Source organism: Porites lutea, chromosome 9 (assembly GCF_958299795.1).
Source record: "Porites lutea chromosome 9, jaPorLute2.1, whole genome shotgun sequence".
In the NCBI taxonomy this organism is placed as follows: Eukaryota; Metazoa; Cnidaria; class Anthozoa; order Scleractinia; family Poritidae; genus Porites; species Porites lutea.
In genome coordinates, this window is record NC_133209.1 from 24,972,475 (window position 1) to 25,115,666 (window position 143,192).

Consider the following 143,192-nt stretch of genomic DNA (forward strand, 5'->3'; position numbering starts at 1 on the left):
CAGTGTATATTTTACTACCATCATATTTTACTTATACTGTGGTAAGAAATATAGATTGTTATTATTTCTGGAGATGTTACATTGCAAGCAGCTGTTTTATTTTTTATTCTGTCTTATTAGGGCCATTTATACCAGGAAAAATAAGGCGCGTCTTACATAAGACGCGTCTTAAATGAGACACGAACTTTCCGTATAAACGGCACATTTCGTCTAAAGTAAGACGCGGCTTAGTATTAGATAAGACATACTCGTGTAAATGGTATAGTTCGCGTCTTATTTAAGACGCGTCTTATTTTTCCTCGTATAAATGGCCCTATTCTTATTTTTGTTTTTTTAAGTATAAGAAAAAATAAAATAAAATCAGCGTCAAAATTCAAAAGCTCTCTATTATAATACTGGAGATGTTACATTATAAACAGCTTTTCTTTTCATTTTGTTTTGTCCTAAGTTTAAAAAAACCTATAAAATAGAAATAGGGTTGGAAGTTCTAGTAAAGTTTTGCTTATACAACGGGCTTAAATGTTAAATTGAGTTAAAGCTTAAAAAATAAATAGCAATCTTTACAACAATAAATACAACAAAAACCGATAAAATTACCTCACTATCAAAACAATAAATAAAACTAGGGTATGTTTGTTTACTTTATTAGGTTCTTACGTTGCAAACATATATTAACGGTTTTATTTTGACTGAAATTTCCATGCAAACTTTTGAAACTATTCTAACGAAATTATTAAGCCACTTTTTTCCACAAATATTCTTAAATTAACGATATTTTTTTACAACTTAGATAATCGATTAGATATGTTACTTTCGTAGAAAATCTTTTGGTATTTGATCAGATATTTTATTATTATAATGTATTGTTCCCCATCATTAAACAGCAAAACAACAATTACTGGATAGATTACATTTTTTTCTCTTAATTTATTATTTTGTTTCTAAGAAATGGTTTATATTATGCCTTTGGAAGAGGCAGTGAGGCGGAGCAAACTATTGGAACAGTTGCCTCTGACATTTTCAGTTTTCCACCATCAATGGAAATTAAAGTAAACAATTTTACAGGTACATGTAATTAACAAAACGCAAACCCCTGTTGAAAAATAAGAAGAGTAGGAAATAAAAACAATGCAAATCCCAGCAAAGTTTTGCTCATGAATCAATTTTTTCAAGATAACATTTGCAAAGATAGCAATTTCAAAATCCGATAAAAGCAAACCTAATTCACCATCTTAACAATAAATTGAACTAAGTATTTTCATTACAGATTGGATTTTCACTTGAGAATTTTCAAATCTTTAGGTCATTTTTCAAAAGGAAATTTTCTTTAGTTTTCAATTTAATATTTTTATATGTTGATTGTATTAACTCCAGTACTTTCTCGATTCATTAAGTAACAAAGCTTTATGCTTTTTTTCTGTTTTTATTTAAAAAAAGGATTCAAATTTCAAATACCATCACTGAAAAAGTGACAGAAGCAGTAATATTGCTGGTTTTCAGTGACACGCCATCCAAAATAGATCAAAATTAAAAATCAAAACCATTCGACAGATAAAGTCCAGAATCTGGAAAATGAAAGGAGGTAAATATACAAAGACCCTCGCCAAGATTTGGGTCAAAGGAATGATTCGTATACGCGATATCCGAGGAAATATTTTACCCAAATTTATAGGGCTTTGTATGGCGACGCCATGTTGGAGCTCATCTGGATGAGCTCCAACATGGCGGACGGAAACCACAGAAACATCTGGTACAGAGTTTTGCTACGAAAGCGTGAATTTACTCCTAGAGGAACTCATAAGCATTAAAGTAATACTTTTTCTAACACTTGAACTGTTTAGATAGCAAAATTCCTCGAAAAAGTCACTTTTTTAACCTAAATGACTGCTCTCTCGACAGTCATGTAAGTGCTGCGTCACGCAAAAGCTTAGAAATTCAAGCGTACTCTATTACAAAACCAAGAACCCTTTTGAAGCGAAAATTTGTTTGAAAATTAATTTTCAGCTGCTCTAATACACTATAAAAGTAAAATCTCAGTAGAATCGATAGTTTTGTAGTTTGAATTTTAGTGACGTCATGTGAAAGCAAACAATAAGATGTGATGAACCATTTAAATAGATCCACAGGCTTTAGTGATTGCCTCTGACATTTCCAGTTTGCCTTTAACAGGCACAAGTAATTATCAACTGTAAATATGGCTGTTGAAAAAAAAAAGACAAGATGAAAACAGTTCAGACAGTTGAAAATATTTTGCAAATACTAAGGGCAATTTTCAAGAAATTCTTAAACGTTAGCGTAAAACTGGTTTCCCTTAACGTAGAGAATCATTTGGATAGTCATAGATAAAAGTCTTTCATTTCCTTTAATATATTTTTATCGATTTTAAATTGCTGCAACGTTTATTACAGTTCTATCAGGAGTCAACATCAGAAAATTACTGAAGTTGTTCCTTTTTTAAAAAGAAATTGAAGTGGCTTTAATTACATGTGCCTTTAAATTGTTAACTTGTCCAGTGATAGTAGCTCTTTGGAAATGTCATAATGAGGTCAACTTAACATGTTGGCCTATTCAAATGGTTTGTCACACTTGGTAACCGCCTTTTCTACTGAAAAAGAGCCAATCAGCAGGAGGCACGAATTCCTAATAATCAATATAATCAATGTACAAGGATGAACTTCTCCATGACTAGATGAACGTCAAGACAAAAGGATCAGATCTCTAAGTTCTGGAGAAGTGCTATAAGGTTGGTATGAGGCATTTGTTGGACGAATGAGTGCCTTTGTTTGGTTCTGTGTTTCAAGCCAGAGTTGAGATCACTTTTACCTTTATTGCCCTTGAAATCAGTGATTTTGTGTTCTTGGTAGCCAATAATCCTGAAATGTGAGGGGTAGGCTGTACGCGGTAAATGTAAATGAAGTGCATGTCTATTTTAGGTATCGCTTTTTTTCTTTGTAAAGGTCGTCTCTTTCTCCTTTTTTTTTTTTTTCTATTTTCTTTTTTTCTTTTGTCAGTAAATAAGGAAGATTTTAGAAGTTTCTGTATATCACATTATATGAATATATATTTTCTATAATTAATTCATGTGTTAGACTATTCATGAAAAGGTGCAATTCACGGCTACAAAATAAGTACAAGGACGACCACAACTTCACAAAAAAATTCAGAATAAATTTGCTCTTTTTTGACCACCAATGTGAGTATTTCTGTTCGTTGATTTTTACCGCTAAGTTTGGCGGTTTTGCGGGTTTAATAGGCCTCACTTACCCTCTTCCTCTTCCCCTGTGAAAAGGTTCATTTACGAAAGCCTGATATTCCTTTAAAAATCGTCTAAAGGATTTTTTTTCATGTACAGGTATTCATCGGGCAACCAAGAGCACCTTTTTGAAGTGGATTTTCATTGTCTTTTCTTTTTACAAGTTGTGCCACTTATTCTTATATTGCAGACCATTTATTTTCATTCCTGTATAAGATATAAAGTACAGTTTTTTGGGGGTTAAAAGAGAACGGAAAAAAAACTACTTGTGCTCGACCACTGCAGTGCTTATGCAAACTAAGCTTAACGTTAACCCTTGTGTTTTGTAAAAAAAAATGCCAGTTTTCAAAACAAACCCTTTGACCCAAAGTCTACCTCTGACAAACTGGACAATATTGCGAGGTACCCAAAACGTACAGAAACGGAATCCTAAATATTTGACAGTAACTTGCTTTCCCTATCCAGATCATAAATTCGCTTCTAACACTTGCATCTTTACGTTGCAGTTATTGGTCAGGAAAAACCTCATTTTGTCTTTGAAGTGATCTCGAAGCAATGAATATTGCATTTGTTTTGCTGTCGTTTCTTCTTGCTTCACATGTAGAATGCCAAGGTATGTTGTTACAACCACATTTAATGGTGAAGGTTTAGAGTATCTTTAACCTCTTCTACTAACTTAAACACGTAATTTATGTTTTAGGAGAAAGCACAACAAAGGCAAAACGACTTGCAGTCGCAGAGGAAACTTTCGACGACAACGAGAGCTTTGAAGAGGTAGTGTGTCCACGTCCTTTGGGCGCTCATATATCCCTTCCATAGATAAAGTACCTTTGACAATAATTCGTTATTTTTCACGTTTTTGCGGATAGTCACACGTCTTTGTTAACACTCACCCCATCCCTCACCCCTACTCAAAGTTGTTCCTTCAAGTTTTGACCATGGTCTTGTGTTTCTGGCAGCTTTTACAAAGGGAGGAGGGTGGGGGGATTAGCAAGCACAAAATAAGGCAAGATTTCTCAAGTGTTTTTGCAACAGGTTGCATCCCTCCCTAATGGGGGTCGGCTGGTTATTTAAGATTTACCAAGAAAAGTACGTTCTGTTAATGTCAACTCCCGTTATTTACTTCCGCTATTTTTTCTTTTCCAATAAGGTTATTTAATATTTCATTAATGATGATCCTGTTTTATTTTGATGCGTCTAAACTTCCAACTAGACAGTAGAATCTGACAGCAGTAGTGTTAGTGATGACGATTTCCAGGACGAACTTGAAAGCGGAAACTTCAGCAAGCCAGTTGTGATAAAGGTGATATATTTTTTTATATTAAATACCATTTTCTGACGGTTGACGGTTAAATTTTAGACCGTTTGACGGCTGATGGTTAACCCCATTGAGAACCTTCAATAAGGAAGCCAATCAAATAATTGTAGTGGTAGGTGTCACCTTATTTTCAGCTGTACAATGATTTCAATACTTTTTGGCTCGGTTCGCAGGAAAAACCTGGGACAAAGCCAAAGGCTAAGCCAGACTCGGAGGATGATAATGCTGATGAGGAAAGCGAAGGCGAAGCAGCCAAGACAGATGATAAGGGAGACACCGAATTAATTAGAACCGAAGGCAAACCAGGATGGGTGGAGAAAGTCTTGAAAAAGGTTTGGAAATATTTTGCCATTTGTAGAAGCTACGAAAAAAACCGAGAGGTTGCTACATGCCATATGAGATAGACAACCTATGCAAGTTATATGTGCTCTGAATATTTTCATTTCTAATAGTTCATTGGCTTGTAAAAAACTAAATGAGACTCAAATGGGTTATCTAAAAGCAAATACTTGACAATTCCTCTCTCATTTATGAAATACACAACGCTAATTTTATATTCAACTCAAATTTGTAAAGAATTATTTCACATAATCAGTTAGTAGGAACCTTGGGAAAGAACCAATCGCGCATACATATCTAATTAATGAAAAAGAAAAACTTCTCTTACCACATTTATTAAATTGACATATTCCTGGACATATTTCACTGATTTTTTTTAGGCAAAAGCTATACTGAAAAAAAAGGAAAGTGATTCAATGGATGGAGAAGAACACACGTCGGGAAGCCCGACAGACACACAGTTGGACGAGAGTATGGCTGCACTGTAAAAACTTCCTTATACTTTAAGAGGATCTGGATGGAATTCGAACTGACAACTGACAAATGGCCTAAGATTTAACTGACAACTGACACATGACCCTTTCCCCACCCACCCCACCCCATCCACACTCTCCTTTAAGGGTCTTGATGTCACACTCTATGAGGTCTTGAACAAGCCAAATTCCAAGAATTTTATCTGAAATTTTACATCACAATTGCAAAACTCGATGCCACTTATTAGTGGTAAACATATAGTAGACACCCGAGTAGGTGTCCTTAATTATAATTAAACCAGAGTTCGTGATATAAATTGGTGAGAGTTCATTTTCGTCAAAGTCTGTACTTCATTTGAGCCACGAAACTATCTGTTAGCGCACCGTAATTGTTAGGGAGTTATTATACCTAAAATTTTTACTCCATTTTTGGAGTTACAGGATAACCCCTTTTTTAGGGTTACTTTAACTCCTAATTTAACTCCAAATTTGGGGTCATTTTTACTCCTGCTAAAAAAGAGTTTTTTTTTACTCCCAATCTGGAGTTAAAATAACTGCCAAAATGGGGTGATTTTTACTCCATACATGGGTTGTTTTTACTCTTTTTCGAATTAATTTAACTCTGAAAGTGGAGTAAAAATTTTAGGTACAGGCAAGAGACTATAAAGGGGACAGAGAGGGCATCCCCCATATACACCCTATTCCATAGGTAATTCGTCTCGAGTTATTTTTAGAATCGGAATAAAGTTACCTCGCGCGAGGCGTGGATGTTTCGTGGAGGTTTCGCATAACCAAACGCCGTGCAAAACATGTCGGGCGAGAGGCAATGAAAGCGTAAAAAGATCGAGAGCATTCCTGAATATTGAAGCGAAATGAGTCGGCGCTCACCTGGGAAAAAGGAATCGCTGGACTCTTTGACAACCCGTGAAATCAGTTAAACTCGAAGTTGTCGTAACCTCAGTGCTTTAATAAAATGAGAAATTTCGCCGGTCTATTGAAACCGGTCGTTTGTACAATTTAGGGAGTTTAAGATCCAACGACGCGGGCGACAACTAGAACGTCAAAAAAACAATAGGTTTAATTAGCAAAACAACAACTTCGCACGTGCAACACACTTTCGTGTTCATTTCTTTCCCGTTTTTGCACGACTACGACGTGAAAATGCCTAATTTCGCTTTTTATGGAGGACGTAAATAAGCAACGACGAAATTTTATTTCTCTTTCTGAGTTTGAATATGGTCCCTTGAAATTCAGCTTTAGGAGGGTTCGCCTACAATTGACAAAGTAAGTGGGTAGGAATAATCGCTATAAAGACTGAAAAAAGTAAACATCAAACCAGAAATTGCTCTCTTCAAACTGTAAATTATAAATGATCCTGAGAGAATATTCAGTGAGTTAAGGATTTCCCTGCTCTACTGTTAGCTCTATACAAGAGAGGAAGGGCGATTCTTCTTTAATTTCGGTTTCGCTGACACAGCTTTCGCAGAAATCTCGCTGTAGTCGTTTTCGTCGACAAAAGGAATAGCAAAATCGCTCTCCGCGTCTTCCTCTATTTTGTTCTGCGTCATTTCGTGAAGGACGCGTGGCTCTCAGCGTGGGTCATCCACGCGGAACACATTCGCGCTATGAGATTTGCTGTTGTCTAATCCCCCTTGAGATCTGTGGTGTTAAAAATAACTCGAGACGAATTACCTATGGAATAGGGTGTATATGGGGGCTGCCCTCTCTGTCCCCTTTATAGTCTTTTGGTACAGGATAACTCCTCTTTTGGGGTTATTTTAACTCCTCAATATCTTGGGTTATTTTTACTCCTGAAAAAGAGTTCTTTAAACTCCTTTTAGGAGTTTTAGGAGCGAAGTGCTTGTTAGGTGCTTTGTCCCTCTATTTCTTTTTCGTTTAATGTTCTCTATCACGTGTTTTTTCTTTACGGTTTGTTTGTATCCCTCACTCCCTTTTTGATCTCTCAAATCACCAAAAAGTCCTTAAAAGTTACTTATCTTAACCATTATGACCACTTCGGCTATTTTCTTTTACTGCCCTCCGTCTAGTTCCAAGTGGCCCTTTCAACACACTGAAAAATGCCTTTGGGACATTGGGATCAAAAGCCACGGGCGCCAGGAAAGGTCTGACTGCGTTAAAGGGAAAATGGAATACGCTTTCGTTCGGAGACAGAGCGGTTATGACGCAGACCCTTCAATCCGCTGCCTCAAACATTGACAAGTTTGCTAAAGCAGGAGACGATCCCATAGGTGCAGTACAGGGAGCACTCAATATGGTCGGTCAGTTTGCAGCACTTGCTGGTCCCACTGGACAAATTGTTGCCGTAGCTTTGAGCTTCGTCTCTGGGTTTCTGAGTCTTTTTGGAATAGGAGGAAAGAAAAAGAAATCTATCGGGCAAATCGTAAGAGAAGAAATAGACGAGGCATTGGCTCAGTTTTACGAGCAGGACCTCAGTAATCAGGCTCGAGGTATCGCTAAAACATTCGACGTTTCGAAGGCATACGTGGATAGGCTTGCTCAGTCAGGCAATAAGCTAACCGAAGCCCAAGCAGCGTCACTTGAGAGGAACGTGCCACTGTATCTTGGCCTTCAATTTATGGGAACATTGTCAAGTGAGATAGAACGCCTTCTTCGGGCTAATAAGAGAAACGAGGCAAAAAAGACATTGAGATACATCGAGCTGTATGCAAAGATGGCAGTTCTGAAGGACGTGATTATGCAGGAGGTGGCCACTTTGTTGCCAGACGAGCTTGAACCCAACCGACAATCCTTGTTTGCCGCTCAGATCGCTCTACGCGCTCAGCAAAAGAACCTCATTCAATTTCTTCGTGCTGGTCGTTTCGATAAGAGTCATAATAAGATGGCGGTGAATTACTTTGACCCAGATGTGAACCCAGTAACAGATGCCTATATGACCGCTGTGTTGAAAATACCAGATTACGATCGTTCCATGGCAGGAATATGGTGTCTAACGCCAGCCATTTCTCGTGAAAGGGAATTGCCGATCACTTGGCTTAGAAGTCATGACAGCTTAATGGAGGGCGGTCATCCTTACATCACTCCCTACAATGAAGGCTGCTTTTGGAAACTCATCCCCCATGGTAACCACCTCTATACAGTTGTCAACACCTACGGAGGTCGTAAGTACGACTACTATGGTCAGTACATGTCGTTTGACACATTATCCGGGGACAGAAGCAGACTGACAGTGGAGGGCGACGCAGATCTTTGGGAAATCTACGGCGTTCATCAAAAGAGGTAACTAAGTCCGGGAAATTTTCACAAGCATCTCTCTCTCCCGTACTCATAACCACGAATGTAAATCAATTACAATCAAACCGCCTTTTTTATCCACCTATCAGTTAGATCACATTCAGTGATCTTCAGGGTGACTAACTAGCTGTTAGCGTATCAGAAACGTACATCACTTTTTAAATTGCTGAATTGCCAAGGCAAGGCACGTGTAACACAACTGAAATGACTGCCTATTTTAAAAAGCCTAACGAAAATGTTACGTCATCCCTTGCGCACGCCCACACCGGTCTTTCTGTTCTGGCCATAAAAATCATCATCTTCAGGAAGTCCCGTCTGTTTAAATTAGAACTTGAATGGGCGGTTTTTAGTTACAAATTGCCTTAAAAAAGTTAGAAAGTTATTCTAAAAAGAAAAAAGTTGCACGAAATCCGAAAAGTTGCTCGAAGGACAAGTTGCTCCAAATCTGGAAAGTTGCTCAAAAGTTGCCGAGCAACTTATGGACAGCCCTAAGTCCCGAGGCCGGGCGAAGCGTTCTTAATTTATACATCCATTGTCCTTTCTTATTCCTCAACTCTTTCTCTCCTATGGCCCTGTCTATCAACTGTATACTCACATGTTCTAGAACGTTTTAGTATACACACATGGGCCTTTTGAGGGCCCAAATATAATATTGGCTGACTTTTTTTTATAGACTTAGATAATATCTTTACAGGATCCGCAGTAAATGGGGCTGTGACTCGTCGGGTAACAAGTGGTGCAATAGACAGATACAACCTCAGGTAGAGTCAACTGGAGGGTGGAGTCCGAAGAGAGTAACCACCTTTGGTTTGACTTCAAGTAACGTTGGTTATATTTGGTGGATCACAAAGGTACGTGTAAACAAAGTCGAAGGTCGATCTCAAAAATAAATAAATAAATAAATAAGTACTTAATGAAATAAATATAAAAATAAGACACTATTGGGGTAACTGATGACGTCATTTCCATAGGATTGTGAAAACAAAATATATTAGCGGAGCTCTCGCGCGCAAAGCGCGCCTGCCGAGCACCATGGGTAAGTAAATCTACCCATCCCAGAAAATTTGGTAATCACGTGACCGTACACCGTCCGCCCGCCCTCCCGCTGCCCGTCCGTCCGCACCACAGGCATACCAATATTTACTCTCACACTTTCTAGTTACTTTGGGAGCCCAGGAGAAAGCTGATTGCACACCAATGTTGTCATCAATTGACAGCTGTCAAAACAGGTTATCCGCTGACCAGTATCACCTGACCGTATCGCGGGCTCAGGTGTCGACCCATCAAGGTCGAGTATTTTTTTTGAAGTTATCCGCTGACAATTTACTCGTTTTCAAATGATTGCAGACTCACGTTTACTTGTCATCAATTGACAGCCGTCAAAACAGGTTATCCGCTGACCAGTATCACCTGACCGTATCGAGGGCTCAGGTGTCGACCCATCAAGGTCGAGTATTTTTTGAAGTTATCCGCTGACAATTTACTCGTTTTCAAAAGATCGCAGACTCACGTTTACTTTTTTTTAAATTCATATCAAATATGTTGTGTTTATGTCAGTATCGCTCCTCACTATACGATTTTGATTCAAACTGACCTCAGACGCAAAAATTCAGCCAGTTTTTTAAAATACAGTTGGGGAAGACCTTTTCTAACCATGGTCACGTGTTGGTCACGCTCCACGTCCAATTTTTATGCTCTGATTGGTTAAAATTTGACAGGTGTTTTCAGGCGTAAAATTTATGCAGCATCTTAAAAGTTGTTTACTTTGAAAGCTGAAGCTGACCGAGTTTTGAGTCAACTTGTGATGTTTTTAACTTCTTTTTCCACTGGATGTAAAAAATGACATACAGCTGCTATCAAGAGTGTTCTCTTATTCATGGCTGGCTTGTTTATTGGGTTTTTGGTTGAGAAATGCGTCGCTTGTCAAAGCAGATAATCCGATTTCGGATGGCATCGTGTTTGTTTTTCACCTTGCTGGATGCGTACGAGAATTATAAGGATTATAAAGGCTCAAGCGATCCTTGCCTTACCTGGTAGCTTTCAGGAGCTGCATCTCGAAATATGGTAAGCCTGAGTAATTATTGTATTGTATCTTATTTCATGAAGTCCAGCGGCGCAGTTTATGAAGCTAGTTTATGCACGTTTGTATTAAGATTTGACTGAGACACTGATCTGACCTAGCCTGTGAAAACATCCATTTCTCCTCGCTCTTCGCCGCAGGGGACGTTTCGCGCGGAGGAACGTCTGCGACTCGGTGGCAAAAATTCCATACTGATGACGCAAATCAATGTTTACATAATAAATCCGGTAGTCATGGGGTTCCAAATACAAATTTGTACAGTTTTACGTGTCTTCTGGTCGATTTTGGTAAATTTTTGCGTTCATCTGCCAACGAGCTCCAACAGAACTCAAATACTTCTTCTAGAGAAGAATATATTCAACAAATATTTACTGTTTTGCTAGAGATTCTTCGCGTTTACATTTGACCTCTGTGGCCTTTTTGTCTGTCATTCGTAATCAATAGCTAAAACAATGTAACTACTCCGTCGACCAATCAGCGCTTCTGACCAGATTCCGGACAGATTTTACGTCATCAGTATGGAATTTTTGTGGCTGAGTCGCAGACGTTCCTCCTCGCGAAACATCCCCAGCGGCGAAGAGCGAGGAGAAACGGATGTTTTCGCAGGCTAGATCTGACCTAGTATGAGGTTTGATATAAGCTTAAAAGCTTACAGAACTTTAAAAAGCCTTTAGTCGATACTAATTCCCCGTAAATAGAAAGAAAAAACTTTCCGAAGAATACCAGTTATAATTTTGGCTGTAGAAAGAAAGCCTTGAGCGATTTTCTTGTCGTGAGTTCGTCTATGAAAAAAGCAAACACCGGGAAACCGGCGGCTTAAAACATAAACTTAATCTTTAAGCTTACTAGTAAAGACTTGAGGATTCTTAGGGACACTTAAATACTCATTTGTTTTCTTGAATGAAAATTGTTGTCTCTGTAAATGTTCTACCGAATTATATTTCTTTATTGATTGTTGGTAGTCTCAAAAGTCACACTGAAAAGTGTAATTTTCATCGCTTTGCTGTTTGTTTTCAGGCGTTCATAAACATCGCTTGCAGGAGTACTCAAAATGCCGAGCGTATCAAACGCTTTTTAAGATAACACGTCGTTATAAAACCATTAAAAAAAAATTCTTTATCACGTTGAAGCGTAACTCTTTTAAAATTTCTTCGCAAATTTGGCGCTTGTCAAAAGTTAGAACCGGCTGGCCGTATAGGTGATTTTGGACATTTTTTGAACGGTTTCGCTAATTAAAAGTCCACGCGTGCTCGATGGTCCTGAGCATTGAATGAATGCAATTTGTCTTGAAAAATTGTGAAATACTGCATTTTATACGAGGTCTGTATGATAAAAACAGTGCTCATAGTACTCTTTCTCCTCAGATGTGGAGTATAAAAAAAATAAATAAATAAAAGAATGGTTTGCACGCACCCAGATTTATTGGGAAGAATTTGTAAACTTGTCGAACGCAAAAAATTCGGCCTGATTTGTTTTCCAAGAATTTGTTTTCCACGCCTTATCTACTGTGATCAAGAGCCATTATTGCTCTTAAATGTGACCGAAGACTATTTTTTGGGTGTACATATGAGGCTATGTCAACGTGATACAAGATTTTTTTCACTCCAAAATCATTTAGCTTTTCCCTCAAAAGTCACATGAATGTGCCCTTAAGTTAACTTATTTGTGGAACGCAAAATTATTGTTTGATTTGAGTTATAAATTTATTAATAGGAGCTTCGCTTTTAGCTGTGGCTAAATCTATATTATATAACCCATGTCCGCTTTCTGCGGTGCGAAACAGTTTTTGGTATAAAACTCCAGATTTATGGCTTATTTTGTTGAGCCTTACAGGAATTCGGGGAAAGCTTTCACCTTAATTATAATTTAATTGTATAATAACTATCATTTTTCAACAGCAATTGTACAGCTCGGAGCATGTTTTCCTTTCTAATCTTTATTCGCACAGGGCTAAGGAAGTTATAGTGAGTGTTAAGATAGTTGTCCGGCATGAGGGAGGTGGGACAGTTTTTTTCCGATTACGATACAAGTTTCTAGACCGACTTGGTGTGTGACGGTGTCCTTGTGAAGCCACGTGGTCACATAAGATCTTACGGATAAGCGATTAGGGAAGATTAGCGGGATCACTTTAGGTTTCTTGGAATCTGCCCATCTACCCCTCCCCTAAGCCAATATTTTGCTCTAAACGAGAAGTAAGAGTTAATGTTGGCGTAGGGGAGGGTGCCGTCAAAGAGGAAGGAGAAAAGCACGCAAGGCCAATAATACCAATGGCTATCAGTTAAGATACCTTCTATGATAAACGAGTTTTTTGTGTGTTTTTCTTATAATCTAGCATAGAAATAGTTCTAGGATTGCGGTTCCTGGATGGCTTCTACAATTTTTACTTAGTCCTATTAATGTTTATTGTCATTATCATAACCATTATCATCATCATTATCATTATCATAAGTAGGTCGAATAACATACATGCACGACTCAGAAGCTTTCTTACCAGGCAACTTTCTTAAGTAAGTGGCTTAAAGGAAATTACTTGGAACTTTGTCGTCAGTTTTGCGGTTAAACGCACCTGACAAACGACTTATGGACGAACTCAACAAAACTGACAACAAAACATTGACTCTGAAAATGAAACAGCCCAGAACCGGGCTGGGGTGATGGGAAGTGTACTTTGGGTGGGGAGGTGACGTTTGTAGTCGAGAAACTTTAGCCTATAGCTGAAATCTATGACTGAACCTGTGCTTTTTTCAAGAAAATATAGGGTGCTCATTTCTGTTGCTGTGATACACTGAGTTGAGAGTAGATTCAAATTTGTCAATTACAGTCAACCAAATTTTCTGATTTCTATACCCCTTGATCCGAATTAAACTTTCTGAAAACCATACCCTTGACAGCCGTGGGTATATATGTAGCCCGTATATGACAGTTTCCCTTCTCCCCCTTCCCCGGACTAGGTAAGTCACACGTCAGTCAGTGGTTACACTCATCTGGCCGATTAAATCCCACTTTGTATGTATTATTAACGCAGAGGTAATTATTGACCCTGAGCGAGTAATCGTAGATTTTAAAGAATGATCTGACTTTTAATTTTACCGAATTGACCATCTTTACTTGCATCAAAGAGAGTTTAGATAAAGTAATGTTACTAATTATTTATTCTTAGAAACCCAGGGTCTAGAGAAATCCCATTAGAGACAAGGAAAGCCTGGATCTTCAAGACATATGATGAGCAACTTAAAGAACTTAAGATGTAGTAAACAGAATAGAAATAAAAGGCATTGAAAATACCATAATTATGCCTCCAGCCTCTGTTGTTGGCTTATCAACGTGTCACTTGTAAGCGAATTAAACTCATCCACAATGGCGTAGCTACCTGTACGCACGGTACGCACGAGCGTACCTGAAAACGTCGAGGGTAAAAACATAAAATACAGTACAATAAAAAATAAAAATCATAATAATAAAGAAAAGCAAATATATAAAGGATAATGATTAAAAAAGCACAGTTTTCCTCTATTCACTTAACTCTGCTTATTTCAACCCCAAACGTTGAAATAATAACGCGCAGAAAACAAGCTGGGATGGTATAAATGGAGAAATCGTTGTTTTCACTTCGGCCTGTCTTCGCAGTGGACTAAATCAGGAGCCGATCGGCTCCTGACTAAATCGGGAAAAATTAGGCAAACGTCAAACAGAACATGGTCAACAAAAGTTAATAATGAGCGATTGAGGTTCTTCAGTTGATGAACCAAAAAAAGCGCAAGAATTTTACAACTTACTGCAATTCATATACAGTAAAAAACGCTTAGGTAGATAGATAGATAGATAGATAGATAGATAGATAGATAGATAGATAGATAGATAGATAGATAGATAGATAGATAGATAGATAGATAGATAGATAGATAGATAATCTTTATTTATCCACGGTACAAAATTCTCCAGCTTTAAAAATGCCTAATACTAATATAATAAAAATATTTAAATAAAAAAAAAGCTGCTTTCCACGAATGCCGTACCTTACAGTTCTTTGAGTAATCGTTTAAATTGCCCAAGGGACTCTGCTTCCCTTAAGTTACAAGGAAGACTGTTCCAGAGAATGGCGCCACTATAGCTGAAGCTGTTTTTGTAATAGTTTGTGCGCGGTAATGGAACATTGAGTTTATTTTCAGAGTCCCTTAGGTTATATGCGACTTCTCGCCTTTCAAATTTAGAACTAAGATAGTTTGGAGCCACCCCGGGCAGAGACCTGTAAACCATCGTAGCTCTTTGAATTTGTTGCTGGCAAGCCAGGTTTTTCCACCCTAGAAGTTTGAAAAGGTGACCAGCATCAACGTCATAGCCTTGAGTAGGTAAAAACACGGGCTGCTCTGTTTTGTAGCTTTTGAACCTTATTCTGTAAAGTTATCCCACAGTTTCCCCAAACAATGTTGCAATAATCAAAGTGTGGCTGTATTAAAGCTTGATATATTAGTTGTAAGGTCGCCTGAGGGACAAGGTGCCTCATTCGTTTTATGGCCCCAATACCAGAAGCGACTTTCTTTGTTACTTTCTCGATATGGCCACTCCAATCAAGTCTGTCATCGATGGTCACTCCAAGTGATTTTGCAATAGTTACCTGGCTAACTTGAAAATCATTAATTGCAAATGTCGGGGACTCTGTGAGAGTACTTAGCCTCTGCCTAGATCCGATAAGCATAAATTCGGTTTTAGTCATATTTAGAGTAAGTTTGTTTGCTCTCAGCCAATTGTGAACATTTTCTAAATCTTGATTTAGATGCAACTGAATATCGTCTGCATTATCACCTGCGTATGTAAGGTGGGTGTCATCAGCGTACATCCTCGGCTCACAGTTTGAAAGACAGTTTGGAAGATCGTTATGTATAACAGAAATAGTAGTGGACCTAAAATCGTTCCCTGGGGAACACCACAACTTAATAAACAGGTTTGAGAAAGCGATCCGTTGATGGAGCACATTTGAGTACGATTCAACCTAGCGTCACTTTTAATAAAGAAGCAGAAAAAAATTGGGGCCTTAAAACCCTCGACATGGTACCCTCGACCCTCGACAAAAAGATAGACTCCCTTTCCCGAGATATTGGTCTTATTCAGAGTTGACATTTACAATTTTATTGTTGAAGATGTTCTCGGATGTCTCTCGGTTGTAACAATGACTATAACGTCGGGAAATAACAAATTCTTTTATGGCTGGTCTGATGCAGTGACTCACCGAACACAAACATTCAATTTCATGCCAGTTTTTGATCGGAATTTCAGCATTATTAGTGTTTTTCTAAATTTTAAGATGAGATTTTAAAAGTTAAATCATATCCGGAGTACCCCCTCCTGGGCCCATGTGATTTTCATTGTTCTGTCGAGTCCCAGGATTTAGAACACGTGTGTTGCATCAGATCTCCGATGACACTGAATCGGTATGGTGAAATAAGTAAAGACTTTCCTGCCTGGACGGAAGGTTATTTTGTCTACAGCATCCTCGTCGACGGTTAAACGCAATTTTACATCTCAGAAGAATGGCTAAAAAGGACAAAATTAGAGGATCCATTCTTGCTTCTTTTATAGCTGCCCTTGGATCGATAAGCTTTGGTTATTGCATAGGATATTCCTCATCTGCGTTGGTGGATTTGACAAGTCCCGACAGAAATTCTGCCATTCGTTTGACCAGTGCACAGGGATCATGGTTTTCCGTGAGTAAATTGTAGTTTTAATTATTAGCAGTGTGCAAATGAGTTATGCGAAAAAAACAAAGTTGTTAATCTGAAAAAAAGAAAAGAAAAGAAAAGAAAAAAGTAAATAAGACATAGAATAAGACTTTGGATCTGCAAGCTGTCACGTGATTTGCTGTTCCTTTGAGTTCTTTGCGTTGCATGATCTGGGATATTGTTCAACACTTCAAATGTTTACCTTTCGTGACCTTTGGAATTCCGGTTGCCGACTTAAGCCCGGTTCAAACGTCGAAATTTACATGTGCCGAACCTAATTATTAGGAACGACACTTATGTTTTTTGGGTATACGTAGACTCTAGTAGACTGCTTGCAGTCCGCCTTTTCTCTTAAAATTTGTGCTTTGTGAATTTTACATTTTTCAGTTTATTTCGCCCTTTTTTAGCAGTAAGGATGATATTTGTTTTCGCCACGAATTAGGTTCGCTACATGTAAAGTTCCACCATTTGAATCAACAGTCGATCCGAACTTTTATAATTTGGGTCGACCAAAATAGCTATTAGGATCCATTAGGTTCGGCACATGTAAAATTCGACGTTTGAACCGGGCCTAATTGTCATCAAAGTGGAGAATTTTGTTGGATTCAGTGCTCTATGGGATCCACCATGGGGACAAGTTTAATCTGACAGAGCCGCGTTCTTCCTTTACTGGTCAAGTGCAAATTAAGTATCGAGCGCATTCAGCGCAGAATCTCTAATGCTGAATCTTAAGCATGTTCAATGCTTGAATAATATGAATAAATATAACCGGGGTGAAATATTAGAACTTTCATACAATTAAAAAATGAGGAAAAAGGTTTTTATTCCCCTAACGAACTGAACCTGACTGAACGCAACACAGCCTTGTAGGGTGTGTGTTATGGTATAAAAATGGATTTTTTTCTTCATTGTTCCACGGCTCTTCCACGGAAGTGATATGAAGATGATTACACGCACCCTTTAAGGGCACCCAACGGCAGTTTCTGTAAAAAAAAACAAACCCAAACAAACCCCTTTTTCTTTCCTTTTTTGCAGTCTTTGGAGGCAGTCGCTGCCATTTTTGGATGTCCCATAGGTGGATGGGCGATTGATAAGTTTGGTCGCAAGAGGACCTTACTCCTCTGTTCTGTTCCCTTTGAACTTGGATGGCTCGTCATTAGCTTTGCGCAGAATCGGGCTATGTTGTACTCTGGTCGCATCAGTACAGGCTCAGCTTGTGGCATTGTTTCACTTGCTACTCCAGTAAGGTTTTTTTGCAAATGTCAAAACTAGGGGATTCGAGGATGGGCGTGAAAAGTGGGAGACTTAAATTATAGCCCGGGAATGTTACAAATTGAAAGAAAGGTGCTGAAAATTTCTAAAAAGTTGCTGAATATTTACCCAAAATACCAATATCTTCACATTGCTTTTCATATTTTTGTCAAGAAGTTTTTAATTAGCCTATTAAAGAACCCCTCTTCACTGTTCCTTGACTCCTGATCCTAACCTTGGGACAACCCCTAGCCAACCCCCCTTTCCCCGCTTGTACCTCGTCTGCTAAAATGAATTTAAGACACATTACGACCGGATTTCTATTCCGAGTGAAGAGGGAAGCATTTCTAGAGTAGTACCGCTGAGGTCTTACAAACCCTGACGAGAGAGACTCCGTTATGGTTACTAAGGAAGAAACAACGAACAGAAGCATTAGAGTCTCGTTTAGTTACGAGGCTCTGACGGCGATACTGAAGAGGAATGTTCAAACGTTGGGTCAACTATTGGTACGAGAGTCCTTTTTTTTACAAGTATGAGTACTGACGCACAAGCGATTTCTTGCCCCCAATACCTAAGAACAGATTAGAGAGATCCAGTCCTATTTAATTTAATTTTAAGATTCTCCTTCCAGGAGGTTCAATCCAAAATTTTTTACTTTTTATTTTATTTATTTTTTCATTTTATTTTTATTTTTTGATGTTCATCGCTTTTTTCAGCATTCCTTTTTCCTCTTTTCTTTTCTTTTCGGCGCTGCGTTAATTGAAAGGATGATCAAACGATATAACGAGATGCCGGAAAATCAAGAGTAAAATGCATGCACGCACTAAATGAAGTAAAATGCATGCATTGAACTTATGTTTTCATGTAGATCATGAAAAAAAGCTTTCACTGCAAGATTGGTTATCACCTGTGATAGCGAAGCCTTTAATAATCAGCATTGGATTAATGATTTTCCAACAGCTCAGTCTGGAGTCGCTGCTGTGGTTTTTAATACTGCAAGCATCTTTACAGTTGCAGGCTTTTCAGACGGCAAACTTGTTAGCATTTCAGTTGGTACATCATAACAACACGTATTCCAACCTATTAATTTGTGTAACATTATCTTCAGTTAATCTCAACTTTTCCAGATTGAACATTTAGAATTATTGGAGGAATTAAATTGGCCAAGAGAGACACTTGTCTTCGGTGCGATCAAAGTAACTACTTCTTAAAACGGTTTTATCAAAAGACAAAGTTGAAATCATAATCAGCATCATACGAACACTTTAACACTTAAACCTATAGGCAAAATCAAAATTTGGAGTTGTAAAGGGTTTCATAAATTAAAGCTCACCAGAATTGTAGTCAATTAAGTTTTTATTATAACTCCCATTTTGACAAAAAAAAAAGATTGTCAGAGTTGGTCAAGTTTTTCTGCTAACAATTCCAATAATGTATATTAGATTGAAGCAAAGGAGTTGTAAGAGCAATAATGAACTAAGATGCTTTAGCTATATCAATTCTCAAGCTTCTGATTACAACTCCGTCTCTGTCTACCTTGCTAGTGCGAGCCTTTAATGACTTGACCTAATCCTTTTGAAGAGTGGTTTTCACTCGTGACAAAGTCAGGGTCATAGAGTAGTAAGAGCACTCATCATCTAGTGAAAATCAAAACTCAGAGTCGCAAGGGAAGTCCTAACTAGAAGCTTGAGGGAATTGGAGTCATCACAACTTTCTATTCTTCAGATTCTGCTTATGATGTAGAAAACCAGATTAAGCAGGGGTGGAATCGTCAAAGGATAAACCACTTACCAGTCAAAATCCTTGCTCCCATGCTTTATAGTTTTCGCTAGATCAAAAGTGAAGAAGTCATGATTGGAGTAATTATACCCTGTTCGTGTTATATCTAAATCAACACTATGCTTTTGATTACAGTTCCGACTCTGTATCCTACTAGCAAACCAGCTTTTAATGACTTGGCAAATGTTTGAAACTATATTTTACTCCACGGATATTATGTTTAAAAAATCTTGCCAAATCTTGGTCTATAGGGGTGAAAGAAAACTTCCACGAAAAAAATTTCGACAATTTGGCTACACCTCAGGAGGTTGTCCTGAATTTACATTCAGCAAGAACTGAGGCATTTGCCAAGTCATTAAAAAAAGGAGGAAACATTGACAAGTGTCTGCCCCAGTCCACTTTCAAGCAATGCCTGATCTAGAAAAGTCAACATGGCTTTACATTGGGTGTATGATACATTAAATACATAAAAACACCCAATGAATACTGTCACTGCATCAATCTTCTTCTGGTCGAGGAAGCTGGCAAATAATGCCTCCCTTTGTCACAAAAAAAATCCTGATTTTTCCTGTCAACATCTGCATCCCTCTGCAACAAAAACAAATGTCGTAATTTTAGAAATGATTATAACAATAATTAAAACACAACAAACAGTGCCAACACATAAAACGTCAGTATGTTCATAACAATACTATTGTGAACAAAATGTTGGTTTAATTTCTTCTTTCCAGTTTTCAGGTATGTATGTATGGTATACTGTATAAATTATAGTTGTTCACATTATGCTTACTTTATGCTATGGGAAAGAGAATGATAGCATGATTATGTCTAATGCATTCACACATCATTGAGGAAGTAATAGTGTGCTTAAGATCCGACGACGGCGAGATTCTACGACGGCAGACTTGGTCGAGGGGGCTTGGGGTGAGGTCGCCGTCGCAATGGCGCGAAAAATAGCATTAAGAAAGCTCGCGCGACGGCGGGTTGTTGTAGCGCCTTTTCCTGTTGAAGTTTAGAAATAAATACAAGAGCGATGGCTACTTTTAGAAAGGTTCGTGAATTGTTACTGACAAGTTTCGATGATGGCGACATTGCAGAAGATGAATTTTTACTGTTGTATGATATCAGCAGATCTAAAAATCCGGATTTTCCCCACCAGAATTACGACCATTTTGACCTCGAGAGGCTTGACGAAAGTGAATCGAAAGCAAATCAAAGCGGTCTTAGTCATGTTTGTGTACATGTGTACATGTGCAATATGCCGCCTAATTCAAGCATAAACTAGTTTCGAGAAGCAGGCGTTTCGAGTCTCAACGACGATGGATTTTTTTGCCTTACTGAAAGCTCTTGATTAAAATTACATTGTAAGAGAAGCTGAGTGAAAAAAAAAAACGCTATTTCGAGAAAAGATGAGTGGCATAATCCATTGGACCTCAATTTAATGCCGAAACAAGTCTACGATATCACAATTGTTAATAAACACATCAATAAACACAAGAAAAAACTTGTAAAACTTACTGGGTTGCTTTCTTTGTCGAGTTGACCGAGTCCATGGCGATTCAAAGACGAGTCAAACTGTTTAGAGAAGGCAAACAAATTTAATTTAAATACCGTGTTCAAATCGTTTAAGTCGCTTAGAAATTCGACAAAAATGGTCTACTGAGAATAAACTCTTAACAGTGCTAAAGAATTTCGCTCAAAATGTGTTTAAATGGCATTATTTTGATCAAGTCTACTCACGTTTTACACGCGACGGCAAAATGGCCTTCTTCACGTCACAGACAAGGCCGCTACTGCGGGAAACTTCGAAACGACGGCAGCGGGAAGTCTTTCTAGCAGTAATTTCACTTCCGCTCGCCGTCACAGGCGTCTGCCGTCGTCGGATCTTAAGCAGGCTAATTACAGTGTGCATGTCCTGATACAAGAAGAGTATTTTAGTACATGTATTTCCCACGAATCAAGAAATTTTGCAGCTGTAAATCAAAACTTGTTAAGTATTTATGTAGCCATTATTATTCTGTGAGATTTGGTGTAGTCTGGTGACAGGAATGGCTCCCAAGGGATGCCTTCATAATAAAAGCTAAATTGCACCTCCATTTTGTCTGACTTCCACTTGTATCCAGGCTTCCCAAGCATTTAGGGTTCAATGTACAGTTGAGTTTGTAGCACTCCTGTAGTATTTTGTATCACAATATCAGGAAAAACACTGTATTCCCAAAAAAACCTACCTCTACAATAGTGACAACTTCCTCCCGAAGTCCTCTTGGCACTTCGATCAATGCCGCAGAACCATGTTCACTACCAAAAGGATGCCCAGCTTTCTATATCTGCTATAGAAGAAATGTTATTTAATTAAAACTGGTTTCCTTGGAGCACCAAGTTTATTTACACACAATTCTGAGTAATTCTGGGAGCAAATTGACTGACAGACCCTCTTACCTAAATCACACCTGCAGAATTCTGCAACCTAAAATTCTATTTCCTAATTTTATACATTATTATATTATTACAATTCACATCATTCGTTGAAACCCTTTAAGCCTTAAGAGTGATAAGCATCAAATTTCTCCTCGTAATATCAATGCTTTGTAAAACGGCTTTCTGTCGTCTGTATAGTTTTGTTCAACTTGTTTTTTGCTTTGGCTTGGGCTCCAGTACCTTAGCTTATCATGTCAGAGATATTTCCCACACAAGCTCGAGGACCGTACGTGCACTAGTCTGGCAACCATTGCGAACTGGATGGCACTATTTATTGTTACCAAGACGTATAACATCATGCAGACGTCGATGACCATTCAGGGAACGTATTGGTTCTTTGGAGAATGCTCCATTCTTGGTTTTTGTCTTTGTTTATATGGCTATGCCGGAAACTATAGGAAAAACCCTAAAAGAAATCGAAGCTATTTTTAGTAAAAGGCTAAATGACCTACCACAATAACGCGTTTTCAAATGAAAACGCTTATTTTTTGCTCTGTTTTCCCTTATCGAGTTAAAACTAAAACCTTCTAAAACGCTGATGAAAACGAAGCCGGCTTAAGAGAACGGATATTTTAAAACTGGAGTCTTAGAAAAACGAATTGTTTAAAAAACACTCCAGTTGCATGGCGGACAGATGAAAAAGGAGACATTTGAAAGCGATGAAGTCAAAAGCCTGCATGGGAGAATTTTGAAACCTGTTGTTTACAAGTTAGGTGAAAACCATGGCAAAAAATGCTGGTGCATGGTTTGATCAGAAATATCTTTATTTGCTTGGTTTTTACTAAGGTGAAAACGAATCTTTTTGAAAATGCATTAGCAAGGTCGGCGCCTATTTGAACTGTGTAGCCATCCGTTTCAGTAATCAGCAGAGTTTGAAGGGGTTGGGGGAGGGGGGGGGGGGGGGCTGGGTGCGTGCAGTGAGGGGCTTGAAATTGAATGCCAATTCTTGCTTTCTCTGCAGAAATTTTCAAAAAAAGATGCAAAGTAAAATCCATTAGTTAGCTATTTTAGCGGTTACCTTAGGCTACGTTCAGACGGTACCGGTTGAAAATTTGTGCGTTAAGGTGTTCCGTTTTCAGTAAACTACCAAAACTACCAAAAATATAGACCCACAGCCGTTCAAAAGTCCGTGTAAACAGAACGGAAAAATCCACAAAATATTGAAGAGTCCCATGTGAACCAAAAGTCCAGGTAAATGTAGTTCTAGCCCGCGAACAAGGTTTTTCCCAGGCTAACTTACCTATATTCCTAGTGTTTTCTGTAAGCTACAAGCTATGCGGTATAAGCCCATTGAAGGCCCGGTGACAGGTAAAGGGCGAAGCCTCTACTATTCAGACGGGCAACCTTTATTTAATGCGCCAGTTTTAGCATGTGGCATGCTATGCGCTGTAGGACGAAACTACGAATTTCGTGCCTTATTCCATGTAACCTTAATCACGTAATACCATTCGTTTTGTAATAGAAAATGACCACGCACGCGACGAAAGGGGCGAGCCGGGAAGGTCTTCTCGAGCTGCCGCCCTTGTTTCTCGCGCTTCGGGCTTCATCGCTAAACGCTCGCGCGCGCGTGCACTCCCCTAACTAAATCTGAAGAAAAAGAGAGAATGCTCGCAGTCTAGTTTTTTCACGGAAATTTAAAATGTTTGCTTAAAATAAGATTAAAGAAGAGCTTGAATGAATATGCTAAAATGATTTTTCCCATCACTTATAGAATAAGTGACTGACCATAAAACTCTATTCAACTGTCACGGAAAACGTTTTCGGCCGTCAAAGCCGACATTAAAATGATGATTGGACCTCTATTCTCGTGACTTGAAACTGCTGTGGGGTTACTTGAGCAACGCTTGTTTTGGTGAGAGTTTTTACCCACGAGCTGACGCCGGTTCACGTACAATTTGAAGAAACCGTAGGATGTATCTGTCACGAAGCTAACAATGTCAGTACAACATCTAAAATACTGTTTCCATGAAAAGCCTTAAATGACAAAAAACAAAAGAAAAAGTAGGCATAGCAAAAGCCATAGAGATGGAATCGACCTACTCATTCGATTCTCATGGCTTTCGGTAAGAACGGAAGACAATAATATAGGCTCCGCTGACATCGACCTGACAGCAGGTCGAAACTTGCTGCTGTATTTTCTGCTGCTCATTTGATTTATTTAAAGTTGCCTTTTGCTCCGGTATTGAGGAGCCTCTTGTAATCATAGCCAAAGTCGCACGATCAAGTCTTGACTTAAACATTATACACTTGCCATCTTTATAGCAGTAACGTGGTCTGTGAGCATTTCTTAGTTTAAGGTATGACCATGCACTCAATTAAATGAAACTACTTTTGCACCACCTAAGCATACTGCTACTCTTTCTTTATATACATTTGATCTTTTAAAATTCTTTCTTTTTTTTTTTGACTTGGATGTCTCGCACTTTTCATTAAAAAAGGATAAAAACGGTTTAGCAGATGTTTGAACTTGCAAACGTCATGAAAGCAGGTGAATGCAAACATCAAACTTATTTCTATTCAATGACTAATCACTTTGAAATAGAGACCATAAAATACATGATCAAGCGCTATTATATTACATGTATTTACGAATCAAACCTTATAACAGCGCTGATTGATTATGAGTTGATATGATGAACAAGAAGGTGACTAAAACGTCAAAACTGAAAATGACAAATCTTTACAGAAACAAACTTATCTGTCTCAAATGCCGACTTCTGCTTACTTAGTGGAAAAATATACCTCATAATAGTACAGTAGGCATCTCCTTAAAAAAGTGAAGTTAGTACGAAATCCTCAAAACGCGGTATTTTGCCAAGAAAAGAACAGCCATTGTATGTTCGAACTTCTCTGTGAAAGGTAAGTGCATCTCTACTAGACACCTTTCTTCAGTGTGAAGGAAAGGTCGATCAATTCACCAGCGCAGGCAATAAAATGCTATCGCCTCAGGGTCGCCTATATCGACCGATGTCAGTCTACTAACGATTCACCAGCCCTTGTACTATACCATGAGTAGGAAATAATTAAGGTTTAAGAGCTTTTAAGAGATCGTTGGCTTCAGAAATTTCAATTATTTAATCAAACCTTCGGGCGATAGATCTGTTTTCTCATAAAAGATAAAAAAGAAAAGCAAATCTAATTCACCATCTTAACAATAAATTGAACTAAGTTTGGCTTTCAGCTTGGATTTTAACTTGACAATTCTCAAATCTTTAGGTCATTTTTCAAAAAATGCCTGCAAATGTACAAAGGAAAACGGATATTACCTTTTAGTTTTCTATTTAATGTTTTTATTAATGTTGATTGTATTATGTGAAAACACGCTTTTTCACTTTAACACCAGTGTGGGAACAGGTTTTGCCTTCACGAAAGGGTAAATCGACGGACGGGGAAAAACTCTAAAACTCTCTGGGAAAGGCCTTTTCCTGGGGACACTCGCCGGCTGCGGGAAGGCACAGAATCTCTTACGCCTGCTGAATACCCTTGAGACAATGAGCCCCAATGTAGAGGTTTAATCTAAGACTAAACCGCGGGTACAGTCAAAACATAACTAAACAAAATGTAACCAAGACTAGATGCAACGAAGATAAAACCAGGACGTAACCAGGAAGTAACCGAAGAAGCTCCTACAAAGCACTCGTATTTAAGCCCAAGCTAGCGAAGCGATACAGATTACATCACAACTCAACGAGTCTTATTACAGAGCACAACAATCATTTCTACAAGACTATTGGTGGAAACCTAAGCTTGCTTTGAAACATTAATTACTTCCAAAAGCTACACAGGTGGATAACGGCTCTTTACAGGTTGATTACGGCTTGAAGACTAAATACAATTATGAATTGACAAATAAGTTTACGCTCAATAAATCAACAGGTTGTTTACGGCTAAAAGAAGTTAAGACTAAGGGATAATTGATTTCTACATTGGCTTTTCATGTTTTTATCAGCGAAATCAAAATACCTGCATACAATAAATCCCGTCTTCACATTCCCCCACCTTAAGTTTCAGCTGTCCTCAGCTGAGTAGAGGAAAAGGAAAACAATAAAAAAAATATACGAAAAATAAAAATTAAGAAAATGCACAGCGAATTAAACTTTCTAAAACCTACGTTTGATATTAATGTTGAAGTTTTATATTTGATTTTCTGGTTTTTGGGAAATTTTGTATTTGTTTTTTTGGGCCTGAACCGCGGCATAAACCGAACTAGCCGAAATATTGCAACAACAACTGGTCAGCGGTTACTGTACTGTGTAAATTCTCGACCAAGGTAGAGACACTTGTTGGCTGTGTTTCTTCATATACTCCATCTAACTCGTCACATTATTGCTCGCCTCGGTTTCTGGTTCATAATCGTAATAATATCCCAGTCGCCATCGAAGTCATCATCGTTAAAGTCTTGGTAATTGGTCGTTGTGGCTTCCGGTAGGACATCATCATAATAATAAGCCCAATCAACGGAGTCATATTTGGGAGGGTCGTTTATAGGCAACTCCGGATGGCTGGAAGGGGTTGGAGTACTGTCCTGAAAGGCAGCTATTCGGCTCTGATGTGGCGGCGGTGGTAAGGCTCGCTGTCCTGCTTGAGGGCCACTTGAATATTGTGTATAGCTATCAGGAGCAGGGAGCGCGTACCTGGGCACTAACGTTCGGTCGTGTTCACGGTTGTTCCGTCGTGGACAACTGTTTTGATAATGGCCAGGCAAACCACATACATAACAATAGGGTCGGCCATCTCTTGATCGCTCCCTAGTGTTACAAGTCTCTCGCTGACGTTGTGCGAGACCAGTGATGCGTGCGTCCATCCGTTTTTCCAAACTGTTCATTTGATCTCCCATACGCTTCACAAGTTCCGTTCATTCGTCAATCTTACTCTGGCAACCCAGTTGGGGCTCTGAATAAGCGGTAACTTTATCCGTCTTGGCAACTGTAGATGTAAGTTCACTTAGCTTCTGTGTTAATGTTTCTATTTGTGCTTGAAGTGACTGTTGTGGTGAAGTATTAAGTGAAGCGTTAGGACCTGTTGCTTGTGCGGGTACGTGTTGACTGCGGGTAATTGCTTCAATTAGGCGTTCAATTTGGCTGCTTTCTTTGGTGCTAGTTTCTTGCTGCGATATTGAGTCTACTGTTCTAGCCAATCCTTCTGCTTGCATGAGTGTTTCCGGCATTCGCTCTAGGACTTTGGTCTTTAAAGGTTGCAATAATCCTTATGTGAAATATGTCACTTTGTCCACTTCGGCCATATTGAGTCCGCTAAAAAGTTCATGCATATCATTGATATAATCTGATAGTAATTCATTTGGGCCTTGACGGCGAGCAACTAAACGACGTCGTTTAACCCATGCGCGGTCTTTGGTAGAGTAACGTTTCACCAGGGCTTGTTTTAAAGTGTCATAGTCTCCACGCTCGTCTGGTGGCAATTCAAACATAAACGTTTCCACTGGTCCAGCAAGATTGTTAATAAGCTGTGTTATTGCAGCAGGGACATCCATCCTGATTCCTTTAGAGTCCAGAATTAGTTCCAATTTCTCAAACCATCGATTTATGTCCTCATTTTCATATCCATGGAATTTGTTTATGTTTACGTCTTTATTTAGGAGCTTTTGAGTTAGTTCAGTTAGTGCACGAATGTATTCTCCTCCCATACTGGTTGAACTTGAATCGTCGGTAGGATCAGAGTCTGAGGACGGTTCACTATGTCTAGCGGCGGTAACTCCTAATCCGCCTTCACTACGTGAGAAAAGTTTATAAATATCAGCAGGTGAATCGATAGTCGGTAACTGTTGTCCACCAGCAGTATAATTGATAACAATTGGTGTAGTATTTATCACCTCTGGTTGTTCTATAAATGTAGGATCAAGCGGTGCGGTCGTGGAGGGTAATGTACTACCAGGAGGTGATATATTACCAGTAACAGGTGACGTACTCGAGGGTACCTGTTGACTACCTGTTGCAAAAATGTTATCCGCACAGTTCTCTTTTTCCTTTTCTTTTTCTTTTTCCCTCTCGTTTTCTGAATACAGTTCTTCCTCAGGTTCTACTGACGAGAGCTCTGAGGCGCCGTGGGTCCAAAGCACTAAGACTGTCGTCGCTATCGGAATCTACACTAATATCCACGGGTTCCAAGGTGGTCTTGTTACTGACCCTACAGAGTTTTTGCGAGAAGGTTGCAACAGTTCCGAACTAGTTCCTTCTTTAGCAACTGGTCCACGCCTCAATTCTGGGGCTATTTTTTATTCGACGAAAGGCAAATCCCACTCGACGCAGGCGTCTACTTTCGACTTCGCAGTACAACTTTGGTTCTTACTCCGGCTCCTTAGGTTGAAAGGTTCTTTTCTCTTTGTGAAAAATTCCGGCATTAAGTTAAACACATCCTGTTCTGTGAAGTTTCTTTGCTTCTGGTATTCCTTGCATAATTGCCACTCTTCTCGACCAGTGTGAAAACACGCTTTTTCACTTTAACGCCAGTGTGGAAACAGGTTTTGCCTTCACGAAAGGGTAAATCGACGGACGGGGAAAATTTCTAAAACTCTGTGGGAAAGGCCTTTTGCTGGGGACACTCGCTGGCTGTGGGAAGGCACGGAATCTCTTACACCTGCTGAATACCCTTGAGACAATGATCACAACAGAACTTAGCTCCAATGTAGATGTTTAATGAGGGGGTTAAAGGGGTTGTTGTGTGATACGTGATTAAGTGTTTTAACTTTCCTGAAAGGTGAAAATACGAAATTAAAACCCGTGAACTGGTACTGGTTTACTTGTCGTGATACTTGAACTTTAAAATATTTTACCTGATATTCGTGATTTTCAACTAATTTTTTCGTGAGGTAGTCTCAACTGAAGATAAATTCTACAGGGAAGCCAGTGGACCTTCAAATGAACTTTTCTAAAAGGTCTTTAAAAATTCAAAGGCCGGTTATTTAAACGAATTTTCGCCAGTGGTTGACAAAACCGTGTTCTAAGCCATTTTCAATTTTTTCAACGCTTTTATCTTAACACCGGTTATGGTGAACGTTTCATGGCAGCAGCAGGGTAGACTAGGGTCGTATACGTCCCCATATGGTACCATGTATACAATTTTCCCCTGACCCATTTAGCTTTCAGTTGATGTTAATAAATTGGTCAAGCAACAACGTCAGCAAAGATAGATCTTTCCAGCGATACCTCGTTTTGGGATATTCTGACTAACCCTTACAGAGTTACACTCACAACAAATGGTAAAATTTTGGGGAAAATTCCACTGCCAATTTCGCTGTTTACACACTACTCCTTGAAAATTAAATTTGTTCCTTTCCTAAAAAGTTAGCCAGCCACAATTCCATGCAAATGAAAGACGATAAAGTGGGCAAAAAAGACGCCAATAAAGAACGAAAAAAAGAGAGCGAGAGAGAAAGATCGAAATAGATTCGCCAAAAAAAGTCCAAATTTTGGCTTTTGCGGATGTGTAAAAAACAAAAAAGCTGTTTAATTAGTTGGAAAGTGTGTCTTTTTTCTCGAAAAACTCTTTTTTTGCCATAGTTATGCTAATTAGCTGCGAGAGCAGACAACATTTTTGGCTCTTGTTTCACCCGCCGAGAAAAGAGCGCCTGTGATCTCGAACTGGGAAACGATTTCCGTGAGCTGCTGAGTCAGTTTTTTTTTTCAAGCAATCATAATTAAACTCTTATTTTCGTGGAGCTAACACATCTGGGGTTTTAGTAGCGATCTTGGTTGCAATGGCCGGCACTTGTTAAATTAGAGGGACTAGTTTTTAAATTGGAATGAGTAATGTTTACCATGTCATTAGAAGGAGTATGTTTACCTGACTTCCGTCACTTCTCTGTTTTAGTTGTGCGGGAGGCACAAAAAGCGGAAGACACCAGCATCCTGAACAGGTCGAGCCATGCACTGACTGTCCTTTTACTTAGGAAATTTCCGTGAAACGTGAAAACGGAATTTTAATCCCCATGATGCGTTATTTCTAATTTTAATTTTCGTGATTCGTGCTTAGGACCCCCCCACCCCCTCCTTTACCCCCTCTTTAATCCAAGACTATACCGCGGGTACAGTCAAAACATAACCAATCAAAATGTAACCAAGACTAGATGCAACGAAGATGTAACCTGGACGTAACCAGGACGCTCCTACAAAGCACTCGTATCAGCATAAGCTAGCGAAGCGATACAGATTACATCACAACTCAACGAGTCTAATTACAAAGCAAACAATCATTTCTACAAGACTATTGGTGGAAACCTAAGCTTGCTTTGAAACATTAATTACTTCCAAAAGCTACACAGGTGGATAACGGCTTTTTATATTACAGGTTGATTACGGCTTGAAGACTAAATACAATTATGACTTGACAAATAAGTTTACGCTCAATAAATCAACAGGTTGTTTACGGCTAAAAGAAGTTAAGACTAAGGGATAATTGATTTCTACATTGGCTTTTCATATTTTTATCAGCGAAAGCAAAATGCCTGAATACAATAAATCCTCTTTTCACAATTAATTCCAGTACTTTCTCGATTCATTAAGCAACAAAACTTTATGCTTTTTTTGCTGTTTTTATTAAAAAGGATTCAAATTTCAAATACCATCACTGAAAAACTGGTAGAAGCAGTAATATAAGATGTGACGAACCATTTAAATAGATCCACAGGTTTCAGTGAGTTGCCTTTGACATTTCCAGTTCCCCTTTAACAGGCACAAGTAATTATCAACCTGTAAATATGGCTTTTTAAAAAAAAGACGAGATGAAAACAGTTCAGACAGTTGAAGTTATTTTTGCAAATACTAAGGGCAATTTTCAAGGAATTCTGAAAAATGTTAGCGTAAACCTGGTTTTGCTTAACATAGAGGATCATTTGGAAAGTCATAGGTAAAAGTCTCTCATTTTTTATATATATTTTTACCGATTTTGAATTACAACTTTAATGACAGTCCTATCCGGAGTCAACAGCAGAACATTACAGAAAGTGTTCCTTTTTTAAAAAGAAATTGAAGAAGCTTTAATTACATGCGCCTGTTAATTTTGTTAACTTGTCCGGTGATAGTAACTCTTTGGAAATGTCATAATGAGGTCAACTTAACATGTTGGCCTATTCAAATGGTTTGTCACACCTGGTAACCGCCTGTTCTAAAAAGAGCCAATCAGCGGGAGGCACGAATTCCTAATAATCAATATAATCAATTTACAAGGATGAATTTCTCCATGACTAGATGAACGTCAAGACAAAAGGATCAGATCTCGAAGTTCTGGAGAAGTGCTAATAAGGTTGGTATGAGGCATTCGTTGGACGAATCAGTGCCTTTGTTTGGTTTGTGCTTCAAGCCAGAGTTGAGATCACTTTTACCTTCATTGCCCTTGAAATCAGTGATTTTATGTTCTTAGTAGCCAATTCCGAAATGTGAGGGGTAGACTGTACGCGGTAAATGTAAATGTAGTGCATGTCTATTCTAGGTATCGCTTTTTTTCTTTGTGAAGGTTGTCTCTTTCTTCTTTTGATATAAGATATAATTACAATCTTTAAAGATATAAAGTACAGCTTTTTGGGGGGTAAAAGAGAACGGAAAAAAAAACTACTTGTGCTCGACCACTACAGTGCTTATGTAAACTAAGCGTAACGTTAACCCTTGTGTTTTGGAAAAAAATGACAGTTTTCAAAACAAACCCTTTTAAGCAGATCTCTGACCCAAAGTTTACCAATGACAAACTGGACAATATTGCGAGGCACCCAAAACGTACAGAAACGGAAACCTATTTGACAGTAACTTGCTTTAACTGCTTTCACTATCCAGATCATAAATTCGCTTCTAACACTTGCATCTTTACGTTGCAGTTATTGGTCAGGAAAAACCTCATTTTGTCTTTGAAGTGATCTCGAAGCAATGAATATTGCATTTGTTTTGCTGTCGTTTCTTCTGGCTTCACAAGTAGAATGCCAAGGTTTGTTGTTACAACCACATTTAATGGTGAAGGTTTAGAGTATTTTTAACCTCTTCTACTAATTTAAACACGTAATTTAATGTTTCAGGAGAAAGCACAACAAAGGCAAAACGACTTGCAGTCGCAGAGGAAACTTTTGACGACAACGAGAGCTTTGAAGAGGTAGTGTGTTCACGTTCCCTTGGGCGCTCATATATCTCTTCCATACATAAAAGTACCTTTGACTATATTCGTTATTTTTCACGTTTTTGCGGCTAATCACACGTCTCTGTTAACACTCACCCAATTCCTCACCCCTACTCAAAGTTGTTCCTTCAAGTTTTGACCATGGTCTCGTATTTCTGTCAGCCTTTACAAAGCGAGGAGGGGTCGGGGCATTAGCAAGTACAAAATAAGGCAAAGTTTCTCAAGTGTTTTTGCAACAGGTTGCATCCCCTCCTAAGGGGGGTCGGCTGGTTATTTAAGATATACCAAGAAACGTACGTTCTGTTAATGTCAACTCCCGTCATTTACTCCCGCTATTTTCCAAAAAGGTTATTTAATATTTCATTAATGATGATCCTGTTTTATTTTGATGCGACTAAACTTCCAACTAGACAGTAGAATCTGACAGCAGCAGTGTTAGTGATGACGATTTCCAGGACGAACTTGAAAGCGGAAACTTCAGCAAGCCAGTTGTGATAAAGGTGATATATTTGTTATATCAAATATCATTTTTTGACCGTTGACGGTGAAATTTTAGACCGTTTGACGGCTGATGGTTAACCCCATTGAGAACCTTTAGTAAGGAAGCCAATCAAATAATTGTAGTGGTTGGTGTCACCTAATTTTCAGCTGTACAATGATTTCAATACTTTTTGGCTCCGTTCTTAGGAAAAACCTGGGACAAAGCCAGAGGCAAAGCCAGACTCGGAGGGTGATAACGCTGATGAGAAAAGCGAAGGCGAAGCAGCCAAAACATATGATAAGGGAGACACCGAATTAATAAGAACCGAAGGCAAACCAGGATGGATGGAGAAAGTCTTGAAAAAGGTTTGGAAATATTTTGCCATTCGTAGTAGCTACGAAAACACCCAGTGAGAGAGGTTGCTACATGCCATATGAGATAGACAACCTATGCAATTACATGTGCTCTGAATATTTTCATTTCTAATAGTTCATTGGCTTGTAAAAAAACTAAATGAGACTCAAATGGCTGATCTTATAGCAAATACTTGACAATTCCTCTCTCATTTATGAAATACACAACGCTAACTTTATATTCAACTCAAATTTGTAAAGAATTATTTCACATAGTTAGTAGGAACCTTTGGAAAGAACCAATTGCGCCTACATATCTAATTAATGAAAAGAAAAACTTCTCTTACCACATTTATTAAATTGACATATCCCTTGACATATTTCCCTGATTTTTTTTTTTTTTTAGGCAAAAGCTATATTGAAAAAAAAGGAAAGTGATTCAATGGACGGAGAAGAACACACGTCGGGAAGCCCGACAGACACACAGTTGGACGAGAGTATGGCTGCACTGTAAAAACTTTCTTATACTTTAAGAGGATCTAGATGGGATTCGAACTGACAACTAACAAATGGCCTAAGATTTAACTGACAACTGACACATGACCCTTTCCCCACCCACCCTCCCCACCCCATCCACACTCTTCTTTAAGGTCTTGATGTCACACTCTATGAGGACGGTCTTGAACATGCCAAATTCCAAGAATTTTATTTGAAATTTTATATCAAAATTGCAAAACTCGATGCCACTTATTAGTGGTAGACATATAGTAGACACCTGAGTAGGTGTCCTTAATTATGATTAAACCAGAGTTCGTGATATATATTGGTGACAGTTTATTTTCGTCGAAGTTTCGTTGGTGTTCGCATTATCGGGATGTCGGCGATGCGATAGTCAACTATGAGTATCCGCGAAGTGCTTGTTAAGTGCTTTGTCCCTCTTTTTCTTTTTCGTTCAATGCTCTCTATCACGTGTTTTTCAGGACTGTCTGTTTGTATCCCTCACTCCCATTTTGATCTCTCAAATCACCAAAAGATTCTTACAGTTACTTATCTTAACCATTATGACCACTACAGCTATTTTCTGTTACTGCCCTCTAGTTCCAAGTGGCCCTTTGGAAAAACTGAAAAATGCCTTTGGGACATTGGGATCAAAAGCCACTGGCGCCAAGAAAGGTCTGACTGAGTTAAAGGGAAAATGGAATACGCTTTCGTTCGGAGACAGAGCGACTATGACGCAGACCCTTCAATCCGCTGCCTCAAACATTGACAAGTTTGCTAAAGCAGGAGACGATCCCATAGGTGCAGTACAGGGAGCACTCAATATGGTCGGACAGTTTGCAGCACTTGCTGGTCCCACTGGACAAATTGTTGCCGTAGCTTTGAGCTTCGTCTCTGGGTTTCTGAGTCTTTTTGGAATAGGAGGAAAGAAAAAGAAATCTCTCGGGCAAATCGTAAGAGAAGAAATAGACGAGGCATTGGCTCAGTTTTACGAGCAGGACCTCAGTAATCAGGCTCGAGGTATCGCTCAAACATTCGACGTTTCGAAGGCATACGTGGATAGGCTTGCTCAGTTAGGCAATAAGCTAACCGAAGCCCAAGCAGCGTCACTTGAGAGGAACGTGCCACTGTATCTTGGCCTTAAATTTATGGGAACATTGTCAAGTGAGATAGACCGACTTCTTAGGGCCAATAAGAGAAACGAGGCAAAAAAGACATTGAGATACATCGAGCTGTATGCAAAGATGGCGGTTCTGAAGGACGTGATTATGCAGGAGGTGGCCACTTTGTTGCCAGACGAGCTTGAACCCAACCGACAATCCTTGCTTGCCGCTCATATCGATCTACGCAATCAGCAAAAGAATCTCATTCAATTTCTTCGTGCTGGTCGTTTCGATAAGAGTCATAATAAGATGGCGGTGAATTACTTTGACCCAGATGTGAACCCAGTAACAGATGCCTATATGACCGCTGTGTTGAAAATACCAGATTACGATCGTTCCATGGCAGGAATATGGTGTCTAACGCCAGTCATTTATGGTAAAAGGGAGTTGCCGATCACTTGGCTTAGAAGTCATGGCAGGTTAATGGTGGAAAATCATCCTTACATCAGTCCCTATAATGAAGGCTGCTTTTGGAAACTCATCCCCCATGGTAACCACCTCTATACAGTTGTCAACACCTACGGAGGTCGTAAGCACGACCACTATGGTCAGTACCTGTCGTTTGACACATTATCCAGGGGCAGAAGCAGGCTGACAGTTGAGGGCGACGCAGATCTTTGGGAAATCTACGGCAATCATCAAAAGAGGTAACTAAGTCCGGGAAATTTTCACAAGCATCTCTCTCTCCCGTCCTCACAAACACAAATATAAATCAGTTACAATCACGCCGCTTTTTTTTATTCACCTATATTTAGATCACATTCGGTGATCTTCTTCAGGGTGACTTACTTGCTGTTAACGTATCTGAAACGTACATCACTTTTTAAATTGCTAAATTTCCAAGGCAAGGCACGAGTAACACAACTAAAATGACTGCTATTTTAAACAGCTTAACGAAAATGTTGCGTCATCCCTTGCGCACGCCCACACCGGTCTTTCTGTTCTGGCCATAAAAACCATCATCTTCACGAAGTCCCGAGGCCTGGCGAGCGTTCTTAATTTATACATCCATTGTCCTTTCTTATTCCTCAACTCTTTCTCTCCTATGGCCCTGTCTATCAACTATATACTCACATGTTCTAGAAAGTGTTAGTATAGACACAGGGACCTTTTTAGGGTCCTAATATAATATTGGCTGACTTTTTTTTATAGACTTAGATAATATCTTTACAGGATCCGCAGTAAATGGGGCTGTGACTCGTCGGGTAACAAGTGGTGCAACAGACAGATACAACCTCAGATAGAGTCAAGTGGAGGGTGGAGTCCGAAGAGAGTAACCACCTTTGGTTTGACTTCAAGTAACGTTGGTTATATTTGGTGGATTACAAAGGTACGTGTAAACAAAGTCGAAGGTCGATCTCAATAAATAAACAAATAAATAAATAAGTACTTAAATAAATATAAAAATAAGACACAAGTGGGGTAAATGAAGACGTCATTTCCATAGGATTGTGAAAACAAACTATATTAAATAACCCACGTCCGCTTTCTGCGGTGCGAAAAAGTTCTTGGTATAAAACTCCAGATTTATGGCTTATTTTGTTGAGCCTGACAGGAATTCGGGGAAAGCTTTCACCTTAATTATAATTTAATTGTATGACAACTATCATTTTTCATCAGCAATTGCACAGCTCGGAGCATGTTTTCTTTTAATAATCTTTATTCGCACAGGGCTAAAGAAGTTATAGTACGTGCTAACTTAGTTGTCTGGCATGGGGGAGGTGGGACATTTTTTCCGATAACACATTTCTCGACCCACTTGGTGTGTGACGATGTCCTTGTGAAGTCACATAGTCACATAAGCGATTAGGGAAGATTAGCGAGATCCCTTTAGGTTTCTTGGAATCTGCCCATCTACCCCTCCCCTGAGCAAACATTTTGCTCTAAACGAGAACTAAGGAGGAAAAGAGGGAGGAGAAAAGCATGCAAGGCCAATAATACCAATGGGGATCAGTCAAGATACCTTCTATGATAAACAAGTTTTATTTGTGATTTTCTTATAATCTAGCATAGAAATAGTCCTAGAATTGCGGGTCCTGGATGGCTTCTACAATATTTACTTAGTCCTATTAATGTTTATTGTCATTATCATAACCATTATCATCATCATTATCATTATCATAAGCAGGTGGAATAACATACATGCACGAATCAAAAGCTTTCTTACTAGGTAACTTGCTTAAGCAAGTGTCTTAAAGGAAATTTCTTGGAACTTTGTCGTCAGTTTTGCGGTTAAACGCACCTGACAAACGACTTATGGACGAACTCAACAAAACTGACAACAAAACTTTGGCTCTGAAAATGAAACAGTACAGAACCGGGCTGGGGTGAGGGGTGGATTCTTTGGGTGGGCCGGGTGTGACGCTTGGAGTCGAGAAACTTTAGCCCATAGCGCAAATCTAGTTCTTAAGTTGCCACCCCATACTTAACACTGAACCTGCGCTTTTTTCAAGAAACTAATACGAGGGTGACTATTTTTGTTGCTGTGATACGCTGAGTTGAGAGTAGATTCAAATTTGTCAATTATAGTCAACCAAATTTTGTCATTTCTATGCCCCTTGATGCGAATTAAACTTTCTGAAAACCATACCCTTAACAGCAATGGATATATATGTAGGCCGTGTATGGCAGTTTCCCCTTTCCCCTCCCCCCTCCCCCCCCTTCCCCGGACTAGGTAAGTCACACGTCGGTCAGTGGTTACACTCATCTGGCCGATTAAATCCCACTTTGTATGTATTATTAACGCAGAGGTAATTATTGACCCTGAGCGAGTAATCGTAGATTTTAAAAAATTATCTGACTTTGAATTTTACCGAATTGACCATCTTTACGTGCATCAAAGAGAGTTTAGATAAAGTAATGTTTCTAATTATTTATTCTTAGAAACCCAGGGTCTAGAGAAAGTCCCATTAGAGACAAGGAAAGCCTGGATCTTCAAAACATATGATGAGCAACTTAAAGAACTTAAGATAAATTGGAGCATGTAGTAAACAGAATAGAAATAAAAGGCATTGAAAATACCATAATTATGTCTCTAACCTCTGTTGTTGGCTTATCAACGTGTCACTTGTAAGCGAATTAAACTCATCCACAATGGCGTAGCTACCTGTACGCACGGTACGCACGTGCGTACCTGAAAACGTCGAGGGTAAAAACATAAAATACAGTACAATAAAAAATAAAAATCATAATAATAAAGAAAAGCAAATATATAAAAGATAATGATTAAAAAAGCACAGTTTTCCTCTATTCACTTAACTCTGCTTATTTCAACCCCAAACGTTGAAATAATAACGCGCAGAAAACAAGCTGGGATGGTATAAATGGAGAAATCGTTGTTTTCACTTCGGCCTGTCTTCGCAGTGGACTAAATCAGGAGCCGATCGGCTCCTGACTAAATCGGGCAAAAATTAGGCAAACGTCAAATAGAACATGGTCAACAAAAGCTAATAATGAGCGATTGAGGTTCTTCAGTTGATGAACCAAAAAAAGCGCAAGAATTGTACAACTTACTGCAATTCATATACAGTAAAAAACGCTTAGGCCTACAACCCAGCGTCACCTTTAATGAAAGAAGCAGAAAAAAATTGGGGTCTCAAAAGGGTTGGGAGGAAAGGAATTTGGAAATTTGAACGTATCCGGCCTGGAAAACTCCTGGCTATGCCCCTGATCCATTTTAAATTTGCGCGCTTTTCACTCTAAACAGGGTGCAAATTGTCTGAGAGTAGCCGTTTTGCATTTTGGAAGGGGATAGAAAACCGGCGACGCAGCCCTAGTCCAGTTTTTACATCACTAACCGCTTGCGAGGTTGGGCAATTTCCTGAGAACCGCCAATGCTGCATAACAGGCCAAAAGAAATGTAGTCACGTGGTCAGCCCATGTTAGATGATATGTTTGTCCCTGTGGACCCACAGTATCTTAGCTGTGGTGACACATTCTAATAGCTACCCATTGCAGCTCACAGCTGGATAATAAATACATTACATTTGATAAATCAGCTGAATACATGGGTTAAATCTCAGGTGTTCCAAACTCTGATATGTGAAAACAACAATCAGCAAAATTGGCAACACTGCAGTCAACATAACAATTTACGGGTTCATATGGGAACTCGAGGGAAAAAATCGCCTTTTCGGACCTTATACTGCGAAGAAAAGAAATGAACTGCACTTACCAATCAGCGTATTGTGTCTTCCCGCCAGTGTCGTTTTGGAACGGTTTAAGATGGTTTTGCAATCATGTGTTGACCTTATTAGATTAATGCTGATTTCATTTTAATGAATTGACAGACAAGAAATGATAGCAAAATCAGCCAAATCTTTTCAAAACGACACTAGAACAAATGTATTTCAATTCATTTCTTCTCAATAAGCTGGGATACGGCGAATTGCTTTATCGAAATACTAAAACTGTTTCCATATTAACCGTAAATCCTGCATATTAAGAGCTTTACCGGTCTCCAGCTAAATACCGCGTCACGCAAATACCTGGAAATATTCAAGCGTCCTCTATCACAAAACGAAGAAGCCTTTCGAACCGAAACTTTGTCCCGGGAACTTTGTATAAATTGATTATGACCATTATAGACGTAGCCCGTGATCAGGCTCCACAGTGGAAAAAGGAAAATAACGGGGTCGGCTCGCTTCGTCATGAAATCAGTTTTCTTGACATGTTTAATTCGCGATTTTTTTTGTATCGAGAAATTCGCGAAATCAACGTGTCAAGAAAATTTCATTTCCTTTCCCGGGATAATGGTCTTACTGGTTAGAGTTGACATTCATAATTTTATTGTTGAAGATGTTCTCGGATGTCTCTCGGTTGTAACACGACTATAACGTCTGGAAATGATAAATTCTTTTATGGCTGGTCTGATGCAGTGACTGAACGAACACAACATTTAATTTCATGCCAATTTTTGCTCGGAATTTCAGCATTATTGGTGTTTTTTTAAATTTTAAGATTTTGATTTTTGCCTCAAAAGTTAAATCATATCCGGAGTACCCCCTCCTGGGCCCATGTGATTGCTATTGTTCAGTCAGGAACACGTGTGTTGCATCAGATCTCTGATAACAAATCGGTATTGTGAAATAAGTAAAGACTTTCCCGCCTGGACGGAAGGTTATTTTGTCTACAGCATCCTCGTTGACGGTTAAACGCAATTTTACATCTCAGAAGAATGGCTAAAAAGGACAAAATTGGAAGATCCATTCTTGCTTCTTTTATAGCTGCTCTTGGATCGATAAGCTTTGGTTATTGTATGGGATATTCCTCATCTGCGTTGGTGGATTTGACAAGTCCCGACACAAATTCTGCCATTCGTTTGACCACTGCACAGGGATCCTGGTTTTCCGTGAGTAAATTGTAGTTTTAATTGTTTTCAGTGTGCAAATGAGTAATACGAAAAAAACAAAGTTGTTAATCTGGAAAAAAAAAATCGTAAGTAAGACATAGAATAAGACTTGGGATCTACAAGCTGTCGCGTGATTTGCTGTTCCTTTGAGTTCTTTGCGTTGCATGATCTGGGATAGCGTTCAAATGTTTACCTTTCATAATCTTTGGAATTCCGGTTGCCGACTTAAGCCCGGTTCAAACGTCGAAATTTACATGTGCAGAACCTAATTATTAGGAACGACACTTTTGTATTTGGGTATACGTAGACTCAGCTGTCTATTCTGGACTGAGGTCGTCGAATAGAACGGCAAAAGATCGACTTCGACTCATACGTCGAACTTAACATGTGCCTCTTCCCTGCTACAAGAGGTCTGACTCTCACGACGCATGTAATTCATAAATTATGTTAACGTATTTTTCAACATAACCGCGCTTCTGATTAGTTATATAGTGGGTTTTCGCGCCTGTGCGGACTGAACTCACAGAAGATCAGAGTAACGACGTTACTGACGTTACCAGCATTCACGTTGTAGATTTGAGACTGAAACTGGACAGCTTAAAACGGTCTTCTAAAAAGTTGCTTTTCTTTGATCTTTGTATCTATAAACAAATCGTACTTTTTTTTGAAATTTATGGCGTTATTTTATTTTGTCCAATTGTCACTATGCTCACGATCTCCTTGCCACAACATAACACAAATCATACTAAAATCAAAACAAGAATTTTCAGGCTTTGTGAACTTCACTTTTTTCAGTTTATTTCCCTATTTTAGCAGTAAGGATGATATTTGTTTTCGCCACGAATTAGGTTCGGCACATGTAAATTTCCACTGTTTAAACCCGCAGTCGAGCTTTTATAGTTTGGGTCGACCTAAATAGGTATTAGGATCCATTAAGTTCGGCACATGTAAAAGTTGCTTTTCTTTGATCTTTGTATCTATAAACAAATCGTACTGTATTTTGAAATTTATGGCGTTATTTTATTTTGTCCAATTGTCACTATGCTCACGATCTCCTTGCCACAACATAACACAAATCATACTAAAATCAAAACAAGAATTTTCAGGCTTTGTGAACTTCACTTTTTTCAGTTTATTTCCCTATTTTAGCAGTAAGGATGATATTTGTTTTCGCCACGAATTAGGTTCGGCACATGCAAATTTCCACTGTTTAAACCCGCAGTCGAGCTTTTATAGTTTGGGTCGACCTAAATAGGTATTAGGATCCATTAAGTTCGGCACATGTAAAATTCTACGTTTGAACTGGGCCTAATTGTCACCAAAGTGGAGAATTTTTTTTTGGATTCAGTGTTCCATGGGGACCATGGGGATAAGTTTAATCAGACAGAGCCGCGTTCTTTCTTTACTGATCAAGAGCGAATTAAGTATCGAGCGCATTCAGCACAGAATCTCTAATACCGAATCTTCAACATGTTCAATCACAGGTAGCCCAAGCTCGAAATATGAGCATCGGCGAACATCGGCATTATTGCGTAACATTCGAAATAAAAGGATTTGTATGGGGAAAAAACCTATCGTTTCTGTAACCTACGAAAATGAAAGAACTTCGATAAAAATCAGCTTACCTTACTAAAAATGTGTGTTACGTCTCTCCTGTGTGGTCCACGGGCCGATTTATGGCCGTTTTATGGGTTTTTATGTAAACGGTTTTCTCGAACCTTTATATAGAGAGAAAGCCGTTTACATAAAAACCCATAAAACGGCCATAAATCGACCCGTGGACCACACAGGTAAGCTTTCTTTTATTGAAATTCTTTCATTTTCGTAGGGTTACAGAAACGATAGGTTTCTTCCCATACAAATCCTTATATTTCGAATGTTACGCAACGATGCCGATGTTCGCCGATGCTCATATTTCGAGCTTGGGCGACCTGTGGTTCAATGCTTTGAATATAACCGGGGTGAAATATTAGCATATGGAAAAAGGTTTTTATTCCCCTAACGAACTGAACCTGACTGAACACAACACAACTTTGTAGGGCGTGTGCCAGGGTATAAAAATAGATTTTTTCTTCATCGTTCCACGGCTCTTGCACGGAAGTGATATGAAGATGATTACACGCACCATTAAAGGGCACCCAACGGCTGTTTCTTTAAAAAAACAAACCCAAACAAACCCCTTTTTCTCTCCTTTTTTGCAGTCTTTGGTGGCAGTCGGTGCCATTTTTGGATGTCCCATAGGTGGATGGGCGATTGATAAGTTTGGTCGCAAGAGGACCTTACTCCTCTGTTCTGTTCCCTTTGAACTTGGATGGCTTCTGATCAGCTTTGCGCAGAATCGGGCTATGTTGTACGCTGGTCGCATCACTACAGGCTTGGCTTGTGGCATTGTTTCACTTGCTACTCCAGTAAGCTTTTTTTCTTCTTCTTCTTCTTTTTTTAATACCGTAAAATTCCGAAAATAAGCCCCTCCAAATATAAGCTCCCCAAATCGGTAACGCAAAAAACCCTCCGTTAAATCGCCCCTCCAAACATAAGCCCCCCGGGGGCTTGGAAAAATTTCCCTCAAATACAAAGTAACACAGCATGAAAAGGCAAATTTAAGTTAGCATAATGTGAGCGTAAAGCTGGTGTAAAGTTTGGATTTACACACCTTTACACGACCTTTACATTACGTAAAGTTAAGCTTTACGCTACATTTACACTTTTGCGTAAAGCTGGAGTAAAGAAACACCTGTAAGTGGACTAAAAGCCAACGTAAAGCTTGAATAAACTTCACATTTACGCCACCTTTACATAGATCTAAATAAAGTGTATAGGCATCTTTAGGCCAGATTTATATGTACTGTGATGTAAAGTTAACATGCTCTTGTCTTGCAGAAAAAGCGCGACAACAGACATAATACGTATAGCTGGTATAAACTCCACATTTACGCCACCTTTACATCTAAATAAAGCGTTTAGGCATCTTAGTAAGCCAGATTTAAATGTATAACTGGTGTAAAGTTGCAACTAGACTACGAGTAGTCCCCCATTCTTCCCCTCAGGGATAGTAGAGCGAGCGAAACGCGAGCGGGCGTGAAAATTACCCCACGCGAGAAAAGGCGACACGCGGCGGGGAGAGAGAAAAATGAGGGACTACAGACAAAGCCCAAGCTTTTGACCCTTCACGGCCGACTGATTTTGGAGTGTGAGGTTCGTATCCCCTTCCAAATCAATTAGGCGCATCCAATGGGATTCCTTCCCTCATTGAGCTGTCATTGCTCTTGTCATCGGTAAACTGCGGAGGATATTTATTGCAAGCAAAAGAAAACCCAGATACTAATTTTCTTCACGGCTGCTAATTTTCTTCACGCGTGAAGAACTTGATAGTGTAGGCAACACACGGCTTTTACTAATGCTAAAATGCTGCTTGTTCCAATAAATTTTTTTTCCCTGACGGCTAGATTTAATATGCTCTGGAGGAAAACGTTTTGACTGAGCAAATGTGATTTTTGCCGCTTATTTCATACTGAAAGGTCGTGACACGCATATTAATTTTCTGAGGTTATTGTTTATGGTCGGCATGATTTGCCCTCTGATGCAAGAGCATATTCGTTGACCTTTTTTGAAAAGTAAGGCTCTTCAATGCGGCTAAATAACTGAAATAAGGGTTTTGGGTTGTTTAATTTCTCCGGCGATTGCCTCCTGGATCTCAATAATTTTAAGCGATTTTCTTTTTGGCCGTGAATGTGACGGTTTCCTGCAATGTTTTGTCACGCTTGGCCCAGCTCGTTAGCGTTTTTAGCGCGACGGATAGTGATATCCTAATCTCGAAGAATGGATGGCAGCTTAAACTAAAACTACATCAACTATGGAGAACTGCGATGTGACTCAGTCATGACGGCTCATGAATTTTAACTACCGCTTGTTTTTCTGGAGATAATGTGAGTCTTTGGACTAGAGTGCGTAGTTCCTCCCTTGGTGATAACTTTTGAAAAAGCTTACATTTGTAACAGCCTTGCGAATGTTCTGTTATTCCCACTTTGAGATCAGGCAAGACCATGGTTTCGGTTCTCCACGCGAACCTCATCAGTTTGCCGGGTTGGCTTTCTTCTTAGTTGCTGCTACAAGAGCAACTCTAGTTATTTGTTCTGTGCTGTTATTTGTTCTGCTCTAGTTGTTTGTTCCGCAAATTGTGATTATGTCAAGTGTTGATAGCGGCTAGCGCGTTTTTGACAGATGTTGACAGATTTCCATGGAAGAGCCAATCGGAGTTTTGCGTTGTGAGAGCAACGCATTAGTTCAAAAGCTTAGGCTTTGTCTGTAGTCCCTCATTTTTCTCTCTCCCCGCCGCGTGTCGCCTTTTCTCGCGTGGGGTGATTTTCACGCGCGCTCGCGTTTCGCACGCTCTACTATCCCTGAGGAAAAATGGGAGGACTACTCGTAGTCTAAGTTGCAACATGCTCATGTATTGGCTGGAAGGCAAAGCTCAACAACAGACATGATTACATTTTCTGCTATTTTCTTCTTTGCATAATTATTTTAAACCCTAGAGGGAAAATAAAATGAGAAAATACAACGTTGGGAAGGAAAGGAGCCAGTTAAATCAATCAATCTGCTGTATTCAATCAAATTCTGTTTTATTTGTTCAAAAATCATTTTCTTATATGTCACCATTTGTACTTAAATCAATTTTCATACTGTAGCGGAAACATTTAAAATCTTGTTCTATCTCTTTAAGTCTAACTGTAACAGACAAATGCAAAATTGAAAACCTTGTTACAATAATAACATCAGTTACCACTTAAAATAAAGTAAAATTGAAAACTTCATTCCTACAGCAGAAGCTTTGAATAAATTGTCTTATAATTTAATTCTTGCTTGAAATATTTAAACATTTTTTCTAGAAATGCACAACTATATGTAAAATTGAAAACTTCATTCTTATCTTAAAGACAAGTTGAACAGAAACATTTAAAATCTTGTTCTATCATCTCTTTAAGTCTAACTGTAACAGACAAATGCAAAATTGAAAACCTTGTTACAAAATAACATCAGTTACCACTAATATTGAAAACTTCATTCCTAAAGCAGAATCTTTGAATACCTTGTCTTATAATTTAATTCTTGCTTGAAATATTGAAGGCTTTTTTCTTGAAATGCACAACTATATGTAAAGTTGAAAACTTCGTTCTTTTTTTAAAAAACAAGTTGAACAGAAACTTTAACACATGTTCTTGTATCAATGTTTGTATCAAATTCCTTGAAACAAGTGTCAAAATAAAAAAAAATGCAATCCCAAGTGTAGTAAAAATAGAAACTGTTACCTATTTGGTAGCATCACTGCAAAAAAAGTTGTTACAAAAATATAAATTAAAAAAAAGAATGTACTTGTAAAAATATCAATAAGCTGGCGAAGCAGAACGCCTATGGGCCACGTCCTTTTTTGACTTTAAAGTTTTTTTTGGTTTGGATGTCTTGGGAGTGGAGCTACAGTCAGGTAAGAGGGATGAAGTTCCAGATCTTGAAGAAAGGGTGCTGGGGGATGGCGTCACTGTTGCTGGCAGACGGGCAGAACTGGTACTGGGGGATGGAGTTGTAGTTCTTGCTGGACAAGATGAAGGAGAAGGGCGGGTGGGTGGACTTCCAGTTGTTGGAGGACGGGTACGGGAAGGTGGAGTTCCAGATGAAGGAGGATGGGTGCTGTTAGGTGGAGTTCCAGATGAAGGAGGACAGGTGCGGGTAGGTTGAGTTCCAGATGAAGGAGGATGGGTGCGTGTAGGTGGAGTTCCAGATGAAGGAGGACGGGTGCGGGTAGGTGGAGTTCCAGATGAAGGAGGACGGGTGCTGGTGGGTGGTATAACTGCTGGCGTAGGATGACTTGGAGTTCTAGTACATGTAGATGAAGATGGCCGGGTGCCAGGTGTAGGGGCTGGATTCTCAGCCCTGACTGGCCATTCTAGAGGCTCAGTGGGTCGGCGTCTTGTTGATGGCATTGGGTGCGGGCGTCTTGTCACCAGGTGTACCCTTTTGGATTCGAGGCTTCTGGAATAAGCCTCATTAAGCTCTCTCTTAGCTTTAGTTAGAGAAGTCCTCTCCCATGGAAGCCTTTTGACAAGGTATCTGCTTAACTTGCTCTGACCACTTTCATCCTCAGAAAAGTCAGACTCATCTGAGCTTGTGTACGCTAGGCTCCCTACAGCTTCTTCAACCTGTGCCTTTTTCTCATTTGACCAGGGCATGGTCTTCAGTGTTACCAGCCTCTTCTGAGTTTTCTAGGAAAGTCAAAATAGCACAAGGTTAACAAGTGCAGCACCAATTGTTTCCTTTCAAAAGATGCTTGTATCTGTAACATGACGATACGGTTAGAAACCTGAGTAAAATAACTTACTGGTTTAAGAACCTACTGGCAGAAAAATTGCAATTTTATAAAATATATGAACCTGTTTAGCCAGGAAAGGTCAGGCAGGTTCTCATAAGTGGCTTACAGTTAAATTTATTTATGATAAAGTTTGGGTGTAAGATTGCAGTGTTAGAAATTACCCGGTGAGTTTGTTTATTTATTTTCTGATAGTCAACAACAAATTTCTTCATAAAAATTAAGAACTTTCAATTACTATCCCTAAATGCAAGAATCTATTTTGTTGGACTTAACAAATAAAGGTTCTTACACGCAAGTTTTGTGTGTACATGTATTTACATATATTCTTGTAAACAGTAATGCTACTGGATGTTGTTTATGCTTAGCAACCAAAAGGAAAAACTAATCATGGTAATTTTTAGTACTTTATAAATGTGTTATTGCATGTACAAGTGTATCATAATGGAAACAACTTACATCTCTCATCCTTCCCTGCCTTCGGCAGAGATCTTTGTGAGCCTCCAGCTTGCCCTTTTTTGCCCTCATGGCAGCATCATACAAACTCTTTAAGTATGTCGCAGCAGCCCCTTAACAGGAAAAAATTGTCCTTGATATTAGTACATGTTCAAGTAATGGAAATTTACATTGAAAAGAAAGAATGTGTTCTACATTGTGCCAACAGCCCTTAGAGTGACTTATCAATGTAAATATAAATAGTGTGATCATTTCAGTTGACAACACCCAATTCCATCTGATATAAATAAAAAAGAACAGCTGATAATGGATGTTTTAACAGTGATGTGAAGATAAGACACCAAAAAGATTATGTCAGGTGATATGAGCCCCTGAGAACTACATTTTCATACCCCCTCCCTCTCCAATATGAGAGAACTTCTTTATGGACAGACCAGGTAAACATGGAAAAGTAATACAGGGGAAGTTTCCAGTAAACTGTGTCCATTCCCCCTCGGAGGCATCAATTAACCATGTTTTACATGTGTGGTTTGAACCTCTGTTCCAGAAACTATAAAATAGAGGGGGAGGTGCAGTTACCTTTAATTTCAGCTGGAGACCAGGGGCAATTTTCAGTGCCACCACGATCAGCTATGACTGCCTCAATAATTGTCTTGGTGGCAGTCTGGTTAGCCTCTGCTAAAAAGCTAAAAAAGTAAAAATGGGATTTATTTATTTGTATATTTATATTATATTTACCTCTTATTAAGGTGGCTGAACACAGTTTATATGATACCTGCGCCCCATTTACCGTTTCTCTAAAACGACTGATCTCTAAGTCTCCAAACTTTGCATGATATTGGATAAAAGGATGGGCTTTCGTATTTTGATAGTTAAGGTGGCGTGTGTGCTGTTGCCATGGCAATGCATTCATTGGCTTCTGGCATAATGGCGAATATCCTAAAAAAATGCTGGATTTTTTATATGCTGAATATTTATTTCATAACAGTCCAACAAAAGATCAAACCTGACACAGTGTGTGTCATTTTAAGAAGGAAAATACCACATACTTCACAGGCATAAAACAAATAAACCTCGCTTTATCGGCGCCATGTTTGTTATTTTGTAATCTTTGTGCGCGCGCTGCCTAGCATCAGCAAAGCCTTTAGAGCGCGCGCTGAAAACTATGTTCGGCCACCTTAACTGAGCAGGAGGTCTGTATGGGAGAATCTTGACCGAGGACGTCAGAAGTACAGACTGAACGCAGTGAGGTCTGTACTCATGACCAAGGTCAAGATTCTCCCATACAGACCTCCTGCTCAGTATACATGTATACGCCTCCCAATATACATGATTGTATTTAATGGCTATTGTTACCTCTCATCCAACTTAAAGCCATCAAAATCTTCATTCTGTGAAAGGGCTTTGTACATCTTTCTAACGTCTTGCTGCAATTACAAAAGAAAAAATCTTTTTTCGGTATCCTTGTGTATGTTGTTCATATTTAAAGAAGCCACATTCTGTACGTCATTGTTCGTGTACTTTGAAAAAAATGGCTTAACTTAACTAGCAACACAAGAATAATAACTAAAATTTAATTTTGGATAAAACCACAACTGCCAAATCTAAATTTAATTTTGCATAAAACCACAACTGCCAAATCTAAATTTGCATAAAACCACAACTGCCCGAGCATGCGCTGGGAAACCCATATAGCCAGATTTTGGCTACGGCTGCGCAGAGTTACCCAGAGCCCTTGTCGCCGTAAGGTCACGTGATAAAAGACAAGGGCTCTGGGGTCGAGAATGGCTTTGTCCCATCTTAATGTGAGAATTTTCCTTGCTATGATTTTTACATCTTACAAACGAACGTAAAACTAACGAACGCTTAGCATAAACTGTCACAAATGTCGCTAAAGAACGGAGAACATAAATGAAGATCGAAGCTCAATCCATGTCACGCTGTGTTTTGTTTGTCACCCAGCGAGTAATCGAGCATGAGCAAGTAAACTTAAACTTTGAATTTACAATTCGTGGTCGCAATCAGTCGCTCCAAAGTATTTCTGATAACAGAAAAGTAACAGAAATATTTATACTTACGCGACACTGCTGCGGGACTGAGATTTTCCTCCTTCTTTTCCTACTCGATCGTCCTGATCTTTCTGGTTCAGTGTTAGAGCTCTCTATTTTTGAAGCAAGTTCCTCAAACATTCGTCGTTGTTCGTTGTCTCGCGCTTCCATCGCTTCTCTGAGACGAACATTTTCAGCCACAACCCTTTCAAGTAAAACGACATATTGATCTTCCATTATGAAGAGTGCAGTCTATCACGAATCTGGCCACGAACTCAAGCAAGAGGCTTCTGAACTGACGAAAGGACGCGCAACACAGGAAATACGACTGCTTTCATGTCACGCCGACAAAAACTGCCGACAAAGCGAACCGCCAAATCCGCGCCATAAATGATGGTTTTTGATTGGCTTTTGCTATAAAGACAGTGCGTGATTGGTTGGCGGCTTGTCACGATGTCACGCCGATAACACGCCATTATGACATGGAACAGAATCTCGCACCAGACGAGTGATCATTGAGAACTTGCATATTTTGTCGCGAGCGCGAATGTATTTCGCTGGAAAATGTCTTCCCGTCTGAGAAAACAAACTAGAGTGTGGTGTGGACATTGCAATGAATACTTATCTAGGTCGACTTTCTGGAAACATCGACAGGCTTATTATGATGTGAAAAGTGAACGTTGGATAACGAAAGATGACGCGGGACGTTTGCACAGTTTGGGAGATGATGAAAAGAAAGCAAGACTGCATGACCCTGATGATCAAATGCATGAGTTCCGTGATGAGCCATCCGAATCTTCCAGTGATGAAGATTTTGAAGCAGCTTTATCTAGGGAAGGTATGTAGAGGTTATAAACTATTTTTGCCGTTCATAACATAAAAATTGTATGCAGTAGTGTCGTCTGGACGTACAGTTTCAGTTTTAAGACTGGGTTCTAGCCGCGCGAATCACGCGCGACACTCGTGGGAAACAGGCATGGCGGCGCATAATCTTTTTTTTGCAGAAGGCTTTCTCGTCCATTCTTCAGGGTAAATCAGGTTTTCACAACATTTTTAGCCCCCAAACTATTTTTTACTATAAGTTAAAGAAAAATGTTTTCCAATCAGCATGTATGGTGCCATAGAGAAAGTTTTACAGTCATACAATCATATACTGTTGCCGTGGTAACTGCTGATGACTGAATGTACAGGGAAAGATAGGGCTGAGTTGGTTTGAGCTGGAGCAGATCCAATTTATGCCAATTTTTTCTCTTCTAGTTATACCCGGCATAGCAAATCGAACCCAATCGAACTGAATTTCAATCGAACTTTTAAAATCGAATGAAATCGAACTCAGTTCATGGATTGAGTTCAATTGAGTTTGGCAATCGAACGAAATCGAACTCACCGAAAAGAGAAAAAATCAATCGAACCCAATCGAACGTTCGATTTTTGAACTCGTGATTTGTGTAGCAGGTGTTGAAAATTGATAACCAGATCTTGGAAGCACAAGTTTCTTCAGCCTGGAGTGTAGCGCACGTAGAAATTCCTCATGGCTTCAAATGCACTGTGGATTGTAACCTTCAAATACTGTACATAGTAAAAGGCTACCAGGAATGCCGCTTTGACATCAAGGATGGCGACGTTTTTAAGAAAATAGGCGAGAAAGGCCGCGCATTCCGAATTGCAACCCTTGAGTAATCCTTCGAGTTGTCTTGCCACAGTTGTAAGTTAGCTAAATAGGAAAGGGTATAATAATTTCGGAATACGCCTGCAGGAGTGATGAGAGCTTTGTTCTCTCCTGTTCTGTTCTGTTCTCTAACTGCCGTGCACAGTTTATAAATGGTTTCTGTTATTGAATAAATTAAAAAAACCTGCTTTGATGGGCTTGATTTGGACTTGCTTTGTATAGGTAGAGCCAATCAAACACAATCCATTTTAAACCTAACTCAATCAAACACAATCAGATGGATTGAGTTCGATTTAGTTCGATTTGTTCGATTGAATTCGATTTGTTCAGAAATCGAACTCACTGAAAGTCTGGTGTTCGATTGAGTTCGATTTTCGAACGTTCGATTTACTATGCCGGGAGTTATAATAATGTATGTCATCACTTGGGAGGCAACCCTTCCATGAAACCATTTGAACACTGCACGAAATTGCTTTGAACTCTTTTCAACTTCACATTTCTGCAGCAAAAACTGAAACAAAATGAAGGCTGGATAAATTTTATTGGGATCTTTTAATTTATTTGAATGTATATTTGGTGGCATTTGGCAATATAATGTGGAAATAAGAAAATAGAGATTTCTATGATCAGCCATGATAGTGTCCCTTTAACATTGACAGGTTGCGACCAGGTTGATGATTATAAAGATATCTCCAGCTTTGATGATGACGCAGATTTCTCAAGTGCAATGAATGATGACACACATGTAGAAGAAAGTGAATCGGCCAGTCAGGTACATCTAAAGTATAGGCAGATTGGTGCTGACGTCATTGTTTACATTTTTCGTCATTGAGCATACAGCTTTGCTTGGAGAAGGCGACGCGACAAACTCACTCTAGACTCTGAAAGCTATTTTCGTGCGATATTAAGGAGGTATTAGCTTCCAAAAACTGTGGCAAAACCCCTAATAATCCCATACATTCTTTGTGAAAATTTACCTTTTCAAATCCAGATCACTCAACAAGTATTAAACAAATCAGGCTCAAATTTACATTGTATGTATGGTTCAATTCCACCTGTAACCATCCCCCCAGGCAACCCCGGGAACCGTTTGAAGCAGTCTTGTCCCGGGGGTACCGAGGTAGAGAAAATCAAAAATTAAACTTTTCGTTGTTCTTGCAAAGTACGCTGTTTCTCGGTTTACCGTAGAGAAGATTGCCTATTTCTCAGAAAAAATTCTCTACAATTTCTAACTGACTAGTAAGACAAGAATTATCTCTAAAATTTAAAAGCCGCAGTTGTTTAAACTGTGGTGAACATAAATTGTTTACAAGCCTTAATAACCTACACATCAACACTTGAGTTGAACCAACCTATGCAATCCGGGGGGGGTGGGTGAAACAGTTGAAACTGAACCATACATTAACATTACAGTTAAAGCTCCCTCAAGCTAGCTTCTTGTTAGGACTTGATGTGTTAATAGACATTTTTTTTTTTTCACTTCTAAAGGTCTTGTCTTCTGACACTGATTGTTCTGAAAGCGAAAATGACTGTGGTTGCAGTGAAAGTGGTTGTAGTGACGAAGAAGATACTGAAGAATGGCACAAAGATGTTGATGATCTTCTTCAAGATGTGGGCCATGATGAACCCCTACCAGAACCAATCCAGCACCGATCAACGACACAGACACTGACTACATTACTTCAGTGGTTGATTTATTTTTTGTTATTTTGGCAAGCTACATAGCATCCAATTATGGTGGCTACACAGCATCACAATGGAAGAACTGGACCTTAATTTACTCCATGTTTTGTTTAAAAGGCCTGTTACCAGAAAGCCATTTAAGGTGCTGGCAGACATTTGTTCTTGCTTGCCAGTATCTTTGTACACCAGTTCTGTCCAAGACTGACATTTTGAAAGCTGATCTGCTATTTGTGAAGTTTGGAGAGAGATTTGAATGTTTGTATGGCAAACAGGCTGTGACACCAAATATGCATCTCCACTGCCATTTAAAAGAATGTGTTACTGACTGTGGTCCAGTGCATTCCTTTTGGTGTTTTAGCTTTGAGCGTTTTAATGGAATTTTTGGATCAATGCAAGTGAATGGACGATCTGTTGAGGTACAGTTAATGCGTAAACTTCTAGCTGGGCGGTTCGTCTGGGATGTTCAATTTCCATGTGACTTTCAGGAAAACTTTTTGCCATTTTTTGCTCAAGAGGGAAATGGTTCACCTGAGAGCTTTATTGTGAAAACAGCTTCTGAACTGTTTAACAGTGCTTGTTGCTTGAGTCTGGGAGCCTTTCAGTGGAGTGATCTAACACTTGTTAGTCTTCCCAGCTCATTTAAGCATTTTGCATTGGATGAAGATGAGGTAAAGGTACTTTTGGAATGCTATAAGGCATTATACCCTACTGAAGAAATTGAACTTACATCATGTGTCGCACGCAAGTTCACTAGTGTTGTTCTTGGAACTGAGAAATTTGGCTCGAAAATGGACTGCCGCAAACTGAGATCTGCTCGAATAATGGCCTCCTGGACTACTGATAATGGCTCAATTGAAGCTACTGCACCAAGAAGACCTGGAATAGTTAATTCGTACCTTTTGCACAGTATTAAGCTTAATGGACAATTCTGTCAGCATGTTTTTGCTGTTGTTTGGTGGTACAAAACTGACAATGACAAAGGGCACTTTGGCAAACCAGCTGAGGTTTGGAGACGTGACTATGAACACTGTGGACCTTCTTTATTTATGCCAGTTCAGCGCATAGCACAAAAATTTGCTTGCTCTTTAGCAAAATTTAATGGGGTAGATAAGCTTGTAGTTAACCCCATTCCTAGGTCATTTCATTAGCCGTTTAACATTTGCTGACACTAAGAAATGTATAAGTTGAAACTAAAAAAAAATGTTTTGATTGTCACAATAGATTCTGAGACAAAGACAAGCTTTTTCAATACTAAAGAATTCTGCATGCTTGACTGAAGCATCATTTTGGCAGGAAAATGAAAAAATAATAAATGCCCCCTGGGTATCTAGCCCCTAGGTAAATGTGACCAAAACTTGAAAACAAATCTTGTCCTCCTGGTTGTCATTGTCTCGGAATCTATAGTCTATGTCATAGGATGCTGTAAACTGTTACAAAAATTAGCTTCAAAAGTGCAACCACTTTTAGTTCATTTACATTCTTCAGTGCCGATTTATCCAATCAAATGCCAACTGGAAACTGCCTCAACTTCTGATTGGATTATGTCTGCACTAAAGAATGCAAATTAATTAAAAGAAGACACAATTTTGGCTCCTTGCTGGAAAAGGGTCTAGTCTAATTTTATTGATCTCCATTCCTCTGTCTCATTGCCCTGTTTACCTTGGCAATTCTTTGAGAGTTTTTCAAAGTGAAGGTTCCTTTTCACGTGACAAAAATACTCAATGATAAGTAATTGGAAGTTGTTAAGTTGCTGAAAAAGACATGTGCTGTGGCCTTGTAGCTATGTTTAAATAGGGTGTTTAGGCCACCTTATTAGTTTCATGATAGTGTTAATAATTATGAGCGAAAAGGTCTGTTCTCTCAAAATTATGGAAGAACTGTATGTCATTTAAGTTCTAAACCGTTTATAGTTTATTCTACAAAAGTAAACAGTTATCTTTTTCTATTTTGTGCGTTGGCCTTATAGAGATTAGAATTTGTTTATTGAAGGGACTTGTGACTTAATTTCCACAGTTTGTGAAAAGTGAGTAATAAAAGGCACATCATGGTACTGATCAAGTTGACTCAATTCATTAATGACTCATTAATCGCCCTGTCAGGTAAAATACAAATATACTTAAAAATTCTATGTCGCACATAACGTTTTTTTTCGTCCGGCCGTGTAAATCAGTAAACACCTTCACGACAGCTTTAAGCAGCTTTACTATTGGTTTAGTAAAGCTTAGCTTTACGCAATCTTTTCCTGTCGCGTAAAGTTGCGTAAATCTGGCCCTGCAACTTTACGCAACCTTTACACATGCTTTATCTCCGGTTAAGTAAATCTACCTTTACACGCCTTTACGATCAATGTAAAGCTAGTGTAAAGTTTGTTAACCTCCTTTACGCAGATTTACGTAACTTTAATTTTCCGTAAATCTCTTTTTTCATGCTGTGTAAAACAAAGCAAAAACGGTGAATTTACTTCCAACTATGAGGCTAGCCCAATCGATTTCAAAATGCAAATTTCCTTCCGTAGATAAGCCCCTCCGAATATAAGCCCCTCCAAAAATAAGCCCCTCAAAAAGGGCCTTTGAAACATATAAGCCCAGGGGTTTATTTTCGGAATTTTACGGTCAGTGATTGAAAGTGGAAAATAGAGGATTCGAGAGTGGGCCGGAAAAGTGGGAGACCTAAATTTTTTTAACCCCCTAGGATCATAACCTGGGAATGTTCCAGTTTAAAAAAAAATGCTGAAAATTTCTAAAAAGTTGCTCAATATTTGCCCAAAACACCAATATATTCACGTTGCTTTTCATTTTTTTCTTAAGAAAAATTTTTTTATTAAAGAACCCTTCTTCACTGTTTCTTGACTCCTGATCTTAACCTTTGGACACCCCCAGCCCACCCCTCCTGTATCTCGCCTGCTCAAATGAGTTTAAGACACATTACGACCGGATTTCTATTCTGAGTGAATAGGGAAGCATTGCTTATAAGCTTGCAGCCTAGGATAGTTCCTCTGTGGCCTTAATTACGAACCCTGACCAGTGTGTTTGAGACTAATCATTCTTCTCATTTTGCTATCCCGTTCAAGAGGACAGCATTTCCCTCTTTCAATTGAATGTATCGTTTTATTTTCAAACATGCACAAAAAACGTAGCCTTTTGGGCAGACTTCGAAATATTGTCGCTCACTTGTTAAGCGTGATATCCGACTTTCTTAAAGAAAAAAAAAAAGAATTCCATGCCCGTTCAGGCCACTGGGACCAGCCCTCCACCCAGGGGCTCTTAACTGTGAAATTCTGTTTCTGTAAAGGTATACATCGCCGAGATTGCACACCCAAGAAAACGTGGCATGCTGGGTTCTATTGGCACACTGGCGATTGTTATCGGCTTTGTAATATCCTATCTGGCAGGTATCCTATGCCAATGGAACTTACTGGCTTTTATCGGCGGAGTTTTCCCGGCCCTCCTCGTTATATTTTTGTACTTTATGCCAGAGACCCCGTTATGGTTACTAAGGAAGAAAAAACGAACAGAAGCATTGGAGTCTCTCGTTTGGTTACGAGGCACTGACGGCGATACTGAAGAGGAATGCTTCAACGTTGAGTCAACTATTGGTACGAGGGCCTTTTTTTTTTTTACAAGTATGGATACATACTGACATACAAGCGATTTCTTGCTCCCAGTACCTAAGATTAGATTAGAGAGAACCAGTCCAATTTAATTTAATTTTAAGATGCTCCTTCCAGAAGGTTCAATCCAGCATTTTTTACTTCTCTTTTTAGCGTTAAACGTATTCTGCGTATTTGCATCCATTTACCATCGTTTTGGTAGGGTGCATTTAATAAGTGATATGGTTCTCAGAATTTTATAGCGATCGAGTTGTCCACACTTTCGATCATAGTTGCATCAATTTCGATAAAAGCCGTGTCTGTCTCCTTCAGATTGGCGCCAAATGAGGCCGAGCGTGCTTTTTAGGTGATGGATTTCCACTGTCGCGTTATTTCAGTCCGTGTGTACACACGTTTATACTACTACTTGAGAAATTTGTGCTATTTGATTGGCTTAGAGCGGTGGTATATATTTCAGCTGAATTTGAAATACCTACGTGTAAAAATTACAAACCTTTTGCGGGGAGTAGTATAAACAAATAATAGCACGATCTGTACGTGATATTTGGCATAAATACCACTCGTGATATTTCAAAATTGTCTCAAATTTACGTATAACAATTTCGAAATATCACTCGTTGTATTTATGCCAAATATCACTACAAATCATGCTATTACCGATACAAATTTAATGCGCGTAAATATAATAGAAGGTCGCTCGTAAAAGCAAGAGTTGAGCGATCGAGGTTCAACTTTTACGTGTTTACTTAACGCGCACTTATGTAATTCCTCAAGTCATGCCACATGTCATTGCGCAAAATCATTCTCTCTTTTTACCTTCACCGATCATCTGATTTTGGCAGAGACTAACAGATTTAATTGCAAATATTGAGTATATTAATAGAATATCTGGGGATACGGGTGACCTGGCTTGAATGTAATAAATCACAACAAAATTTATCACGAACAGCAAAGGGACAGAAATTAGAGATTATTTATAAAGCACTGACTTTTTGGGGGAGGGAGTGGTAGAAAATCTTCGCGTTTTGTTCATCGCTTTTTTCAGCATTCCTTTTTCCTCTTTTCTTTTCTTTTTGGCGCTGCATTAATTGAAAGGATGATCAAACGATATAACGAGAAGCCGGAAAATTAAGACCACACAAAAAATATCCCTTTTTGAAATCAAGAGTAAAATGCATGCACGCACTAAATGAAGTAAAATGCATGCATTAAACTCATGTTTTCTGATTTTATAGTATATTTTCTATTTGCAGATCATGAAAAAAAGCTTTCGCTGCAAGATTGGTTATCACCTGTGATAGCAAAGCCTTTAATGATCAGCATTGGATTAATGATTTTTCAACAGCTATCTGGAGTCGCTGCTGTGGTATTTAATACAGCAAGCATTTTTACAGTCGCAGGCTTTTCAGACGGCAAACTTGTTAGCATTTCAGTTGCATTGGTCCAGCTTTTAGGTTGCACTTTGGCATGTGTAGTGGTTGACAAAACGGGACGACGGATCCTTTTGTTAACAATGTCAATTGCTATGTCCTGTACTCTTTTTGGCCTTGGTACATATTTTGAAATCTATATACCACCAACGGGTGCAAACTCATCTTCTGACGTAACCTCCCTGTTGGGTCCCATCAGCCATTCAGTTCCAGCTTCAAAGATAAACTGGCTTTCTGTGGTCTGTATAGTTTTGTTCAACTTGTTTTTTGCTTTGGCTTGGGCTCCAGTACCTTGGCTTATCATGTCAGAGATATTTCCCACACAAGCTCGAGGACTGTGCACTAGTCTGGCAACCATTGCGAACTGGATGGCACTATTTATTGTTACCAAGACGTATAACATCATGCAGACGTCAATGACCATTCAGGGAACGTATTGGTTCTTTGGAGGATGCTCCATTCTTGGTTTTGTCTTTGTTTATATGGCTATGCCGGAAACTAAAGGAAAAACCCTAAAAGAAATCGAGGCTATTTTTAGTAAAAGGGTAAATGACCTACCACAGTAATGCGTTTTCTTATGTTTTGCTCTGTTTTCGCTTATCGAGTTTATACTAAAACCTTCCGTAGTAAAACGCTGATGACAACGAAGCCGGCTTAAGAAAACGGTTTTAATTAAAAACTGGAGTCTAAGAAAAACGAATTGTTTAAAAAACACTCGAGTTGCATGGAGGATAGATGTAAAAGGAGACTTTCGAAAGCGATGATGTCAAAAGCCTGCATGGGAGAATTTTGAAACCTGTTGTTTACAACGTTGGGTGTAAACCATGGCAAAAAAGCTGGTGCCTGGTGTGTTCAGAAATCATGTCTTTGCTTCGTTTTTACTAAGATGAAAACGGATCATTTTGAAAATGCAGTCATAGTAAGGTCGGCGCCTATTTGATCTGTGTAGCCATCCGTTCAGTGATCAGAAGAGTTGAAGGGGTTAGGGGGGGAAGGGCTGAGGGCGTGTAGTGAAGGAGTACTCCCAAGAATTTTCCTGGAAAATTTTGATACTCAGGCCTTGAAATTGAATGCCAATTCTTGCTTTCTCTGCAGAAATTTTCAATAAAAAGATGCAAAGTAAAATGTATTAGTTAGCTATTTAAGTTACCTTAGGCTACGCTCAGACGGCACCGGTTGAAAATTCGTGCGTTTAGTTGTTGCGTTTACACTAAACTACCTTAACCGTACAAAAATATAGACTCACCGCCGTTCAAAATTCCGAGTAAACAGAACCAAAAAATCCTACAAATATTGAAGAGTCCTATGTGAGCCAAGAGTCCGGGTGAATGTAGTTCTAGCCGGCGAACAAGGTTTTTCCTAGGCTAATTTACCTATATTTCTAGTGTTCTCTGTAAGCTACGGCCTATGCGGTACACGAGCATGTGGTTTAAGCCCATTGAGGACCTGGTCACAGGTATAGGGCGAAGCCTCTACCATTCAGATGGGCAACCTTTATTTAATGCGCAAGTTTTAGCATGTGGCATGCTGTGCGCTGTAGGACGAAACTACGAATTTCGTGCCCTTATTTGATGTAACCTTAATCACGTAATACAGGAGATGGGCTCCTGCGTAATACCATTCGTTTTGTAACAAAAAATGACCACGCACGCGACGGAAGGGGCGAGACGGGAGAGGTCTTCTGGAGCTGCTGCCCTTGTTTCTCGCGTCTCGCGGCTTCACCGCCCCACGCTCGCGCGCGCGTGCACTCCCCTAAAAGGAGAGGATGCTCGTAGTCTAGTTTTTTAACGGAAATTAAAAATGTTTGCTTAAAATAAAATTAAAGAAGAGCTTGAATGAATATGCTAAAATGATTTTTCCCATCACTTATAGAATATGTGACTGACACGTTTTCGGCCGTCAAAGCCGACATTAAAATGAGGATTGGACCTCTATTCTTTTGACTTGAAATGACCGTGAGGTTACTTGAGCAACGCTTGCTTTGGTGAGAGTTTTTACCCACGAGCTGTCGCCGGTTCACGTACACTGAATTTGAAGAAACCGTAGGATGTATCTGTCATGAAGCTAACAATGTCAGTACAACAACCAAAATACTGTTTCCATGAAAAGCCTTAAATGACAAAAAACAAAAGAAAAAGTAGGCATAGCAAAAGCCATAGAGATGGAATCGTCACCTACTCATTCGATACGCATGGCTTTCGGTAAGAACGGAAGATAATAATATAGGCTCCGCTGACATCGACCTGACAGCAGGTCACAACTTGCTGCTGTATTTTCTGCTGTTCATCTGATTTATTTAAAGCTGCCTTTTTCCCCTGTACTGGTAACCAAAGCCAAAGTTGCACGATCAAGCCTTGAGTTAAACATTTGACTTTTTCAGAGTCACCAATTCACTATACTCTAGCCATCTTTATAGCAGTAACGTGGTCTGTGAGCATTTCTGAGTCTAAGGTATGAACATGCACTCAATTAAATGAAACTACTTTTGCACTACCTAAGCATACTGCTACTCTATCTATATATATATTTGACCTTTTAAATTCTTTTTTTTTTTTTTTTTTTGGACTTGAATGTCTCGCACTTTTAAGGGTAAAAACGGTTTAGCAGATGTTTAAACTTGAAAACGTCATGAAAGCAGGTGAATGCAAACATCAAACTTATTTCTATTCAATGACTAATCACTTTGCAATAGAGACCATAAAATACATGAGGCGCCATTATATTATTTACACTCAAACCTTATTACAGCGCTGATTGATTATGAGTTGATATGATGAAAAAGAAGGTGAAGCGGCCATTGTATGTTCGAACTTCTCTGTTAAAGGTAAGTGTATCTCTACTAGAGACTCCCTTCAGTGTGGAGGAAAGGTCGATACGATTCACCAGCGCAGGCAATAAAATGCTATCGCCTCAGTGTCACCTATATCGACCGATGTCAGTGTACTAACGATTCACCAGCCCTTGTACTACACCATGAGTAGGAAATAATTTTAAGGTTTAAGAGATCGCTAGCTTTCTTTCAGAAAATTCAATTATTTAATCAAACCTTCCAATAGATCTGTTTTCTCATCGGGATGCCTTGCACCATCCCACCAAATGAAGCATTGGGGAGTATTCATGTGAGAAGAAGTTTATTTCTAGTTCTATAAAAAGGAAATTCTCAACTGGTATTATTTACATGCATAAAATCTTGTTCAGGAACCACTATATTAAATTTATTACACCAAACTACCGTAATCTTATATATCTGCCTAAACGAAGAGAGTTTTATTAATGCGATTTTTTGACAGGTAATATTTTAAGATAATCCGTTTAATACCTCTGACTAAAATATCTTCAGTACTACAATATGAAACATTAACAGGGGTACCCAACGACCGAATGTTTCCAAAATACGCCATAAGTGTCTCAAATGGTTTTCTCTATGCTTTAGAAGCCTGTTTGGTTAATTAATTTTTGCCCTAAAAACTATTTATCTGTGGGGAACTTTGGTCGTCACGAAAGTTTTAGGTGGCTTATTTTTCGTCTCATCCGAAAGTGCTAGCTACCCTTATGGGTTCGGTGGAAAGTTCGAGGACATGAAGTAGCGTTGCTTTCATTAGAAAATTATAGGGGAAGTTTTGTCTTTAGCCCCTTTTTACAAAAATCGCAATATCTTCGTATTAAAATGTGAATAACACAACCTCCGAAAATCGTACTTAAATAAGCTATTAGAAAAGTCCGAATATTTAAGACGAATGAAACGGTTATCCAAAAATTTTTAGCTTCTCTCAAGCTTTAGAAATTTCTATTTAGGCAATATTTGCTTCTCCGAACAGTTATTTTACAGTCGCTGGGTGCCCCTGCATTAACTCACAAAAGTGACCGATATCTAACGACAACAGTGTAAATTACAAACAAGAACCCTACTGACAATAATATCCGAGGGATCGGAATAATTAAGGAAGGCAATAAATATAATAGGCGAAACAAACTTAAGGCATTTCTGCCTATATGACTTCAACGTCCAAACCTAACAGTTTTGTCATGTTCGCTGGTTTTTCGCTTTTCGACCAAAAACCTGACCGGTTTCCTTAAAACGGTGACTCAGAAACCGTTGGGACTTCGTAAGTCGAATATTAATCACTGCTTTCAGATTGCGTATTTTAAGACAATATTTCACACTGGCCGTCAGCTCTAACAATTTAGTTGCGGTGTTTCTTTTAAAAGCTTACATGAGGCAAGTCCTTATGAGGGAAAAAAACACGTTCGCATTGTTTTAAGGGTTTATCAGGTAACTTTGAAAAGTGAAGTAAAGTGCTCCTTTTTGATTAAATTATTTGCACTTTTCTATTTTCATGTTGGAAAGGTTCAGCGATATCCAAACTGAAAGCAAATTCAAATGTTTTTATGTTGACTTAAGAATAAGTTTTTTTTCTGTGCGCGTCTTATATCAATACTCAAAAGTAGCCTCGACGAAAACGCTACAAAGATAACGATATTTAGAAACTGTTGTGACGTTCAGTTATGGGTAAGCCTTCCATTCAATGCAAAATTGAATTATTGTTTACGAATAACTGACAAAAAAAAGGCCACAAAGGTCAAATCTAAACGCAAAGAATTTCCAACAAAACAGTCAATATTTGTGAAATATAGTCTTCTCTAAAAGAAGCATTTGAGTTTTGCTGGAGTTCGTTGGCAGATGAACGCAACACTTTACCAAAATCGACCAGACGACACGCAAAATTAGACAAATTTATATTTGAAACCCCATGACTACCGGATTTATTATGTAAACATTGATTTGCGTCATCAGTATGGAATTTCTGTCTCTGAGTCGCAGACGTTCCTCCTCGCGAAACGTCCCCAGCGGCGAAGAGCGAGGAGAAACGGATGTTTTCGCAGGCAAGGGGGTCGTTACTTTAGGAACTTTACGGTATTATTCATCTCGGATTTCATCTTAAAGTGCTGTACTTTTTTGCTAATAAAATAGCCATAGGCATTTCTTAAAATCATTAATCACACTATTTTTAGCGCAATTACTATTTTCTGTATTGGTGAATACAGCCGGTTTAACTCTCATCGCCTCAATGTCGTTGGGCCTTTCGCAGATGAACGCATAAAAAAAGTAGGTTTTACAATCATATCTGTAATTAAATAACCAAAAACTAGTCATAATGCTCTTTAATCTTATTATGGCAAGGAAAGGTAATCATAGTGTGTATTTTCAGGTCAGCGAAACGAGGCTGCAGTTTTAAGAAATGTTTGAAATTCACCGTTAGAGGCGAGCTATCGCAATGAACAACTCCAGCCTTAATATGGTTGATCACATGCTGTGCCCTTATGCCGTATCTGCAACCTTCACAACACTGTTGGCCGTTATCAGTTTGGCTGCGATTATTGGCAATGTACTAGTCATTGCTGCCGTGTACAAGATTCCATACCTCAGAACAAGTACCAACTACTATTACGTCAATATGGCGGTGTCTGATTTTCTCTCCGGTCTTATCACCTGGCCACTATACCTCACTGACGAGATTATAACAAGTCGTGGAAGTCTCATCAAAGGCTTTGTAGCCACGGCTAGCTGCAAAGTGGGGGTGTTCATGAGAAATGTTTCCCATTCAGTCTCTATTCTTAGCTTGTTTTTGATAGCTGTCGACAGGTTCATCGCTACTAAGTACCCGTTAAAAATCACGTTGTTAACAAAGAAAATTCGTGCGTCATTGTTGCTTTTATCATGGGTCATATCCATAGGTTATTGTTTCCCGACGTTTTTGTATGCAGTAATTGACAAAGTTGGACACGAATCATTCTGCAGATTAGCTCTAGCTACAGACAAGACCATGCCATTATATTTATTTGCAGTTATTCTGATTATCATTTTGTATTCCGCTATTACAATTCTCTATCTGCGCATCATGCGCGTGTTACAGAGACGACTTCAACCAGGACGCGGTACGGAAGACATAGTTGGAAATGAACAGAACACGGCCAAGCACAATCGAAACGTGATGAAGATATTCAAGTCTATCGTCGTAGCGTTTTTTATTTGCTGGTTCCTTTTCTGTGGCTACATGATCCTTAAAATTTTTTTTCCTGAACTTTTTCTACGAGATAAGTGTAAGTTAATCTTAGGTTTTGCTTATTATGTTTTTCCTTTGATAAGCACAGTCTTGAACCCAGTCATTTTGTTTTCATTTAGTTCCAATTTTCGTCAAGCTTTGAAAGAAATTTGCCCATGTTTCCTCGGGAAATATAAGCCTCGCTTGGAACGGAGACTCGTTGCACCTCTCCAAAGAAACGAGTACCAATTACGGCCAATGGCGTTTCAAATGTTCAAACAAAATTAGCTCCATGAAAATAATGTATGACTGAATTACACATACAAAGGGAGCACACGGCTGCCTGAACGCATCGTGAAGCATATTAAACAATCATCCAATAAAAATGAAAGAACTCTGGGTGTTTGTCTAGAGATTCGCGAGCCAGTGTGGTGAATAGTCAGTAACACGGCACTAGTTTGACCTTAAAACGGACAGCACATAGGGGCACCCAACGACAATTTTCGGGAAAATATCTGTTCGGAAGACGATTTGAGATCTAGAATTTTCGGAACATTTGTTGTAAAATTTCTTGCTTGCCTGCCTCTCCTAGGATTTTCGAACATCTAAAAAATGGTATAATTGCCTATTTTTAACGGATTTTTACCCTAAAAAGGTCACCTATAATTTTCGGGAGCCTTTTTTCTGGCTGAAATTTTCGAAAAGTTAAGTTTTGATCCCTATAATTTTCGGATCACTAGACTTTCAGCTAGGAAATCCGAACAGATGAAAAATTTTTAGGAGATAAAAATATGCCTTTATCTACCGTTTAAATACTAAAATCCGTTCAACAATGCTATGTTTAAGTGGTTTTGAACTATAATCTCGTTGGGTGCCCCTGAGCACAGCAAAATGTACTGCAAAAAAGATTACAAATTGAATGATGTTTGACTGAAGCGAACTTCGAAAATTAGGACCTTCGCTAAAACTATTTGGAAAAGCTCGTGTTCACTGTTCGTGCATCACGTCGACATTACTACTGGCAACTCTTTTATTATTGAGTCAGTTTTGTTGTTAAAACAGCTTGAATCCGTAATGAATCAAGAGCTTAAACAAATTTATAACAACTGTACTCTAAATAAGTTATCTATTAACACTGCAAACACCAATTATATGTTAGTCTCATCATCTAGGTGCCACCCAAAGATAAATATCACTGGTATTGAACAGAAAGACTATATAAAGTACTTGGGAGTTTATATTGATAAACATCTCAATTGCCAACCACAGATACAACATGTAAATAATAAATTAGCTAAAAATTTAGGAATCCTTTCAAAACTAAGATATTACATAGATCTGAATATACTGAAACAAATTTATTATGCCTTAGTATATCCCTATTTTAGTTACGGTATTCTTGCTTGGGGATGTGCCAGCAAAACCAGATTAGATTGTCTTCGTATTAAACATAACAAATGTCTCCGCACCACCTTCTTTGTACATCCTAGAGAGAGCGCTGCTCCCTATTTCAAACTCCTAACAATCCTTAAATTAGATAATATGTATAAATTAAAAATACGTTGCTTTATACATAGAATGAGAAATGAGACTGATAGCATTCCAGATATTTCCTTGATGGCCTGACTCCAGCATCACGTATACACAATCATAATACAAGATTTGTCAGTAATCTGAACTATTTTAGGCCAAGAGTATCCACCAACTTAGGTAAGACGTCCTTTAAATTCTCCGCTCCAAAAATCTGGGAGACTGTACCGCCTTGTCTCAAGTGTCTGCCATATCATAAGTTTAAGAAAGAATGGAAGTCCTGTCTTCTAACCAACCAAATCTGACCTTCCTTATATGTTCTATCACTGATATTATCTGAGATTTTATTCCTCTATAATTTACTAATGCCAATTATTTCAACATGACGGTGTCCAACAAGAAAGCTCTTGCTACTTTGGACACTGTACACAAATGAACTTAATGTCTTTTAGTTAATTATTATTTGTCAGCTACTTTATTTTCCTACCTACTACACTTATGCAAATATCTTATATAGTGTACAATAAAGAAATAAATTGAATTGAATTGTTGCTGTTTTTTTTGTTTGTTTACTTGTTTTCCTTGACTTTTCAACATGAGAACACGTAAGCAGTGCTGTGAAAACCTAAAAGCCAAGTGTCATTAAATTTTTGATGTAGTTGGTAAATGCTCCAAGGAACCATTTGATCCATAGAAAAATCACACAGTCAAGTTTTTGGAACTTACACATGGATAATATTGTATTTAGGGAGAGAATTATATTGATTGATAACTTAAATAAATGAATGAATCAGTGAGTTGCGTCAATAAATGAGTGAAGTGTAATGAGAAACTATGCATGGTTTGACTTGAATAATAACTTTATCATATTTGAATAAATTGAGTGAATACAGTGAATTTAGTGTGACTTATGCGTGCACGTATCCAGAGTGATGTGAATATTAAGTGGTTGTAGAGGAGAGATGTGTATAGTACTTTGGTGTTACGGTTCCGCCCAACCATCCGGTTAGTCATTCAAATTTATAGGCAAAAAGGCAATGGAGGACTGTTCAGCCAATAAGAAAAATGCTGACGTCATGTTTTAACCAATCATAAAGAGCACCTAATTGAATATTTAATGTCAAGTTGTCAAAGCCGCTCGGTAAATAAACATTAGTAACAAAGGCATAATTCGTATTTTAGGGGCTGTTTCGAATAAATTCAAAACACGCTACAATAACAAAACAAAACAAAGCAAAATAGTAAAGACAAAATAAGTAACAGCAAAGCAAAGCACTTATATCCAAATTATTTTGAGTGCAAACTATTGATTAGATCAGAGATAGACTACTGTCTTACAGCGCACTTTTTGATTTTCTTTTTGGTAGAAAAATTGTCTTCTAACTCTTTCGTCTGGGTGCATTAAAGCCGATTGCAGAGCCTGCTTAACTAAATGTGACAGTTCTCAAATCCCTACCAGGTTAAGGAAATGAGTATGCCGCTATAAACAGCAAAAGGATTAGCAAGGAGAGCATATGTATTATTATCAGCATACTCACAGACAATAAATGTCCAATGAAGCTCCTACAAGTCTGTACCCCTGATGCTATAATGACAAGCATACACATTCAACTTCTGAGACTTGCAGGGTTATTTCTTGGTCAGTATATTCATGCTAATGATGGTCTTGAGGGTTTTCATAGAGTACGGGCAAAGAAAGCAACAGAGCTATGGTGTATAAGTTTTTGTTTGAAGCAAACAATAATAGCGCATATTAATACTTATTATTTATTCAAAATATTTTTCTCTTTTCGATTGGCTCCAATCCCTGTTCTAAATCTTCATATTTAACCAAACGGGGCTTACCATGTTTGGAAGATGCCAACAGTTTTTCCATCGATTCGATGGTACATTTGGAAACGAGTCTGCTTGGGCAAAAGTGAACTAAAAAATGGCGGTCACGGCTATTCGAAGACGAAATAGCTGGATTTCTGGATGAAATACAAGAATACGCAAAACATATTGCTCGATTGATGGATGTTATGTACATTTTGGGGGGTATCAGTTCATGATAAAACAATTCAGTTTCTATAGTCTTTCTATCCTGGAACCGTGCTGAGAAAAAGGCCAAAGTTTTGAAGAGTCTACGAGGAAGTAAGCACGTTAAGAACTTTGAAATATTTTGAATAAATAATAATAATAAAACAATTATTGAATTCGCTGGCTTTCGTTTGATGTGAAGAATTATGTAGATCTCGAAGGATGTTCAGTATCCAGCTCGGCGTCCAGCCTCGGTGGATAATAATTATCCTTCTCGATCTGCATAATTCTTCACATCCTATATTCAGCCTTATTCAATAATTGTTTAATACTTATTATCGGATCTTGGATTAGAAAGATGACGCAAGAATGACATAATATGCATACGTACTTATATCAAACAAGTTTCATCAGGGGGCACAGTTTTTGCAGGCTAAGCGATCGCGATGAAATCTTAAAAAACGTGGCTCAACTTTCAGTCCATGATTATCCTTGCCATCGGTTGCAACAAGTAGGTCAAGTAGCCGGAAACAGTTTCAATGGCTAAATAACACTCTTGAAAATCAAAACTGGACCATTATTTTTGTAATTCAATTGTCATGATGAGATCGAGGGCAAGTTTCAGATTAAAAGGCAGCAAATAGCGTAACATGTCCCCTTGAAGCTATACATTCCCTTGAAAAGGACGTCAGTGGTTTCCCCATTTTTTCAAACTTGTCACAATTGACAGCCATGAATAGGACGCTGCAAAAAATGCAATAAAAAGATGGGGTCACCGTGTTTGTTTTCGTCGCATGTTCCCCTACTACTAAGTATTTTTTCCCTAGCTGGGCGTTGAACGATCATCAAAAATTATTATGATAATCATATTGCCAAAACTAAAACCCAGAGCCTGTTTGTTTGTCTGGCTTGAAAAATCTTTAAGTATACTGACTTCAAAATACCCGCTCTTGTAAAAAGTGTAAGAAAAGTGGACATTATTTCATACTTCATCTCTCACTCTCTGTTTCTCCAAATCCGTCGGTTTCACGTCATGGTTCATAAATAATACGATTTCTTCTCTCCAATTATTTTTTTCTTTTAAATCAGGGGTCCTGTTTAAATATCTTTTTTCTTGTAGTCATCAGAGTAAAAACACCAAACTACCATTCAAGGGGAGATCACTGTTCTTGTTTTATTAAGACCACATAGGGACAATTTCGACTTCAAATGATCATCTTTAGCAAAGAGACTGGGGCGAGTTTCAAGATCAGCACCTTTTTGGTCACGAATGGTTTGCAAAAATCGCTATTAGTAAATTAAAAATATTTTTTAAAAAAATAACATTTATAAAATAAATTTAAAATGTTTAATAAAATTGAAGGCTAGCTTCGTCTCTAGTCTATTTTCTGGGAGTCGATTGAAAACCATGGAGTGTATAGAATAACGAAAGATAACTAGTGCTGACTTCGTCTTATATGATCCTGTTGGAGTTATTAATTAAACGATCATTCTTAACTATTTATTTTTTCTTGGTTTTGTGCCTCTAAAGAAACTTGCAGGCGCCTTTAACTGCAACCACTACACAACGATAAGAAACATTTATTGGGTGCCCCCGAAGAAAATCGTAAAAACATCGTCATAAAATTGCAACCAGATCGCATCAAAAATCACGATTTACCAAACCCATCATTATAGTACTAGACGAGTCTAACTAAAACGTCTTCCTAAAAAGATGTTAGAGCAAAATTATAAGGAAAACCGTGGTCTTTCAGATTATGAAATGAAGGAGTCTCGAACCAAAGACGATTTCTTGTATTATATATTTTCTCTCCCAAAGCGAGGAAATAATTTACTTGCTTGAAATTAATCGTGCACTACAAAGTTAGTAAGAATAAGATAGTCTTCAGAGAGGCGCCAGTAAACTAGTTAAACTATGCAAATGTTAGTCACAGTCTTCGTCCAATGAAAAAACCACACGTCATTATGTCGAGCAAATAATCTCAGGCCATATCAGACTCGGAGAAAGATTTTTTCCGCATCTGAGGCTCTTTTTGGATTTTAACGCTTTAAAATGTCAACACTGTATCTGTATGTAGCCGAACTATAAGTGTATCGCAAGTACTTCAGTGAGCAAATATTCTACTTCACTTATGAACCCATCCCCGCCCCAGGTCAGCTCTATTATTATTATTATTATTGATTTTTCGACAGACAAGCTTATTTAAATAACTTTTATAAAAAGGACATCACATGTACAACACGTCTCATTTAGCTAAAGCTCTTAATTCCATTTTCTGTTTCAGAAAGAATTAATAAATCGAACTTAGCAGCCGACCATTTGACTTTTGAGGGGGAGTATGGGTGATTTCAGAAAAAAAAATTATCGTGCAGATTTCGAACGAAAAAACGTCTTGCAAGGAAATACCTTCCACAAAATGGCTTTGTATGTCGGGGAAAAAAAATTCCATCACCAGAGGTTTCAGGGAAAAAAAATTCTTATTTCTTTAACAAACGATCACCGTACATCCAAAGGTCGCCACTCTGATGTTCAGCTATAAACATTATATCCAGCTGTAGTTCGCTGAGTTTCTTTGACCAGTTCTGAAATATTTTTAAATGGAAACCCGGTTAAAACATTTCGCCGCCCTTATAATTGAATAAGTCTGACCAAATAACGCCATTATTTCGAAAGGACACGCCGGTTGTTCACGGCAAACGTACCACCTTCGCCATAGTGTTTTAGGATTAGACTTGCACCCGATACTTCAGCCATCAGTTCGATAAACGCAACCAAGTTACCAAATTAAATGAAATTCTGTACTACGTGAATATTGGTACATCTTTACTGGCATCATGGTTAAAAAAGAAGAAACTGGAAAGGAAAAAGCAACGACCTGAAATATCAAAATGAGCGTAAGTTTGCTGTTTCACTATTCAAATTTCAATCACACTTATCTACATCGCCCAATGACAAAACAAGGCTTCATACAATACAATACAATACAACACTTTATTCAAGAGATAAAAACTAAAGTTACAAAATATCTCTCGAAAGGGAATATCTGGAGGTCAACCCTGTATAAAAGATTTCCCAAAATAAACGTTAATTGAAAGGATAAAATCTAGAATCTAAAACATTATATACAGAGAGAACATCTAAAACCTAAAAACTAGAATAAAAAAAATCGTTTGCATATTATAATTAAAACTATTTAATACGTGCAATGCCTTGTATCTTTTTTTTTTGTTTTTTTTGTTTTTGTTTTTTTTCCGAGCTTTTTTTAAGCAAAACTGAGGTTGGTTTTAAGCTATTTTAGTCAGTGAAATAAGTTCGTGAATAGGGTACATCTTGACTGGCGCTAGTGGTAAAAAGAAAACAAATAATAAATAAGAGAATTAAAGGAAAAAGGACTGCCACCTGTATTATCGGAACGAGGGAAAGTTTGCTTGAATAACTATTCAACTAAATGTCACTCACACTCATCTACTTCACCTGAGGACAAACAAGATTATTGTCTTGTATTTACTTGCAATATCAGAGAATAGGTTAGGTTGTATTTTTAAGCTTTTTCGTGATTGGAAATCTGTATTCACGATCAGCAAACAAGTTTATCTTATAGGTATTCCGTTAAGACGATTATCAAATTAAATGTAATTCATCAATGAAACCTAAAAATTAAATGTTATTCATCAATGAAACCTAAGCTTTAGACAATTTGCATTTTCTTTTCTTGAGCCACCTTAAATACAACACATATCTTTTTATAACTGGAAAAATAAACGGATTTTTCAATGGAAAAGCACGCTTACTTCAATAACTAATGGAAAAAGGCATACATACAAAATAAATTTCTTTTAGGTAGCTTAGTTCCTTTCAGCCAATCTAAATCCGAATTCCGTTTTCTGCAGCATTTTTTAAAGAAATTTTGCTTGATCAACCTCGATCTGTTCCAAAATCTGGCCGTTGTGTCATATAGTCAATTATAAAATAACTAAAGATAGTACGCGCGCTCTGATTGGCCGAGAGGAGCGTTTGCATGAGAGTATGTAAACATGGTTGTGGCGTCAAGTTGTTTGGCTTTTCGCGCGTTAATCACGCAAGCACGAATTTGAAAAAGTTTTCGAGTTCAAAACTCGACAAGTATACTTTATTTACCCATTCCTTCGTCGGCTGAAACATGGAAAATCGTTACAAAGAAGGTGAGTCAATTTTTCTTCGCTTAAGTTGACATTTTAAGCGAGAAAAATCCGTATTTTGCAAAGCATCTTTTTGCAAAAGAAGAACTGATTACGCGTTCAAGACTTCGTGGACAAGATTTTGCGACTGGTAAGAATTTCTCTTTTAATCAGTGCCATACAAAGAGTTTTGCGTTTTTTTCTCGGGAACGTTATTGTTTAAAAGCAATAGAAAACTTTTTTCCTGTGTTTGCATAGCCTGATATAAACACACGAGGCGTTGGGAGAATTCTCGACGGTTATGCAAACCCTCGACTTCGTCTCGGGTTTGCATAACTGTCTCGAATTCTCCCAACTCCTCTCGTGTTTATATCAGGCTATGCAAACAAGGAAAACGTTTTCTATTGCTTAATCCTCAATCGGGAAAAAAACAACGCCTGTTTGTACAGGCTACGCAAGGAGGTCCTTGACAGTGTTGGTTAAATGGCCACGAAAAGAATCCCATACCAAAAGTGTTCGCTGGTATGGTGTTAATCGATGATTCTTCCTAATCCAGTCTTTTGTTCGTTCAAAAGAAAAAGAAAGAAGCAACTTTGATTAGGCCTACGGAAAAAAAACAATAGAACGTCCTGTTATCTGATCATCGATATCGAAAGTGTCAGTTAAAGCGCACGTGCTTAATGGTAACATAATACGAATGATGTCACAATTCTGACAATCCCCGGGCTGATTAACTGTTCAGTCGAAAGGTTTACGGAAAATAAACAAGAAAGGAAAAATACCTACTTCATCCATCCAGCCTTTCTTGTGTACTGAGAACTACATTCTTGGTGGTATTTGGATTCGCAGGTGACGAACGCATTATCGGAGCATTACGCTATTAACTGAAAGTCCTGCAAAAAATAAAACAGCACGGAGTTAAAGGACAAGGTATTTTTGTGCACGTGTTGCGTGTTAACAGTGATTAAGTAGACTGTTAATCAATTAGCGCAAATTGAAGACAAAATAATATTTTATCGTACCTTGCTTTCTTTGATCACTAAACCAGCCTGCTAAGCGTTGATCTAGATTTGGATCTTTTGGTCTGTACCGAACCATGGATGCACGTTTAACAGTCATCTTTAGCTCGCCAGTAAACAGCACATGCTGTTGGTTTTGCCATTTGCCTACCATTGATACGGAAATTCCATACTCGCGTGCAATTTCCCGATTGTTGTTAACTGCTACGGCCTCCGCTACTATTTTCACTTTAAAGCTGGGATCGTAGGAATGACGACGAGTACTCGGCATGATTTTTTTTTTTTTTGGAACTTAGGAAAGCTTACTGAGACTGTGAAACAAGTTTTACAACTAAGAGTTCGACTAGGTGAGACACGCTGATAAGCTTAAAACGGATCAATTAGTATTCATAGCTTTAGAAAGTAACACTGTTTCCTACGAAGGAAGACTGTATTTATCAATATTTCTTCTAAAGGTGGAATTTTTTTTTTCGCTTTGTTCCTGTATTAAAATGTGTGACCTTTTTCCCTTTGTTGAAAAAAAGGTGACATGACTGTGATTAGGAACTTTGAAAACGCTGTTGTTTGCAAGTGAATATGGCGAAAAAGCGCAAACTTAAGTTTGGGTTGCGTCTTATAACCCAGTAGTTATGTGAAATTTTCAGTTTATTAACTTAAAAGGATCAAGTTCAAAAATTCAGGGTGCGTCTTATAACCGAGTGTGCCTCACTGATAACCGAAAAACTACGGTATAAGCGTTTTGCTTAGTCGACGTCACAGCTTTAACGTCGAATAATCTATAAAGTATTGCTCCGAACAGGACGAGATTCTGCAGCAGTACGATAAAACGTGTTTTATGGAAAGTGATAAATTGTAGTCTGTTTAGGTTTACAACTCAACATCATCCCTGGTATTATTCAAATGTATGCAACTATATATAGTACTGTTATTATAATATATATTTTGTTCCAAATCCTACGTGTAATTTCACAATCAAGGAAAGAAATGAAGATGGCATCAACTCGTAGGAAAGAAAGTTTCCAATTATAAAATTGAAAAATTAAACACTTGTATACTAGTGCTATTTTTAGCGCGTTTAATATTTTCTGTACTAGTGAATACAGCCAGTTTAACTCTCATCGCTCAATGTCACGAGGGCCTTTCTCGGAAGGGACTACGCAGGTACATACGCACCAGAAAATAAGTAGTTTTTTACATTGTAACCTTAAGGGGCACAATCAATAATATTCGTGGATTAAGACTTTCAAAGCCAAGACCCACGCGCACCAATAAAATTAGTTTGATTAATCATATATATTTGTAAGAAACCAAAAACTAATCATACTGCTCTTTCATTTTATTATAACAAGGAAAGGTAATCATAATGTGTATTTTCAGGTCAGCGAAACGAATATTTGAAATTCACCGTTACAGGCGAATTATCGCAATGAACAACTCCAGCCTTAATATGGTTGATCACATGCCGTGCCCTTATGCCGTATCTGCAACCTTCACAACACTGTTGGCCGTTATCAGTTTGGCTGCGATCATTGGCAATGTACTAGTCATCGCCGCCGTGTACAAGGTTCCATACCTCAGAACAAGTACCAACTACTATTACGTCAATATGGCGGTGTCTGATTTTCTCTCCTGTCTTATCACCTGGCCACTATACCTCACTGACGAGATTATAACAAGCCATGGAAGTCTCATCAAAGGCTTTGTAGCCACGGCTAGCTGCAAAGTGGGCGTGTTCATGAGAAATGTTTCCCATTCAGTCTCTATTCTAAGCCTGTTTTTGATAGCTGTCGACAGGTTCATCGCTACTAAGTACCCGTTAAAATTCATTTTATTAACAAAGAAAATTCATGCGTCATTCTTGCTTTCATCATGGGTCATATCCATAGGTTATTGTTTCCCGACGTTTCTGTATGCAGTAATTGACAAAGTTGGACACGAATCATTCTGTAGATTAGCCCTAGCTGCAGACAAGACCATGCCATTATATTTATTTGCAGTTATTCTGATTATCGTTTTGTATTCCACAATTACAATTCTGTATCTGCGCATCATGCGTGTGTTACAGAGACGACTTCAACCAGGACGCGGTACGGAAAACGTGGTTGGAAACCGACAGAACAGAGCCAAGCACAATCGAAACGTGATGAAGATATTCAAGTCTATCGTTGTAGCATTTTTTATTTGCTGGTTCCTTTTCCTTGGCTACATGATTCTAAAAATTACTTTTCCTGAACTTTTTCTACGAGATAAGTGCAAGTTAATCTTAGGTTTTGCTTATTATGTTTTTCCTTTGCTAAGCACAGTCTTGAACCCAGTCATTTTGTTTTCATTTAGTTCCAATTTTCGTCGAGCTTTGAAAGAAATTTGTCCACGTTTCCTCGAGAAATATAAGGCACACTGGGAACGGAGACCCGTTGCACCTCTCCAAAGAAACGAGTACCAATTACGGCCAATGGCGTTTCAAATGTTCAAACAAACTTAGCTTCATGAAAATAATAACATTAAATTCAGTATGACTGAATTACACGTACAAAGGGAGCACACGGCAGCCTGAACGCAACGTGAAGCATATTAAACAATCATCCAATAAAAATGAAAGAACCCTTGGTGTCTGTCTAGAGATTCGCGAGCCAGTATAGTGAATAGTCAGCAACACGGCACTAGTTTGACCGTAAAACGGACAGTACATATACAGCAAAATGTACCAAAAAAAAAAATTACAGATTAAATGATGTTTGACTGAAGCGAACTTCGAAAATTGGGACTTTCGCCTTAACTATTTGGAAAAGCTCGTGTTCACTGTTCGTGCATCACGTCGACATTACTACTGACAACTTTCTTATTATTGAGTCGTTTTTGTTGTTGTTGCTGTTTTTTTTTTTGTTCGTTTTCTTGTTTTCCTTGACTTTTCAACATGAGAACACGTAAGCAGTGCTGTGAAAACCTAAAAGCCAAGTGTCATTAAATTTTTGATGTAGTTGGTAAATGCTCCAAGGAACCATGAAATAGGAAAATCACACAGTCAGGTTTTTGGAACTTACACTTAGATAATACACTTTGTCTTTTAATTAGGAGAGAATTATATTGATTATCAATGAATGGTTGATAACTTATTAAATAAATGAATCAATCAGTGGGTTGCTTCAATAAATGAGTGAAGTGTAATGAGAAACTATGGTTTGACCTGAATAACAGCTTGATCATATTTGAATAAACTGAGTGAATACAGTGAATTTAGTGTGACCTAGGCGTGCACGTATCCAGAGTGATGTGAATATTAAGTGGTTGGGGAGGAGAGATGTGATAGTACTTTGGTGTTACGGTTCCGCCCAACCATCCGGTTAGTCATTCAAATTTATAGGCAAAAAGACAATGGAGGACTTTTCAGCCAATAAGAAAGATGCTGACGTCATGTTCTAACAAATCATAAAGAGCTCCTAATTGAATATTTAATGTCAAGTTGTCAAAGCCGCTCGGTAAGTAAACATTGGAAACAAAGGCATAATTCGTATTTTAGGGGTTGTTTCGAATAAATTCAAAACACGCTACAATAACAAAACAAAACAAAGCAAAATAGTAAAGACGAAATAATTGACAGCAAAGCGAAGCACTTATATCAGAAAAAATTTTGAGTGCAAACTATTGATTAGATCAGAGATAGACTAAATCTTACGGCGCACGATTTGGTAGAAAAATTGTCTTCTAACTCTTTCGTCTGGGTGCATTAAAGGCGATTGCGAGCTGTCAAAACGGAGAGTCTGCTTAACTAAATGTTGCAGTTTTCAAATCCCTGCGAGTTAAGGAAATGACTATGGCGCTATAAACAGCAAAAGGATTAGCAAGGAGAACATATGTATTATTATCAGCATACTGACAGACAATACTGTCCAATAAAGCTCTCCCACAAGTCTGTATCACTGATGCTATAATGAAAAGAATACACATTCAACTTCTGAGACTTACAGGATTATTTCTTGGTCAGTATATTCATGCTAATGATGGTCTTGAGGTTTTTCATAGAGTACGGGCAAAGAAAGCAACAGAGCTATGGTGTATAAGTTTTTGTCTGGCTTGTAAATCTTTAAGTTTACTGACTTCAAAATACCCGCTCTTGTAAAAAGTGTAAGAAAAGTGGACAGCTTCTCATACTTCATCTCTCATTCTCTGTTTCTTCAAATGCGTTGTTTCACGTCATGATTACATACAATTTCTTCATGAAGGAGTCTCGAACCAAAGACGCTTTATTTTCTTGTATTAGATATTTTCTCTCCCAAAGCGAGGAAATAATTTACTTGCTTGAAATTAATCGTGCACTACAAAGTTAGTAAGAATAAGATATATCTTCAGAGTGGCGCCAGTAAACTAGTTGAACTATGCAAATGTTAGTCACAGTCTTCGTCCAATGAAAAACCGCACGTCATTGTGTCGAGAGAAACAGGAGCATTTTCCAATCAAATAACCTCAGGCCATATCAGCCTAGGAAAAAGGTTTTTTCTTTTGCATGTGAGGATCTTTTTGGGTTTAAACGCATTAAAATGTCAACACTGTATGTAGCCGAACTATAAGTGTATCGCAAGTACTTCAGTGAGCAAATAATCTTCTTCACTTACGAACCCAATCCCGCCTCAGGTCAGTCCACTTATTATCATTATGATTGATTTTTCGACAGACAAGCTTATTTCGATAACTTTTAAAATGAAAAGGACATCACATGTACAACACGTCTCATTTAGCTAAAGCTCTTAATCCCATTTTCTGTTTTAGAAAGAATTAATAAACTGAACTTAGGAGCCGACCATTTGACTTTTGAGGGGGAGTATGGGTGATTTCAGAAAAAAAAAGTTATCGTGCAGATTTCGAACGAAAAAACATCTTGCAAGGAAATACCTTCCATAAAAAAGCTTTGTATGTCGGGGAAAAAAATTCCATCACCAGAGGTTTCAGGGAAAAAAAATTCTTATTTTTTTAACAAACCATCACCGTACATCCAGAGGTCGCCACTCTGATGTTCAGCGATAAACATTGTCCCGGACCAGCTGTAGTTCGCTGAGTTTCTTTGACCAGTTGTGAAATATTTTTAAATAGAAACCCGGTTAAAACATTTCGCCGCACGTTATAATTGAATAAGTCTGACCAAATAACACCATTATTTCGGAAGGACACGTCGGCTCCTAACAAACTTACCACCTTCGCCACAGCGTTTTAGGATTAGACTTGCACCCGATACTTCAGCCATCGGTTCGATAAACGCAACCAAGTTACCAAATTAAATGAAATGATATACGTGAATATGGTACATCTTTACTGGCATCATGGTTAAAAAAGAAGAAACTGGAAAGGAAAAATATCAGAATGAGGGTAAGTTTGCTGTTTCACTATTCAAATGTCAATCACGCTTATCTACATCGCCCAATGACAAAACAAGGCTTCATACAATACAATACAATACAATACAACACTTTATTCAAGAGATAAAAACTAAAGTTACAAAATATCTCTCCCAAAGGAATATCTTGAGGTCAACCCTATATAAAAGATTTCCCAAAATAAAAGATGAATGGATAAAATCTATAATCTAAAACATTATATACAAAGAGAAAAATCTAAAATCTAAAAGCTAGAATAAAAAACACTGTTTGCATATCATAATGAAAAGTATTTAATACATGCAACATTAAATCTTTCTCTATTTTTAAAGCTTTTTTTAAGCAAAACTGAGGCTGTAATTAAGAGAAGAGTGAGGCTGGGTTTAAGCCATTTTAGTCAGTGAAATAAGTTCTTGAAAAGGGTACATCTTGACTGGCGCTAGTGGTAAAAAGAAAAAAATAATAAATAAGAGAAAAAAAGGAAAAAGGACTGCCACCTGTATTATCGGAGCGAGGGAAAGTCAGCTTGTTTAAATATTCAACTAAATGTCACTCACACTCATCTACTTCACCTGAAGACAAACAAGATTATTGTCTTTAGTGTATTTACTTGCAATAGAGAATGAGAGAATGGGTTAGGCGGGTCGAATTTTAAGCTTTTTCGTGATAGCTTAAGTTCCTTTCAGCCAATCTAAATCCGAATTCCATTTTCTGCAGCATTTTTGAAAGAAGTTTTGCTTGATCAACCTCGATCTGTTCCAAAATCAGGGTGCGTCGTATAGCCAATCGCCAATACGGAAAATGACAGTGTCGGTTAAATGGTACGAATGATGTCACAATTCTGACAATCCCCGCGCTGAACAACTGTGATCTTTCGAAAGATTTACCGAAAATAAACAACAAAAGAAAAATACCTTTTTCATCCATCCAGCCTTTCTTGTGTACTGAGAACTGCATTCTCGGTGGTATTTGGATTCGCAGCTGACGAACGCATAATCGGAGCATCACGCTATTAACTGAAAGTCCTGCAAAAAATAAAACAGTACGGAGTTAAAGGACAAGGTATTTACGTGCACGTGTTGCGTGTTAACAGTGACTATGTAGACTGTTAATCAATTAGCGCAAATTGAAGACAAAATAATTTTTTAGCGTACTTTGCCTTCTTTGATCGCTAAACCAGCCTGCTAAGCGTTGATCTAGATTTGGATCTTTTGGTCTGTACCGAACCATGGATGCACGTTTGACAGTCGCGGCTCGCCAGTAAACAGCACATGCTGTTGGTTTCGCCATTTGCGTACCATTGACACGGAAATTCTATACTCGCGTGCAATTTCCCGATTGTTGTTGACTGCTTCGGCCTCCGCTACTATTTTTAATTTAAAGTTGAGATCGTAGGAATGACGACGAGTACTCGGCATGATTTTTTCTTGAAAGCTTACTGACACTGTGAATGAAGTTTTACAACTAAGAGTTCGACTAGGTCAGACACGCTGATAAAGCTTAAAACGGATCAAGTGGTATTCATAGCTTTAGGAAGTAACACTGTTTCCTAAGAAGGAAGACTGTATTTATCAATATCGGCTTCTAAAGGTGTGTTTGTTTTTCGCTTTGCTCCTGTAAATGTGTGACCTTTTTCCATGACTGTAATTAGGAACTTTGAAAATGCTGTTGTTTTGCAAGTGAAGATGGCAAAAAAAGGGCAAACTTAAGTTGGGGTTGCGTCTTATAACCAAGTATTTATGTGAAATTTTCAGTTTTTTAACTTAAAAGGATCAAGTTCAAAAATTCAGGGTGCGTCTTATAACCGAGTGTGCCTTACTGATAACCGAAAAACTACGGTATAAGCGTTTTGCTTAGTCGACGTCACAGCTTTAAAGTCGAATAATCTACAAAGTAATGCTCCGAATAGGACGGGATTCTGCAGCAGCACTAAATTGTTAGAAACACTAAAGAGTTAAAGGAGGAAGACTTACTAATCTTTTGGCCAAACGCACATGAAATGAGATTTCAAAATGGATTTAATATAGCAACTATAAAACGTGTTTTATGGAAAGCGATAAATTGTAGTCTGTTTAGGTTTGCAACTCAACATCAGCCCTGGTATTATTCAAATGTATGCAACTATATATAGTACTGTTATTATAATATATATTTTGTTCCAAGTCCTACGTATAATTTTACATTCATGGAAAGAAATGAAGATGGCATCAACTCGTGAGAGAGAAAATTGACAATTATAAAATTGATGCGGTTTTCGATAGCCTTTGATGAAAATTGCTGCATTTATACTAGAAGACGTCTCAGACGTCCAGACGTATTAGATTTACACGTCTGACTATAAAGTGCGTCGTTAAGTGCGTCCCGTTTTTATACTAGACGTCTTAAAGGTCTGAGACGACTAATTCATCTGTTAAGTACGTCGATCGGACGCACTTAACTTCGGACGTTTTATTCGTCTGACGTTTAATGCGTCTGCCTTATTTCCCATATTTATACCAGACGTCTAAGTCGTCTAAGACGTCTTAAACGTCTCAGACATCTTAGACGTCCTCTTAGTATAAATACGGCCATTATTAATACGTTGCCTTTTCCTTCTTCCTTATTCATCTCGGATTTTATCTTAAAGTGCTGTACTTTTTTGCTAATCAGATGGCAAAAGGCATTTTTTTAAAATCATTTAACACTTGTATACCAGTGCTATTTTTAGCGCGTTTAATATTTTCTGTACTAGTACATGAACACAACCAGTTTAACTCTCATCGCTCAATGTCACGAGGAACTTTCGCGGAAGGGACTACGCACGTACATACGCACCAGAAAATAAGTAGGTTCCAGGGACCGCGGAGCAAGGTGAAAAGTGGGAGGGCTGACAATTGAAAATAATTTTTCAATAAACGATCAACATACACGGTCAGTTCAGATTCAATGCAAGAAAAGACGCAATTACAATTTTAGTATAGAAAATACTACACCGAAGTGATCTGAAAAATTTCTAACTATGGCCGTTCAGGCGCTCACTGTTCTAGTAATGTAATTCTTCTTGCCATCGAATGTTTCATTGATTTGAAAGGAGAAAGACAAAATATAAAACTTTTATCCACTCAAAACAACTACTCAGCTTCGTCTGGCTTGAAAAAGCTAGTAGTTTTCTTCATTTCGTCTGATAAAACTGATAAAAAAAAACTCTGCCCGAGCTGGAAGTACAAAACACGCTGCCGAACGCAGCGAAGGGGTGGCCAAGGCAAGGCGTTTGATCAAGGGACAAGTCGGCCCCACGGAAACAATTACCGCGAAAAGCACAGGAGCCCCACAAAATGCCTGGCGTTTGAAATTAAAGAAAATACAGAGAATATAGCGGAATATAGACGGAAAAAAACTTGTTTCAAGTCTCTTTTTTATTTTAATTATTTTTTCTTTTTAGCGCAAAAAGTGGGGGCGGGGGCGCAAAAAAGTGGTGGGGCCACGGCCCTACCAGCCCCTCCCCCTCCGCGGTCCCTGGGTTCTTATATTGTAACCTTAAGGGGCACGATCGATAATGTTCGTGGATTAAGACTTTCAAAGCCAAGACCCATGCGCCACCAATAAAATTAGTTTGCATAATCATATCTGTAAAAAACCAAAAACTAATCATACTGCTCTTTCATTTTATTATAACAAGGAAAGGTAATCATAATTTGTATTTTCAGGTCAGCGAAACGAACGTTTGAAATTCACCGTTAGAGGCGAGTTATTGCAATGAACAACTCCAGCCGTAATATGGTTGATCACATGCCGTGCCCATACGCCATATCTGCAACCTTCACAACATTATTGGCAGTTATCAGTTTGGCTGCGATTATTGGCAATGTACTAGTCATCGCTGCCGTGTACAAGGTTCCATACCTCAGAACAAGTACCAACTACTATTACGTCAATATGGCGGTGTCTGATTTTCTCTCCTGTCTTATCACCTGGCCACTATACCTCACTGACGAGATTATAACAAGCCATGGAAGTCTTATCAAAGGCTTTGTAGCCACGGCTAGCTGCAAAGTGGGGGTGTTCATGAGGAATGTTTCCCATTCAGTCTCTATTCTAAGCCTGTTTTTGATAGCTGTCGACAGGTTCATCGCTACTAAGTACCCGTTAAAAATCACGTTGTTAACAAAGAAAATTCGTGCGTCATTGTTGCTTTCATCATGGGTCATATCCATAGGTTATTGTTTCCCGACGTTTCTGTATGCAGTAATTGACAAAGTTGGACACGAATCATTCTGTAGATTAGCTCTAGCTGCAGACAAGACCATGCCATTATATTTATTTGCAGTTATTCTGATTATCATTTTGTATTCCGCAATTACAATTCTGTATCTGCGCATCATGCGTGTGTTACAGAGACGACTTCAACCAGAACACGGTACGGAAGACATAGTTGGGAACGAACAGAACAGAGCCAAGCACAATCAAAACGTGATGAAGATATTCAAGTCTATCGTCGTAGCATTTTTTATTTGCTGGTTCCTTTTCTGTGGCTACATGATTCTAAAAATTACTTTTCCTGAACTTTTTCTACGAGATAAGTGCAAGTTAATCCTAGGTTTTGCTTACTATGTTTTTCCTTTGCTTAGCACAGTCTTGAACCCAGTCATTTTGTTTTCATTTAGTTCCAATTTTCGTCAAGCTTTGAAAGAAATTTGTCCATGTTTCCTCGGGAAATATAAGCCACGCTGGGCACGGAGACCCGTTGCACCTCTCCAAAGAAACGAGTACCAATTACGGCCAATGGCGTTTCAAATGTTGAAAAAAAATTAGCTCCATGAAAATAATAATGACTCAATCATACAGGTACAAAGGGAGCACTCTGCAGCCCGAACGCATTGTGAAGGATATTAAACAATCATGAATAAAAATGAAAGAAGACTGAGTGTCTGTCTAGAGATTCGCGAGCCAGTGTGGCTAATAGTCAGTAACACGGCAGTAGTTTGACCGTAAAACGGACAGTACAGCAAAATGTACAGCAAAAAAAAATACAGATTAAATGATATTTGACTGAAGAGAACTTCGAAAATTAGGACTTTCGCTAAAACTATTTGGAAAAGCTCGTGTTCACTGTTCGTGCATCACGTGACATTAATACTGACAACTTTCTTATTATTGAGTCAGTTTTGTAGTTGTTGATGTTTTTTTTTTGTTTGTTTACTTGTTTTTTCAACATGAGAATGCGTAAGAAGTGATTTGAAAACCTAAAAGCCAAGTGTCATTAAATTTATAATGTAGTTGGCAAATGCTCCAAGGAACCATCAAATTGAAAAATCACACAGTCAAGTTTTTGGAACTTAACCTTGGATAATACACTTGTAATTAAGAGAGAATTATATTGATTTCAGTGAATGGTTGGTAACTTAAATAAATAAATGAATCAGTGGGTTGCTTCAATAAATGAGTGAAGTGTAATGAGAAACTATGCTTTGACTTAAATAATAACTTGATGATATTTGAATAAACTGAGTGAATACAGTGAATTTAGTGTGTCTTAGTCGAGCACGTATCCAGAGTGATGTGAATATTAAGTTGTTCGTGGAGGAGAGATGTGTATAGTACTTTGGTGTTACAGTTCCGCCCAACCATCCGGTTAGTCATTCAAATTTATAGGCAAAAAGACAATGGAGGACTTTTCAGCCAATAAGAAAGATGTTGACGTCATGTTCTAACCAATCATAAAGAGCGCCTAATTGAATATTTAATGTCAAGTTGTCAAAGCCACTCGGAAAATAAACATTAGAAACAAAGGCATAATTCGTATTTTAGGGGTTCTTTCGAATAAATTCAAAACACGCTACAATAACAAAACAAAACAAAGCAAAATAGTAACGACAAAATAATTAACAGCAAAGCACTTATATCCAAATTATTTTGAGTGTAAACTATTGATTAGATCAGAGATAGACTAAATCTTACGGCGCTCTTTTTGATTTTCTTTTTGGTAGAAAAATTGTCTTCTAACTCTTTCGTCTGGGTGCATTAAAGCCGATTGCGAGCTGTCAAAACAGAGAGTCTGCTTAACTAAATGTTTCAGTTTTCAAATCCCTACCGGGCTAAGGAAATGACTATGCCGCTATAAACAGCAAAAGGAAGCAAGGAGAACATATGTTTTATTATCAGCATACTGACAGATAAGGATATACTGTCCAATGAAGCTCCTACAAGTCTGTATCACTGATGCTACAATGACAAGAATACACACTCAACTTCTGAGACTTACAGGGTTATTTCTTCGTCTATATTCATAATAATTATGGGCTTGAAGTTTTTTATAGAGTCGGGCAAAGATAGCAACAGAGCTATGGTGTATAAGTTTTTGTTTGAAGCAAACAATAATAGCGCATATTAATACTTATTATTTATTCTAAATATTCCGCTGTTTTCGATTGGCTCCAATCCCTGTTCCGTAAATCTTCATATTTAACCAACCGGGGCCTATCATGTTTGGAAGATGCGAACAGTTTTTCCATCGATTCGATGGTACATTTGATTGGAAACTAGGCTGCTTGGGCAAAAGTGAACTTAAAAATGTCGTTCACGGCTATTCGAAGACGAAATAGCTGAATTTCTGGATGAAATACAAGAATACGCAAAACATTGATGGATGTTTTCTACCTTTTGGGGGAGTATCAGATTTAATAAACCGAACTTAGGGGCCGACCATTTGACTTTTGAGGGGGAGTATGGGTGATTTCAGAAAAAAATTATTGTGCAGATTTCGCGTGCAAAAACATCTTGCGAGGAAATACCTTCCATAAAATGGCATAAAATTGCATAACAAACGATCACCGTACAACCAGAGGTCTCTAGTCTGATGTTGAGCTATAAACATTATATCCAGCTGTAGTTCGCTGAGTTTCTTTGACCAGTTATGAAACATTTCCATTTCCGCACGTATTATTGAATAAGTTTTACCAAATAACGCCATTATTTCGAAAGGACACGTCGGCTCCTAACAAACTCACCACCTTCGCCATAGCGTTTTAGGATTAGACTTGCACCGGATAATTCAGACATCAGTTCGATAAACGCAACCAAGTTACCGAATTAAATGAAATTATATATATGGTACTTACATCTTTACTGGCATCAGTGGTTAAAAAAGAAGAAACGAAAAGAAAAGAAAAGGAAAAAGCAACCACCTGAAATATCAGAATGAGGGTAAGTTTGCTGTTTCTCTGATCTATTCAAATATCAATCACACTTATATACATCGCCCAATGACAAAACAAGGCTTATGCTTTGTATCTCTTTTTTTTTTTTTTGAGCGAAGCTGAGGCTGTAATTTAGAGGAGAGAGAGATTGGTTTTAAGCTATTTTAGTCCGTGAGATAAGTTTGTGAATAGGGTACATCTTGACTGGCGCTAGTCGTAAGAAGGAAAAAAATAATAAATTCAGTCGACTCCCGATAACTCGAACCTCGCGTTATCTAACTTGAACCGAAATCGATTTCCGCTGGATTTCCGTCATACATTCAATGTAATTTTAACCTGGGTAACTCGAACCTTCGATAACTCGAACTCCCGCTAACTCGAACCAATTTTCGTTTTCCCTCAGGTCACTTTCTATATAATTTTACCCATCGGTAACTCGAACCATGTTTTGAGCCCTTAAAAAGTCGGGAAAAAAGCCGTCTACTGGTGTCCGAAACATTGAATTTTGGATTTCCTATTGACGTGTTGTAGGAGTATTGTTTACTAGTAGAGGCTGATGTTGATTGTCACAGGCTAATGTGAAGCAGCTTTTCTTCTCAAAACAGTAAAACGCATGCTCTATTTAGGCTATGTTTTGTTATGTTACGTTCTGATTTATAATCTAAAAGTATCTTTTAACTTTTACTTGACATTTCTACAATTAAATGTGATTAAAATGTTTACTGTGCAGTAAAAACTTTTTTTTACCTTACTCGCGGCTATTTTCTTCGAACTCCCGATAACTCGAACCTTTTTTCGATTTCCCTTGAAGGTTCGAGTTATCGGGAGTCGACTGTAAAAGATAAAAGAAAAAAGTAAGACTGCTACCTGTATTATCGGAACGAGGGAAAGTTTGCTTGTTTAACTATTCAACTAAATGTCACTCACACTGATCTACTTCACCTAAAGACAAACAAGGCTATTGTCTTTTAGTAAAATCCAAGTGGTCTGTTATCAATGCTGCGGTTCTGATTGGTTGAGCCACTACTAGGCTACATGTTATAACCCACTAGTAACGAAAAGCGTGGGCTTTTTGGCGGCAAAAAAGGATTAAAGTGTAGCTTTAACTAGTTGAATTTTTTTATTCTCGATTTTTTTTTAGCAACTAGTTGGATTTTACTAAAACAATTATTCCTCTCGCCCTCATGGCCTCTGAGTCAATAGCCCATGAGGCCGAAGCCGTCATAGGCTATTGACTCAGAGCCCATTCGTCGATTTTGTGTAGGCAGTGTTGGCTTTTTTTTTTTCACAAGTTCCTTCAAAAGCCCTATCGTGTTCACCAGAGAAAAATTGTTTAACATGCGTATCCATGTCATTCAAAATTCCGTGACCTACCAAGGACGGCCAGGTACCCGAAAGTAAATTAAGTGGGTTTCCTAAATATTTGACAGCAACTGGCTATACACACGCTCTATCCAGACCATAAATTTCTCTCTAATTCACACCTTTACGTTGCAGTTATTGGTAGGAAACATAGAATATTGCATTTATTTTGCTCTCCTCTCTTCTGGCTTCGCATTTCGAATGCCAAGGTATGTTATCATAACTACATGTACATGTGATTATTGAAAATTCAGTGTTTTAACTTTGCATTTGCCCCTTCTGCTGACTTACACTTACACGTTATTGTCAATGTTCCAGGAGAAAGCACAACAAAAGCAAAACTTTTTGAAGTCGCAGGGGAAAGTTTCGAAGACATCGAGGACGGTGAAGAGGTAGCTAGTGTGGTAATTTAATTAGGTTGTATTTTTAAGTTTTTTCGTAATTGGAAATCTGTATTCAGCAAACAAGTTTATCTTAGGTATCCCTTTGAGACGATTATCAAATTAAATGTAATTCATCAATGAAACCTGAGCTTTGGACGATTTGCATTTTTCTTCTTGAGGCGCCTTAAATCCGACACATATCTTTTTATAACTGAAAAAATAAACGGATTTTTAAATGGAAAAGCACGCTTATTTCAATAACTAATGGGAAAAGGCATACATACACAATAAATTTCTTTTGGGTAGCTAAAAGTTCCTTTCAGCTAATCTTAATCTGAATTCCATTTTCTGTTTCAATCACAGAAAAAACACGATTTTAGATTGCATTCCAGAGGTCGCTGCTCGGTTATTTCACAAGAATTTGTAGTTCGCCAGCTTCGTAAAACATTTCTATTGTGACAATCTGGTTCCAAATTTAAAAATGCTGAGATGTAATTTGGTCAGACTAAATCTTTCGATGATACGGGCGGCAAAAATTCTTTAATTGTTAAACGAATTAAAGCACAGCAAGTTCATAAAAAACTAGAGAATAAATGTTCTCTGTTTTCTTCTTTATGTTACAAAACACTGGAGGAATTTAAAGCTAGAGTTATAATGAATATTTTATTACCTTTTTCTTTTGATTTTTGTGTCAGCTGTTGGCTTTTTTTTGTTTTGTTTTTGCTTTTTTTTTTCCACCAATAAGCTCCTTCAAAAGCCCCATCGTGTTCGAAGACACCAGAGAAAAATTTTCTGACATGTGTGATCATGTCAATCAAAACTCCGTGATCTACCAAGGACGGCCAGGTACCCGGAAGTAAATTAAGTGGAATTCTAAATATTGGACAGCAACTGGCTAACCACACGCCATGTCCAGACTATAAATTTCTTTCTAATTCACACCTTTACATTGCAGTTATTGGTAAGAAAAAACCTTCTTTGTCCTTAAAGTCATTTGGAAACAATGAATATTGCATTTATTTTTCTCTCCTTTCTTCTGGCTTCGCACTTCGAATGCCAAGGTATGTTGTCATAACTACATGTGATTAGTGTTGAAGATTCAGTGTTTTAACTTTGCATTTGTCCCTTCTGCTGACTTACACTTACATGTTATAATCAATATTCCAGGAGAAAGCACAACAAAAGCAAAATTTTCTGAAGTCGCAGGGGAAAGTTTCGACGACATCGAGGACGATGAAGAGGTAGCTAGTTTGGTAGCACGCGTCTAACGAACGATGTTTCCCTCTAACGCATATGTGGTGAACAGGCTGCCTCACACAAGAGCGCCAAGAGCTCGTTATCAAAGCTTACCAAAAAACTCACACTCTTATGATGCCGTTTTTCTGCTGTCATTTAATACTGTCTTTTCTGTCGTTCTGTACTTTTTACTTCCGGTTTTTTCTGTAAGATTTGTTGTAAATGGTGATCCTTGTTTAATTTATTTTAATGTAGTTTACTACCAAGACAGTAGAAGCTAAAAGCAGCAGTGAAAGTGATACAGATTCCCCGGACGACCTTGAAAACGGAAACTTTAGAACACCAGTTGTGATAAAGGTGATACATTTGTTAAAATTTCTTAATAAGGTTTTTAGGTTACTATGGTATTGTTAGTCCCGCTGTCTGAACTCCGATGATAAAACATAAGTACTTAAAACGTTAGTCTTTTTAGGCAGTGTGTTGTATTTCAAACTACAGTAAAGCAAGCTCGCGGACGAAAATATTGAAATAAAAGGAAAGTATTGATGAATTATTGGGGCAATTTACTCTTTACCGGAATATATAAAATATATTCTTTTAATAAGCCGAGAAACAACGAATAGCCTTAAAATAAAGCGAAGATTAGAAATATGTCATGAGTCGAAGCAATAACAAAGTCTAAAACAATTTGCTACTTTAACAATGTGGTCTATTGTTCTCTATACTGCAGTATCCTTTGATGTCACAGCGATTCAGTGCAGAATCAATTAGCAATGAGATGATCTTAGTACGTACGTTAGTTTTTATTTTATTTGTTTTTTTATTATGGTAGAAATTATGTGCAAGCACACAAAATACGTCAGTTACAAACGGTATTGATGGCATGGAATCAGAAATTAAAACTGATGTTGAAACGAAACTTTGCATGCGCATTAGGTCCATGGAACATTTGGTTGATCCAAAGCACGAAAATATGGCAGCATCTTGCTGCCTAGGGTAACCAGTCAAATTGCCGATGAAACTGACGTCAACCTGCAGTTGTATACAATAAGATTTCATTAATCCACTCGGTTCACAGGTAAAACCTAAGAAAAAGCCAGATGCAAAGCGATATTCTGAGGGTGATAATAACGATGAAGAAAACGACGCAGCAAAGACAGATGATCATGGTGATCCTTCCACTGAGCTAATTAGAACCGAAGGCAAACCAGGATGGGTGGAGAAAGTTTTAAGAAAGTTAAGAGAAAATTTTACCTTTAGTATAGAAGCTCTATATCGCAATTTACTGGAGCCTACATACTATGAGAACTGATCTTTATACACAGCGAGTAGTACTTCATTTTGTGGTAGCTCGAGGTGGACGATGTATGACTTACCATGCAAGTACAAGTGTTCTGGATATTTTCAATACTAATAGTTCAATGGCTTGATCAAAACCAAGAGAGAATAATGAAAAAGAGAAGAAAACGCCCAGTTTATCCCTTGTTATATGTTTTACTTATTCTTAGACCAATTAAACCTTTGATTTTAACCGGAAGTTGGTTTCCGGAGAGATCCGCAAACTGTAATTCAGCGATGTCAAGGGAGAATTGAAATGTCCCCTGGTCGCCATTACAATATTCTGCTTTGAGGCAGTCGCGCGTGGATTTGATGACGTTTCAAAATGTGCGGATGTCTCAGCGGGAATTACAGCCTTTAAAACTAACTTTAGTGAAATTCATATATCCCGGCCAACACCTTAAGGATCTCTTTTCATTCCATTATTCTCTTCTGTGATAACTAGTCGAGTCTCAAATGGTTTTGATGGCAAAGGCCCTATCATCCTCGGAGACCCAGGGGCAGATAGTGTGGGCGAGGGAAAGTCTAAATGGGCGGAAAAATATGGCACGAAGAAAAGGACTTTACTTTTCTTCGTGCCATAATTTTCCGCCCGTTTAGACTTTCCCTCGCCCCCACTATCTGCCCCTGGGTCTCCGAGGATGAGGCCCTATTCGCACCGCACAAATTATCAACGGGTAGTCATTTCTAGTGCGAACGATTTTTTTTGTTCACCTACCAAAATTTTCTCAACTGTTACCCAGGCCTACAATTTTATGCCAGGTGACAAAATCCTTTGTTCCTTGATAGCTATCCTTCGCCAGGCCATCTTATTACGGGAACATCACCAATTGAAGTTCCTTTAATTGAGACGTTTCTGGTCATACGAAAAATCGCGTATTTCAGATGCGAATAAGAAGGCGAAAACGTAATATGGGTGATTACAAAATTGTCACCTTTTGTTTTTTTGTTTTTGTTTTTGTTTTTTTTTTTTGGGGGGGGGGGGGCAAACGCCAAACTCTCTCTTTCATCGCAGTGCAAACAGGGCCAAATGTGTCACGAGTACCGGTTACGGTGCTTTGAATTTATACAAAACTCAGTTTTGCAGAATTATGTGATAAACACCTTGAAGACATTGTGAAGAAGAACCAATAACGCATTTCTAATATAATGACGAGAAAGTCGTTCTGACGTATTCTTTGAAAGATTTCACTAATTTTGATTTAGTTATTTATTTTTGTTTTGTTTTGTGTTCCTTTTTTTAGGCGATAACTGTACTGAGGGAAAATGAAAATGATTCAATGAAGCCGGAAAGCCCGACAGACACAAAGTTGGCGGACGAGAGTATGATTCTTTAACACAATCTAAATAGGCGTTATGACAAGCCTGATTTGCTATCCTTTTGAAAAGCTAAAATGTGTCTTCGCGTCAACTGAAATCTAGCAAAAATGACCACTTTCGTTATTTAAGACTATATTTAGGCAGTCACAGAAACTGTTTTTTGTCTTCTGTTGCTACGGATGGCAATGATGGATGCACAAGTGAAATGGTTTGGTATTTCATTGGTGTTAAATATTAATAATAAACAGAACACTACGTGGCCGGTTGGAGATAAGAAATTTCTCTTCTCGTGTTGAAAAATATATTTTAACACTCGAAGAGAAATTTCGTATCTCCGCGCTGCCATGTTATAACCTTTTATTTTTCGATAGTTAAATCACACTTGCCTTAATGAATGTCACGTACAGTATTTGCTGGATTTAATGCGGCGGCATTTATGAGATTGATTTTCTTTTTTTTTCTTCAAGGGTCTCTTTTATTATTGGGCGGCGTTTAGATGTAGTAGATTTAAATCAATGACGATGTTTTGGTATAATAGTGATCATAACTTATACGTAAAACGGAAAAGTATTGAAAGTTCTATTGTCTCTCTTACCTTGCTGAGAAACAATCGTAAATGTCTGGATGGTGTAGATTGCCACATTCTTCTGATTGGGTGCGGCGTTTATCCCGGGGGGGGGGGGGGTACTCCTGGGAATTCTTGGTGGGGGTGAGCCGCTCAGTTCTTCAAATCCTGACCAGATTTCAGACCAAAAAATGTAATTCTCCACACCCGTTTTCAGACTAGACCTCTAAATCCATACCCGTTTTCAGACCTGGCCTTTAAGTAGAAATTATGTTATCATTACTTAGATTAGAGCGCAAACAAAGAAAAAATTGTTCAAGTCCATTTGGAAATCGCATATTTCTCTTTCTTTCTCACTCATTTGGAATTGAAACGATAAATACGTTCATAAATTCCCGTAGTTCCCTAGAAAACCATAGCCGAGTCGAGACCAAAATGGGCCAACTGTATACCCGCTATCAGACCATGCAAAACGGCGCAAAAACCCTACCCGATGGGGCGGCATATACCTATATGGTTTATATAAGGGAGTACCCCCGCTTGGCGTTTATCCGAGAGTAGCCTGCCACGCAGACGTTTTTAGGAGAGCTCGACAAAATACGAGGTCCACTAAAAACGCCTGCGTGGGAGGCTAATCCGAGAGCAGCGTTGAAAGGTAATTTTGCTTCCATTTGCGGCGTTAAAACACTGTACGAGGGCGGTGTTGAATCGAGTAAATATGGTAGTTTTGATCCCACAAAATAAATGTTGGTACTGTTTCCAACAAATACAGGACAGTCTAACCCGTTATTGTAGACACCTTTAGGATAAATTAGCTAAATTAGTATCCTCGGTTTTCTGTTACTGCTCTTCAGTTCCAAATCGCCCTTTCGACAAATTAAAAGATGTCCTTGGAACGTTAGGGTCAAAGGCCACCGGCGCTAGGAAAGGTCTGATTGAGTTGAAGGATAAATGGAATACGCTTTCGTTTGGGGATAGAGTGACCGTGACACAAACTCTGCAATCCGCTGCCTCAAACATTGACAAGTTTGCTAACGCAGGAGATGATCCCATCGGTGCAGTGCAGGGAGCACTCAAGATGGTCGGACAGTTTGCAGCACTTGCTGGTCCCAAAAGCCAAATTTGTGCCGTAGCTTTGAGCTTTGTGTCTGGGTTTCTTAGTCTTTTTGGAGCAGAAGGAAAGAAAAAAAAAATCTATCGGGCAAATCGTACGAGAAGAAATAGACGAGGCATTGGGTCAATTTTACGAGCAGGACCTCAGTAATCAGGCTCGAGGTCTCGTTGAAACATTTGACCTTTCGAAGGCATATGTGGATAGGCTTGCTAGGTCAGGCAATAAGCTTACTGTCGCCCAAGCAGGGTCACTTGAGAGAAATGTACCACTGTATCTTGGCCTTGAGAGAGATAGATCGCATTCTTAAGGGCAACAAAGGAGACGACGCCAAAAAGATACTGAGATACATTGAACTGTATGCAAAGATGGCAGTCCTAAAGGACGTGATTATGCAGGAGGTGGCCACTTTGTTGCCGCACGAGCTTGAACCCAACCGACAAGCCATGTTAGCCGCTCAAGACGTTTTACGTCGCGAGCAAAGGGAACGCTTTAAATTTCTTCGTGCTGGTGGTGTCGGTGAAGTGGCTTTAAATTACTTCGACCCTGATGTGAGTCCAATCACAGATGCCTATTTGACCGCCGTGTTGAAAGTACCAGATTACGATCGTTCCATGGCAGGAATATGGTGTCTATCGCCAAACATAACTGGTGAAAAGATTTTACCAATCACTTGGTTTAGAAACCATGACAGCTTAATGGCGGGCGGTCATCCCTACATCACTCCTTATAATGAAGGCTGCTTTTGGAAACTCATCCCCCATGGTAACCACCTTTATACAGTTGTCAACACCTGCGGAGGTCGTAAGTACGACTACTATGGGCAGTACCTATCGTTTGACATATTATCTGGAGACAGAAGCAGGCTGACAGTCGAGAGGGAAGCTGTTCTTTGGGAAATCTATGGCGATGAGCAAAAGAGGTAAGAGACGGTTGGAATATTTTTTATATAAAGTTTGGAACAGTAACCATCAGGGTGTCTCTTCTTTGTTTTTCAGTTTTTTATCAAGAGGGCCACCAAGATTTTCTAACGTTCTATTGTTTTAATATTGTTTTTTAATAGCTGGCGTCGCCTTGCTGACGTAATGCATTGTTTACATTTTTCCAGTTCTTTAGCATACGAGTTAACCCATGAAAGACGTCGCCATGAAAGAGTTGAAAGTTGAAAGAGCAAGCTAATTTGAGCAGTTTTTGCAGTTTTCAGTTCTTTGCGGCCAATAGTGTAGCCTATTGTTGTTACTTCAGTAGTGGCCGGGGGAACGTGCGCAGTTAAACTAACGACCTTAGAACCGAGATCGAAACATTTATGTTCCGCCCCATGTAAGGAAATCCAAGACAGTCTTGGATTCTGGATTCCACGCCGTGGATTGAGGATTCCAGGAACTTGATTCCAGTCTCGGTTGTCAGTGGAAATTGGATTCTAAATTCCAATACTTAGTAGGATTCCGGATTCCAAATCCCAGGACTTCGGATTCCACAAGCAAAATTTTCTCGGATTTCAGATTTCACAAGCAAAAATTTCACGGATTTCGATCCGGATTCTTTTACACGGGGAATAGCCGGAAGGGCCAGCGGCTTGAGAAGCGGTTAAGGGACAATTGTGTTATGTTATATTATGATTTAGTGGTATGGCGAGCCACGAAAAAAATTGAGAGCCAAGAAAAAATGTGTGACGTTGAATTATGATTGAAGAATTGATTTTGTTGTGTGAAATTGTGATTACGTTCAGAGAGCCAGTGGGGTTGTGAGCCAAAGAATCAATTGTGTTAAGTAGTACATCTGTATTATGATAAAGTTTGGACCCGGAGAGCCGTACAGATAAGTATCTGCTCTTAAGTATTAGGGACTTTAAGATACGGCGACTACGGACTACGGCTACGGATAAATATGCTACTGCGCATGATCAAAACCACGTGACTGTTCATTTTTCCCCCGTAGTCCTGCGGCTACGGTGAGTTGTTGAGCTGTTTCGCGTAGTCGGGACTACGGAGAACATTTTGCTCGTATTTTGCCGTCTCGGTAATTCAAGAATCTCATCTTTTCGTAAAAAAGGTTTTCAATTCACCTGCTTTAAGTGAGAGGGAACCGAAATATGTTAGTTGTGTCTAATTTCTGCTCAGATTTACGCTTTTAATCCACTGTTGTGACTACATTTTTATCTTGCTAAGCTCATGTTCAAATAAGCTTAGCTGGTTATACGCAGAATTCAGATTGACGGCCTAGGAGAAGAGAAATCATGCAGGTAATTTACTTTCTCCTCGCACTTGAAAAGTTTCAATGTTTGTTCGAACTGATTAGTGAGTCTTTGTACTTGTGTAACCTTTATTTATGCGAGTTTTTGTATCGCGCCATTTGCTGAATGAAAATGATGTAAACATGCTCGAGACAATCGAAACTCGGCATTTCAATACTTCAAACTACATCAGATCAGTAGTCGGAGAAGTCCATCTTCTAAATCTAATAAATGAGCTATTACTATTTCTGTCTATATGTTTAATATTTGACATAAGTATTCATGGGCGAAAAAATAAAACCTGTGTAACCAAAACTTTGTTTACCAATTTCACCCGACGTAATTGCTTCCTTCAAGTGTGGAAGAATTTGTTCATTGTTCTAAAGATAAGATCACATGCAAAACTGACTTGCATTTTTGTGAACTGTGATGAAAACAAGAAAATCTTTGCGTGTTGTTTCCCTCTCCACCTCTTCTGTCGTAGTGTACTGTCTGTAGTGCAATCTTAACGTTCTATATTTGCACGACTCAACCCAGTGTTACGAACAAAGGACAACGCTCGTACAGCCGTAGTTCGTAGTCCGTAGTCTCCGTATCTTAAACTCCCTATTGCCTGCGCTACAGACGAAGCTAAACTCTGGTTAACAGCGCCGAAGTGGGCCTTGTTCTTAAGGCCCTCACCTGTGTACCAGGATTTGAATGCGCACCATGTTGGTATCTATTTAAAGCCCTCTAATGGCTTACAATATCTTAAAACAGGATCCGTAGTAAATGGGGCTGTTACTGGAACACCACGTGGTGTAACAGGTACATAGAACCTCAGATAGAGTCCACAGGAGGTTGGTATCCGGAGGCAGTAACCACTTTTGGTCTAACTTCAAAAAACGTCGGCTATATTTGGTGGATCACAAAGGTACGTGTAAAGACAGCCGATCACGACAAAATAAATACCGTAAATTCTTCACTAATAAACGATAGACTGTATTAATCAAACATGACTGTAAAACTTATTGTGGACTGTTCGGAAAATTATGCGTATAGTATAATCGTTTATTGTCATTATCATTATCATTATCATATTATACAGAAAAAGTGGAGCAGCGATTGACTCAAAAGCTTTCTTAGGTATCTTACTCAAGCTAACCTAGCGCCTGGCCTTTTAAGATAAGTTTAATAGTAGAATATTCGGTTGTCATGAAAGATATTATTCGTCGCAGTAGGTGTATCAGGGTTTGTTTATCGTTTGCCTAACTGTCGTCCCTAAGTTCTTGATTGATTTTATCAATGGAAATTGACAACAATAAAACGACTGGACAAAACCGACAATTTGACTAACAATAATGAAATGATATAAACCATGGCAGGGACATGCCTATAAGTCAAAAGTCGGATGGATAACCGTTATTTTTTTCCCCGAAAATGTTACATATAATTTAACTTATTACGAAAGTGAGAAGTTTTCTGATTCCTCTTTCCATCACATTTTTTAATCCGAAAATTTTGGGTTTCCTTATTCTACGAAAAATAGCCCTAAAGAGTGAATGTGAAAAATTAAACTTCAGAAAATTGTAGGGAATTAATTAGGTCAGTTTCGAAAATTGTACATGGATGGAACGGTCATCTAGCAATTTTTAGCCGTCCTCAGTTATAGAAAATTCTAGGCAATATTCACTTCTCCAAACAGATAATTCACAGAAAACAGTAGTTGGATGCCCCTGGAATTATGGGTACGGCGTAACTGACACTGACGACCAAAAAGCAATAACATCGCAAAGATGACTACTTCAAACGTTGCATGACGAACACTTTCTTTCACTTTCTTATTATCAAAGGGATTGTTACCCTGAGCAAGTAATCCACCGTAGACTTTTATAATGAACTGAATGTTTCGTCGAATTTATCATCTAAAAATATCAAAGAGAGCTTGGATATGGTTAATGTGTATAAATACAATTATACTCATTATACACTGATTATATTTATATTCGAAGTACCCTATCAAGAGCTAGAGGGAGTTCCTTGGGGACATGTCAACTCGAAAGAAAGCCTCAGGAACGTCCAGACTGAATATGATGAGCAACCTAAAGACGTTATGGTAGCATGTAGTAAAGAGAATAGAATTAATAAACAAGGCATTTGAAACACTCAGATTATGCAGTATATTTGCTGGTACCGAAGATGTGTGATTTGTAAGCGAATAAAACCCATCCATTTTATAAGCGTGCTTGAACTAAACAGGGTGTCCTTATGCACTGTCGGCGTTTTTAGGACATATGTCAAAAAAAATCGTTTAAACGAAAATTAATAACTGTGCTCTTTGAAACAAGACAAAGATTATTAACTTTATGCAACCATGATAACGCAAGAAATGAAATCGCGAGATCTAAAAAAAGAAATTGTTTTTATTGCTTTTGGTGTTAATGAAAAGTCAAATAATTGATGTCCTTGCCATAAACGAAACCGAGGTTGGATTCTAGCATACGAGATACTGACGTCTATTTGCCTGGATTTGAAATAATACGTTTGGGAGCGGGAAACAATGCAAATGACAGAAATGGTGCTGATGAGCAAATACTATTTTTATACTGGGTCTTATGTTGTACAAGTGGTCGATACATCTATCCCACCGTCCTTTCATATATGTGCGGGTATCTAAATATTCGACTGGCTTTTCTATTTGTGAGTGGATGCATCTTTTACACGAATTTAATTCCGTTTTCATAGAATCAGGCATGGGCGGACTTTAATAAGGTTGTCCGAATGGACCGCCCCTACCCTCATTTTTCTGTGGAATTTTGTATTATTATTATTATTATTATTATTATTATTATTATTATTATTATTATTATTATTATTATTATTATTATTATTATTATTATTGACGAATCGTCAGTAAAATAAGTCGTGTTTATACAGCTGGCGAGTGTCCCAGCTCCCCTTCTGAATTTCAGGGATCCGCGTCTATCGCGCTTTAGATGGCCGACGTTTTTAAGGGGCTCTACTCGAAAGTTTAACTTACTCGCGTTTATCATTTACAACTCTGCGAAAATTGTTAAGCATTATTCTGCGTATAGGAACAGATCGCCTGTTTTCATCAAAGAGATCGAATTTTCTGAAAACTATCTAATAACCAGGTAAACTCATTAAGGCACATGTACTATATCATCGACTATAAACGCATAAAGCACAGACGGATCATGATTATCAATTTCAAGAAAGACCGTACGTATAGCTTTTTAGAGCCCGTGTGAGCCCTTGTCGAAACAATGAACATATGAATATTTAATACTGAAATTATAAATGTATAAAAATCATATACGTGAACTGCGGAGTGAAGAATTATTTGGAGGAAGATCATCGCAGTTATAGACGCAACTTTTTCAGTTGCGAAAAGAAAGCTTGTTAGCTTAATTGGTAGCTAGAGAGCGCTGCACCGGTATCTCAGAGGTCAAGGGTTCGAATCCCGTACAAGCCTGATTTTTTTTTTTTTTTTTTTTTTTTCTTCAGGCTTTCTTTTCGCAACTGCAGAAGTTGCGTATATAACTGCGATGATCTTCCTTCGAATAATATTCAACAGTGCGAGAAACTTTGCTGCTTGCCTATGGTGAGATTTCCAGGAGCGATGTTTGAAACGTTAAGTGCAAAATAAGACTCGAAAGCGATGCTTTGCTACTTGCAGTGTGAGGAGACGGCCTTTGCCTAAAGTTCACTTATTATCATGATTTTTTTTAAAAAGAAGAAATCTAAAGAAGAATACATTTTAGCTAGAGTAATTCATTGTTAATTTGCCGCCTTGACACTTTTAATGATGTTTCGGTACCCTAACTTTGGTTTATTATATCCAGTCATAATCATCTCTCCTATAAAGCTAAAGCTGTCTAGTTCATATAATTCTGATAGCGCTCCTGATTTATTTTAAAATGGTCTTAATCGCGGTGCAGCATAAAGAGAAATTTGATGTTTCCCAACGTGACCTGCAAGTCACCCCCGCCGCCGCCTGCCTTCTTGACGTATGCACAGCAAGTCAAAACGCCTTGAAATTGAAAATCGCAGAAATAAGCCTTGATAAATCACTGATTCTCATAATTAGCAATTATTTAATGCAGCCTTCGTATGATATGAAGAATTATGGGGCCAACGCCCTCCAAGATCTGCATTGTTCGTTACATCATGGGAAAGGCGAATCCAATATATTTCTTAATCATTCATTAAAAATGCTAAATTCATGAATCCTAAGCGCAATTATTAATTTTTAGAAACCACCATGTAATAAATTTTGAAAAACTGTTAGGCTGCCCTCTGTTTTCCAAAAGCTAAACCCTTGTTAATACTCTTCAGTTTTGTCTATTCGTGTCCTCTATTGCATTTTGTGTGTTTGGAACCTTTCAACGATGTTTTTAATGGTTATTTGCTAAATTGGTTGGTTAGCTCCCAATGTCTGAGTGTGGTTACATTTTCCGATCAAACGATACCTATTTGGGTAAGAATTTCAGCGTTCCGTTTCGAAAACCGCCTTTAGTTAGTGATACGAACTCTGGAATTGGCATCCTTAACCCTCGGAAGTACACGCAAACCCCTCCCCGGAGTTTTTGATATGTTGCAGTATTTTGAAACGATTTTACCTTTAGTGGAAAGCCTTTGATCTTCTTAACAAGAAGATGAATGTTCTACAGGTGCTGGCGTTGCTAGAGGCCTGTGACGTCACCAACAATGGTCACCATCTCGGCCACCATCTTGGATTTTACCAAGAATTAGAAATCAGGTTAAAACCGCGAGAAATGTTAACAAGAGCCTATTATTATGGCTCTTGATGAAAAGTAAAACGTAAACGAGCACTCTACATGATTTTAGCCACAAGATTTGCTTTCATTGTTGAAAAAAGTTGAAAAAACATGTACTTTCACCCAAAAATGGTTTGACCACCTGCTACTTATGACGTCATATCTCGTAACCATAGCAACTGACCATCACGGTGCGCGAGGGATGAACGAATAGCTACTGAAAACGTCAGGTGCTGATTTTTTATCCTCTAGGTAAAAACTCAGAAAAACCTTACAAGGGGGCATCCACCCACCCCCCTTGTACGTCCGAGGGTTAAACAAGGCACGTATGGGAGTCCCAAAGGTTTTTTGATTAGAGACCCCCTCCCACCTCTCCCCAGTGGTCAGGTGCAACATACTTAGGAAGAGAGGTGACGGTGAGGGTTTGAATATACTGTCTCAGTACAAAACGAAAAGGTTTGAAAAGCTGACCTTGCAAAGAACTGTATGTAAACTTTGTTTTTTGCAAGCCTGCTAAACAAAATACACGTTGTATATATATACTGTTTGTGGCAATTTAGACTCGGCCTGTTTGGTACGAACAAGGGACTATTCTGTGAGCTAACAATACTTCATAATTTGAGCGTTTTAATATCTTTTATTTCTATTCTCATTAGTACATACTACAATAACTTCTTTGGGTTGCTGATCATTTTCGGTCTAGACGATCCAGGTTTTCTTTTGGGTTGACATGTCTCCACTGAACACACTCTAGTTCGAGAAGGGGTACTAGGAATAAATAATCAGTAAAATTATAATAATGTCACATTATCCAAGCTTTCTTTGACTTACGGGTATAGTAAATTCGTCGAAATTGAAAGTCAGTTCATTCTTTAAACAATGCACTTTATTTGAGTATCAATGTATTTAGCAGGAAAGTACTGACTGGGGACTCTATTTTTACGTCTCCAGCTGGAGACGGGACCGCCATTTAACGTGGTCATCCGAGCCACGCGAAAGTCTATCCGCTTGCAGTGCAAAGGGAGTACCTTCATTTCTCAGTTATTTTAAGACCCTGAATATTAGTCCGGCCCCGGGAATAGAACTCGCGACCTCCCGCTCTGAAGTCAAGCGCTCTACCGACTGAGCTTATCCTGCCCGCGGTTTAAAGTCTACGATTACTTGCTTAGTTAAAATTTGATCGCCCTGATTATTTTAGTCCAGAAATATAGGATTACATATTGTTGACAGTGAATGACGTGCGCGGTAGTCATCTCCAGAGTTAAAGTGAGTTGTTACTCGTCATTGGATGGTATTTAACCCAGGATATTGAACTAGCTGCTCAATTAGCTCGAGATGTTCTTATGACTCGCAGTCATAACGATTGATTCAGGCATTATTGTTAATCAAATTGCCGGTTTTGTCCAATCACGTCACAACCTCGTTGCCACGTTCCTCTCCTCTCCCTCCTTTATATGTAGGGACGGGTAGGAGAGGATCCTGGGAACGAGGTTGATTACGTCATTGTTATGAGTTTTGGTTGAGGTTGTCAATAAGTCGTTTGTAAGGAAACTCTAACTTCAAGCTGACAACAATTAATAGAGCGTTTTCATTCACGTGACCAGCGTCCATGCAAATATATTGTAACAAAAGAAAGTGTTTACATCAGAAAAAAGTTCAACTTCCACAGGATTGGTTTGGAACACCAATATGGCCGCCGTGACGTCAGGTGAAAAAGCTCTATATTCCACCTCGTGTACTTATCCTAACTGCACCGGGCTGAAGCAGGTTTGGTTATTTATTTATTTATTCATTTTGTTAAGACTCAGACCGTGTTTACACGTACCTTAGTGATCCACCAAATATAGCCAACGTTCATTTTAGAAAGACCAAATGTGGTTACGTCGTATCCCTTGTTCTCTCTCCCTGGGAACTCGTACTGAATTAATGGCTGGGTGGAACACCACTTTTCGTTCCAGGGACATTGCCATTTACTGGTGATCCTATTAAAGACATTATATGATTCTTTAGAAAAAAGTCCGACAGTGAAGGGCTTTAAATGGACATATGAGCCCATAACACGGAGCGAGCAACTCCCAGTACTAAGCCTATTTCACGGCGTTTTTACGGACCAGGGGCCCGTTTCTCGAAAGTCCCGGAAACTTTTCGGGCCCGAAATCAAATATTCAAATCGAAATATAAAGGATAAGAGCGAGGGTCCTGGCTAGCAAACTACTTCATTTTGTTTCATTAACTAGTAGTTTTATCATGTAAGATGCAAAACTATTGAAACCTCTATCTTGCATGTAAACCAAAACAGCTTTACGGGTCCGTTAATTATAGGGACTTTCGAGAAACGAGCCCCAGTCCTCGTTTGGACACATTATAAGGCACATTTTCTCACGAAAATAGATTCTCTATCATATCATACAGTATGAGCGAATTCGAAGTATAAGATATCAAAAAGGAAAAGTAAACGTTATTAAAAGGCAAAAAATATTGTTTTTTAGGTCTCAGTAGGTTTCAGCTAACTAGTTTTTGGAATTTAAATTAAAGATATTCAAAATTCGCACACCCAAAACCGTGCGAAAAATTAACTGAACAGCCCGTTAATTAAAACGCCGTGACACGAGCGCATGGAAGTTGCTCGCTGCGGGTTATAGGCCCGTTATAGACACTGATATACAACTGTCACTCAGTTGCGTTATTGTCAACTCTGGTATCTCGTAATGCGCAAATATTGCTTTGTCCCCCTTTAAGTCACTTATTGAGACTAAATGCACAAACAAATTCTTATGCGAATGACGATTTACGTGTATAGTGCAGTTAATTTTTTATCTTAGGTAATTTCGCTTTTGTTAGTGTTTTTGGCCTGATGGTAATGTATGCTATTAATGAAGTTGTAACAAGGGCGGGAAAAACAAAAATTACCTGCGATAAAAAAATGAACTGCAACATATACAAGTAAATCTTCATTTGCATAAGAATTTTTTTTATTCAATATCGTTCGCACATGGCATTCGTCCGTTCCTCTGTTACACATAAGCACTCCAAAATGTTTTTCTTCCTTGATTATGTCAATTACCAAAAAATATGGTTAACGCCGCAGCTGTGTTATCATCCCGGCGTATCTGATCGAACAGAATCGAACCAAAATTCAATCGAACCCAATCGAACACCAATCGTTCGATTGGGTTCGTTAATCGAACATAATCGAACATATATTTTGCTGTAAGTTCGATTATCGAGGAGCCAATCGAACGAAATCGAACACAATCGAACTCAGTCCGATTCGATTTGTTCGAAATCCATTTCTTGATAAGTAAATCACACTGGAGTAATTATGTTCAACCAAAACGCTGCCGCCCAGAGCCGTAGCTAGTGGAGAGGGCAAGGGGGGCAGCTGCCCCCCCTCCCCCCCCCCCCTCCCCCCTTGGACCTGTTGAACCAGGCACATTAACTTTTTGGATGAATTTGTTTTCTTTAGACTCAGTTATTTTCTATTTTGATTATAGTGACTTGCAATTGTTTGCCATTTTCATATTCGAGGTCGATTTTTCATAGACATATCTCATGACAAGTGCTGAAAATAGCGTTTCGGAGCCTCCAAGCTTGAAAAACTTCTGGGGAAAGATACCCCCAGACCCCTCCCCCCCTTCAAGGCTCGGGGGGGGAGGATTTGGGGCTCACCAAGGTGAAATTTAGCCGATCACCCCTAATAACTTTTGACGACTTTCGCATTTTTTTTTTCATTACTTCGCTTTTTATCAGTGTTAATATTTAAACATAAAAATCAAACAAACAATAGTTCGGTAATCAAACGTTTGGTTTTGTCCGATAGGCAAAATTTTATTGTGAGTTCGATTATGTTGGATTACCGAACCGTTAAATTACATACGCCGAGAATCATCAAGTTTTGGATTCACTTAGGAGGTTAGGTAAGCACCCAATTGAGAAGCTTGAGTTGCTGCCGGCTACGTACACGTACTCTCAAGCAATTTTAACACATCTTCGTTCGTGCTTGACAACCTCCCTTTTCTCAATGGGGTTAACCGATAGGCGTAAAACGGCCAAAAATTTAGTCGATAGCCGTAAAAATTGAAAACTTTTAACCGTTAGCCGTAAATAGAGTAAAAAAGAGTTAACCGTAAAAGAAACTGTTCCCTAGATTTGCTACTTTTAAGGGAAGTACTAAACTCACTTATGGTTGCGTTTTTTTTTTCCCTGCTAGTGTGACTCAGTACGCACGTTAGGCGAAGCACCTTTTAGGTTTTGACCAAGACCTAGGCTCCATTTCCGCCACTCTCTCGGGGAACTAATTTTATCCATAGCGAAAGTGTGGCTTCTTGCTGGGGATAGATACTTGCGATTTTCAGGAGGTCGTGCCCTCGAAACTCTAGTAAAACAACACGCAGAGATGTCACTGTTTGTAAAACACTTTGCCGATAAACAGCATTTCCCTGTTTTTCTCTGACGCTACGGTAGACATTGCCATGCATAGTCCCTGTACGGCGTCTTCCCACACAATCTCGGTCATGGCATTTCGGTGGCGAACTCGCTAGGACCACGTGACCCAAAACGCATTAGCCGCGCGGAATAATGAGGTCTACGGACAAGGCAACGGCAGACAGTCGTTCCGTAGAGTTCTTCGCCATCATTAAAAACACTGGACACGGGAATTTTGTTATTGGCCGTTTTCACGCTAGAGCTAGAAATGGATTATCCGTCTGAGACTAGCCTGTGTACAGTCGGGCCCTCCCCACAGACACGCCTTCTCCGATCTTTTCTGAAAGGAGGGGGCGGTTGTACACAGGCTATCTGGAACGGATAATCCCGTCTTCAAACTGTCCGTCGAAATTGACGGATAAAGTCAGGCGGATTGTTCATTCATTTTCAAATTAAGAAGTATTACCTATCTGACGCGAATCATCAAACGGATAACCCGTCTCACACGAATAATCCGTCTCTAGCGTGAAAACGGCCATTTCTGTTATAATGAATGTCGCGCCCCGCCTTTGAGTTGGGCGTTTGCGTGTCCGCTTTTGCTTTTTCACAAAGATTATTTTTAAATTGACTATTTACATTTCTATGTGTAAAATAACATTATAAGTGAAATACTTTATAAAAAGTATGATCTATCAAATGTTAAAATTTTTCAAAATTTTTCATCCCGAGATGATCCGAAGACCTTTATTTTGATTTTAAGATACAAAAAACACAGGTTAATTAATATTTAACTTTTTGAAACAAAAGAAGTTAATTTTTAACTTTTTTGTTAACCGTAACTGAAAAAAATTAACCGATAGCCGTAAAAGAGCCAAAATTTTAGCCGATAACCGTAAAAGCCACCACCCCATTGAGACCCTCTATTGCACCCATAACTCGATGATTGTATGCTGGGGGTTTACCTTTTTTAATGAGGAGGGAATGAATTACACATTTTTTGCTATTTTCGCTTTGAAATTGACGCTTCAGAACCCCAGTCAATTAAATAATAATAATAATAGTAATAACAATAACAATACTTATATAGCGCCGATATCAATATTGCCATTTTTATCAGCGCTAAAAAATAAAAATATTAAAAAAAAATTACTAAGGCTGTATAAAGTATACATACATTAAGTGCATGACCCTACCAACAAGAGTTAAAACAATTATGTCAACACTAAAACTATAAAAATTACCTAAACTACTTAAATCGTAAAAAAACTGCATAACACCTAAAAACGAGATTACAAAAGCACATAAAATCACAAAAAACCTTTCTGAAAATATCTTGAGTGTCTTTTTAAAAGATGCTACTGAGGGGCTACCCATCATCGCGTAGGGCAATGAATTCCATAGTTGAGGAGCAGCAGCAGCAAAAGATCGATCTCCTAACATTGTCAAAGTCTGGAGATAAAAAGGCGCTAAGCCATTGATAGCCTTATACGTTAACAATAATATCTTAAAGTCAATTCGGAATTTAACCGGCAGCCAGTGCAGATTACACAGCAACGGTCTTACATGGCAGTATTTAGATTCCTGGAAAATTAACCTAGCCGCAGCATTTTGGACCCTCTGCTTATTAAGCTGGTAGACTGGCAGGCCATAGGGCAGGCTGTTACAATAATCGTCACGACTTGAGACAAAGTGCGTAAATGAGCGTCTCAGTGGACCGCCTAGAAAGACATTTCCTAGTTCTTCTTATATTATACAAGTAATGAAAAGCATTGGAACAAGTGTTATTTACATGAGAATTTAAATTTAAATTTAAATGTTAAACTGCTGACCTAAGATTAACTTGGTTTAAGCTCTGACTGGAAATGAATCAAAGAAGAGACACAATGATTCAGCGTTGCTGTTCTCATGGCATATAATTTATAAAAGAGTCCAGGGACTTCAATTTTACCTCAGCTTACCTTTTTTGCCTGTCGCCGACGATTTCCCAAAGAACTGCTTTGCTCTTGACTGCCATCCTGCTGCCATAGCCAGGTAATATGTCAAATGACAGGTACCGACCATAAAACTCGTGCTTGGGACCGCCGTAGGTGTTGACAACTGTATAGAGGGAGTTACCATGGGGGATGAGTTTCCAAAAGCAGGCTTGTTCGTTAGATTCAGCCAGAGTGATGTAGGGGTGGCCCTGCGCCATTAACTTGGGATAGACTGCTTTCCATGTGATTGCTACCTTAGGCGCACGACCAATTACTGGCGTTAGACACCACTTTCCTGCCAAGGGGCGATCATAATCTGGTACTTTCAACACAGCGGTCATATAGGCATCTGTAATTGGGTACACGTCGGGATCGAAGTAACTCAAAGCTATCTTATCGACACGACCAGCACGAAGAAATTTAAGGAGCTTCTTCTGCTGACTTTGCTCCCTAAAGATGGCTTGGACAAGCTCTTGTTCAAGCTTGTTTGGCAACAAAAAAGCCAACTCCTGCAAAATTACAGCCTCCAGAACTGCCATTCTTGCATACAGCTCGATGTACCTCAATGTCTTCTTGGCCTCGTCTTCCTTGTTGGCCTTGAGAAGGCTTTCTATCTCACTTGTCAATGCTCCCATCAATGCAACGCCAATATACAGTGGCGCTTTCCTCTCAAAAGACTCTGCTTGGGTGACGGTAAGATTATTTCCCGACTGAGCAATCCTATCCACATATGCCTTAAGAACGTCGAATTGTTTACCAAGTCCACCATGTTCACTAGTCTTAATAAAGAGATTCGGCTCGGGAAATTGAGCCAACGCCTGGTCTATTTCTTCTTGTGCGATTTGTCCGATAGACTTCTTTTTCTTTCCTCCTACTCCAAAAAGGCTCAGTAACCCTGAGACGAAGCGCGGACCTACGGCAACATTTTGTCCGGTGGGACCAGCAAGTGCTTCAAATTGTCCGACCATATTGAGCGCTCCCTGTATTGCACCAATGGGATCATCTCCTGCTTTAGTAAACTTGTCAATGTTTGAGGCAGCGGATTGAAGGGTCTGCGTCATAACCGCTCTGTCTCCGAACGAAAGCGTATTCCATTTTTCCTTTAACTCAGCTAGACCTTTCCAAGCGCCTGTGGCTTTTGGTCCCAATGTCAAAAAGATGTCATTTAATTTGTTGAAAAGGCCACTTGTAACTGAAGGGCAAAAAGAGAAAATAGCTGTAGTGGTCATAATCGTTAGGATAAAGGAACTGTAAAGATGTTGGTTATTTGAGAGATGGGATAAGGAGCAAAGATTAGGAAACGGAAGTCAACGCGAAGAACATGCAACGAAATGAGGCAAAACGGTGGGGAAAAAAGACGAACAGAACGACGGAACAATTGACAAGCGTTTCGATACTACAATCAACTATTGCCTTGCCGACACCCTGAAAATATGAGCAGTAGGTTATTCCTGGCCAAATTGAATCATCATTTGCTGCCGGGGAAAAAATTTACTAACTCAGCTCACGGTCCAGTCAGGGTGGAGAGACTAATTAATTTGTTGGGAGACAGTATCGACATATATATTTCACCGAACGTGTATCCCGTTAGCATTAAGTGGCATTGATTTTGGCAAGTGTGAGGTAAACATTCATTAAAAATATAAAACTGGAATTCTGTATGATATAGAGCCTGACATCAAGCCCTTAAAGCATGTTAAAAAACCATACTCTCCTCGTCCAACTGTATGTCCGTTGGGCTATCCGGCGTGTGTTCTCTCGAACGGTTCATTGAATCATATCCCTTTTCTTTAAAAACAGTTTCCACCTGGAGGGAAGGAAAAGCATTAGTGAATTATGTCAAAGAAAACTTCTTTTGCTCTCTAGAATTGCGTTTTTTTCTTCTTCTACAAGGTGCTTAAATGCTAGATAATTATGTTTACTTATAAATAATTCTGGAAAATTGAGTTGTGAGTGTTTTGAGTCACGGCAGCTCCATTATTTGTAGGCTCCACAAAATGCGACCTATCTGGGTGCTGTTCTAACGCAGAGCTTCTACTTATAGCAAGAATTTAAATACCTTTCTTAAAACTTTCTCTATCCAACCTGGTGTGCCATCGGTTCTAATTTTTGTCGCCAATATAATCCTTGATGCGTTGCTTCCGTTTACCTCATTGTAATTATCACCCTCAGAGTCTGTCATTGCCTCTGGCTTTGTCCCAGGTTTTGCCTGTGAACCGAGCAAGTTATTAAAATTATTATTAAATCATAATACAGCTGCAAGTTACTTGTAGGTGTCAATCGATCTCTAAGGCAATTTGAGTAGCTACCCATGAGAGCAAAATCCGCTTCTTTTTTATGAATATACTAAACGTGTGATGTTCGTTTTCACATGAGTTATAATCCCTGTCAGATATACCAATTTTATTGCCATCGGCGAGTAAATTACGGCACTCGTAGTACTTGTCTAGCTCTCTTGGTGAGCTCTTGTTAACAGCTTTTAGTTACCTAAGCAACTGACGAAAGATCCAACATTCAGTTGGTTCCGAAACCAGTCTTGCAGTAATAGCTAAGCAGAGTGTTTATTTAACCATGACACACTTACAAAAAAACTGGTACCAATTAATAGATCAGTGTCATTTTACCTACACCGCGGAAAGCTTGCAGCTTGGTTCGATACTTGAAACTAAGCATGCTGTCTTCTAACTCAAACAAGCAGTATTCTAAACAGGCTACCGATTGCATAGGACCTTTTAGTGCTAGTTCGATATCCTTCCATGACAACGCAGTCGTAAGAAATTTTAGTCCTAAGAAATGTCATTCTTCGAAGCTTTTAAAAGATTTGCCACCAACTTGAAGAACCTTGAAAGGATTTGCATATGATCACCTCAAGCAAATAATCCTGATTGCGGCGTAACTGAGCCAATAAACTTTATACTGCTGATAATTTCCACTCTTTCTAAGCCGAGAAAGTTGATGTAAATCCTGAGAACGTAGAAGCTGAGGACTCGTAGACTTTGTTTAAAACGACAAAAACGCTTAATAATCTCATTGTTAATTGGTTCTCTAACTAAGCATACATCGCCAAAGGACGCGCTAGTGAAAACACTACACTACCTCTTCAACGCCCTCGTTGTCATCGAAATTTTCCTCTGCGACTGCCAAACGGTTTGCCGTTGTTGTGTTTTCTCCTGGAATATTAATTAAAACGTGTAAGTCAGCAGAAGGGTTAAAATCAACTAAACCTTCACCACCTCACAATGGTTGTAACAACATACCTTGACATTTGATGCGCCAAGCCAGAAGTAACGACAGCAAAATGAATGTAATCCGATTCATTACGTCGGGATCACTTTATTGACAAAATGAGGTTTTTTACTGACAAATAACTGCAACACAAGAATGAAAGTGTTAAAAGCGAATTTCTGGTCCTGGTAGGGCGTGTGTCAAATATTTAGGATTCCGTTTTCTGGCTCAGTTCTGCATTGGATCACTGAGTTGTGAGTGACATATATAGGAGAGGATCTGACTCGTCCCCAGTCGTCTCTCATTATTAGTATTTGGCGTGGAAGACGAGAACGGGCTCTTTAACGAAGGGGATGACGGGAAGGAAGAAGGGAGAAGGGAGAGACGTCGTCTCCCCTCCTCTCGCCTTCCCATCTTCCCCGAGCGCATAACCTAAGCGCTTCCCTAGTAAACAATTAATGAGTAGAGACAACTTTTTTATTCTTAGTGACACAAAAAAATATTTTAAAAAATTTAGCTTTTTTTACTTTAACCAGTGAAACAAAAACGAAAGAATAGAAAGAAATGAATAAAATGATCATTACAACTCAGCATTAATTCCTTACGATGTACTACGAAGAACAAAGCAAAGCAACAAATGATGACAATGTTAGCTCAGAGGTAGGTGGATGTCAATTTGTTAAGGCAAATTTGATAACAATGTCATCCAAAGCCAGTTATGGCCTGTGTTATAATGGGGTCACCGATCAACATTTTACGATCAAATCTGAGCCAAACTGATTAAAATGAGTAATCCTTGGTCACCTTTTCTCATAGAAACTCTGAACAGAAATTCCCTATTGAAGCTCTCAAAGGGAAAACAGAACATAATCTGAAGATTTTGGTAATTTTTCTAAAACAAAAGAGTTAAACTTTAATTTTTTGTTTGTCTGTTTGTTTCAATTAAAAATATCATTTTCTTCCTTGTGATACCCCGAATCTCACAGACACACACTCATAGTTTAGTCATTGCAGTAGTCGAGTAGTCCTTTAGCTCTTAGTTGCGCGATAAGTACTTACACAGTTCCTTAGAGGATTGGTAAATCAGGGGACACCACTCTCACACCCATCTTGTAAACGAGATGGTAATTTGGCTCCTACTAGACCAATACTTATAAAAATCAGCAAATCGAAAATCTGACTTGAATGATCGAAAGACTCTAGATTACTCTCTAGATGTTAATGAACTTGTGGGCGTCCTTGTAGGTAGTTTGTCAGAAATTGTACCTTTTCATGAACAGTCCAACACATAAATTAGGAAACAGACAAAAAAGAGAGAGAGAGAGAGAGAGAGAGACACGAGCTTCACAAAGAAAAAAACGATAGCCACACATGGGCACTTGAAAATGCTGATTTCAAGATCAGAAAAAGAAAAATAGCAAAACTGATCTCTGGTTTGGCTTGTAACCCAAAACCAAAACGCCTATAGTAAGTTCCTTTCTTTAAAGCAACTATGATATATTTATGACACATTTATCCAACGAAATGTCTTATACCAACCTTATTAGCTCTGCTTCAAAACTTCGAGATCTGAGAAATTCATCCTAGTCCAATGACTATACTGATAATTTGGAAATTTTGCCTCATGCTGATTGGCTCTTTACAGTAGAAGTGGCCGATTCTAGGAGTGATGAACCAATTAAATAGGTCAACATGTTAAGTTACCCTTATTATGACATTACCAATGTTCCACCATCAAAGCACAAGTTACCAATTTACAGGCACATGCAAGTAAATATACTAAAAGACTTAAATATGACCTAATCCAAACGATTCTCTATGTTAAGAGAAATTCATACGTCAATTTCTAGGAATTTCTTGAAAAAAAAGGCCTACATATTTACATGGTTTAAAAAATGGCTATTTTTATGTTTGCTCGGTATGCAACTCAAGGAGATAAATAAGAATACCCAAATGTATTTAAAATGAAATTTTCATGTTTTTAGAATCATAATTTTTACAAATTTTTAGGCTAATTCAGATATTCATTTAGTCAGAATAATTTTAAGATAACGTGGAAATTTCAGTCTAAATAAAACCGGGTAATTGTTTGCAATGTATGTAACTCAAGGAGATAGAAATACCCAATCTTATTTATCGTTTAAAGGCAAACTAAGTTTCTTTTTATTTCATTTGTTTGTTGTTGTTCTATTTTTAGTTTTAGTGGGAACAATCGAGTCATGAGAAAAACTGTAATTTTTACATTTTTTTTATCTTGTCTTATTTTTTCTAACAGTGATCGACTCCCGTTGTTAATTACATGTGCCTGTAAAAATGACAACTTTCCCGTTGATGAAGGAATACTGGAAATGTCAGAGGCTACTAGAATGTGAACCTATTCAAATGTTAGTTGCTCCTTACCGCCTCTTCCACTGGAGTATATAACTTATTCCACATTTTGAGAAATAAAAATTAAGAAAACATCTTTAGTAACGATATACTGTTTAATGACTTAATTTTTTCAATCTTGAATATATAAATTTACAATAAAAAGCACGGGAATCAATACAATTCACAATAGTAAAATGCTACTCGAAGACTAGTAGTAAAAGATTTTTTAAAAAAATAACGGTAAATAATCGATTATCAGACGTTAAGGAAAATATCTTCGTTAGTTTTTAGAAAGGATTCGGCCAGAATAATTTTAAGTTAAAATACATGGAAATTTAAACCTAAATAAAACCGGGTATGTTTGTTATGTATGTAACTGAAGGAGGTAGAAACTACGACCCAGTTTTATTTATTGTTTCGACAATAAAGTACGTTTGTTTTTATCGGATTTTGTTGTTGTTGTTGTTGTATGCATGTTAAAGCAAAGTTAAACTTAATTTCAACGGGTTGGCCCATTCAACTCGGGGATTCTGTCTCCATCGGCGAATCTTTGCTTGCATTTTTTGCCTTATTAATATGTTCATCATTATCTAATGAAGCTAAGAAGACAAAACCTCTGAATGTTGAAAGACCACAACAATTCCAGTTATCTCTGAAAATTTGAGCTCGACATACCGAATGGTTTCGGGGAAAGGCTCCTTTAAAGACTTGAAATTTTACAAAGAATGTATGGCTCATGAAATTTTTTGCCACCCAGCAATTTGGCAGTTTTCGATGGCTGATATTTCTTTTAATATTACTTTAAAGAGGTGAAAATTGCATAAATTGCTCAAGTTAATCAGGTCTTCCAACTTTTGAATTTAGTTCATATATATGATCACGGCTTCTATGAGTTAAGTAATACGCTAATGAGAAAAATGTAAGAAATGACGTCAGCCTATAGGGGCGCTGCGTCTTAAAAACTACTTTACATTGTTCAATAATTTGTGTTATTATTTGTATGTGAAATTTCGCGCCAAAATTAAGGAGTAATTCGTCACCTATGATATTAGTGTTATTATATTATTCTTGTATTTTTAATTTTAATCATTAATCGAAAGGATCGTGCCCTCAGCTACACAGAGATCTAATTTAGGTAATTCCTAACTAGGGCAGTCTGCCCATATGCTGATAATGATCCAATTTATAAGAAGAAGGGACTGTCCTAGATTTTAACTGCACGTTAATAATCCTGCATTTTTGGACAATTCCACTTCGGTAATTTGGTTTCGTTTTCGAACTGATCATTGAGGTAGCGGAGCGCAGATTCTATTTTAAGTTAATCCTATAAGCCGCTATGGCGAAGGCAAGTATTTTGTTAAAGTAGGAACCGAGAGTGCTCTTCTACCTCTGGTATTTTAAAAGTCTCCAGCGAAACTGGCGAACTATAAATTTATGGTAAATACCTGAGAGCAGCCACCTCTGGAAATGCAATATAAGAACGGTTTCCTGCTAACTTAAACGGGAAATGGAATTCGGAATTAGATTAGCTAAAAAGAAAGCTACCTAAAAGAAACTTGTTGTATATGTATGCCCTTTTTCTGACGTTACTGAAATAAGCTAGCTTGCTTGCTCATTTAAAAATTAGAAACGCTTCCCTGAGATGAAAAGATATGTATTGGATTTAAAATGTCGCAAAATTGAGTTATTTTTAAAATATATATATTAACCTAATGCTGGGTTTCATCATTGAATTAGATTTCATTTTAATCATTGCCTCCCAGGAATAGCTAAGATACACTGTCTTTCTAATTCTGGATGCAGATGACATTTCCAACCACGAAAAAGCGTTTAAATCCAACCTCACTCTTTCTTTGATATGGCCGGAGTGTTCCCCTCAAAAATACAAGACAATAGCCTTGTTTTGTCTTCTCATTAGACGAGGTAGATAAGCGTAACTGACATTTAATGAATAGTTAAACAAGCAAACTTACCCTCATTTCCTTATTCAGTTATTCTTGTTCCGTTCTCTCTTTTTCTTTTCTTTTCTTACCACTGGTACCTGTAAAGATGTACCTTTTTCACTTCCATACTGATATCTATTTTTTCATTTCATTAATTCCAAAGGGCATTCTGCCCAGCTACTGATAATCATCCTAAAAATTAAAGAAGAAGGGATTGTTCTTGAATTTAACCGCACAATACTAATTCCTAGCTTTAACCACTTGTAGTTTATAGAACAAATTTTCCACTCCTGTAACTTGGTTTTGTTTTCCAAACTGAGGTAACGGATGCAGATCTATTTCAGGCTAATCCGTCCGGATCTCTCCTGATGCTGGCGTAAGATAGTTAGACTTAATCGGCGTTTGATGATACTTGCGGTGAAATTTAGTCTAGTTTTCAACCAAACTAGCGAGCTGTAAATGTTTCCTGAGTACCAGAGTAGCGCCTCTGTGTGAGAATCTGTTATGAAATCTAAGATCGATTCCTTACTAATTGGAACGGAAAATAGAATTATAGGATTATGTTTTTAAGCTGAAAGGAAAGCTGCCTAGGAAACTGGTTGTACAGGTGATGACCTTTCGCGCGCTCGCGAAAGAATTTTCAGGTTTTCCGCAAATAAAGAGATATTTGATTTAAATAAGGTTGATATTTTAAGAGCATTTAAAATTCGAAGCCTCTGGTGCATGAACTCTTTCTCTAATATAGCCTGAATTTTGATTTGAAAATACCCGTGTTTTTTCTACAGTCACAAAAGCCATGTTTTGTCATTAGGCAAAGTAGATAAGTGTCACTGACATTTGAATAGTTCAACTGGTTTACTGGAGCCAGTAAAGATACCTTATTCTTACTAACTTTTTCATGTACCCTTAATTTGAAGAAGATTCTTAAGCAAGTAAACAATTTGAATGCTCGTTTTGGGAAAGAAAATAAAAAACAGACTTCTGTATTTTATAAATCTCATGAGGGCCAGTTTTCTTTAATTTAGCTTTAAGAACTTTTTAGGAACGTCACAGTCAGTAAACTCACCTAATACTAGTGACTAACAGTTTGGTGAAGCAAGACAACCCGGTCCTCATATATATTTATATGCGATTTTTAATACTATTCTTGATGAGATGTCGTTCAATTTTGTGACGATGTTTTTGTGATTTCTCTTCGTTGTGTAGCTGTAACGGTTGCAGTTAATAGGGGCATCTGGGGTTCAGTTGTTTTTTTTTTCATTAGAGCCAGAAAACCATTAAAAACAAAAAAGTAAAGTGAAATGATCGTTATTTAACTACAACATAACAAAACAAAAAGCAAGCAAAAGAGAAATAATGCAATAATGGACAAATTCATCCTTTGACAAATATCACTGACTTTGGTAAATAATTTGTAATTCTTGCTTCCTTTGGATTGGTTGATTTTTTTTGTGGAAGAGGCAATTAGACGGGACTGTCCATTTGAATAGGCCAACATGTGAAGTTGCTCTTGTTCTGGCATTTCCAATATGCCACCATCAATCAGGTTGACAATTTACTGCAGGAGAATGTGATTTACACCATGTAAATCTCTGTTTAAAGAAATTAATAGAATTTTTATAAGAGCGTTTCTCCGAGAAGTGCACCTCACTAAACTTGCTTGAATGCGTTTTCCAAACTGACTAACATTGTAGCGGGGTGAGGATCCATTATATAAAGCTATGAAATTATCCCATTTAAGACGTTATTATCTGACATATTCATTGTTTATTAGAGGCGAACGAGCCCTTTACAACAATGCTAGCTATTTTTCGTCAAATTTTAAGAGTGAATGTTTAATAATAGCGAAGGGTGGCACTCGATAAAAAATCAAACTTTTTCATATTTTGCCCAGAAATACGTTATATTAGTCCTGGAAACGTAGTGGGATTTTTTTTCTTGAAATGTTCTTTGAAACCGGATAAATTGGAATAATCTGTTTCGGTACCATGTGTCTCAAAACATCGCATTGGAAAATCTGGACCATTTACAGTAATCGTCAAATGTCTATAAATCGTAAATTTACAGACTTTTTCTAAGAATGTAAATCTTTCCTACTTTCACATATGGATAACAAAATGCTTGTAGAATCATTTTTGCAGACATTTTTAACAGCTTTTAATATCTATATTTCTTCAATGTTTATGAAATTACTTTAAAAGAAAAAGAACCACGACCTCCCAAAACACTGATACTCATTGATAGTCCAGCGCAATGGCTTCAGCTCCGGCTTCTGCTTCGGCTTCGGCTTCGGCTTCGGCTTCGGCAACGGCTTTTCACCGCTCATTTTTGCCCACACGCCAAACAAAAACTGGAACTACACAGACTAAGGGGAGCTTTTCTGAAATTTTTTATCAAGCCCGTGTAGTTCGAGCATTTCAAATATAATTGGCTCCTGTTGGCGCTCGTTAGTTTGGACTGCGGCAACGGGTACCCCTCCCAAGCATGTCATACATTTCCCGTGAGAAAAAATTTCTTTTAAAGCATGACGATAACTAGAACTGAATGAAAATAGAATCACTGGGTTCACGACTGTGCTTAACTGTGGGAATACATAGTAAGAAAAGCCTAAGATTATCTTGCACTTGTCACTTACAAAGAGCTGCGGAAAAACGATTTTTAGTATTAGGTAGCAACAGAAAAGAAACCAGCAGATGAAAAATGCTATAACAATCGACCTAAATATCTTCATCACGTTTCGATTGTGCTTGGCTCTATTCTGTCTAGCACTAATTACGTCTAAGTTTTGTGCACGGTGTTTCGTCTGAAGTCTACTTTGTAAAACACGCGTGATGCGCAGATACAGAATTAAAGTTGAGGAATACAAAGCAATGAGTAGAATTATTACAAACGTGTATAGTATTATAATCTTGTCTGTGGCTAGAGCCAATCTGCAGAATGTTTCGTGCTCAACTTTGTCGACTCTTGAATGAAGAAATGTGATAAAACTGCCTCCTATGGCTATGATCCATGTTGAAAGTAGTAAGGATGCTCGAATATTCTTTGTTAACAAGGTAACTTTTAAAGGGTGGACAATAGCGATGAACCTGTCGACAGCTATCAAAAACAGGCTTAGAATAGATACTGAATGCGAAACATTTCTCGTAAACACCCCCACTTTGCAGCCAATTGTAGCTATGAAACCCTGGATGAGACTTCCTCGCTGTGTTATTATCTCGTCAGTGAGGTACAGCGGCCTTAATGTAAGACTAGAAAGGAAATCGGAGACCACCATGTTGACGTAGTAATAGTTGGTGCTTGTTCTAAGGTTTGGGGTCTTGTACACCGCAGACATAACTAAGATGTTGCCAATAATCGCAGCCAAACTAAGGACAGCCAACACTGATGTAAAGACTGCAGATATGTCGTATGGGCATGGCGTGTAATTAACCAAGTTAGAGCTGGAGTTGTTCATTGCGATTATTCGACGCAAATGGTAACTTTCAAATCCTCTCTGAAATTGGCCTGTCGATTAATATTATGTAGGAAAAAATTTATCAGTACTCCGTTTAATGTAAAAACAAGAACAGGTGGGGCATAATGGTAGCTATTTTATTATTATTATTATTATTATTATTATTATCATCATTATTATTATTATTATTATTATTATTATCATTACTATTATTATTATTACTAATTATTATTATTGCTGTAATTTACATACCAAGCTTTCTGTTCATCTGCGTATACTGACTTACTTACAGTATATATGTTGTCATAGTATAAACGTTGTAGGTCAGTCAAGATGATTTCGTTCTTTAATTCTCAATATTCTTTGTATCCTAACACTAATTATTCAACAATCATAAATAATTCGGGTTAAGAAACCATGAAACTAAGAATCAAACAACGTTGCAACCATTTAGACCTGACAATACTATGTTAGGGTGGTTTTGAACTATATTCTTTTTGGGTGCCCCTGATTATTGTGCGAATTAGTCGTATTAAAAGATCGAGTAGTTTGATCCCACTCTCCTGACATATATCTATATATTCACATGGAAAGAAGAATAAAAAGATTGATAATTAATAATGTCAAGAGTTGTCTTATATCCTTGTGATTATTAACAACATTCAAGATTTCTGCACAGAAGAACTGTTACAGTGGAGAATCAAGGCCGATTTCCTATCAAGGGTCAATTTTGGAAATGCTTTTCATTCCCTTAAAATAATGCTTCTAAAACCGAATCCATCCGTTATCACACCCTGCAAAACCGAGGCTCACTGCTTGGCATTTTTTAGTGTTTAGTGTCAAGAAATGAAATAAACGTTTATGTTCGTACACATGCAGGTATTACAAATCATAGTTTTTTTCTGTTTAGTGAATTATCTTCAAATCGGAGATTTGTTTTTTGGTATTTATCAATTTTTATAGTGCCCAAGTGTCTTCAAGGTAACTCGATCCATGCCAGACCCTCGACAATTTACAACCAGCGTTAAGGTGGGACGATACAGTAGGTGTGAAACCTTTGACTATACTACAGCTGTTGTTGGATGAAAATTAATATTTTAGCCTTTGCAAGGAAATACCGCTTTCAAATTACTGCTAATTAACTTTCGAAGATCCAACAGTTTTGACTTCACTTGCAACTGAAAACCAATCCATACTTTAAACAACATTAATTACCATCTTTTCTCACCTGAGACTGTGCTCCTTTTAGTTGCTTTAGTCAACTGTAACTTTTCCTTCTTCTTCGATTTCTGATTGTTACTCGAAAGATACACTTCAATCGTTGTTAACTTGTGTAATGGCAAATAGATTTTTAAAAACCTTTGATTTTAAGAGCCACCAAGTTACGGTAAACGGCAAACGTCAGATTCAAGCTTGCGCCTAATAATTTTGGAATAAGAAATGTGTAGAGCAGATAGAAACACGTTGCAACATAACTGTTATGAATGAAACTAGCAAAAACACCACTTAATATTGATGTGTTTGAACAGTAATCGACAAGTAAAGAAAAGTTCGTCACGTTTCACGTTTGCGAATCGAAATCTATTTTTTAACAAGTCCGTGTGTTCCAAATCAAGTTACAGCTGTTAAAAGAAACCAGAATTATGTTCAGTTGAAAGATGAAAACTGGCACACACAATAAGACATGTACGATGCCGCGCCAACTTCTAGCGAGTTAGACTAATATTAGATTAATTATTCGTAATTTAAGGAATGGATTTTTCACGCGCAAATAAAGGGTAATGTAAATTATAAAGTCTAACTCTTCCTTTTGAAATTTCGAATCCGTTTTTATTATAAATAAGCTTTGAAAAGCAAAACAGAGCGTTAATTAATTTAATCTACATCCTATAGTTTATCAATTCGTACCCTGTTGTTAATCCGGTGTGAGCTCGTAATTTCTTAAAGTTAAATTGTCTCCCGACCGAAACAAAAGTGCCACTCAAAGCCACACGAATGAAGTAAAAATTACAAACAAACAAGGGACGCGATCAGTACACGCGCAGTGGCATCTAATTTTTTAAAATCGTGGGACGAGAAAAATAGTCAGTCATGGACAATCGACCAGTTTTTATTCTTACAATAGCAAAACATTGGAATTTTGTAAGGTATCTCTGATACGAGTAGTGTAGGTAACAAAGCCACAATATTATGTTGTTTATAGTGCACTTTTATTATACAATTGGTTGCGCGAGAGAGCAACGCAGGTGTCGTGAGAATTAACCTTTTGTGTCATGCTTTTTATGGCACGTAATAAGATATTAAATTTAAAAACGTCTTTACATGCATGTAAAAACCGAAATCACAAGACACATTAAAAAACTAGACAAGGTGAGGGCAAGCAAGTTGAATCGAAGACGTCTTATTTCGAACAGGAAATATCGGAATGAATGGTACTATTATCCGTTTAAGACAAATTTGGACATTAAAATAGACGATTTGAAATTTGAATTTTTTGAATTCAAAAAGAGAAAACCCAAACGATCGGCAATTGCTACCTATTACTGGTAGGGTATTTGCAACAGCTATAAGCAATAAATTTCATCACTTAATTCATTAAAAATATAACTTTTTCATATTGGCTCAAACCCCACGGCTAATCTTTCATAATAAGCAGCTACAATTGACCAAATTTGGAAGACATTTGCGATATCCGATAAAATGACGTCAATGGAGAGGTTTAGAATCACGTTTACTGCTAATGACAAACGTCAATTTCTACAACGTCCCCCACCTATGTTGCCAGCTGGGTCAATTTCATATCCCTGTGACGAAACCCTATATGTGGGAGTAGTTCTAAGAGGTTTTCCTACCGGTACTCCGGCTTTTCACGATTTTCAAAACCCAGTATTTCTCGATTCCATTTAATCAAGAACGCATCAAACACACACAACGTTTTAGGAGCTTTATGAGGCATTTCATGAGTGAATTACATTTAATTTATGTTTTTGACCAGGATTTGTAGTTCCACTTTTTCGTCCTGTCTTGCTGGATCTTCTCGCTTTCTTTTCTTACAAAATGAACAGGAGAAATTTTTCAGTCGAAATGGCCACAAGGTTTGCAAGGCGTGACGGAAATTGGAACTAAATAAGAAAAGAATGATGGGGTTAATGGCTGTACTGAGCAACAGAAAAACAAAGTATGAAAAGCCAAGAATCCACTTACATTTATCCTTGGTTAAAATTTCAGGAAAAAACATCTTTAACATCAAATAAACGCAAAGAAGAAAAAAGCAAGCAGTATACGCTATTACAATTGATTTGAATATTTTCATAATATTTTGCATTTCCTTGTTTCTTTTCCCTTCTGAATTTATGCTTCCAAAAAGGGGTCTTGAATTGATTTTTTTGTGTAATGTTTGCATAATGCGAGAATACAAAATCACAATCACAATTCGAGGTACAACATTAATCATAGTAATTCCACTAACGAAATAGATTATTAGAGTAACAGTATCGTTCCATGCAAATCTGCAGAAACGCTCTTCGCCGACGTCTTCGACTTTAGAGAAATGAAGCATAGGAAAGGAATAGCCCATCGATACTGCCCACACTGCTACCAACGTAGTTATTCTAACTTTTCGTGACAATAGCAATGATGTTTTGAAGGGAAATACAATAGCAATGTATCTGTCGGTAGCGATTAATAACAAACGGAGAATCGAGACTGATGTTGAGACTAGCCTCACGTACACTCCTATTTTGTACCCAACAGTGGCCAGAGGACCTTGAATCAGAATTCCTGGACTTATTATTATCTCATCTGTGAGGTACAGCGGCCATGAAAGGAGACTAGAAAGGAAATCTGATACCACTGTGTTGACGTAGTAGAAGTTGGTGCTTGTTCTAAGGCTTGGGGTCTTAAAAAAAAACCACAGTCATCAGTGAGATGTTGCCGATAAACGCAGCCAAACTGATTATAGCCAACACCGTTGTGAAGAAAACAGAAACCGCGAGAGGGCAAGGCCCGTTGCTAACGTGACTGGAGTTATCCATTTAAATATCTCAATGTAGCATTTTCAGTACTTTATTTGACCTGAAAAGGTTATTGAGACAAGTTACTGAAGATAATTCTCAAAAATGGAAGATGGTAAAGCTGGTCATGTAAGGGGCGTTGGGCAAAGAAAAATTCGGGGGGGGGGGGAGCTGTATCCACTGAGCACGCAGACACACAAATTACGCGTCGACAGGAGAGCTAGAAAAATTAAGAACTTGGGGAATGAGAGCTTAGAAAATTTCAACCGTAAAATATGGATGGTCTCTTCGCTAAGTATAGACTCTTTTTCCATAATGTCTACTAACTTATTTTAAGGCTGGTTATTTTCAGCTTGTTTGATTGTCAGTAATGCTAAATCATCTTTGTGTAGGGAGTGTAAATAAAGAAGTTTTATTGGTTGCTGGTGTTCGAGAGGAACTTCGTTTTACTGTTTTTTGTTTTGTTGTTGTTATTGTTGTTGTTTGTTTGTTTTCTTTTTCTTTTTCTACTAGGTTCAGTTTCGCATGAAGAGGGCTGAGAAAATGGGGTAACAAGAATGATCATATAAGCGTCATCAATCAGTTGCATTTATCATTTAACGTCAACATAAGAATTGCTTTTCTTTCTTCCGTCTACAAACCAGTTACATGCTGAATAAAATAGACAATTCTATATGGAAAGTGGCCAGTTTCAAAGAATTTGGTAACGTCCATTAAAGCAATTGAAGATCTTTTATACAACTCGGAAACTTAAACAGTTAACAAATGAAAAATATAAACACTTTGAATCAACAAACGCAAAAAACCTAAGTAACTTGAATGACTATTTAACAACTTATTATTGAACGAGGCTGAGTATGATATGAAGAATTGATTATGTAGATCGAGGAGGGTGTTATCCACCAAGGCCGAGGGCCGAGGTTGGTAACAGCCACCGGGAAATATTTTCAATAAATGAAAGTGGTCAATACCTCTCTCAACGAAGCGCTGACATCCTTTGGCTAATTTAAATTTTATCCTGCTCAATTAGTCGGTGTTCCCTGGACTGAATTTGAACATCACGTAGTGTTTTTCCAAAGAATCCGAAACGTTTCATTACCGTTGGGGTTTGGATCAAGATACCCCAGAAAGAGCAGAAGAAGGAGATCTTAAAACCTTTCTTTGAACCATTAGCAAGTCATTTAGGAGTTAAAATTTCAAAGCCGTTTGGCTTTTTTAGCTACAACCAGTTGCAAAAATGTTGAGACACTCCCACGAGAAAACGACCTTTCTTGCTTCAAATCGCTCCTGGCCACAGGTCTGTGAGATATAATACTGACCTCCCTCCTCCCTCCCATTCAAAGTTGTTCCTCCAAGTTTTGGGTATGGTCTTGTATTGCTAGCAACTTTGGTAAGGGGTGGAGGGGGCATCACAAGCACAAGATCAATGGACAGGCCATTTATGCCAAAATACGATACAGTGACTCAAGTACTTTTACAACTGGTTGTAGCTTGGGTTTTAAATTGATCAATCTCAGGCTACACATTTAAGGTGTTTCGCTATAGTTTTTCAGAGGCCATACTGATATTTTTCAATCGCTTTAAAAGTGATTTTATCCTTGTCTGATCGCTATAAAATTTTCACTAATGATTGACTATAGATTTAAATTTGTCAAAATGTAGATTTTAGTAAAATCGATATTAATATGACAACAATAAAAAAAATCTTTGAAATTGATAAACGCCTAATTTTGCGTGATCTAGACCAGCTACTGAAAATCCAACACTAGGAACTTTAAGTTTGGTGTTTAGCAAATAACCTCCGTAAGCAGTAAAAAATTCTGTATGTTTGAATTCGACTAAAAAGAAAATACATTTCAAACCTCGAATTTTCAATAGCCGTGATAGATTATTTAATAAAGACGTTATAAAAGACTCAAATTATTCTTAAGTAGTGTCAGAATGCTGCTTAATATCATATTTCGATGCTAGGAAAAAAAAAACACTTTAAAGGCGATTGAAAAATATCGGTATGGCCTCTGAAAAACTGTATCGAAACATCTTAAAGTTATAAAGGAGACTGCTTATGAAAGCCGGCAAAAATTCAATTGCAAAAATAACAGCTGTTGGAAGCTCCTTGACTCTGCAAAATCTTTTGTTTGTTTCTTTTGTTTTTGTTTGTTTACACGTTATCCCTGAATCACCATCCCAGTGTGCACAGGGTTCAAATGGTCATGTAGCAGGGCTAGCGTGACTGTACGGTAAGGCCATGACACGAATTATAGGATATTTGTTAAACCGCATATTTTTTTCAAGGATCGGCCCTCCGTCCACACGAAACCAGTGAATTCGGATACCGAAACCAAATTTTTTTAAACCTCTCTCCAGAGAGGTTTAACCGTCCCACGTCCACACAAATCCGGACAAAAAATATTCGGTTTCAAAAGTGTCTGGATTCGGTTGGACATGGCCTAAGTACCATCAGGACGAAAACCGATAACAAAAACAATTAAAAGGAGAGAATTATCTTAGTATCGGGCTTCATAGCCAGTGCACATTCATACAAACCACATGTGGTTACATGTGGATTGAACACTTATATCTGCATTTTAAAAACACATTTATTGCATGACTGCCTTCGTGATATAAAATCCCACGAAAGTTGACGGATTTACACCTTTAGAATCAATTCACTAGTAGCCTGACAGAAACGTTCGACTACAAAAAATCGAACTATCATAAAAGAAATTTTATAGATTACCTCCACAAAAGATCATCTGCACGCTTTTACCAAATCAATTGTTCCGTGTATCACGGCAGAGCTCTCCGGGTACTTTCAAATACGTTGTGCTGTTCAGAGGTTTGCCGTAGTTCGACACCGGCTTCGACCAGTCCACCACTTCACGAGCCGTAGATCCCGTTCACACAACTCTAGAAAATTTTTTGAATGGACAAAATCCTGCACGGGACCGTGCAAGTTTTTGAACGGCAAAGCGTGAACAGTACTGCAATCTGTAACAGAATTTGGGCAGCTTCGTGTAAACGGGTTGTGGACAGGAAAAAAAATAGTTCATTAAAAAAATTTTCGGACCCGTGTCAATGGGTCATAGATATATTTCCGGCGTGTTCTGCATTAAACCAAATTAACCTGGAGGCACCCCGCGCCACCTTTAAAAAATGCTATGTCTTGAAATGCATATGATCCAGCAGCATTTTTAACATCGACAAGATTACTGCGTACTACAGGGAAATAGACCAAGTGCAATACACCAAACTCACCTGGGCTCAGTCACTCATATATATTACATACGAGAAACAGAGGCTTGTCGCATTTCAGATATATTGTCTCTGTGATTGATAAGAAAGCAATGGGAGAGAACAATTCATACTTGAATATTAAGCGATCACGTACGTCACAGTCATTGGTCCAGAGGTACTGTTGAAACGCATGTGTTACGTAATACGTCGTCTATATACAAAAAAACACTCTCTGAAGCTATGGCGAAGGCAAGTATTTTGTTAAAGTAGGAACCGAGAGTGCTCTTCTACCTCTGGTATTTTAAAAGTCTCCAGCGAAACTGGCGAACTATAAATTTATGGTAAATACCTGAGAGCAGCCACCTCTGGAAATGCAATATAAGAACGGTTTCCTGCTAACTTAAACGGGAAATGGAATTCGGAATTAGATTAGCTAAAAAGAAAGCTACCTAAAAGAAACTTGTTGTATATGTATGCCCTTTTTCTGACGTTACTGAAATAAGCTAGCTTGCTTGCTCATTTAAAAATTAGAAACGCTTCCCTGAGATGAAAAGATATGTATTGGATTTAAAATGTCGCAAAATTGAGTTATTTTTAAAATATATATATTAACCTAATGCTGGGTTTCATCATTGAATTAGATTTCATTTTAATCATTGCCTCCCAGGAATAGCTAAGATACACTGTCTTTCTAATTCTGGATGCAGATGACATTTCCAACCACGAAAAAGCGTTTAAATCCAACCTCACTCTTTCTTTGATATGGCCGGAGTGTTCCCCTCAAAAATACAAGACAATAGCCTTGTTTTGTCTTCTCATTAGACGAGGTAGATAAGCGTAACTGACATTTAATGAATAGTTAAACAAGCAAACTTACCCTCATTTCCTTATTCAGTTATTCTTGTTCCGTTCTCTCTTTTTCTTTTCTTTTCTTACCACTGGTACCTGTAAAGATGTACCTTTTTCACTTCCATACTGATATCTATTTTTTCATTTCATTAATTCCAAAGGGCATTCTGCCCAGCTACTGATAATCATCCTAAAAATTAAAGAAGAAGGGATTGTTCTTGAATTTAACCGCACAATACTAATTCCTAGCTTTAACCACTTGTAGTTTATAGAACAAATTTTCCACTCCTGTAACTTGGTTTTGTTTTCCAAACTGAGGTAACGGATGCAGATCTATTTCAGGCTAATCCGTCCGGATCTCTCCTGATGCTGGCGTAAGATAGTTAGACTTAATCGGCGTTTGATGATACTTGCGGTGAAATTTAGTCTAGTTTTCAACCAAACTAGCGAGCTGTAAATGTTTCCTGAGTACCAGAGTAGCGCCTCTGTGTGAGAATCTGTTATGAAATCTAAGATCGATTCCTTACTAATTGGAACGGAAAATAGAATTATAGGATTATGTTTTTAAGCTGAAAGGAAAGCTGCCTAGGAAACTGGTTGTACAGGTGATGACCTTTCGCGCGCTCGCGAAAGAATTTTCAGGTTTTCCGCAAATAAAGAGATATTTGATTTAAATAAGGTTGATATTTTAAGAGCATTTAAAATTCGAAGCCTCTGGTGCATGAACTCTTTCTCTAATATAGCCTGAATTTTGATTTGAAAATACCCGTGTTTTTTCTACAGTCACAAAAGCCATGTTTTGTCATTAGGCAAAGTAGATAAGTGTCACTGACATTTGAATAGTTCAACTGGTTTACTGGAGCCAGTAAAGATACCTTATTCTTACTAACTTTTTCATGTACCCTTAATTTGAAGAAGACTCTTAAGCAAGTAAACAATTTGAATGCTCGTTTTGGGAAAGAAAATAAAAAACAGACTTCTGTATTTTATAAATCTCATGAGGGCCAGTTTTCTTTAATTTAGCTTTAAGAACTTTTTAGGAACGTCACAGTCAGTAAACTCACCTAATACTAGTGACTAACAGTTTGGTGAAGCAAGACAACCCGGTCCTCATATATATTTATATGCGATTTTTAATACTATTCTTGATGAGATGTCGTTCAATTTTATGACGATGTTTTTGTGATTTCTCTTCGTTGTGTAGCTGTAACGGTTGCAGTTAATAGGGGCATCTGGGGTTCAGTTGTTTTTTTTCATTAGAGCCATAAAACCATTAAAAACAAAAAAGTAAAGTGAAATGATCGTTATTTAACTACAACATAACAAAACAAAAAGCAAGCAAAAGAGAAATAATGCAATAATGGACAAATTCATCCTTTGACAAATATCACTGACTTTGGTAAATAATTTGTAATTCTTGCTTCCTTTGGATTGGTTGATTTTTTTTGTGGAAGAGGCAATTAGACGGGACTGTCCATTTGAATAGGCCAACATGTGAAGTTGCTCTTGTTCTGGCATTTCCAATATGCCACCATCAATCAGGTTGACAATTTACTGCAGGAGAATGTGATTTACACCATGTAAATCTCTGTTTAAAGAAATTAATAGAATTTTTATAAGAGCGTTTCTCCGAGAAGTGCACCTCACTAAACTTGCTTGAATGCGTTTTCCAAACTCACTAACATTGTAGCGGGGCGAGGATCCATTATATAAAGCTATGAAATTATCCCATTTAAGACGTTATTATCTGACATATTCATTGTTTATTAGGGGCGAACGAGCCCTTTACAACAATGCTAGCTATTTTTCGTCAAATTTTAAGAGTGAATGTTTAATAATAGCGAAGGGTGGCACTCGATAAAAAATCAAACTTTTTCATATTTTGCCCAGAAATACGTTATATTAGTCCTGGAAACGTAGTGGGATTTTTTTTCTTGAAATGTTCTTTGAAACCGGATAAATTGGAATAATCTGTTTCGGTACCATGTGTCTCAAAACATCGCATTGGAAAATCTGGACCATTTACAGTAATCGTCAAATGTCTATAAATCGTAAATTTACAGACTTTTTCTAAGAATGTAAATCTTTCCTACTTTCACATATGGATAACAAAATGCTTGTAGAATCATTTTTGCAGACATTTTTAACAGCTTTTAATATCTATATTTCTTCAATGTTTATGAAATTACTTTAAAAGAAAAAGAACCACGACCTCCCAAAACACTGATACTCATTGATAGTCCAGCGCAATGGCTTCAGCTCCGGCTTCTGCTTCGGCTTCGGCTTCGGCTTCGGCTTCGGCTTCGGCAACGGCTTTTCACCGCTCATTTTTGCCCACACGCCAAACAAAAACTGGAACTACACAGACTAAGAGGAGCTTTTCTGAAATTTTTTATCAAGCCCGTGTAGTTCGAGCATTTCAAATATAATTGGCTCCTGTTGGCGCTCGTTAGTTTGGACTGCGGCAACGGGTACCCCTCCCAAGCATGTCATACATTTCCCGTGAGAAAAAATTTCTTTTAAAGCATGACGATAACTAGAACTGAATGAAAATAGAATCACTGGGTTCACGACTGTGCTTAACTGTGGGAATACATAGTAAGAAAAGCCTAAGATTATCTTGCACTTGTCACTTACAAAGAGCTGCGGAAAAACGATTTTTAGTATTAGGTAGCAACAGAAAAGAAACCAGCAGATGAAAAATGCTATAACAATCGACCTAAATATCTTCATCACGTTTCGATTGTGCTTGGCTCTATTCTGTCTAGCACTAATTACGTCTAAGTTTTGTGCACGGTGTTTCGTCTGAAGTCTACTTTGTAAAACACGCGTGATGCGCAGATACAGAATTAAAGTTGAGGAATACAAAGCAATGAGTAGAATTATTACAAACGTGTATAGTATTATAATCTTGTCTGTGGCTAGAGCCAATCTGCAGAATGTTTCGTGCTCAACTTTGTCGACTCTTGAATGAAGAAATGTGATAAAACTGCCTCCTATGGCTATGATCCATGTTGAAAGTAGTAAGGATGCTCGAATATTCTTTGTTAACAAGGTAACTTTTAAAGGGTGGACAATAGCGATGAACCTGTCGACAGCTATCAAAAACAGGCTTAGAATAGATACTGAATGCGAAACATTTCTCGTAAACACCCCCACTTTGCAGCCAATTGTAGCTATGAAACCCTGGATGAGACTTCCTCGCTGTGTTATTATCTCGTCAGTGAGGTACAGCGGCCATAATGTAAGACTAGAAAGGAAATCGGAGACCGCCATGTTGACGTAGTAATAGTTGGTGCTTGTTCTAAGGTTTGGGGTCTTGTACACCGCAGACATAACTAAGATGTTGCCAATAATCGCAGCCAAACTAAGGACAGCCAACACTGATGTAAAGACTGCAGATATGTCGTATGGGCATGGCGTGTAATTAACCAAGTTAGAGCTGGAGTTGTTCATTGCGATTATTCGACGCAAATGGTAACTTTCAAATCCTCTCTGAAATTGGCCTGTCGATTAATATTATGTAGGAAAAAATTTATCAGTACTCCGTTTAATGTAAAAACAAGAACAGGTGGGGCATAATGGTAGCTATTTTATTATTATTATTATTATTATTATTATTATTATCATCATTATTATTATTATTATTATCATTACTATTATTATTATTACTAATTATTATTATTGCTGTAATTTACATACCAAGCTTTCTGTTCATCTGCGTATACTGACTTACTTACAGTATATATGTTGTCATAGTATAAACGTTGTAGGTCAGTCAAGATGATTTCGTTCTTTAATTCTCAATATTCTTTGTATCCTAACACTAATTATTCAACAATCATAAATAATTCGGGTTAAGAAACCATGAAACTAAGAATCAAACAACGTTGCAACCATTTAGACCTGACAATACTATGTTAGGGTGGTTTTGAACTATATTCTTTTTGGGTGCCCCTGGTTATTGTGCGAATTAGTCGTATTAAAAGATCGAGTAGTTTGATCCCACTCTCCTGACATATATAACAATTATTCACCGAAGTGGAGGTGGCTAGTCCTGGATATTTACCGAACTGCGAAGCAGTGAGGTAAATATCCACGACTAGCCACCGACACTGAGGTGAATAATTGTTTTAGTATATACTAAAACAGTGAGATCATTGAGCACAAAAATGATGATTTTTAACTCAAATACTGTTGCCAACGATTACAATTTTGGCGCGTAATGACCGGGCGGCTGCGGCCGTCGCTTTATTCTTGCCGACAATTAAAACTTTTCAAGGCATTTGTTTAGCTCTTGCGGGGAAATTTCTTCAAAAGGAGTTGTGAATTCTTTTTGTATTTAAAATCATTCTATAAAAAAAGATTATTAAATTTAGTTTGAAGCTTATTTATGAACAACTCAACTAAATAAAGTAAGCAAGACTTAAACTTAATTTGCATTTGTAAACAAAAACTTTTTCACCAGTTTTATCGATAAATTAGTGTCAAAAAGACAAAGCTTTACCTGTTAAAACTTCCAATCCGAACTTCGTCACCTTCTTCGTGTATTTCGGAAACAGCTTGCTTGATTAGTTGTGAAATTTCTTTGTTTGTTTACGGCAGCAAACCGAGAAGGCATTTTGCTCGCAACTTACGCGAGTTTGGAGTAGCTCGGAGGAGGAACTGGAGGTGAATCAGTGAATAGTGCAGGATATTCACTGATTGAGTAGCCAATCAGAGCGCGCGAAAAACACTATCCACTGTTTTAGTATATACTAAATCTATATATTCACATGGAAAGAAGAATAAAAAGATTGATAATTAATAATGTCAAGAGTTGTCTTATATCCTTGTGATTATTAACAACATTCAAGATTTCTGCACAGAAGAACTGTTACAGTGGAGAATCAAGGCCGATTTCCTATCAAGGGTCAATTTTGGAAATGCTTTTCATTCCCTTAAAATAATGCTTCTAAAACCGAATCCATCCGTTATCACACCCTGCAAAACCGAGGCTCACTGCTTGGCATTTTTTAGTGTTTAGTGTCAAGAAATGAAATAAACGTTTATGTTCGTACACATGCAGGTATTACAAATCATAGTTTTTTTCTGTTTAGTGAATTATCTTCAAATCGGAGATTTGTTTTTTGGTATTTATCAATTTTTATAGTGCCCAAGTGTCTTCAAGGTAACTCGATCCATGCCAGACCCTCGACAATTTACAACCAGCGTTAAGGTGGGACGATACAGTAGGTGTGAAACCTTTGACTATACTACAGCTGTTGTTGGATGAAAATTAATATTTTAGCCTTTGCAAGGAAATACCGCTTTCAAATTACTTCTAATTATCTTTCGAAGATCCAACAGTTTTGACTTCACTTGCAACTGAAAACCAATCCATCCTTTAAACAACATTAATTACCATCTTTTCTCACCTGAGACTGTGCTCCTTTTGGTTGCTTTAGTCAACTGTAACTTTTCCTTCTTCTTCGATTTCTGATTGTTACTCGAAAGATACACTTAACTTGTGTAATGGCGAATAGATTTTTAAAAACCTTAGATTTTAAGAGCCACCAAGTTACGGTAAGCGGCAAACGTGAGATTCAAGCTTGCGCCTAATAATACTTCGAATTAGAAATGTGTAGAGTAGATAGAAACACGGTGCAACATAACTGTTATGAATGAAACTAGGCAAAAAACCACTTAATATTGATGTGTTTGAACAGTAATCGACAAGTAAAGAAAACTTCGTCACGTTTCACATTTGCGAATCGAAATCTATTTTTTAACAAGTATCAAGTTACAGCTGTTAAAAGAAACCAGAATTATGTTCAGTTGAAAGATGAAAACTGGCACACACAATAAGACATGTACGATGCCGCGCCAACTTCTAGCAAGTTAGACTAATATTAGATTAATTATTCGTAATTTAAGGAATGGACTTTTCACACGCAAATAAAAGGTCATTTTAAATTATAAAGTCTAACTCTTCCTTTTGAAATTTCGAATCCGTTTTTATTATAAATAAGGTTTGAAAAGCAAAACACTGCGTTAATTAATTTAATCTACATCCGATGGTTTCTTCCATTCGTACCCTGTTGTTAATCCAGTGTGAGCTCGTAATTTCTTAATGTTAAATTGTCTCCCGACCGAAACAAATGTGTCACTCTAAGCCACACTTATTAAGTAAAAATTACAAACAAACAAGGGATGCGATCAGTACACGCATAATGGCATCTAATTTTTTAAAATCGTGGGACGAGAAAAATAATCAGTCATGGACAATCGACCAGTTTTTATTCTTACAATAGCAAAACATTGGAATTTTGTAAGGTATCTCTGATACGAGTGGTGTAGGTAATAAAGCCACAATATCATGTTGTTTATAGTGCACTTTTATTACACAATTGGTTGCGCGAGAGAGCAACGACAGGTTAAATTAAAAAGCTTCTTTACATGCATCTAAAAACCGAAACACAAGACACATTAAAACTAGACAAGGCGAGGGAAGCAAGTTGAATCGAAGACGTCTTATTTCGAACAGGAAATATCGGAATGAATAGTACTATTATCCGTTTAAGACAAATTCTGACATTAAAAGGGACATTATAAATTTGAATTTTTTTATTCAAAAAGAGAAAACCTAACGCGATCAGCAATTGCTACCTATTACTGGCAGGACATTCGCAACAGCTATAAGCAATAAATTTCATCACTATTCATTCAAAATATAATTTTTTTAACGTTGGCTTAAACCCACGGCTAATCTTTCATAACAAGCAGCTACAATTGACCAAATTTGAAAGACATTTGCGATATCCGATAAAATGACGTCAATGGAGAGGTTTAGAATCACGTTTACTGCTAATGACAAACGTCAATTTCTACAACGTGACCAACGTTTTTATATCCTTTGTATCTCTCCTCCCCCACCTATGTTGCCAGCTGGGTCAATGTCATATCCCTGTGATGACACCCATATGTGGGTGGAGTTCTAAGAAGTTTTCCTACCGGTTAACTCCGGCTTTTAACGATTTTCAAAACCAAGTATTTCTCGATTCCATTTGATCAAGAACGCATCAAACACACACAACGTTTTAGGAGCTCTATGAGGCATTTCATGAGTAAATTACATTCAATTTATGTTTTTGACCAGGATTTGTAGTTCCACTTGTTCGTCCTGTCTTATTGGATCTTCTTCCTTTCGTTTCTTACAACATGAACAGCAGAAATTTTTCAGTCGAAATGGCCACAAGGTTTGCAAGGCGTGACGGAAATTGGAACTAAATAAGAAAAGAATGATGGGATTAATGGCTGTACTGAGCAACGGAAAAACAAAGTATGAAAAGCCAAGAATCCATTTACATTTATCCTTGGTTAAAATTTCAGGAAAAAACATCTTTAAAACTAGAAATACGTGAATCGCAGAACCTCGCGAAGTTTTGGGGTGGGTGGCCCATCGTATCGAAGGAATGGAAGGCTGGCAGAGAATTGGAGGCACCCATGTAAGTGAAATATACTCGATTTCCTTGCGTTGGAGGAAATTGAACCCCAGTCCCCCGCTGGCAAAAGGAAGAACTGGTGTGGGTGTTGTATTAGTGTGAGTGGATGACTGCAGAGTAATAATTATTGAGAAATGGCAGAGGGTATGCTGTAGTGAAAACAACAAGTAAATTGTAGGTTTTAGTGGAAAAGTATTGTTTATTGTTATCCAACCAGAGCAATGAGAGTTGTTACAATGTTTGTTATCAGTCATTATCTTGAGAACCATTGTGTAGAAAGAGTAAAAGGAAGTGACATTGAAAGATATTTCAATAGGGATGCACATTAGGAGAATCAGAAAACTAATCACCCTTAACTAATTAATATCAAATAAGGGGGTCTTCATTGGCACTATGCTTGTAGAAGCAGGCCAAATGGGTATGTAAAGGGACATTGTTGGTGGTGCTGTATGTACAGGGAATATACACTTTTGCAAGAGGGAAGTGGTATGAAATCACAAGTTATGGTTAAGGTGACCAGTTGCTAAATTCTCCAAATTTGTCAGCATGCATGAACATGGTTGCCACAGTGATTGGTGTAGGAAAAAGGCATACTTATTACATTGATATGTACAATTTTCCTTACCAACTGAAATGGGAATGAGTCCTAATGATGGCCTCCATCCTCCCCTTACAGCCATCCTATCCACCCACTTATGATGTTTTTAGCAAGTGACATGAATGTCATTAAAGAATATCATTCGGGCAATAGAACATTGTTGATTATGTAAATTATGAAATGCTAGCAAAGAATTACATTCGAAAAACCAAAAGGAAAGAGGATGATGCTATTCCTTAATGACCCCAAAAATCCCTTGCCTTTGTTGATAATTTTGTAAAGATAAGTCTATTTTTTCTTTGCTGTGCTGTAACCTGATCATAGGTTACCTCAGGTGGGGCAACCATGTGGTTGACTAATACTGTGAGGTGATGTAATTATGCAGACCTCCTTGTGGAAGAGAAGGCAAGCAAGAAGGAATTGACTTAAAACAACACAGTGGTGTTTATATACAAAGCTGTTATATGTTATGTTTTAGTTAATTGGTCTATGTAAATGGTTCGAAGAAGAAAATATAATGGAATTTATTATGAACAGGAATACTGTTGTTAAAAAAAACCCTTGAATCCCTAATACAGTCAAACCTGCGTAAAACAGTCAGCCGAAACAAATGGCGTGGCGAACGTTATATACAGGGTGATTACTATGTATAGGTGAACTTTGTGGACAAAATAAGCCAACCAAAAATGGTAGGAAGTTTTCTGGCCACCAGAATATACAGGCTGACCGGTTATATACAGGGCTGTAATATACAGGTTTGAGTGTATCCACATCCCAATTATTACAGTCTTTGGTGTGTAGACATTTTCCCAAACTATGAGCTGAAAACATATTCTGTTAGGTAATTATTTTGTAAATTGTGAGAACCTTTCGTCTTGGTGAAGTATTACTATTGTTAGAAGGAAAGTGATGCTGGCTACTCTTGTGACTTAGAGGCTTCAGTAAGGAATATTTGTGAAGTTGGGAAATACTAAAAATATATTTAATTTGTCGCATACTGTACGTGTGCGAAGCAGAAATGGTAACTGAGTTACAAAATAATGTTTCAGAATCAGGGTGTAGTTTTCCTGTAATAATAAATGCTCTGTGATGATATTAATTATTTTGAAAGAGTTGAATCGGTTACTTGTAACGTTAAGAATGTACTGTGTTGGAAATCATATTCACTTTGTTGAGTTACAGCATCAATAACATCACAGTGTACATTAGTTTATGTTCCAGTCAGTTCCAAAACTGGCCATCTCCCCCTTGGGTATACTCAGGGCATTTGCTTGGAGGTATGCTGTGAATGCATAATATTGTCTGGAAATAAAGAAACCATTGTACAACAGCTTTCTGATACTTTAGAGATTGTGGTTGGTTTAGTAGGATATAAACATTACAGTTTGATGGTTTTGAAGTAGTTGCCGTTGGGCAATTTTACATTATTGAAACTGGCGAAAAAAAACCAGGAAAATGGACCATAATGTTTGCAAAAAGTGAAATGCCTGGGGGTTTGTTGGGGGGCGGGGCATGGGTGGTTTGAAATTGACTGGCACATTAGGCAGGAAAAAATCGAACACTTATCTGAAAGTATGTTGATTTTCTTCTTGTATTATGTAGTATTAGTGACGGTAACGATATTGTTGAACTATGTTACAGGTTTAAGTTTATTTTGGGCCCAAAGTAAGTGTAAGGTTTATTAAAAAGTTACTTGCCTTGAGATGTCGGTCCACTGAATGTCACCAACGGACTAAAGGTGTGCGTATCGAAGCGAGGTAACTTCTGCCAGATTTCTTAACCTTTCCTCTTCTCGGAGTCTTTCCTGTAATTGCTTGCTTTTTCCAATTGCTTGTAGTCTTTGAAAGGACATTGGCTGCACCACCAAATTTTCTAGGGAGCGGACTCTAGAAATAGCCACAAAACTAATTCCTGCCGCTTTTTCTGCCGTACCCAGATCCACCGCAACTTGAGGTAATGTCTGACCTTGCGATTTATGAATAGTCATGGCATATTGCAATCGCAGTGGCAGCTGCTGTCTGGAAAGTCTCTGACCATTCAAATAAATGTGGTGGTATGGGGACAGTCTTCGGGTTTGTTGGTAAAAAAGCCGGGCCTGTGTAGTGTGAGAAATGTACAAGTGCTGCAATGGCTAGGGAAGGTGGCGGGCGATCAGGATGGAAGAGTAGATCTTCCACTACACCAGTGGTACCGTTGCACAGCCCCACTTCCCGCCACAGGTTACTTGTAAGCATACCTGCAGCACCACGTGCAAGAAAAATTACAGCGTCATCCGATTTGGCATTCTTCGCATTTCTACCTGAATGAAGAGCCGAAATACGAGCTATTTGTGATCCTAGGTTCTTAAGTTTGTCAAAGTTGTACTTTGCCACACTGAGCTTGTCAAAATATAATCGCGGTGCATCTGTGAAGTCACTCATGTTAACACGCTGTGGTGTCCTCTGACAGAGTGTCATCCAGTCATCTTGAATACTCTGACCATCTCGTAAGCGAAGGAGAATTGCTCGAAATTCTTCTGCCTCAGGATTGTTTCCAGCCTGTCGAATATTTTCTGATAGCATAACCACCGTTTGAAATAGACCATAAATGGAATGTCCATGCTGTGTGAGTAAAGAACTGGACTGGGATGGGGAAGCATAAATAGGCTTATCTCCAACAGGTAGTAGCTGGGCAAAATCTCCAAGGAGCATAACAGAAATCCCTCCAAGAGGGTCATTAAGTTTTCCTGTCGCTTGTCGTAGACGCTTATCGACCCAAGCTAGTGTCCGCTGACCCAGCATCGACATTTCATCTGTAATAAGGTACTACTTTCCAGAGAAACGAAGTTGCAGACGTTGCAATGCTGTACCTTGCAAGTCATTATTGTTATGATTACGAACTGGCAGCTGTAAAGCCGAGTGTAAGGTACAACCCTCAATGTTGTAGCCTGCCAGGCCAGTGGTTCCTGTTAGTATACATGTGTCTCGTAGAAGGGCTTTGATTGCATTAATAAGATTTGACTTACCTGATCCTGCTGTTCCTGTAATGATGACTTGCAGTGGTTCTGGGGGGGTTGCACCATTTAGCGCTGCATGATGAGAAGCAAGGATGTTGTAAGCAAGCATCTGTTGCCTATTTAGTCGTGCTGGATCAACAGTTTGATGCTGTCGTCTGTTGAGAACACTTGGGTCCTAAAGAGCCTCATTTCTGCGTTTTGTAATCCAGTTAGCCGATTCGCGTAGTAGGGCAGGTGGCATTGCTCTTGCAGTTTCTGTCCAGTCAAACTGCGAGTTCTCATGAGGCTGGCTTCCTTGTGAGACAGTGTCATGATAGTGTTGATTGAGGCGACATAGGAGCATCCACTCCTCTGGTTCTCCCTCTTGTTGTGGCACATCCTCATCGTCATCATCACTATTGTCATCTTCGTGGTCATGTCCATTATAACGGTGTGCTTGTTCAAGCTCTTGCTGTAACATTGGAACGTAGTGCGCACCACTTCCAGAGGAAAGAAATGCATGGAAGCACTGGATGTGATTTTCATGGTAATCATCAAGTCCATCCCATGCAGTATTAATGTCCTTAGACCAAGGCTTATATTTAATTAGAGCATACTTGCAGTAATTACCATAATTCTTTCCCGAAGGATTTGGAGAGAAAATTGGGAAAGCCCTAATAATCACTTCCTGTTTACGTTGTTTGAGCTCTCCCTTAGTGACAAAGTAAGCAGAGGCAAATTGTAGAAGATTAAGGTTAAGAATTTCGGGGTTATTTTCTTGCCAGTTAGCTCGGGTAGCATAACGGTCAAGTACTGATGGGTCTAATGCTTGATCGCCTTGGTTTTCATCACCTTCATCTCCTGTACGAACTCTACGACTTCCATCCAATGAGACACAGAGAAAGGAATAGGTGCAAGAATACAATGGTTTTCCAAGAAGCATATGTGCAGTTTCTTGAGATCCTATGTCACGTTCTCCAGCTACTTGAATCATTGCTCTTCGCAGTGCAGATGAAGCGATGTCTGTATTATTGAGTCTATTAACACATGCAGTGAGTATTTCAGATGCGGACTGTGATCGAGGTTCACCTTTTGTTGCGTATTTTGCCATGTACCGGATGCACTGGTCAGTGTCAACAATGGCTTGAAGATCTACATTGGCTCTCCAGTGTTGAAACATAACACGGTTGTGGGAGTTGATGCGTCCATCATTTCGCTTTGTGTAAGTGTTGCTTTCACTTGTGCTTGGGTGATTTGCTCAACTGTTAATTCATGGTCATCGCTACCAGCTTTTGTTATGAGCTGAAAGTCAATGGTAGTTTCATCCTGACAGTCTTTTGGGAAATTAAATCGGCATGTTGGCTGCTGACCGGGTTTAATTTTAATGCAGTATGCTGTGCTACATTGTGTATGGCGTTCTACAGAATTAACAAGGGCTTCATAGTCTCTATCTAAATTGTCTACATTGCCAATTGATATTGCAGATGGATGCGGTGAGGGAATGGTCCAATTGTCCTGTGGAAGTGCGTCATTGATAGTTGTGACCAGCCAATTAGCATACGCTTTTACAGTTTCTTGTGCTTGATGTCCTGCTTCTATTTGAGGTTGGAAGTCGTTGGACATCTGGTGAAAACTTGGATGTTGTTCATGACAGCGTAAAATTTGTTCGAGCTCCCATCTCTGTGCGGCTGTCTTCACAAGGCTGAAAAGGCCTGGGTCATTGGAAGGCTTTGCACACCCGTGCGCATGAATACTGCCTCGAGCCTTCCACTCAAAGCGAAGCCATTTCCATTTTGCATCCATTACACGATCCAGCCAATGAGAACAAAATTCATTTAACCGTGAAACAAAGAAAGCATCTGTGATGTGAGGATTATCAATGACAGCCCGAATTCGAACAGAAGGAACTGCATTGTTTGGCTCTTGAAGAAGTCTGTGTAAATCTGGCCAATAGTTATCAGCAGCACTGGAAGTAAAAAAGAAAGTGGGTGCTCCTTTCTGCGTGATTAATGCCTTAAGTTCCTGGTAACGCTGATACCAGTACTGCTTTGTCCCCTGTATTTTAGCAACGTAAGGCTGGAGGCGATTCATGAGGTGGTTTGCAGTCATTTGACCTACCATTTGCCGAAGTTCCTCGGTCGTTAAGTTGGCATCTTCTGGATTCTGAGTAAGGTAAATGCGAGCTTGTGACAATAATTGATGGCGCTGTTTCATGTTTAATGCCCAATATGGAAATCGAGGGTGTGATGCAAATCGCCAAGTAAACATTCCATCAGTTGAGAGGTCTGCATACTTAATGAGTCGTTTGAAACCGTCTGTTGAGGAAACTTCACGAAGGCGTGTACGCTTGGTTGGGTCCCCTTTACCATAAGGAAAAAGCGTTGGAAATGCCATGGAAGCCAAGCCCTCTGTCCGAAATTCATTGATAGGATCTCCATCATTAGCTGGCCAGTCTAGTGGATCCACACCATTAATTAATGCGCGTATTGCATCCTGTTCAGTTTGTTGTCGCTGTGGAAGTGGAAGGAATGAATGACTCTGGTGTGGAATGTGATTTTCTGCATCTTCTTGTTGGGCATCTTGCTCTTCATTTGACTCTGGATCCTCCACTGTTGGAAGATCATCTGGTACCCCATCCTCCGGCAAGCGCTGAAGTGATTCATAGTCAATAGCAACATCAGCATAAAAAGGATTGTTTGCTTGAAGCCACATTATAGCCTGCAGTACTTTCTCTCTACTGACTGTACAATCCCTGTGTGTGTTGTCCGTTCGATGCTTTCGAATTATGAGATAAGGGAGGTGTGCAATATTACATGGAAGCCTGTTAAGAAAACCCTGAATGTCTTAGGGAAGATTTAAAACATGCCCTCTGTAACCCGTTGACCCCCATGTTTACGATATACGCACATAATTGGGCAAGCTCTAGCAATTAACATTTCCTCAATATCAGTTAGGCCTTGAAGATGTAGTGGTAAAGCACCTGGATCCATATCATTTTCTTGGGAGTATAATTTAGGGTTTCCCTTATCTCGTTTACACCTTAAACATTCAAACCTTGCAAGAGTTAAACCCTGTTTTGTAGGCCAAGCTTCCTTGCATGTGACACACTGTCGGTGTTCTAAAGTGTTAATACTACTGTAAAATTTGGTCATCTCATTCTGAACCCATTGTTGCTGATGTAAAGGTTGCTCTCCTGTCGTCCATCCGTTGGAAAGATATTGCTCACGAGTATTTTGCAGATCGTGTAATTCTTGCTGCCTGTCGTTGCGTCGAACAGCATCATTTTCTCTGTAAATTTCCAATCGGCGTCGTCTTTCCTGATCGGTTTCGTTCTGAATTCTAATCTCGTTATTCTGTCGGAGCCGCTGTAGTCGCTGTTGCCTTTCCTCATCAGTTTCGTTGTGAATTCTGATCTCGTTATTCTGTCGGAGCCGCTGTAGTCGCTGTTGCGTTTGCTCATCAGTTTCGTTGTGAATTCTGATTTCGTTATTCTGTCGGAGCCGCTGTAGTCGTAGTTGCCTTTCCTCATCAGTCTCGTTGTGAATTCTAATGGCGTTATTCTGTGGTTGCTGCTGTAGTCGATGTTGCCTTTCGTCATCAGTTTCGTTCTGAATTCTAATGGCGTTATTCTGTCGTTGCTGCTGTAGTCGACGTTGCCTTTCCTCATCAGTTTCGTTCTGAATTCTAATCGCGTTATTCTGTCGTTGCTGCTGTAGTCGATGTTCCCTGTTCTCATCAGTCTCGTTCTGAATTCTAATGGCGGCATATTGTCGATCCGTTTGTAGTCGATGTTCCCTTCCCTGGTTGGTTTCGTTGCGAATTCTATTGGCGTTATTTTGGCGAAGCGTTTGTAAACGCTGATTTCGTTGCTGGTCAGTTTCATTTGCCAGTCGCCGCGCCTGAGCTGTTCGAAGTCCTTGCAAGCGACGCTCTCGTTTTTCGACGGTTTCATTACTTAATGGCCCCGAATTACATAAATTACTAACAGTGTTTAAATCTAATGTACGCTTACCTTGATCATAATGCCTCTGATCGATATTCCAGTCTCCTTTTCCTCTGTTCCTCTGTCTCTTGTTGTCTGCGTTGCCTTCGATGTGCTAAGCGATGTTCTCTCTGCTCCGCGGTTTCTTGTTGACGTCTTCTCCTTCGTTGTTCACGCTTAATTTCAAGTCGGCGTTCTCGCTCCAGAGGAGTTTAGGTGGAAAATCTCCCTCGCCGAGGATTTGGAGCCACTTGTCGTGCTTGTGTGTCAATTGCATTGGAAATGGTTCGTGATTCACCGATCGTAAACATTGTTTCACAGACGATGAATAAACACAATAGCCTTTCATGAATAATACATGAAAATGCGCCTTGGTCATCGGCGGCAAAGTCTATGTTGCCTGGAAACGCAAAATGCTCGATGACGTCATTGGCGGATACCAAGCATATATTCAGAGAAAGAAAGATTTATTTATTTATTTATTTATTTATGGCGCCTGGAATTTCGCAGCTGGCTAAGACCACGCGCGGTTAGCAGACTGCGCGCGTTTCGCGCGCGACGAGATTATAAAGTCGCTACGCTGTCGGCGCTTCGCGCCGGGTTTCGCTCGGAATCAAATAAACGCAAAGAAGAAAAAAGCAAGCAGTATACGCTATTACAATTGATTTGAATATTTTCATAATATTTTGCATTTCCTTGTTTCTTTTCCCTTCTGAATTTATGCTTCCAAAAAGGGGTCTTGAATTGATTTTTTTGCGTAATGTTTGCATAAAACGAGAATACAAAATCACAATCACAATTCGAGGTACAACATTAATCATAGTAATTCCACTAACGTAATAGATTATTAGAGTAACAGTATCGTTCCATGCAAATCTGCAGAAACGCTCTTCGCCGACGTCTTCGACTTTAGAAAAATATAGCATAGGAAAGGAATAGCCCATCGATACTGCCCACGCTGCTACCAAGGTAGTTATTCTGACTTTTCGTGACAGTAGCAATGATGTTTTGAAGGGAAATACAACAGCAATGTATCTGTCAGTAGCGATTAATAACAAACTGAGAATCGAGACTGATGTTGAGACTAGCCTCACGTACACTCCTATTTTGCACCCGGAAGTGGCCAGACGACCTTGAATGAGAATTCCTGGACTTACTATTATCTCATCTGTGAAGTACAGCGGCCATGAAGTGAGACTGGAAAGGAAATCTGATACTGCTATGTTGACGTAGTAGAAGTTGGTGCTTGTTCTGAGGCTTGGGGTCTTGTAAACCACAGTCATCAGTGAAATGTTGCCGATAAACGCAGTCAAACTGATCACAGCCAACACTGTTGTAAAGAAAACAGAAACTGAGAGAGGGCAAGGCCCGTTGCTAACGTGACTGGAGTTATCCATGTAAATATCTCAATTCAGCCTTTCCAGGACTTGCTATTAATTTGACCTGAAAAGGTTATTGAGACAAGTTAATGATGGTAATTAACAAAAATGGAAGGTGGTAAAGGGAAATGCTTGTCATGTAACGGGCGTGGGGCAAAGAAAAATTCGGCAAAAATTCAATTGCGAACATAACAGCTGTTGGAAGCTCCTTGACTATGCATAATGTTTTGTTTGTTTCTTTTGCTTTTGTTTGTTTACCCGTTATCCCTGAATCACCATCGCAGTGGCAAAGGGTTCAAATGGTCATGTAGAAATCAGGCGTGACTGTACGGTAAGGCCATGTTCAAACGAATTAGGATATTTGTTAAACTGCATAGTTTTTTTTCACGGATCGGCCCTCCGTCCACACGAAACCAGTGAATTCGGATACCGAAACCGCATTTTTTTAAACCTCTCTCTCCAGAGAGGTTTAACCGTCCCACGTCCACACAAATCCGGACAAAAAATATTCTGTTCCAAAAGTGTCTGGACTCGTTTGGACATGGCCTAAGTACGATCAGGAAGAAAACTGATAACAAAAACAGTTAATAGGAGAGAGTTAACTTAGTATCGGGCTTCATAGTCAGTGCACATTCATATCTATGATCTATAATCGAGTACAGGTTACATGTGGATTGAACACAATATCTGCATTTTAAAAACACATTTATTGCATGACTGCCTTCGTGATATAAAATCCCACGAAAGTCGATCTACACCTGTAAAATCAATTCACTAGTAGCCTGACAGAGAGGTTCGACTAGATAAAATCGAACTATAATAAAAGAAATTTTATAGATTACTTCCACAAAGAATCATCTCCACGCTTTTACCAACTCAATTGTTCTACCGTGTATCACAGTAGAGCTCTCCGGGCTCTTTCAAATAAGTTGTGCTGTTCAGTGCTTTGCCGTAGTTCGACACCGGCTTCGACCAGTCCACCACTTCAAGGAGCCTTAGATCCCGTTTACACAAGACTGGAAAAAGTATTGAACGGACAAAAACCTGCACGGATCCACCTTTCGTTAACACACCGACCCGCGGGACCTGCAAGTTTTTGAACGGCAAAAAGTGTGTTCAGTACAGCAATCTGTAACAGAATTTGCACAGCTTCGTATAAACGGATAGTATGACAGGAAAAAAATAGTTCGTTCAAAAATTTTTCCGGACCCTTGTCAATGGGGTCATAGATATATTTCCGGCGTGTTCTGCATTGAACCAAATTGACCTGGAGGCACCCTGCGTCACCTTTAAAAAATGCAATGTTTTAAAATGATCCAGCAGCATTTTTAACATCGATAATATTACTGCGTACTACAGGAAATAGACCAAGTGGAATACACCAAACTCACCTGGGCTCAGTTACTCATATATATTAATTACATACAAGAAACAGAGGCTCGCATTTCAGATATACTGTCTGTATGATTGATCAGAAAGCAATGGGAGAGGACAATTCTTATTTGAATATTAAGCGAATACGTACGTACGTCACAGTCATTGAGCCAGAGGTACTGTTGAAACGCATGTGTTACATAATACGTCGTCTATATACAAAAAAAAACACTCTCTGAACCAGCGTTTTCTTTTAGACTATTCAGCATTTAATTAATTCGAGTCAGTGGAAAACGTTTAGTATAGATCAAAATATTACATAACTGTTTTTTCTAGCTTGCTGACCGAGTGCAGTTTTCGTTCAGCCCATAATCATCTGTTTTCGAGTTTAACGCTTGGCTTTTCAAGCCACCAATGAGTAAATACGATTAAATTACTTCGAATTTCATGCATTTTAATGGCACTCGCAACAAAAACAACACCTTCTAAAATTGTTATTACCTCTTCCCCTCCCCTCCACTCTCCTCCCCGCTCACTTTTCCTACTTCGCCCGAATCCAACAGGCGAGAGAATAAGACCGAAGACGAACGCGGATCCACAGTCAATGATTATCACTACTTATACGAACCGTAAGGCCTTCATAATCGTGCTAATGCTATGAAAAGATCAGACTATTGCCGAGATATTTGCTTCCTTTGTAATTAATTTGTTATTATCAAAATGTTAATTTTTCTTTTCGTTTCAATTACAATTACAATGTACTCCCGACGAACATTATGCATCTTCCGTAACGTCCAGTTGAATGACGTAATTAACTCAGTTCTAGCTACTCTTCACAAAGAGAAATTCAAATGACTTCCTTTTTTAATATTTCCTTCCTCTACGTTGCGCTCAATACACGAGGATGATAACGATCGCAAATAAAGCTGGTATTAAATATGAAAGCTATTCCCAATAATATAAAAACAAGTTTAGCCCTGAATTAAAAGGGTTTTTTCAACGGTTTAATGCATATATGAAGGGAAGAAACCCGTGGCGGATCCAGGAATTTGGGGAAGTTCGATCCTCTGTTGGAACGTTGTTTGCGTCGGCA

General features: G+C 38.4%; 14 protein-coding genes across 14 annotated transcripts in view; 7 read left to right on the plus strand and 7 right to left on the minus strand.

The window, feature by feature from the left end:
* The first annotated feature begins 3,808 nt into the window (after positions 1-3,808).
* On the plus strand, positions 3,809-37,598 carry LOC140949098 (uncharacterized). Its single transcript, XM_073398338.1, has 8 exons — positions 3,809-3,866; positions 3,954-4,027; positions 4,467-4,556; positions 4,745-4,903; positions 5,291-5,381; positions 7,432-8,641; positions 9,351-9,507; positions 37,456-37,598. The coding sequence occupies exons 1-8, from the start codon at positions 3,809-3,811 to the stop codon at positions 37,468-37,470; spliced, it is 1,854 nt and encodes a 617-aa protein (XP_073254439.1). The 3' UTR covers positions 37,471-37,598.
* Positions 37,599-39,748: 2,150 nt separating this feature from the next.
* Positions 39,749-57,746, plus strand: LOC140949099 (solute carrier family 2, facilitated glucose transporter member 8-like). The gene is made up of 4 exons (XM_073398339.1): positions 39,749-39,922; positions 42,124-42,330; positions 55,431-55,734; positions 57,003-57,746. Exons 1-4 carry the CDS (start codon positions 39,749-39,751, stop codon positions 57,743-57,745), a joined length of 1,428 nt encoding a protein of 475 aa, XP_073254440.1. The 3' UTR covers position 57,746.
* LOC140947862 (uncharacterized) lies at positions 44,528-50,063 on the minus strand. Its single transcript, XM_073397073.1, has 5 exons — positions 48,818-50,063; positions 48,096-48,166; positions 47,319-47,425; positions 46,743-46,852; positions 44,528-46,179 (listed from the first exon to the last, which is right to left on the minus strand). Exons 1-5 carry the CDS (start codon positions 49,022-49,024, stop codon positions 45,307-45,309), a joined length of 1,368 nt encoding a protein of 455 aa, XP_073253174.1. The 5' UTR covers positions 49,025-50,063; the 3' UTR covers positions 44,528-45,306.
* Positions 49,352-54,189, plus strand: LOC140948035 (uncharacterized). The gene is made up of 4 exons (XM_073397251.1): positions 49,352-49,625; positions 51,116-51,228; positions 51,945-52,141; positions 52,174-54,189. The coding sequence occupies exons 1-4, from the start codon at positions 49,352-49,354 to the stop codon at positions 53,285-53,287; spliced, it is 1,698 nt and encodes a 565-aa protein (XP_073253352.1). The 3' UTR covers positions 53,288-54,189.
* Positions 57,747-62,440: 4,694 nt separating the features above from the next.
* Positions 62,441-63,516, plus strand: LOC140947273 (prokineticin receptor 2-like). Its single transcript, XM_073396331.1, has one exon. The coding sequence runs from the start codon at positions 62,456-62,458 to the stop codon at positions 63,509-63,511; it is 1,056 nt and encodes a 351-aa protein (XP_073252432.1). The 5' UTR covers positions 62,441-62,455; the 3' UTR covers positions 63,512-63,516.
* A 9,541-nt stretch (positions 63,517-73,057) lies between these two features.
* LOC140949270 (prokineticin receptor 2-like) lies at positions 73,058-74,465 on the plus strand. The gene is made up of 2 exons (XM_073398494.1): positions 73,058-73,110; positions 73,327-74,465. Exon 2 carries the CDS (start codon positions 73,376-73,378, stop codon positions 74,429-74,431), a length of 1,056 nt encoding a protein of 351 aa, XP_073254595.1. The 5' UTR covers positions 73,058-73,110; positions 73,327-73,375; the 3' UTR covers positions 74,432-74,465.
* Positions 74,466-81,011: 6,546 nt separating this feature from the next.
* LOC140948574 (prokineticin receptor 2-like) lies at positions 81,012-82,512 on the plus strand. Its single transcript, XM_073397829.1, has one exon. The coding sequence runs from the start codon at positions 81,051-81,053 to the stop codon at positions 82,104-82,106; it is 1,056 nt and encodes a 351-aa protein (XP_073253930.1). The 5' UTR covers positions 81,012-81,050; the 3' UTR covers positions 82,107-82,512.
* A 9,586-nt stretch (positions 82,513-92,098) lies between these two features.
* On the plus strand, positions 92,099-96,166 carry LOC140948696 (uncharacterized). The gene is made up of 3 exons (XM_073397961.1): positions 92,099-92,727; positions 94,798-94,951; positions 96,030-96,166. The coding sequence occupies exons 1-3, from the start codon at positions 92,174-92,176 to the stop codon at positions 96,045-96,047; spliced, it is 726 nt and encodes a 241-aa protein (XP_073254062.1). The 5' UTR covers positions 92,099-92,173; the 3' UTR covers positions 96,048-96,166.
* A 3,282-nt stretch (positions 96,167-99,448) lies between these two features.
* On the minus strand, positions 99,449-106,448 carry LOC140948487 (uncharacterized). Its single transcript, XM_073397730.1, has 3 exons — positions 105,203-106,448; positions 100,645-100,801; positions 99,449-99,587 (listed from the first exon to the last, which is right to left on the minus strand). The coding sequence occupies exons 1-3, from the start codon at positions 106,444-106,446 to the stop codon at positions 99,570-99,572; spliced, it is 1,419 nt and encodes a 472-aa protein (XP_073253831.1). The 5' UTR covers positions 106,447-106,448; the 3' UTR covers positions 99,449-99,569.
* Positions 106,449-106,573: 125 nt separating this feature from the next.
* On the minus strand, positions 106,574-108,587 carry LOC140947415 (uncharacterized). The gene is made up of 4 exons (XM_073396507.1): positions 108,475-108,587; positions 108,314-108,387; positions 107,277-107,426; positions 106,574-107,024 (listed from the first exon to the last, which is right to left on the minus strand). The coding sequence occupies exons 1-4, from the start codon at positions 108,533-108,535 to the stop codon at positions 106,914-106,916; spliced, it is 396 nt and encodes a 131-aa protein (XP_073252608.1). The 5' UTR covers positions 108,536-108,587; the 3' UTR covers positions 106,574-106,913.
* A 5,949-nt stretch (positions 108,588-114,536) lies between these two features.
* Positions 114,537-117,887, minus strand: LOC140948157 (neuropeptides capa receptor-like). Its single transcript, XM_073397380.1, has 2 exons — positions 117,438-117,887; positions 114,537-116,259 (listed from the first exon to the last, which is right to left on the minus strand). The coding sequence occupies exon 2, from the start codon at positions 116,207-116,209 to the stop codon at positions 115,121-115,123; it is 1,089 nt and encodes a 362-aa protein (XP_073253481.1). The 5' UTR covers positions 116,210-116,259; positions 117,438-117,887; the 3' UTR covers positions 114,537-115,120.
* An 8,704-nt stretch (positions 117,888-126,591) lies between these two features.
* LOC140947928 (neuropeptides capa receptor-like) lies at positions 126,592-129,804 on the minus strand. The gene is made up of 2 exons (XM_073397154.1): positions 129,726-129,804; positions 126,592-127,814 (listed from the first exon to the last, which is right to left on the minus strand). The coding sequence occupies exon 2, from the start codon at positions 127,762-127,764 to the stop codon at positions 126,676-126,678; it is 1,089 nt and encodes a 362-aa protein (XP_073253255.1). The 5' UTR covers positions 127,765-127,814; positions 129,726-129,804; the 3' UTR covers positions 126,592-126,675.
* Positions 129,805-131,425: 1,621 nt separating this feature from the next.
* LOC140949100 (neuropeptides capa receptor-like) lies at positions 131,426-140,743 on the minus strand. Its single transcript, XM_073398340.1, has 2 exons — positions 139,972-140,743; positions 131,426-131,721 (listed from the first exon to the last, which is right to left on the minus strand). Exons 1-2 carry the CDS (start codon positions 140,741-140,743, stop codon positions 131,426-131,428), a joined length of 1,068 nt encoding a protein of 355 aa, XP_073254441.1.
* Positions 140,744-143,082: 2,339 nt separating this feature from the next.
* LOC140947846 (QRFP-like peptide receptor) overlaps positions 143,083-143,192 on the minus strand; it is a 1,987-nt gene continuing 1,877 nt past the window's right edge. Inside the window, exon 1 of the mRNA XM_073397046.1 lies at positions 143,083-143,192. This exon is cut by the window's right edge and continues 1,877 nt beyond it. The gene's annotated coding sequence lies outside the window, so the exon portion shown is untranslated.

Coding starts and splice junctions, on each gene's coding strand:
- LOC140949098 (XM_073398338.1), top strand. CDS start 3,809: ATGAATATTGCATTTGTTTTGCTGTCGTTTCTTCTTGCTTCACATGTA. Junction 4,557..4,744: donor GCAAGCCAGTTGTGATAAAG/GTGATATATTTT, acceptor CTCGGTTCGCAG/GAAAAACCTGGGACAAAGCC. Junction 5,382..7,431: donor AGACACACAGTTGGACGAGA/GTATGGCTGCAC, acceptor CCCTCCGTCTAG/TTCCAAGTGGCCCTTTCAAC.
- LOC140947928 (XM_073397154.1), bottom strand. CDS start 127,764: ATGAACAACTCCAGCTCTAACTTGGTTAATTACACGCCATGCCCATAC.
- LOC140949270 (XM_073398494.1), top strand. CDS start 73,376: ATGAACAACTCCAGCCTTAATATGGTTGATCACATGCCGTGCCCTTAT.
- LOC140948696 (XM_073397961.1), top strand. CDS start 92,174: ATGGCAGTCCTAAAGGACGTGATTATGCAGGAGGTGGCCACTTTGTTG. Junction 92,728..94,797: donor TATGGCGATGAGCAAAAGAG/GTAAGAGACGGT, acceptor ATCTTAAAACAG/GATCCGTAGTAAATGGGGCT.
- LOC140947862 (XM_073397073.1), bottom strand. CDS start 49,024: ATGGAAGATCAATATGTCGTTTTACTTGAAAGGGTTGTGGCTGAAAAT. Junction 47,426..48,095: donor GGCTTTAAGTTGGATGAGAG/GTAACAATAGCC, acceptor TTACTTTTTTAG/CTTTTTAGCAGAGGCTAACC. Junction 46,180..46,742: donor GGCAGGGAAGGATGAGAGAT/GTAAGTTGTTTC, acceptor TGACTTTCCTAG/AAAACTCAGAAGAGGCTGGT.
- LOC140949099 (XM_073398339.1), top strand. CDS start 39,749: ATGGCTAAAAAGGACAAAATTGGAAGATCCATTCTTGCTTCTTTTATA. Junction 42,331..55,430: donor TTGTTTCACTTGCTACTCCA/GTAAGCTTTTTT, acceptor GTTTCTGTAAAG/GTATACATCGCCGAGATTGC. Junction 55,735..57,002: donor CAACGTTGAGTCAACTATTG/GTACGAGGGCCT, acceptor TTCTATTTGCAG/ATCATGAAAAAAAGCTTTCG.
- LOC140947273 (XM_073396331.1), top strand. CDS start 62,456: ATGAACAACTCCAGCCTTAATATGGTTGATCACATGCTGTGCCCTTAT.
- LOC140948487 (XM_073397730.1), bottom strand. CDS start 106,446: ATGACCACTACAGCTATTTTCTCTTTTTGCCCTTCAGTTACAAGTGGC. Junction 100,802..105,202: donor GTCGGCGACAGGCAAAAAAG/GTAAGCTGAGGT, acceptor TGTCTTTAATAG/GATCACCAGTAAATGGCAAT.
- LOC140948035 (XM_073397251.1), top strand. CDS start 49,352: ATGTCTTCCCGTCTGAGAAAACAAACTAGAGTGTGGTGTGGACATTGC. Junction 49,626..51,115: donor AGCAGCTTTATCTAGGGAAG/GTATGTAGAGGT, acceptor TAACATTGACAG/GTTGCGACCAGGTTGATGAT. Junction 52,142..52,173: donor ACACTGACTACATTACTTCA/GTGGTTGATTTA, acceptor TATTTTGGCAAG/CTACATAGCATCCAATTATG.
- LOC140947415 (XM_073396507.1), bottom strand. CDS start 108,535: ATGAATCGGATTACATTCATTTTGCTGTCGTTACTTCTGGCTTGGCGC. Junction 108,388..108,474: donor TTGGCGCATCAAATGTCAAG/GTATGTTGTTAC, acceptor TTAATATTCCAG/GAGAAAACACAACAACGGCA. Junction 107,025..107,276: donor TAGAGAAAGTTTTAAGAAAG/GTATTTAAATTC, acceptor CCTTCCCTCCAG/GTGGAAACTGTTTTTAAAGA.
- LOC140948574 (XM_073397829.1), top strand. CDS start 81,051: ATGAACAACTCCAGCCGTAATATGGTTGATCACATGCCGTGCCCATAC.
- LOC140949100 (XM_073398340.1), bottom strand. CDS start 140,743: ATGGATAACTCCAGTCACGTTAGCAACGGGCCTTGCCCTCTCTCAGTT. Junction 131,722..139,971: donor TGCTTGCTTTTTTCTTCTTT/GCGTTTATTTGA, acceptor AAACTTCGCGAG/GTTCTGCGATTCACGTATTT.
- LOC140948157 (XM_073397380.1), bottom strand. CDS start 116,209: ATGAACAACTCCAGCTCTAACTTGGTTAATTACACGCCATGCCCATAC.